A 134,163-nucleotide genomic window follows, 5' to 3' on the forward strand; every position below is an offset into this window, starting at 1 on the left:
ACTCTTCAACAACATATGTATTAGTTTATACTCATGATCAATAAAGATGATATTCATCCACAGCATGTCTTGTCATGACTTCCAACGAGTTGTTTTCACGAAACAAAAAGCAAAATGGCTGAAAACATGCCTGAGCATTCCGGCCGAGAGCAAAATAGCTGAAAAAACGCTTGAGCCCGCCGATGAGGGTAGCTAAAAGCTAACACCCGAAACAAAAAGCAAAATGGCTGAAAACATGCCTGAGCATTCCGGCCGAGAGCAAAATAGCTAAAAAAACGCTTGAGCCCGCCAATGAGGGTAGCTAAAAGCTAACACCCGAAACAAAAAGCAAAATGGCTGAAAACATGCCTGAGCATTCCGGCCGAGAGCAAAATAGCTGAAAAAACGCTTGAGCCCGCCGATGAGGGTAGCTAAAAGCTAACACCCGAAACAAAAAGCAAAATGGCTGAAAACATGCCTGAGCATTCCGGCCGAGAGCAAAATAGCTGAAAAAACGCTTGAGCCCGCCGATGAGGGTAGCTAAAAGCTAACACCCGAAATAAAAAGCAAAATGGCTGAAAACATGCCTGAGCATTCCGGCTGAGAGCAAAATAGCTGAAAAAAACGCTTGAGCCCGCCGATGAGGGTAGCTAAAAGCTAACACCCGAAACAAAAAGCAAAATGGCTGAAAACATGCCTGAGCATCCCGGCCAAGAGCAAAATAGCTGAAAAAAACGCTTGAACTCGCCGATGAGGGTAGCTAAAAGCTAACAAAAAGCAAATTGGCTGAGTCAACCGAAATTTTAACTTCAAAAGACCCTCCAGCACTTCGTTCCGAAAAGCAAGAGGCTCGGGGGCTACATCCAGATAGGAATACTTTTTCCTTAGAAAAGCACAAGCGCCACTCAAGAAAGCACTCGGATGCCGAAGTATGTTGAGGCAACATTCTATACCAAGTCGTTTTACATAGCGCAGGCGAAAGGTTGTTAACGCAAAGACCTACATCTAACAAGTCATAGCATGGACAAAGCACTCGACGGATCACAAAGGAGGAAGAGAAAAAGAGTACTCGACAAATCGAGGGGCCTCGTCAGAATAACGCACAGAGTTGTCTTACGGAGCAGAGACGGGAACAAGACAAGGTACTCAGCAAGTCAAGTAACTTCAACCGCACCCAGGCAAAGAATACATCGACAAAAATAAAGAATCTTCATTTAAAAAGAAGTGTAATATTACAAGAAGACGCTCAATCAAGTCAGGCGTTGTCATCAGAAAGGGAAATATCAATATTTAGACTATCTACAACCCTACTGGCTAGATCTTCAACCTCGGGCTCCATCCTTTCAACGGCGTCAAGATATTCTTGGCTTTCAGCTTCTTCTGCTATCTTGGAGAGAGGCGCTTCTGGAGCAAGGACCCGGACCTGGGCCAGCACATTCTTGGTACATACTTGGGCACACCTCTTCGCGAACTCTTGGAAACGAGTCGGAATCCGGGGAATGAACTGCGCCCAAGATTGCCCGTCATCCGCTGGAGTCCGGAGGACATCGGCTACCGAACGAAAAGATTTCCACAAAGCATTCCAATTCTCGGTAGCCGTCGCCAGCTTCCCGGACAAGCCTTCGATGGTTTTTTGGGCCTGCACACGATCTCTGTCAGCTCCACGCCTAATCAGCCTAGCAAGGGCGAGTTCTTCCTCAGCATGAGTAATTACCTCCTCAGCTCTATTATGACTAGAACGGACAAGGGCCCTCATTTCATCAATACTCTCCGAGAGCTTCTGCTTCTCAACTCGGAGAGCTAGACAGAACACCCAAGAATAAGTCAGTGGAAAAAGAAGTCAAAATACAAGAAGAAACAGGCAGAACCCGCGGCACCTTTGCATTCATTCTTCGCAGACTCCACCGCAGCATCTCTCTGTTTCTCCGTCTCCACTACCCGGGCGCGAAGGGCTTTCTCCTCCTTTTGGTGCATTTGACGCTCCGTCTCCAACTCAACCCGAAGAAGGTCAAGATCAGCTTTTAGAGCATCCACCTCCGAAGACAACTTCCTCTCATTTTCAGATGAGAAAAAGAAGCCAGAATGATCACGAGAAAAAGACTGAGCAAAAAGAAGCAAAGAGAAACAAAGCGTAAGGATAGAAGAAAAAACAAGCATGCAAAAGAGGAGCGGTAGTAAAACCCACCTGGAGCTTTTCACCAAAAGAAGTCGCGAGGGTCGACAAGCTCCCCCAGGCTGCAGTCAGCTCCGATAACCGATGAGTGGCATCGAACTATTGCACCACGTCACCGGAAAAGGAGGGGCCACCGGAGACAAGAGAAGGGGAAGGAGAGGTCGGCTGGGGCGAAGGAGGAATGACCAAAGCGACCTCCAGGGAAGCCGGAGCCAAACCCTCAGAAGAACCCGGCGCGACGGCCACAGTTACCTCCGGAGCGACCAAGTCCGCAACTCTGCCAGGTAGCTCTGAAGCCCCCGCGGTGACTTCATCAACACAATGTTGTGAGTCCCGAGGCTCGAAACTCGTTGGCATGGCGAGAGGCAAAGAAGAAGTCGATGAAGAAATTAGAGAAGACAAAACACTGAAAAGTAATGAAAAGAAGCACCAATAAGAACCAGAAGAAGGAAGATAAAAGCCAAAAAGATAAAGCTAGAATTTACTCACCCGACTACTTTTTTCTTCGCGAAACCAAGAGAAGGCCTCGCAGGGGGAACCACGACGGCGAAGACGTCCCCGCCACCCGGCGACGGGAGCGGGACAGCAGACAACAGAGCCATGGAAGAAGCCGAGGCTGTAGCCGTGGAAGAAGCCGGGGCTGAAGAAGAAGCTGGGGCTGGAGCCGTAGAAGAACTCCGCACCGGAGGAACGGTACAGCTCGGGACAGAGGCAACCAAAGAACTCGACACTGGAGCTTCAGAAGAAGTCGGCGCGGGAGCCTCGGAAGAACTCACACCCGACCTCCGATTACTTCAAAAAGTCCAAGACTAAAATTCAAAACAAAGAGGAGAAATTCAATGCAACAAGAATATGAAAAACAACTCACCGCCGCATGATGAGGGGGACTTCATCATCCTCTTCTTCCTCAGCCAACGAAACTAGAGCACCCGCTGAAAAGGAGATGAAAAGTACTCGGTTCAAGAGAGAAACATGAAAATAAAAGAACAAAGAGTATTAAATGTGCTCACCTAAGAGCATGCTAGCAACAACTAGAGTACCTGAGGGAGTACTTGGTTTGCGAGGCTTCTTGGAGACAGGCAAGCCAGATGAAGACCCGTCCATTTGCCCCCTCTTTGGGACACTACGAGGACCACGAGGGACTAGACGAGGAACATACTCTTCATATACATCAACAAATCTAAAAGAAACCCTATGAAGGGCTGTAAAGGTTTGAGACTTACTAATTGTAGAAGTACCAGCTAGACGATCCCCTGTCTCCGCCATGGCAGGGAGAACACCAAGGGGGATCGGATCGACAAAATTCCGCCCAAGCTCCTGCGAAAAAAGGAAAAGCTAAGCAAGAACGGATGCAGCAAGAGTACATAAAGAACTCAAATAAAAAAGATAGACAACTCACAGCTGGGGGCGGGTTGATGGCCGAGAACTCAGAGACGGCAGGAGGAATGATGCTCACTCCTTTCAGCATCTTCTGGAGGCGCTCGAGTACCTCCTCACCGGTCAGCTCAAGAGCTGGGACCATGCGTGAAGGATCCTCGGCCCCAGAATACTCAAAGCCGAGATGTTCCCGCTCTTTCAAGGGTTGAACCCGGCGACGAAGAAAGCTTGAGACAATACCAAAGCCGGTCAATCCCTACTGTTTCAACATGCTAATCCTATCAAGGAGTGGCTGGATCGCTTGAATCTCAGCAGGTGACTCAAGCTTCTTGTCCCATCGGTCATTCACCACAGGACCGGATCCGGAGTGAACAACAAGAGAAGGGATCAAATTGGCAGCGTAAAACCACTCGGCACACCAATCTTTGACAGAATCAACCAGGTCATAGTCAAAAAACTTAATTTTGAGACCCTGGCGAAACTGAATCCCGCAACCGCCGAGGGCACTAGTTTCTTCACGGCGGGGTTGAGGTTTCAGACGAAAGAAAAAGCGAAAAAGAGATAGAGAAGGAGGGATCCCAAGGAAGGCTTCACAAAGGTGAACAAAAACAGAAAGATGGAGAATGGCATTGGGGGTTAGATGGTTCAGACTAACCCCGAAATAACCAAGAAACTGATGAAGGAAGGCGGAAGCAGGAAGACAAAGTCCAGCACGGACAAAGGAAACAAAAAGGACAATCTCACCAGGACCCAGAGCCGGAACCCGATGCTCGCCCGGAACTCTCCATTCAGCGATGACTTTGCTTTGGATCAAGCCATCACTAACGAGCTCGCGCAGCTAGTCTTCACTTGTTGTTGGAGCCGGCCAAACCTTCTGAGCTGCCCTCATGGCCACGAACTCCTGGTTTTCAATCAAAGACAGGGATGACTCCTCGTCCACGAAGGTCGCCTAAGACTTGCTTGCGGTTTTTTTCTTTCCCATGAACTGGCGGAAGCAAAAAAGGTGCTAAGGAAGATGAAGCTAGAATGATGGTGCTCGGGTGATGGCGACAATGACGGCGGCGGATTTCTGAGAACTAGGGTTTAAAGGCAAGAGCTAGGCGACAAGGGAAAGGAAGATAAAAGGTCTTTAAATAGATTTCTCAGTAATACAAACAGCCCACAAGGCCCGTTAAAGCACAGCGTGGGAACGCAATGGTCCATTTACCGACGCAGCTAAAATGACGGAGGGCACGAATCCTCACAACGGTAAAAACCAACGGGCAGATTTCAGACTTATCCGTCCAACGCCATGGCAGGATTATCAGATTGATACAAGAACGACCCGTCAAACCAAGAAGAAAGAAAGAAGAAAGAAAGGGCTACCTCACGAGGAACAAAAGAACCCGGTTATGTAAGAAAGAACTCGGTAGTCTCATGAACGACAGGGATCACAACAGAAAAGTCAAAGACAACTCAGAAGACAAGATTCGTTATATTACAAGCGACTTCAAAAATAGAAGATTACAAATCTTACAAGACCCAATGAACTCAGCACCACGAAAAGCAAAGTAGCAAAGAGGAACACGGACACGACTAGGCTCTGGAATGACTACATGTCCCAAATTGCTACTCGGAAGGACAAACCGCCATCAGTTACACTGTTTTCTTCAAAGGACGGACGCAGTGCATCCAAGGCGGAAATCGACAGCACGGTAGGGCAACATGGAGCATAGAAGACCGGCAGGCATCTGTCTACCCAAGACCGATGTGATGCTGGATATGGTGTTGATCTGCACCGGACGGTCTCAAGACAGGCGACGAGGATCAACCCAGAACTGCCGGATGAAGGAACGAAGCCCACATCACAAGACTTCCTCCAACTACCACCATGTACATCCTGGCACAATGCTGTCGCGGGATCAGCCTACCTCTAATCCCTATCACAAGACTTCCTCCATCTATGATAAGACACACAGAAACTACAAAACATGCCCGAGGACTGCTCTACTTCATAAACTACCATGTTCATGACCACCAAGGTTTCAACAGAATATCCAATGAATGAAAACAAGCACTCAGGGACAGTATTTATAGACCAAAGGATCGACGCACATGGACTAGGAGTACCAACGAAATAGGCCTAATAAAGGACACAGTGAAAAGACAGGACACAATAATGGACGACTCAGGCGAGAGGAAGCGGTACTCGAAGACGGGCATATTCGGAAGAATATACCAGCACAGTATAACCCGTGAACAAAAGGCATTTACACTCAACCACCACCATACAACTACATCTGACAACAGCAAAACTATCAAAGAATACGCCAAAACCACGCATCCGAGTTCTTCCTGAACAAAACAACACGGATATACGCTCGGGGGCTTGGCCAGCATCATAGCTTAAACAACACTGAGCTAGGGAGCTCGGCCTTCATTTTTCACCTATTCCTGGAGGCTCGGAACCAAAGACAAAGGACCAAGAATACAAGAAACTCAAGACTACAACGACGACACATCAAGACTCTTCATCCGACTTCTTTTCTAAAAAGAAGAACTCGGAGAAAGCACGGGGCCGCAGGAGACCCTCCAACTTTTGCAAACAAAAGCAAGAGGCTCGAGGGCTACACTCAGTGAGTGCAATTTTTTGACATAAGCTCGGAGGCTGCTTACCGCAAAACTACTCGGATGATGACGTAATCCAAGTCTCGGGGACTACTTCAGAACACAAAATTTTCAAACAACATAAGGATCAAGACCCTCCAACTTTTTGTTCCAAATAGCAAGAGGCTCGGGGGCTACACTCAGTGAGTGCCCTTTTTCTTCGAAAAAGCGCACGTCACCAATAGGCTTCCTCAACGCAGACCACTTCAAGACATTACGGCAAAAAGAACCTGGAACAAGCCATGTTCGAGTTCTTTTTGATAAAATTTCAACGAATAATCAGGACAACTTCAAGACAAGATCCTCCAGCTCCTTGTTCCAAATAGCAAGAGGCTCGGGGGCTACAACCAGATGGATGCACTTTTTCTTCAAAAAGCACTCACCACCCAAAGATCCCAAGAAGCGCTACAAGGTTTCACTCTAGAAAACGCTCGGATGACATTTTGTTCCTACTCAACAAGACTAGAAGGAGCAGAGCGAGATTTTCAGAGCTCAACCATGAAGTGCTCGGGGGCTTGTCGATGCGGGACCCATAGGATACCCCGCAAGGTAGAAAGAAGATCTAGTCCAACTAGGATTCTTCCCATATAATCGTAGTAGTAGAACTATTAGGTAATCCTATTAGGAAATCTCATTGTAAACCGACTAGGACTCTGGCCTCCTGACTATATAAAGAAGGGCAGGGCTCCTGAGAGAAGGACAATTGTACACAACACAACATATCACAATCAATCCAACGCAAAGGCTAAGGCCGACTGGACGTAAGGTTATTACTCGATCTATGATCGAGGGTCTGAACCAGGATAAATCGGTTGTCTCTTGTGTAAACCATCGAGTTCGGCATACGTCGAAGCCCGAACATACTGCCCCGGGTACCCCCGTGGCAGGCTATCAATGGTGAAACATCGATAGCAATGCACTTGGATTCTCTCCCAATCTCACAATGATGATGGATCAATGATGGAGATGAGTGGGAGGGCTTTGGCTAAGCTCACAAGGTTGTTATGTCAATGAAAATGAGCAAGAGTTGTCCCTTGAGCCGGCCATGGGGCTATAAATAGAGCCCCCATCAAATAGAGCCGTTGTACCCCTTCACTGGGCAAAACACGCTCTGACCGGATGCTCCGGTCATACCGACCGGACGATGGCCCTCAGCGTCCGGTCACCCGATGGACGCCACGCGTCACCAGCTTCAAACGTTGTTCGTCAGATTTCAACAACTACGAAGCTAACCGGATGCTCTGGTCAAAACTGACCAGACGCTGAAGCCCCAGCGTCTGGTCGTTTCCAGTAAGCTCCCCGAGGCATGTTTTTTCGACCAGACGCGTCCAGTCCACCTTGACCGGATGTAGCTAGCGTCCGGTGCTCAACCCTTAGCCACTGTGCAGACCCGTCAGTTTGACCGGACGCAGAAACCAGCGTCTGGTGCATCTCAGGTCCAACGTCCGATGCAACACCGAAACTGGCGACCTCTCTACCAGCTCGACCGGACGCAGCCTTTCAGCGTCCGGTCGCTGAGTGACCCAACGTCCAGTCAGTAGACCGACGCTAGCATCATTTCGACCAACTCCATTTCAACTCTAACTTCTTCACCCTTTCTCAAGTGTGCCAACCACCAAGAATTTTGCATCCGGCGCAATAGAAAATAGACATTTCATTTTTCCAAAAGTACCGAATCCCGCCTCGCAAGCTCGGTGGGAGGGAGAGAGGGACCCAAACCCATCTCAACCCTGCAAACACCTTGTGCACATGTGTTAGCATATTTTCACAAATATTATCAAGGGTGTTAGCACTCCACTAGATCCTAAATGCATATGCAATGAGTTAGAGCATCTAGTGGCACTTTGATAACCGCATTCCGATACGAGTTTCACCCCTCTTAATAGTACGGCTATCTATCCTAAATGTGATCACACTCACTAAGTGTCTTGATCACTAAAATAAAATGGCTCCTACATTTTATACCTTTGCCTTGAGCCTTTTGTTTTTCTCTTTCTTCTTTTCCAAGTTGCATTTGACCATCACCATGCTATCACCTTTGTCATGATCTTCGTCATTGCTTCATCACTTGGAGTAGTGCTACCTATCTCATAATCACTTTGATAAACTAGGTTAGCACTTAGGGTTTCATCAATTAACCAAAACCAAACTAGAGCTTTCAGAGGTCCCAGGGGTTTAGGAGACCGACTCCAGTCCTCCCCACTGTCATAGTGACCGCCCTAGCGAGGGTGGTAGCCACGGCTGGCACCATCCTCCTTGTGCCTTTTATGCGCGTTGAGAATGTCGCGCGCGTTGTAGTTGTGGCCGACACGTTTGTGGACGGATGGGGGCTTGTCCCCCGCTTTCTGTTGTTCCGGGTGGACCAAAGCTTCCTTCTCGCATGGCATCGACGGTGCGGGCTAGTCAAGCTTAGGCCCATGTTGCTATGACATAGAGCTTTTGGTCTGCTGCACCATGGCACACTCGAGAAGGGCACGCAGCTCCTCGTGGGCTTGCCGCCCTTCCGGAGTTGATGGTTTGGCACTGTCAAGAGGAGTATTGCCACGACAGCAACATTCTAGCTCGTCCGAGTGAAGAGTGGTGGATGATCAACGCCGTCATCATCGCAGATGTGGCTGTGGACGTTGCGACCTCTACGTTGAGTTGTGCCACCATCGTTGTGACTCCCAAGCTCTTGCTCGAGCACCACGCATAGTTGCGCTAGCTGCTGTCGCTCTTCCTTGAGCTTTCTCTCTAGCTCACAGAGTTTCTCTAGCTAGGGCCATGACTGCCCCACAGGTGATGGCATGGCTGCACCTCCGGCTCGTGTGGCGTTGTGAGTCGTGGCATTGGCCAGGATGTGTTCACCCTCATTCTCATTGGAGGTTCCTTCGCAGAACTCCCCATTGCACATAAAGCACTTTCAAGATGGGTCATGGCTCCTGTCGTCAGAGTCAAAGCCCTCGAGAATGAAATCGCTACTGTCAAGGAACTGGCGCAGAGCGCCTGGGTCATTGAGCCCAGAGAAGTCAGCACCAACCCAGCCGCCGCTGTTCTCCTTAGAGTTGTCGCTCAAGGATGTCGCAGTGCTCATGAGGAGCTCCGAGAGAGACTCTAGGTGGTGGCGTGGCAAACCCATGGATGCATCCTCCATAGGCCGTGTGAAGCGAGCGTAAGTTCTCACAGCATTGTGCAGCCCGTAAGGCCACGCTAGTTGTGCTTGCGAGGCACTTACCTCTAGGGAGAGCGACATTCCCCCCAAGAGCTACGACAAGGCGTTGGCGAAGACAAAGTAGAGGCGATGGATATCCTCTTGGGACAAGCATGGTCCCAAGATGGTGTCGAGCTGATGCTCTAGCCTTGGTAGTCAAAGTGATGGGGATGAGCACCCCTAGAAGACTGCACCTTGTTGGCATGCAGACAAAGGCCAACCATCGACTTGGTGATGGAGTCAACATTGGGAGGTGAGTCAGGCGACTCAGCAGGGGATGATAGGGCGCACTCCCCCTCCACGCCGGTGGGATCTAGGCCTCCGACGCACTCATCGGAACCTAAAGGGGATGTAGAGTCAACCGGCAAGGATGGGGGGAGCAGGACCAGGTTGTGATCCACCCTCGTATAGAGAAAATCCAGGCTCCCAAATTGGATGTGGGAGCCCAGAGTGAAGCGAACGCGATGATCAGCCATCCGAAGCCTGACAAAATGGATCATGACGCGTAGAAGTCCCCTACCTGGCGCGCCAACTGTCGGTGTCTAGAACCACCCAGACACTAAGATGAGTGAATTTGTATCTGCGTGTCTAGGCCCGGATGGTGTGCAATGCAGACACAAGGATTTATACTGGTTTAGGCAAAAATGTCCCTATGTCTAGTGGATTCAGCTGCTGCTCATGTTGTCTTGCACCGGAGTGCTTGCGGTAGGGGTTAGAAGCTTTTGAGAGAGGGAGCGGATCCCAAGTCTCTTTGGTGGCGTAAGAGTTTTTGTTTTTGGTCGGTGAGGTGTGTTCTCCAATAGGAGTCTGTTTTGATCGGAGGCCCTAGATGTGGCCCCTGCCTCCCCTTTTATAGTTCCTAAGGGAAGGGCTTGGGTTACATTTGTGGCAAAAAGGTGAAATGGGGAAAGGACGAAAGAGAAAAACAAAAAGGTGGCCTCAGGTATGGCCGTCTTCCTCCTTATCTGACATGAGCAGTTTATCCTGTAGCGCAGGGATGCAATGGGCATTGAGCTTTTGGCCTCTCCGTCCATTGGTGCAACGTGTTGTGTCCATGCTTTGTCTTGTGTGCTTCTGTACCATCGAGGATGGGCGGCGCGTGCGTCTAGATTTGCGTAGAGAGGGAGTTAGGTGGTATAGTTGCCGTTACCCCTGTCGCTGTAGAGGTATGGTCGTCGTCGTGGTGGAATGACTAGGGTCATGTTGGATTAGAGCGTGGTTCCCATGTTTACGTCCACTGTGCAAGGTCATGTCCATCCCATCAGTGGGAACAGGCACCATGGTGGGGGCCCACGTGGCTCCCCTCCATGCCAGAGGGCTCTACATGTCCCTCGGGTGAGGCGAAAGTATGCCAAGAGGGTCGAGCACTCTCATGCTCATGTCACAGGGGTCGGGCAAGGCAGAGATTGTTCCCAACGGGGCGTAGGCGTTGGGCGCTTTGATGATGTCAGGGGGGGCTTGGGCGAGGTGGAAGTTGTCCCTAAGCCTCGAGCTACTTAACAGCTGACATGCTATTTACGCCCCTGGTTGGGTATGCCTATTATCGATACCTGACAGCTTTCCAACCCTACCTCATCCTCAAGTCAAGAGGGTGAGCTCTTGAGGTGAGGGGTGATTTTACTCGCTGCAAGAGGTGGTTACAAACCTCTCGAGGCTACCACAAGGTTGGCAAGCTCACTGGATGACGCTCTAGCTGGCTAGGAGCAAAGCTCCAAGAGTAACAAACACAACCGCCGGCCAAAACGTGAACCAAATGCTCTTTTGAGATTGAGAATTAGTGGAGCTGCTCTCTAATTGAGTTTTAACACCTTTTCTCTCAAGGATTGATGGGGAAATCAATGGAGTTGCTTTGGAGCTCAAGGTGTGCCAATGGAGGAAGAGAGAGAGAGAGCTCTGGTCTGTTTTTGTTAGTCTGAACCATTGGAGAAGAAGAGAGAGCCATTGTGGAGGACAGGGAAAGTTATAAATACCCCACTGCCTGCCAACAGTCATTTAAGTGCGGCAGTGCCAGGGTGCGGCACTGCCTCTGTCCAGGTGCGACAAAGACAGCAAAAGATGGGAAAGGTTGAGCTGACTATCTTGGCAGAGGTGTGAGGATGTTTTGAGTAAGTTTTGAGCACTTGGTCACACAATTTTAACCAGATGTTGTGTCCCTCTTGATAGTACGACATTCCTATACTCAATTTCAAAACATAAAAGGAATTTAAACCTTCTTTGAGCGCGTTGCCATCCATGAAAGTAATTGGGGGCTCCTCCTTTTCATATAACACCCTCTTAAACGAATTCCCTGCTTGTTATCTTAGTAAAGCTCATTAGTCCTCTAATTAGGTGGTCATTAACACCAAAACCCACAATAGGGCTTGATCGCACTTACAATCTCTTCCTTTTTGGTGATTGCTGACAACCCAATTAGAGCTTACAAAAGATATAAACTAAAGTACTAAGCTTTTTGAGACATGGGTGTAGAGCCTCCCCCTAAATATGTGAATGGAAAATTAAATTCTCAATTTGACATAAGAGGCCAAGATTCACATTTTAGTGAAGTGAATTGGGGCTCCCCCTACATCCATGCTTCCTGTGGGGTGCTGCACATAATGTCAAAAGTATATAAACATGATGCATTATGACAGATTATGCACACAAGTGCTTGCTACTGCAGCTAAGTGCGGCACTGCCGCACCTGCTGTACCAGCAAGACAGAGAATAGCCACCACACAAATAGAACACATGTAAAAAGATATGCAACCTAGCACAATAAGATGACATCTAATTCACACAAATGATACATGTCCATATTTGATACAAATAGAGTCACATAGTAGCATTATTACATAAATTAGAGTTTTGAGCGATTCTCAAACTCTCCACCTAACGAAGACTAACTCTCAATAACGGATAAGACATGAAGCTCCTACAGCAACACAAAGCGTCAAAAAGTTTTTGACCCCTCTAATTTTCTCCCCCTTTGGCAACAAGCACCAAAAAGGCAAGAAAAGAAGAAAGAAGCCAACGAACTCACTCCTCCTGGATATCCTCCCAGTCAATGTCGTTGCCTCCACTAGCTCTACTAGTACCAGCAGCTGTGCTAGTACCCACAGCAGCCCCTGCGCCACTGTCGTCATCATCATCGAAGTCAAAGTCGATGTGAGCACGTCCCTGATGGTGAGTGGTGGCGGTGTAGCGAGTAGAATGGGTGGAACACCTTGGCTCGGTCCTCCACTGGTACCCACCAAGAGTCTCCTGCCAGTTAGCTGAAGGTGCACGGGGTCGCTTCTCAGACTCGATGTCATCACCAACATCGTCATCGGACTTGGTGTCTGAGAAGCTCGGAAGGTCAAACTGTGAAGGTGGAGGAATAGGTGGAAGAGGTGGAAGGTGCTCTCCATGCTGCTGTCTCTGCTCAAGTTGAGTCTCATATGCATGCTCTGCAGCATAGGTGCACTTCCCAAAAATTGCTTTCATCCATGATCCAATCTTCTTCTTCCACTTGCTACTCCTTTGAGACCTAGAGCAGGAAGACTCTGGAATATCCACATGAGCATAGGTGCTCCCCGCCCCCTAAGTAGCTGCAGCTGGATGGGTCTTCTCTATTTTGTAGACGATGTGCATCCTGTCCTTTGAAAATCAAAGTCATGTGACCCTCTCAATCATAAACATGAGGTAAGGGGCATAGGGTAGCCCCCTCCTCCCATCCTCCATAGCAAGCCTCAGCTCGTGCCAAATATACTAAGGGACATTAAACTTGTCCCCACCTGGAGCAAACCGAGCTAGCACATTTCTCACATAGCCATTTATATCTGAGGCTGCTCCATCCTTGGGATTTATGGTGTTCCTGATGAGGTTGTTGAGGATGTAATAATAGCTGTGTAAACCACTCCTCTTGCCATCTACAGCTCTACTATCTCTCCACATGTATCTGATGTCTCTGATCTCAGCTCTAGGCTCATCATGGATATGTGAATAGGTCTGGTGCTCTTCTCCAAATCCCAATATCCGACTGAAGGTAGTGTAGTCAGCACGGTAGTATCGACCGTCTGTCATCTAGTGGATATCATCTATGGACTGATCATAGAAATATGTAGCATGAAACTGAGCAAGCACCTCCCCATTCCAGTGATACTGGAATCCCATGAGTCTGACAACTGAAATCTATCACATATCTTGATGACTTTGTCAAACTCTGCCTCTTCCTTGTCCTGTAGCTCATCCCAGTCAACATACTACATCTTGATGATCTTGCTCTTTCTAGCATCAAGAATAGCAATGGCATAGAAGTTGTAATGAAACTCATTCCAAAACCTATAGTCGATGGCCAAATCCTTGCACACTGCATAGGGATTGATCCCTCTTGCCTCTTCTACCAACTTCTAGCTCTTAGAATAATTAGTGACTGTATGCTAGCAGGTATCAACTGGAGGTCTCATCAACATCTCACCATCAAAGTCTCTGATGTAGTTGCTGTCAAACTCAGTTAGGTGAAGAGGGGTGTCAAGAATGGCATCAATGGTGCATCCAAGCATCTCCAGCCTTTCCTCATCCTCGATGTACTGATCATGCCTCCCCTGTCTCCTCGGCCACGAGGTGCAATACCACTACTGCCAGCTATTATTGACCTACCACGACCACGGTGAGGTTGATCCTTCTCCGCCATCTTTCTCTTCCCACAGTCTTCGGGCTCCATCTATGCACAAACATAGGTCCAAATGAGAGACTGTATCGATGGGGCATAGGAAAACATATGGGAAGTAATTTGGATAAAAGAGAAGATCCAAATCTTGAGCTAGGGAAGCCACCTGAACCATTGCTGGTCAGGGGGTGTGGCCCTGCCGCACCCTAGGAGCGGCACTGCCGCACCTACGGCTTCACCTTTCCCACAATCTATTTCTTCTCAACTATTTAGACCATTCCACATGTACTTCTAAATCATACAATAGTTTCAAATGAAATAGACCTAACAGAACTTGGAGTTGATAGAAAAATAGGTAGAGTAACTGCATGCATAAGAGAAACAAATCTGGTGAATAAATCCAATCAACATAGGGATTCATCCATGGAACAACACTTAGAATAGCCACAACAGGCTACTGGGTACGGCACTGCCGCACTCAGCATGTGGCACTACCACAGGCATAAGTGGAGCTCCACCCATGAATCCTTATATTGATTTGATTTAACCATCAAGCTTGCTTCTAATCTCATCATACAATCGCTAGAAACCAATTTTCCACAAAGATCGAACTCCATTGCATAGATCGACATGGGTTAGGGTTTCACCTTGCTTCCAAATCACGGATTGAGGGAAGAAGAGAATACAGCCCGCCCAGGAGCTGCAGCCATTATTGGCGTCGAGGAGGAAGACCACCAGCGGGCGTAGCACTGTCGGAGGTGGCAGCACACGGTAGGGGGCGACGGCGTCGGCGTGGGCGCGAGAGGAGGGAGCGCGCAGACATTGGGCGGCATCGGGGAGAAGGAGAGAGAGTTACCACGGGCCTAGGGATAAGGAGAGATAAATGGGCCCCGCATTGGACTTACTGTTGGGCCAAATCTGTTGTGGATTCAAAGTGCGGAACAGTAGGAAATTAGCTACAAATTACATGACTCTCTCTATATAAGATATGGACACATATCACCTATAAATCATAACTAGAAATAATTAATCAATACAGACCATGATCATGACTCATAAGTCGCTTTTATGAACTCATTTTGAAGCACAATATGAAAATTTCAAATTCTTTTGCCTAGATACTAGTTGATCAAACGGAGGCATGCTAAAATTCAAATCACGTTACGAGAATCAAGTATATTTAGCTCACTATGCAAAGCACAAAACCTTGACTCGTCGAGGGGCTTTGTGAAGATATCGGCTAGTTGTTTTTCGGTGCTCACATGGCGAATTTCGATATCTCCTATGGCTTTGTGGTCTCTTAAGAAGTGATGTCGAACGTCTATGTGCTTAGTTCTTGAGTGGCTAACGGGATTGTTTGCAAGCTTTATGGCACTTTTATTGTCACACAATAATGGTATTTCGGTAAAGCGACATCCCAAATTACGAAGGGTTTGCCTCATCCAAAGTAGTTGAGCACAACATGCACCGGCTACAACATACTCGGCCTCGGCGGTGGAAAGGGCTATACAATTTTGCTTTTTAGAACTCCAAGACACTAGGGACCGTCTAAGGAATTGACATGTCCTCGAAGTGCTTTTTTGATCTACTTTGCAACCGGCGTAATCGGAATCCGAATACCCAAGTAGATCGAACTTAGAGCCCTTAGGATACCACAAGCCAAGGTTGGCAAGCTCACCGGGCGACGCTCTAGCCGGCTAGGAGCAAAGCTCCAAGAGTAACAAACACAACCGCCAACCAAAACGTGAACGAAATGCTCTTTTGAGATTGGGAATCAGTGGAGTTGCTCTCTAATCGAGTTTTAGCACCTTTTCTCTCAAGGATTGATGGGGAAATCAATGGAGTTACTTTCGAGCTCAAGGTGTGCCAATGGAGGAAGAGAGAGAGAGAGCTCTGGTCTGTTTTTGTCGGTCTGAACCATTGGAGAAAAAGAGAGAGCTGTTGTGGAGGACAGGGAAAGGTATAAATACCCCCTACCTCCCAACGGTCACCTAAGTGCGGCAGTGCCGGGGTGCGGCACTGCCTCTCTCTAGGTGCGACAAAGACAACAAAAATAGGAAAGGTTGAGTTGACTGTCTTGGCAGAGGTGCGAGGATGTTTTGAGTAAGTTTTGAGCACTTGGTCACATAATTTTAACCAGATGTTGTGTCCCCTTGATAGTATGACATTCCTATACTCAACTTCAAAACATAAAAGGAATTTAAACCTTCTTTGAGCGTGTTGCCATCCATGAAAGTAATTGGGGGCTCCTCCTTTCCATATAACATCCTCTTAAACGAATTCCCTGCTTGTTATCTTAGTAAAGCTCATTAGTCCTCTAATTAGGTGGTCATTAACACCAAAACCCACAATAAGGCTTGATCGCACTTACACTTATCAGCCAAGCGAACAGGGCGCGAACTTGGTGATAGTTCGTTGTGCAAAAATATACTTATCTCTAATATTAAAGAGCTAAGTGATTCTTCCATTCGTCTTTTTTTTACACATACTCGTCCGGCTAATGATGGTATGTAGTTTGATTCTAATACTTAGTGAAACAAATGATACGACCATTGCATAAATCTTTGAGTTACAAGTTATTCATGTGACTCAGAATAAGGAGTGTATTCTGTTGCAACGTATGAACATATTTGCTAATCTATTATATATATACAACAGTATTATAACATGGAAGGACACTTTAATTTGGCCTCAGTAGAAATTGCATAGCCATAGGTAGGTGTGAAAAAAAAAAAGACGAGAAGAGCATATGATGATATTTAAGAAATTGGTCGATGATAGCTATATGAAATTTATTCCGATAGACGCAGCAGCGAATATGGGGAGAGGGAAATTATAATTAACAAACAAACAAAACTATTTAAAAGTATTCTCTAGTATAAGACAAATTAACTAATTAAGTTAGGGACGTGCAATAGTTGTGCGGGCAACTTTTATTTGTCCTAACGAGCCTAACTGGGTTAGCTACCGTGTAAGAACGATGAGTCATACCAGCACTTACACCGGACCAACCGTAGGGCCTGTCTGGGCAGAGATTTTGGTGTAGCTTCGCAAAGCTGTTTTTGCCACTTCTCTACCAAGCGGTTTCTAGGAAACAGCTTCACCTCGCAATCTCCGGGATATGCGCTCTCACATGCAAAAAGTAGATGGTGAAGCTGAACAAAGTAGCTTCATCCGACTTCTTCTGACGCAGGTGGGTCCTAGCATTGCCATGGGCAAAGTTGCACTCCAGGCTAACGCAGGGGTAGAAGACAACCCTTCTCCGCAGTGGCAGAGCTCGGCATGCGAGCGGTGGCCGGCGCGGGAGCGGAGCCCAGCGCAGTGGCGAATCCCGACGTGGGAGCGGATGCCGGCACGAAGAAGGGTTGCCGGTGCGGGAGCGGAGCTCGTCACGCTAGCAGAGCCCAGCGTGGGCCAGCGCGGGGGCAGACGCCGGCACGGGAGTGGAGTCCGGCGCAGTGGCGGATCACGGCGTGGGAGCAGATGCCGGCTTGGGAGCGGATGTCGACGCGACGGCGAGGGCGTGGGACACCGAGACGTGAGCAAAGGCCTGTGCCGGGTCGCGTAGGACGGACGGAGATTTTGTGTGGTGCACGCGCGTGGCAGGGGCCGCATGAGCGGATAAGGGAAGTAAAGAGAAAAGGGAATTTGAGAAAAAATAAAAGATAAATAAAAAAGACAGGGATATTATGGACGCTTCAATATTTTTGGTACTGGAAGCTATATTACCAAACGACTCACACAACCGTTTCAGCTCTAACAAAAGCTGACCAAACAAGCCCTATAGTTGTTTATAATTGAAGTGCTATTGCCTAGCGTCCGAGCATTGTACTAGTGCCTTTGCCTCGGTGTTCACCTGTCATCTGCTTCACCAGATAGAGATGAGTAGATTTCTTACCATAGCTTCACTCCTGCTCTGCCTTCTCAACCATGGCACCGACATCGCCACTGCTTGGGATGATCGAGATTTCTTCAGCTCTTGTCCACCCATCCGGTGCAGCAAAGATGGCCCAGAGATCCGGTTCCCGCTACGGCTCCAATCTACTAATTCGTCACCCTCATGCGGTGCCACACCATACATGAACCTAACATGCTCTGGCCAAGATACCATCCTACAGCACCCATTTCTTGGGCCATCGAAAGTGACCGCCCTGGATTACAAGAATTCCATTATGACTTATGAGGATGATTCCGTTAGTAGAGCAGAGATTCTCTGAGTGCCCGATCCAGAAGCTAATAAGCCTACTTTCCTGGAAGGCTAGTAGACTGTTCAAGGGAATTCACGCCAAGTGGTACTGCTGATTGGTGGTATGGAAATGATGTAGGCGCCTGTGGCAACGAAACTCAGAATTTTGGTGGGAATCCTGATACTGCTGATTCAATTGCGGGCCCGATCCCTTGCCTTAGCAAACCAGGTCGCTTCACATATTTGGTGCGTAATTTTTTACGAATGTCCCTGCTTCCGGTGTACTGCAAGGTCCTCACAAATACAGTGGTACCGATACCACTCTCGTTACAACCATTCGATATGACACTGAAGACATTCAAGCAAGCAGCAGAAGCAATGATCAGTTCTTCTGAGATCACAATCAGTTGGGTCGAAGAGTATATGTCTCCGACAAGGATTTCGTACTTTTGCACCAACTGTGAAAATCGGGGGCAACCCTGCGCATTCAGCTCTCAAAGGAATCAACCATTCTGCATGAAAAAAAGGTACTTTATCATTTCTGATTGACTAGAGTTCTACAGAATTGCAGATGCTCCCCTCTGTTTTAAAGTATTTACTGCTTCCAAATAAACATAACTATGTACTTTCAAAATCACAGATTTCAATTTACACTTGGCTCATGTCAAAATAGAACTGCGATATCATCTCGAAATTATAAGAATTATGCCAAAATTACTTTGATAGGAGTACTACCTTCCAAGGTCCTCAATTGCAATCAAAATCTCACAAACTTAGGCCACGTTCATTTGAAGGGGAACGGATCCCAGGAAATATTCCAGGCCGGATTGGTTACCTAATTTGAATAAGCTTTAGGCAACCGGAATCGTTCCTGCCCGGGTTTCAACCGAAACGAACGAGCCCTTAAGCAGACAAAGTGGGAAATATTTTACCTTGTCTAACTGGTCAAAGTTCACACAGAGACCACAAGGGACGCCAGGGGTACACATACATTCACACAGCTAAACCTCACTTATATAACAGTGTCGATTCATACTGCTTTCAAAATAGTAGATTCCTTCTGTTTACTACTGTAAACCTTAACTGGTATCTGATTTTATTCTTTGGATTTGCAGGTTCACGTCACAAAGTCGTTGCAGGTACTGCTGCAAAAAAGGGGAAAACATTTCTTTTCATCAAAAGAACGAAAAAAGAATAAAGCTATCAATCACGCATAAATCTGTATTGCTAGCTATCCTTACATTCTCTTCTGGCAATTACACACTCAGTGGTGTCATTCTATTGAACACAATGTGCTGATTTCCTATTTTCTATTTTTGCTTTTCAGCAACATCATCGGTAGCCAGTTTTATAGTTCTTTCTCTAATGGTGGCAACTGCACTTTACCTTTCACTGAAATCAAAGTATAATGAAGAGATACATTTAAAGGTTGAAATGTTTCTCCGGACATACGGAACATCAAAACCTACAAGGTACACTTTCGCTGAAGTCAAGAAGATAGCGAGACGGTTCAAAGAAAAATTGGGCCAAGGCGGATTTGGAAGTGTATACAAAGGCCAGTTGCCAAATGGAGTTCCAGTAGCAGTCAAGATGTTAGAGAACTCTACAAGAGAGGGTGATGAATTCATTAATGAAGTCGCAACCATCGGGAGAATCCATCATACAAACATTGTACGGCTGTTGGGCTTTTGCTCAGAAGGCACAAGAAGAGCTCTTATTTATGAATTCATGCCAAATGAGTCACTGGAGAAATACATATTTTCATCTGATTCTAATGCAGCTCAAAGACTTCTGGTACCAAACAAAATGTTAGCTATTGCTTTAGGTATTGCCCGAGGAATGAAGTACCTACATCAAGGGTGCAACCAGCGCATCCTCCATTTTGACATCAAGCCTCATAATATCTTACTGGACTACAACTTTAATCCCAAGATTTCAGACTTTGGCCTTGCAAAACAGTGTGCGAGGGACCAAAGCATTGTTACATTAACCGCAGCAAGGGGCACAATGGGCCATATTGCGCCAGAAATATATTCACGGAATTTCGGGGGGATATCATACAAGTCAGACGTTTATAGTTTTGGCATGCTGGTGCTAGAGATGGTGAGTGGAAAGAGGAACTCAGATCCAAGTATTGATAACCAAGATGAGGTATACTTCCCAGAGTGGATCCATGACAAAGTAAGCACTGGGCAGGACGTGGTACCGAACAGGGAAATAACAGAGGAGGAAAAGGAAATAGTGAGGCAGCTGGCCATTGTGGCACTTTGGTGCATTCAATGGAATCCCAAGAACCGGCCATCAATGACAAAGGTGGTAAACATGTTAACTGGAAGGTTGCAGAATCTGCAGATACCACCTAAGCCGTTTGTCTCGTCTTTAAGCCATCCTATGTCGTAAATATATTTGGGAGCTATGGTTGCACACATGTTGATGCCTATCACTAGTAGTATGTCATGTATTTTTATCATTCCAGTGTATTAGCCTCCTAAGGCAAGACTTGTCAGTGTACACCGTGAAATACAATTAATTAGAAACGCATTGCATCAAACTTGAGTTCGGATTTAGCGTTCAATTTCATCGACTGTGATTACCTAAAAATAAAATGTGTTGATATGATTCTCTCCACCTTTCCATATCTGTGCACTGTGCTACTAGTATTTTCACATTTCAGTAAAATGTTCTCCTTGCCCTTTTCATGGGTCAGGAACTAGGATATAGGCCAAATGTCACATATCTAAACAATGAGGACTATAATCAGGTTACACAAGTTTGCAATGTGAGTGAATGCGTTGGCATGAATTTGACAACAATTGTTCTAAACTGAGAAAAGCAAAGGAGAGGATTTACCTTCCTCGGTTCCAGTTCCAGGTAGGAGGAAGAACTGGACGGCATTGTGAACTGCTGTAGGAGGTCCTCACCGGAGCAGAGGGCGGCGGCGAAAAGCACCGTGCCGGTTTGCCATTCGGGAGGCGGTGACAAGGACATTGGACAAGGGCATTACGCTGGGCAATATCACCGGCGGCTAAGTCTGGTGTGTATGGCTTGCTAGGTTGTTCTGAGGCCACAGTCAGCGGCAAGCGGTGGTGCGGTTCAGCGCACGGCGCAACGGAAAGATGCGGACCAAGCGCACGGCGGCGGGTTTGCGTCTGCTTCGGCGACGACGACGGCGGCACGACGCCGCGTGGTGGGCTGGTGGCGGAGAGCGCTAAGGAAATGCCACCCCGTGGCCCATGGGCCTGGTTCGGCCCATTACAGAGATGTAGTAACTGTAGCTAGGCGCATTCCCCTTGAGCTCAAAAAAAAAAAAAAAAAAAAGCAGGCTTCCCGGCGTTTCGCCGGCCGCGGCGACTGCGCCACGGCGGTCTGACCTCACTCGACGGCGCGAGCCCCGCTCCGCAGCTCTCCTGCATCACACACACCTAGCCGCTCACTCATTATTTAGGGAACCCAATCCACAGCGGAATGTGGCGAGGAAACCATTACCCTGCCTCCTCGGCTCCGCCAGTCCACCCGCACATGCGTCCCGGCAGTGCCGGTGCTCCGGCTGCGGCAGCGATTGCGGCGATCTGGTCTGTATGCTCAAAAGCTTCGCCCACGAGCCCCCACTATGCCTCGGCGGCGGCGCTGGAGGGTTCTGTTTGTCGGCCTGTCGACCATCCCCACCTTCGCTCTCCTTCTCTGCACTGGTTGAGGTGATTATCTCTTATTACTCACTCTGCATGACTTGAGCCACGAGGTGATAATCATAACAAACTGCTTGTGCAGTGGTGCACGAGTAATTCGTTAGGGATAAGTAGCCCCGGTCAAGGATCCTAATTGGAGTTCAATCTCAAAAACTGCAATCCAGAGTGAGCAGCGACTTCTGCACTACTGAACTGTGAGCTTTGTAAGATGCGTGTCATATCTTGTTGAAAGCATTCACTCTAAAAAATAAAAATAAAAATAAATCTTGGTCAAAGCATTACACGGTTAAAGCAAGAAAGCTAAGCCGAGTAGATAATCTATTGCGTGCCTCCTCTTTTAATATACGCCTGGCATAATGATGCCAGCGATTTTCGAAAAGAACTTTAGGGACTATGCAAAATGATGCGGTTAAATATACTTTTTTCTTACTTTGGCAGTCTGGAGATTGGGAACCCCTCAACTCCCAATTTGCGTTAATCATGTGAATATTAGCATTCTGAAATGTGCAATTGATTTTAAGAAACTTTAAGAACTTGAAACAGATTTGTTTTACATTGGGAAACCAAACAAAACAATGATAATATTGATAGTGAGTTCCTGATCTGGTTTGCACCAAAGTATCTTCGCAACACTGATATTCTGCAAGTAAAACTAATGCAATACATGTAGGGCCTTCAGATTGTAGTAACATGAAAATCAAAATACAGAAAGTATGGCTTTTCCGAGCAATGCATATCTCCAGCATAAAGGCTACTAACTACACACAATTATTTCTTTTCACCTGGGTCCAGATAAATCTGAGGCATGTGCTGAGCTCGAGGAACCTATATTTTGTGCAATACCAAACATTGATGCACTTGTTGCGACGAAGCTATGATCAATGTTGGCTTCTGCATCCATGCTACCTTCCAGGACTTTGACCACCTCAGACATTTGAGGCCTTCTTTTGCAATCGATCTGCAAACACCACATTGCTAGCTGCATCACCTGAATTACATCTTGCTTGTGTGCTTGCATGTCAGCATTGTTCTTGTCAATCAAATCTGCTAACTGATCACTCTTCACCTTTTCTTCCAGTAAGGTAATAAGATGGATGCTCTCTTCGGATTTTGAAGTGTCAAGGTTCTTTCTACCGCTGATGATTTCCATGACCACAATGCCAAAGCTATAGACATCTGCTTTTTCGGTGATTTGGGATGTCAACCACTCGGGAGCTAAATACCCAGGCTAAGTTGCACGGATACGGATACGGATACGGATACGCGTATCGGTATCGGAAGGATACGGATACGCGGATACGGCAATTTTCTAAGAAACCCGATACGCGGATACGTTTTACTGTTTTTAATAAATATAGATAATAGCGTATATTAAAATTGCGAAAGAGGGAAAGCAGTAAATTACCTTGCAATAGCAATTACCAGCCAAAGCAAAGACCGGAACTCCGGAAGCATCTCCATTCTTCAATTGTCCATTCTCGAGTTCTCCAAGACTCCAAGTCCAGAATTTGCACAGAAAAACCAAGTAACCAACTATCAATCAATTTATTATTAAAACTTGACTACTTGAGTATTCAGTAATCACTAATCAGTAGTAGTTCAGTACATCACCTTGCATTACAGTTCATGCAGCAGCAGCCAGCAAGTTCCTATTGTCTGAACTCTGAACTCTGAAATAGTGAAATTGATGCAGCAGCCAGCAAGTTCATGCAGCAGCAGCCAGCATGTTCTAAAATTGATAAGTGATAACAATAAAACATTGCAATTAATCACTTAAGACTCTAAGAGTACTATTATTACAGCACAGAAGGTCTGCAGTCTCATCAACTCTCAAATATAGTAGTCTCAAATTTAGAAAATTAATAGAAGGCAAGGCATTCATGCAGGCATGCAGCAGCAGCCAGCAAGTTCCTATTCCTCAATTGTTTCATTGTCATCCACAATATCAACCGGCAGCTCATCCAGACCAAAAGACACAGCTTGCAGTTCAGGTTCATCAAGGGACAGATCAGCCACTTCAAGAATGCCAACACCACCAAGTGAATCAAAAGAATCCCCTCCTACATCCCACATCCTTGTCTCTCCTGTCTTCTATGCATCAGTTCTTCTTGATAGATGCCTCAGATTTGAGTGCACAAAGACCAAATCTTCAGCACGCTCTGGAGTTAAGGCATTTCTCTTGACACTATGGACAAAGCTATATGTGCTCCAGTTTCTTTCACAGCAAGAAGATGAGGCTGGCTGGCTAAGCAATTTCATGGCCAAACTCATCAATAAGGGAGCAGATTGTCCATGATTTGTCCACCAAGTCATAGGGGAAACAGCCCATCTATCATGGATTGAGTCAGGATCATTAAATTCTTCTGAACAACTAGAGAACCTTGAGTACTCTTCTTTTACTTTAGACAATTCTTCTGGCATGGGAAAGAACTTCTTGAAGCAAACCATCCTCATTTTTTATACCTCTTTATCCTTGTGGGGTGGTTCACGGCCAGGACCTTCTTCAATCCACTTTTTGCTATAATATCTGCAATTGGCAATGATGATTTTAGTGAATGAAAAAAATCTGTACTGACCATTCAAGTCAATGAAAAAATCAGAATGGCAATTTGTACCTTGGATTAAGTGAATGAGCTATACAATGAAGTGGATTATTTCCTTTTGTCCACCTAGCAATCAATATGTCATAAATGACCGAGTACAGACTTGACTCCTCATCTTCTTGCTTGCCCTCATATCGATATATGACTTTCTTCACTTTCTCTATCATTGAATCCCACATCTCATAAACTAAGTGAAGACATGGTGTGTCGGTGTCTGTCATACGAATCATTTCATAAATAGGAGTAGTAATCTTAAGAATGTAGTCCACCTTGTCCCACCATACATCACTAAGTATCAAGTCCTTGACAATTTGGGCTGTTGGAGTTGGAGAATCATCTCTGACTTCTCGGTACACACTCCATTTGTCACTAATCACCATTTGTTGGAGGGCTGTTTTTACCTCAACAAATCGCTTCAACATACAAACAACAGAGGCAAATCTTGTTTCAGCAATAGAAAGTAACTTCAAAGGGCTGAACTCATTGAACATTGAAAGCCGCATGCCATGATTCATTATGAAATTCTTTATCATAGCAGCCTCAGTTTTAACATCATACATAAATTCAAGTTCCCCCCAAGCAAATAGTTCTTCATCAGAGGGGTTGTTTCCTATTTTAGGTTCACATATACTTTTCAGCGCAAGATTGAGGGTATGCACAACACATGGTGTCCAAAATATGTTATCATACTCAGATTCTATTATGAGACCAGCACCTTTGCAATTTGCAGCATTGTCTGTAATAATTTGTACTACATTATGTCGACCTACTTCTTCAATTATACCCTTCAACTTCTCAGCAATGTATTCTTTTGATTTGTACTGACCTTCACAATTATCAGCCCTCAAGAACATAGGTGCCTTGTCAGAAACAGCAACAAAATTGATGATTGGTCGCCTCTGAGGATCTGACCAACCATCAGAGCAGATTGTGACTCCCTTCTCTGCCCATGTGCTCTTTGTGCTCTCCAACAAAGTCTCTATGTGCCTCCTTTCTTGCTTCAGAAGCCCCTCCCTAACTCTGTTGTAACCAGGAATCACATAACCTTGCATGTTGCGGCTGCAAGCAAAGGTAAAGGCTTCTCGAAGATATGGATTTCTCAGAAAATTAAAAGATACCCCTCCAGAATAAATTGCTCTACTAATTAAAGCATCCAAGTGCTTACGGTCTTCTAATGCCCAAGCTTTTTCCAATGCAGAAACAGGCCCCCTCTTGTTCCTCTTGTTGCAGTCAGCAGTATTGCTTGAGGAAGGAGCAATAGGCAAAGAAACAGTTCTTGACTTGGATCTTTCCACCAGATTCTTGCACCTTTCAATTTCCTTCCTCATTCCACTAAGCATTTCATATGTAACATTAGGACATTTACCTATTCCCTTTCCTCCCTTCTGCAGCAAATGAGCTTCAACTCTAGTGTAACTACTCAGTTTTTGCATTGGACAGTACTTGCAGCGCCACATAGCATTTCCCCCACCAGTTCTAGGCTTCTCCAGAATGGTTACATGATCCCAAAGTGGAGCCTTGATGTCAGTTGTGTTTGTGGCTGCAGATCCAACACTACCACTAGCACTTGCACTAGCACCGCTCATATTTGGAGACGCCATCTACTGCGTACAAGCAATCAAGCAACAAGAACTCACTAACTGGACTGCAGAAATAGAAATGTAGCATGAACTGAGGAAGTGGTGGTTCGATCATGTTATGTAGATACATCTTAGTCCTAACTATACCTCTCCCTGTCCCAGGAAGAATACATCATGGAATTGTGGTGATGAGGGGAGGAATGGACACCGGATGGTGAGTACTGGAAGAAAGGGGGCGGTGGGATCCTCTCATCCATGTCCCCCAACTACAAGGACACCAAGAATTCAAAAGAAAACTGCAAGATTGAATCTTCAAGCCTAACTAGGGGATGTCTGCGGCCTCCTATACGGAATCCAAGGAAATCTAAAAGGACAGAAAGGTGCCAATGACCAAGGAGCAAGTATAGCCTCCTAAGGGTTTCACTTCCAATGAAATCCAGTTGATTTACTTACAAAAGGGACTCCAATATTAAGTTTTATTGTACACGACATAGAATAGATCGAGAATGGGGAGAGGAAGAAAAAGAGGAGATCGAGAACGAGGAAGGGGATGAACTCACGGAGGCTCGTCGCCGGGGATCCACGTCGCAGGGGCAGAAACTCGTCGCTGGCAACCGGCGAGCAGGGACAGAGGCTCGTCGCCGGCGAGCGGAGGCAGAGGCTCGTCGCCGGGGATCCACGTCGCAAGGGCGAAAACTCGTCGCTGGCGAGTGGCGACCGGCGAGCAGGGACGGAGGCTTGTCGCCGGCGAGCGGAGGCGGAGGCTCGTCGCCGGTGGCCGGCGGGCGGCGAGCAGGGGATGCGCCGTCACCGCGCGGGGTCGCGGTCGTGCGGGAGTGCGGTCTGGCTAGGGCGTCGGGGAGAGGATATGCGGCTGTTATTTGGGCCGGGCCGTATCCCATAAGGCCGATACGTATCAGCCCACGTATCCGATATTCGCGAAAATAATTAAAATTCGGATACTCTGCCGATACGTATCCTTGGCGTATCGGACACGTATCCGTATCCGATACGTATCGCATACGCGATATGCGCCTTCCTGGACGTATCCGTGTAACATAGTACCCAGGTGTGCCTCTCATTCTTGTGATCACTTGGCTCTTATCCCTATCAATGAGCTTGCATAGTCCAAAATCTGAAAGTTTGGCATTGAAGTTTTCATCTAACAGGATATTTTGTGGTTTGACATCCAAGTGAGCAATCCTCTTGGAGCACTCCTCATGTAGATAAGATAGACCCTTCGCAATGTGAGTAATAACTTGGCGTCTAGTTTTCCAATCAAGAGAGGGAGCATCATTCTCATGTGAGTGATAGATCCACCTGTCCAAGGACCCTTTGGGCATATACTCATACACCAAAAGCCTATGTGATTTCTCTGCACAGAAACCTATCAGCCTGACCAGATGGATGTGATGAATGCTCCCAATTGTCTGAACCTCCGCTAAAAATTCTCTCTTACCCTGACCAGATCGCTCCAAACGTTTAACCGCAATTTTTTCTTCATTGTATTGCCCCTCAAAAATAGACCCAAATCCTCCTTCCCCAAGCTTGTATCTGAATTGGTCTGTTGCTTCTTGTAGCTGCTGAAATGTGAACCTTATTGGCATTCCTGGCAGCTCCCCGAACTCTTCAACCCCTTCTTCCATCTCCCAGTGTTGCCTTGCTCTCAGTTTATAGGCGATGAATGCAATGGATACAATGAGTACAATCAAACTGCCTATGGAACCTATAACAATACCAAAAACTCTGTTTGTTGTAAAGGATGAGTGATTCCTTCGTGTTGGCCCAGTAACATTAGGTGCAGGATGATTTGTAGCTGGAGGCGAAGCTGAAATATCGATTGGGGGACAGAAGACGACCTGGTAGTTGGTGCCCGATGGGCAAGTGAAGGTAGTACTGGAGTCATCATCCCTGGAATAGCTGTATGCATCGGGGCACCCCCGCACGAAGAACACCGAGTAGGTAGTGGGTTCACAAGTGTTAGTGTTGTTCCCTGTGCAGCAGAATTTGTCTTGTTTGAACACTGTACACGCACTGTTGCAGCCCCCGGGTGCCTTCAGATCACTTGGGCACTCGGCTGTGATGTTTCTTACGCAGCGAGGGCCCCTGCTGCATGCTTGCCCTCCCCCTGTGTTTTCTTGCACCGGCAGGAAGTCCATTGGCACGTTGAAGCCGTCGACAAGGGAGATGTCAAAGAAATCTGTACCTCCTCCGATGGAGAACTCGGCAAGAGTACAGGGCGGCTGACCGTAGCCTGTGCAGGCCAGCACACCGCCACAGTCTCCTGTCTGGCACGACCCGTTGCCAGCGCTGTCAAATGAGCAATTCGTGCGCGGCCACACACGCCCGGTAGTGGTGCTGGCCGGCATGTTGAGGGTCCAGGACTCCCCAGGGTCGAGCTGCATGCCACCGCCTGGCACAGCAGCTGGCCATATTGTGTAGGAGCATCGGTTGCTGATGCTCAAGGTGATGGCGCTGCCGATTGGTAGGAGTAGGAAGAGAGGCAGGAGGTGGAGAGTCCTGGAAGAACTCAGCACTGTCATCTTGTCTTGTGTTGTGCGTTGTTTGCATTAAGCTTCTTGGATTGGATTCTGGGTTGTAGCATGGATCCTGTGGCATAGCAGAAGCAAAAGAAAACTCGAAGGCGACAGCATAAACAAATATAGTCTAACGTTTGCGTGTTGAATCGTTCAGGCATACTCTGTCAACACACTGGACAACTAGAAGACGCCATTGGAAACTTTTCTTTTTCCTTTTTGACTAATCACAGCACAGACGCACAGACGCCATTGGAAACAGTTTTACTTGTTTCATCATTAGTCATATGCACCTGCGAGTTGTTGAGTAATATTTTGTTCCTCAGCAGCAAAATGTTATGAAATTGTGCAGCAAATCATGCCAATATCAGTGTTTATTGCATGATAATTAATAATTACTCCTATAACACATTCACGTCAGCAGATGATGTAACTTTTTTCAATCCTCTAAACTGCTGCTCTATTCCTTTCAGGGACAATTCAGACCACTTGCCACTCTAGGCAAGCCGACTACTATATATATTTCAGACAGCAGCTGACCATATGGTGTAGGAGCATTGGTTGCTGATGCTGAAGGTGATGGTGTACTGTTGCTGACTGGTAGGAGTAGGAAGATAGGCAGGAGGTGGAGAGTCCTGGAAGAACTCAGCACTGTCATTTTGTGTTATGCGTTTTGCATTGAGCTACTTGGATTGCATTTTGGGTCGTAGGATGCTACCTGTGGCAGAGCGGAAGCAAAAGAAAAATCTAAGGAGATAGAGTAAACAAGTATAGTCGAAGGTTTGCCGTGTTGAATCTTTCAGTGGTGTACAGTGAACCACGTAGCACACTGGACTGGAGAAATAAAAGATGCCATTGGAAACAGTTTGACAAGGCTGGAACTTCATTGTTCAACTTCTGTGCGCATAAATCGATCACCATACTGCATCGCAGCGTCGCCGCAGCACGTGGGCGTCTCTGAACTCTACATTTTTTTTTAATCAAGCATGGAACTGTGTACCGCGACAAACAGCCAGAGAGGCTCTTGATTTTGTGGTGGCCATCGCAGTTACAGTAGACTGCCGGGCTGAGATCCTAACGCTCAGGTTTTCTACGAACAGGGGAGATGCATGAATGCATGATAGTACTGTACGTGCTCAATTCCTGGCCGGAGATCGATGCTTGGGGCCTTTTGATTTATGCTAAACAGCTGCTAAGATAATCACATTATACTGCCTCCTGTTGATTTTTGTTTCCAAGATTTTTTTTTTTTGAGAATTTTTGTTTCCAAGCATTACCTGGCGAGCAAACGAACACTGTAAAAATATTCATGTGCTGCACTGTTGCAGGCTTGCATCCTTCCAGTTCGTAGTCGGCCCACTCTGGTGGACTGCACTAGGCTATCAGAAAAAGTCCACGTTACCTCCTCAACTTTCGCGAAAGTCCGTTTTTTCTTCCTGAACTTCAAAACCGGGCAAAACACCTCCCTCAACTTTTAAAACTATTCATCTTACCTCCTGACCCTGTTATCAGCAGTTTTGAAAGCGGTTTTGTCTTTTTCTTTTTTATTTATTTCGGCTGAATCTTTAAAAAATCATAGTAAAACACAGAAAAATCATAAAATCGAAAATCCAATTTTTTTTTGGACTCCACATGAGTAGATCTACACAGTGAATATATAATACAGTATGCTTTAGTACAAAGTTTTTGTTGTGGCTTTAGATCTATGCTTTTCTATAATTAATTAGAATAATTCATAGCTGCAGTTTCTATGGTCCAATTGTGATGAAATTTTTATGGTGGGCTAATTATTGTATTATTGAACTATAGTACGTGAACTGGCTAGTGTTGTCAAGGCAAGAGATGGGACCAGCAATGCTGGCCGGATCACTTGGTATGAACTCTGCTGAACAACTCACTAAGGTTGCATCATCCCCATAAGGGCTATACACATCAGTTGATAGGTTGGTGGAGATGATCTTCTGAAAAGGGCACTTGGATTCTGCAAGTGGGACAATGATTATAGTACTGACCCTATACCCGATGGCAATTACCTTGCATAAGCCAAGATTTGGGTGAACCAGGATGGTATCTGCTTTCGAGCACACTAACTCCATGCCGGGTGCACCACATGATAGAGGGCTGGTTACAAGGCGGAATGGAAATCGGATCTCTGGCCCTCCTTCGCTGCAACTGGATGCTGGGCACTTTTGGAAGAAGCTTTCATCACTGCTTGCTGTGGCCATCGTGATTCCATAGTTGAGAGATGAGAGCACCAAAGCTACAGCAAACAAATTAGACATTTGTGTGGCAGAAGAATGGCAGCAACCAGCAGGCAAAGCAAGGTTGCATCTACAAGATTTAGAATCAATGACCCTCAATTATTTGTCGTGATGGCCCCACAACTGTGGTGGAAGAATTCTAGCTTTGCGGCTTCGTGAAGTGGACTTTCTGGGATATTTCTTGTATAGTGCTGCACTATAGTCATCATTTCCACGCTACGACCATTGACCGGAACGGATTAGTCAACATATAGTTTGACTACTTATTTGACAACCATGTTAAACTTAATGAGTACAAATTAGGAAGCAAAGTAAAAGTTGGAGCTTTGGTGGGCTGCAAAAGGACTCATCCCAAAGCATCGGTGGGCTAGCTCATATAACTATAAGTTGCTTCAGCAACATGAGTTCCTTACATCTGGGAAGAAAAAAAAATCTCAATGAGAACTGAGAAGAGCAGAGGTTGAAGCATGTTTGCAACAAATGAAGGTAGAAGGCAAAGATACGAAGATATGGTTGCAAAAGTGAGTTTCCTTGAAATGATAGAAGAAAATCGTTGATAAATCTTCTATGGTCATCGATTGACACATGACGTAGGTGGAAAAATTCTAACTTTTATTCCTTGCATTGTGTGCATCACAGGGATTTCCTATAAGTGGAAGTCCACATCAGCTTGACTAACAGATAGGATGCCAGGCCTGACTTCTCTTCCTCTTCCCTCCTGTACTGGTCGAGCCACAGATAATTAACCTCCACCTTTACTCTTGCTTCAACTTTCTTGTCTAATCTTGCATTTGCTAAGCTTCAATGGTTAGCTCTCATGCATTTCTTCTCCCCCTGCAAGCATTAGCCATGATTTCCACACTTATAACAAACACTGAAGCGATAGCTACTCAAGGGCAAGCCTTTTGCCCTTCTTTCTCCTGTGGGCATCTTCAAGACATTCGATCTCCATTCCGTATGCAAGGTGATCCACAAGGTTGTGGTTTTCCAGAATACGAGCTGGTTTGTATTGATAGCAAGGCTATAATTCACATCAATAATGGACGATACTTTGTGACTAGCATCTCCTATTGCGAACACAAGGTTGACAAGTACCCTTGTGTGTTCGTTTTATGATGAGTGATTGTCAATGTGATCCACGAAGTGGGTTGAGTGGTGACTAACCCTACCATGGCGAAAGCTATGTGTGCGACATGTCTTTTGGCTTGTGTTGTGCAAGTGTGGAGCTCGGATGCGGTGGTCGACGGCGAGGTGAAGGTCAAGGAGGACGTGCCGTGCCGACAGACCGGGAGCGGTGAAGGACGGACGTGAGGCTTGGACCGAGGGACCCAGAGGCCGGGTGACTAGCCGCAGTGGCTGACACTTGGGACATCGACAAGTGCAAGAAGACATGGAGTGACGGTGTTGACCGGGTCAAGACGACGGACGCGTGAGTCGAGCGAGGCTCAGGAGGACTTGGCAGGCCGGCCGGTCGAGGACGGCGGTGACACGCGTCGGATGGTCGGGGACGCGTATGGAGTATGCTACCCGCGGACGGTTTGATGGTTTGGGTCTCAAAACCATCGGATGGACGGTTTACGGGTTTGGGCCTCAAAACCCAGGCGGAGGTTCCGAGGAGGGACGGACGGCATGTGGTGGCATCGGGGAGTTCGCGTCGAGGCGAAGCTACCGGTGAGTAGGCGCGGTGGCCGTCGGATCAAGATTACACCGGGTTGGACAATAACGCCCTTGGGCTTAGCGGTTCAACTCATTTGTATCTAGGGGCAAAACTGGGAATGTGTAATAGCCATGTTAAATAGGATGAGGGAGCCCCCATCTCCCTCACCTCTTCTATTCTCATTTTTCTGTTTCCTGTAGTTTTTCTTCTTCCTTTTAGTGTTCTTGCTAGAGAGGTCCAAGAACAAAAATTTGTGCTTGTATTCGTGAGATTTTTGGTGTGGGAATGGAGGCCCGAATCCTCCTCGTGCCCTCTGGTATTCATGTATTTTGACTGTGATTTTTCGTGTTCATGTTGTGCTATTTTTCTCCATTTTCGTTCATGGCCGCGATCTGATATTCCCGGAGTTTGGGTTGGTCCCAAGCGATGATTCTTTGGGGATTTGTTCGTAGCTAGTTCAATTTCACCTGTGCAAAGTTTGGGAACCACTCGTTCTGATTTGGTCGAGTTTTCTTCGATTTTGTGGTCAGCGCCCCTTCTCTGGTTGCTCGCTCGGTCTTCTGTTTGTGGTTGTTCTGTTCATCTCCTGGAAGCCGAGCACAGGAGCAGGCCAAGCAGCGGCAATGCTACCAGCGCCGTGCGCTCAAGCGCCGAGCGTGCTCAACCGAGCGGCGTTCATCTCTAAGCCTTGCTATACCGGTTGTCCGTCTGTCATTCTCCACAGGAAGCTGCTCGCTCTGGTGTTCGTCCCTTCTCTGTACTGTGCCGTGTACGCAGGTCCATTCTTGCACCGTCAGGTGCTCGCCCTTGGGGCCAAGCAGGGTGCTTGCCACTGCACAGTGAGCTGCCACTTAGCACCGATCCGTGCTCATCCAGAACCCTGCACGCACAACCCAAGAGCAGCAGCAGCGCCGCAATTTTTTTTTCTACTGCATATTGCCTACAGGTTGCATCTTCTGTCCAGCATAGCAGTTTGCTTTTGTGAGTAGTCATTCCAAGCATTTATGACTCATCATTAGAGTACTAATCTAAATTCATTCAGCTTGAATTACTGCTCACGGTTTGCATAGATATCAATTCAGTTTCATCTCTCAGACTCCAGGGGCAGCAGGCTGATCCAACCGTAGCTGGCTGATCCAATTTCTTTCACTGTTAGTCTGAATTTTTAGCCTATGTGCGTTCACTGTTTTATTCCTATAGTGGTCGATTGATCTCCGTTTTGTGTCCCGTTTGATCTGTTGGTTTCGTGGTGTCTTGTTGTGTTTCTAAGGAACATCCATCCACTAGTTGGGTCGTGGACATCACAGTATTTGATTTGCGTGTTTGGTGGTGATTATTGGGACAGTGGCCAAATATTTTGTGAGAAATTTTACGGCTCCCATTCACCCCCCCCCCCCCCTCTGGTCGCCGTTTTCGGTCCTTCAATTGGTATCAGAGCCGGTTAAGGATCATTCCACCTTAATCGGTCCGTGATCCACGAAGGCGACATGGAGCGTGGTTCCGGCAAACCACCACACTTCGATGAGTCCAACTATCCTTATTGGAAGATCCGCATGTCTGCGCATCTCCAGGGGATTAATTGGCTCGTTTGGGAAATTTGCGAGGATGCTACTTACGTTGTGCTCCTTGTCGTGGCCCGTACCACCCAGGATCACAAGGATCGGCACAACGCAAATAGCAAAGCTCGTTGTGTGCTTTTCTCGAGTCTTTCGCTTTTTGAGTTCGAGCGTGTCTCCGATTGTACTACAGCTCGAGAGATCTGGGTGAGGCTTTAGAGCTATCATGAGGGGACCGCATAGGTCAAGACTAGAATCTATGAGACGTACAAGCGCGAGTACGAGAACTTCTCTCAGCTTGATGGCGAGTCCATCGATGCCATGTTTTCCCGCTTTCAGACTATCGTCAACAAAATGAAAGCGAACAAGGCCAACCTACCTTATAGTGATCATGAGAGAGCGCTCAAGCTTCTCTATGCCCTTTATCGGAAGGTATGGGATGTGAAGGTGTCAGCGATCATCGAGTTGGCCAACTACGACACCCTCACCGTCGACGAGCTTTTCAGCAAGCTCAAGTCCATGGAGATTGACTACCAAACCCAAGCCAAGCTCAAGAATCCTTCTGCACCAACCATGGCTTTGGTCTCAGGTAGTGGTTCAAGTTCATTGACTAACCCTTCACAAGCTTCTTTCTCTTTGTCGTGCTTGATGTCAGTCACAGAGGAGCAGCTGGAGTCTCTTGGAGATGATGAGTTGGCGCTCGTCATCAGTCGGTTCTCTTGGTTTCACAACAACCGTTTGAACCGCCGATGCAGTGGTGGCCCGAAGGAGGGATGCTATGGATGTGGAAATCCAGACCACTTCGTCGCACACTGCCCCAAGAAGAAGCCCTTCACCAACAAGTACGACTCCAGCAAGCGCAAGGATAAGCATGACTACACCTCTGGTAAGCACAAGGCCAAGGGCAGCTTCGACAAGGAGGCGATCAAGAAGGCATACCGCAGGAAGGCCAAAGCTCAAGAACGCGCCTTCCTCGCCTCCCTCAGTGACCTCGACGATGACTCCGACGATGATCACTCTTCTTCTCCCTCGACCGACGATGAGTTCGAGAAGAAGCGCGAGGACAAGCTCGACGGTCTTTGCTTTGTCGTCGGTGCAAACCGTGGTGGGTTTTGCACTATGGCGGTTGACGGTGGAGCAAAGCTCAAAAAGGACGTCGACGTTGACGATGACGAAAACGAGGTACCGTCCACACTTGACTCACTTATGCTTGAGCTTGATACTATGAATGATACATTGATGAGTCAAGATAAGTTGCTTAAGCATGCTGCCCGCGAGAGAAAAGAGTTTAAGGACCAGCTAGAGGTTGCTTTGAAGGAGTTAGAGCTTGCCAAGAGTGGTGTAGTGGTGTCAGAGGAGGAGGAGTGTGATGAGTGCGCTATACACATGTCTAACCTCTCTGACTTGTAATCCAAGTATGCTATTTTGCTTGATGAATGTGATGAGCTGAAGTCTCATTCTGGGTTGCTCGGTGCGTGCAAGTCCTGCTCAGGCTTGCAATCTGAGTTGGCAGAGAAGGTTGCCAAACTTGCTGAGCTTGAGAAGGCCAACTCAGATAGCAGCACCACTACATGTGTTCGATGTGAAGCTTTGGTGTTGGAGCTTGAGTCCTGCAGGCACGACAAGATGGGAACCGAGGAAGAAAACACACAACTTCGGTCCATCTTGAGCTGGGTGTCGTGCAGTGAGCCCCAGTTGGGCATGATGGTGAGCCAGTTTAGGTGGGGAACTGACTCATCGGGAGTAGGCTTTGCTATAGGTGAGAAGGGTGAGCATGTCTATGGCAAGGTTGGTGAACATAGTGGTTTGAACCCAAGTGAGAAACCCACCAACACTCCCCAATTGATCAAAATCCCTCCACCAGAGCCTACCAAGCCTATGATCAAAGATGGTGTGTTTGAAGAACCACCAAAAGCTCCACCATCCAAGCAAGTTTGGGTTCCCAAACCGAACCACTTTCAGAACTCACTCGATACTCTACCCAACATCTCTAGTGCACCCCTTCCTAAAGCCAAAAAGCCTCAGAGAGTGAACCACACCCACAAGAGAGTGAGTCAACCACCATCCAAGAGAGAGGTGAGGTACCTGTGTGACTATTGCCATAGAGATGGTCATTTGGCTGAGTTTTGCTTTAGGAGGAAGAGAGATGAGCGGTGCGAGTACAAGTTGAACAACCAGAACATGTACCATCCTCCCCATGGCGTACATGTACCGCCTGTTCAGAGGTGTAGTGTTAGGCCTAGAGGTGTAATGCCTCAAGGTGCTAGGCCTCAGGTGGCGAGACCACGTGGTGGTCGTGCCCGGCGTGGCCCAAGTCATGTTCAATATGACTCTGGACCTCGCGACAGTGGCTTTCAGTCCCACACTCCTAGCGGACCACATCTTCCTCCATGTGGTGATCGCTTCTCTCCAATGGGACATGGCATGTATGGTGTTTTTCCTAACACTTTTCCAGGGCAAATGACTCAACACTGGTATTCTCCTCATTTCGCTAACCCCAGTGTTATGCCATTTGCTCACCCCCTATCTTTCTATTGATGTAGAGCAGAGGCCTGGAGAACACATGGCTTGTTGATTTTGGCTGTTCGCGCCACATGACCAGAAGTTCCCAATGGTTCTCCAGCCTTGACCCCATGCAATACAAGGAGTACATCACATTTGGGGACAATAGCAAAGGTAAGGTTTTATCTCGTGGGACCATTCGGGTCAACGAGTCTTTTATCTTGAAGGACGTTGCTTTGGTTTCAAGCCTGCATTTCAATTTACTCTCTGTTTCACAACTCCTTCAAGATGGGTTTGAGGTGCGCTTTAAGACTAGACTTTCTCGTGTGCTCGATTCTTAGGGACATCTAGTTTGTCAGATCATTCCTTTCGGCCAAGTTTTCAGAGCTGATTTCTCTCAGTCTTTCAGTTCTTCTCGCTGTTTGGTTGCCGGATCTTCTTCTGATTTGTGGAAGTGGCATAGGAGACTTGGTCACTTGAGCTTCGATCTCCTAGTGAGGTTGAGTTCTCTTGACATGATCCGAGGATTGCCCAAACTTAAGTTTGAGAAGGATCTGGTATGCCATCCCTATCGACACGGGAAGATGGTGGTTGCTTCCCATCCTCCAGTGACTCAGGTCATGACCATGAGACCCGGTGAGCTACTTCATATGGACACTGTTGGTCCAGCTCGGGTTCAGTTAGAGGGAGGGAAGTGGTACGTTCTCATGATCGTGGATGATTTTTCTCGCTATTCTTGGGTGTTTTTCATGGAGGGCAAGGACGAAGCATTTTCTCATGCTCGTGACTTGATCTTGAGGTTGCAAACTGAGTTACCAAAGAATGCCATACGAGCTATCCGTAGTGACAATGGCACTGAGTTCAAAAACTCACAGTTTGACACCTTCTGTGCTTCGTTTGGTCTTGAACATCAATTTTCTTTGCCCTATGTCCCTCAGCAGAATGGTGTTGTTGAGCGCAAAAATCAGACTTTGGTTGAAATGGCTAGGACAATGCTCGATGAGCATAGGACTCCTAGGTGTTACTGGGCCGAAGCCATCAACACCGCCTGCCATGTTTCAAACCGCATTTTCCTACGTGCTTTCTTGAAGAAGACATCCTACGAGTTGCGGTTTGGGCGTCCACCCAAGGTGAGTCATTTTTGAGTCTTCGGTTGTAGGTGCTTCATTTTTAAGCAAGGTAATCTTGACAAGTTTGAATCTAGATCTTTGGACGGTATATTTCTCGGTTATGCTTCTCATTCGCATGCGTACCGTGTGCTTAATCTTGAGACTAACCGTGTAATGGAGACTTGTGAAGTCACCTTCGACGAAACCATGCCCTCTTCTGTTTCTGTCTTTGAATGTGCAAGTGATGAAGAGATGGGTGACAGCATTTTCATTGAGGAGGACGATGACGCCGATTGGGATGATCCCAAGCCATCTCAACCGGCTGCCCCGATCAAGCCAGCTTCGACCACTTCGGCTCACGGCCCCGAGCCCTCCACCTCTACTTCATGGGGTCCGTGCGAGCCACTTCCTCAATCGACTGAGGAGGCCCTAGCTGTGGATGAGGGGGAGGCGACTTCGTCTTTAGGTGCACCTCGACACATCCAGCGACACCATCCTCCTCAGACCATGATTGGCGACATCGATGAAAGGGTAACGCGTTCCAAGTCTTATCATATTTCCCATTTCGCTCATTTTGCTTTCATAGCTTCTTTTGAGCCTCGAGATATTGGACATGCACTATCTAATGCCAATTGGGTTAATGCTATGCATGAGGAGTTAGAGAACTTTGAGCGGAACCAAGTGTGGGTTTTAGTTCTACCTCCACCAGAGTGCCACCCCATAGGTACAAAGTGGGTTTACAAGAACAAGCAGAGTGAGGATGGGGTGGTGGTGAGAAACAAGGTGAGATTAGTGGCTCAGGGTTTTTGCCAAAAAGAGGGAATAGACTATGAAGAAACCTTTGCTCCTGTTGCCCGTCTAGAAGCCATTAGGATTCTTTTAGCATTTGCAGCTTCAAAAGGGTTCAAGCTATATCAAATGGATGTGAAGAGTGCGTTCTTGAATGGGTACATAGAGGAAGAGGTTTATGTGAGGCAACCCCCTGGCTTTGAAAATCCAAAGTACCCCAACCATGTTTTTAAACTCCACAAAGCCTTGTATGGTTTGAAATAAGCCCCAAGAGCCTGGTATGAGCGTTTGAAAGCTTTCTTACTTGATAAGGGTTTTAGGATGGGTTCCGTAGATAAGACTTTGTTCCTCCTCAAGCAAGGCACAGACATCCATTTTGGGTCAGATATACGTGGATGATATAATCTTTGGTGGCTCTTCTCATGCTCTTGTTGCCAAGTTTTCAGATACTATGAGCAGGGAATTTGAGATGAGCATGATGGGTGAATTGACTTTCTTCCTCAGGCTGCAAATCAAGCAAACTCATGAGGGGATGTTCGTGCACTAAGGCAAGTACACCAAGGACATGCTCAAGAAATTTGATATGGGTGAGGCCAAGCCTCTTTCGATGCCCATGTCAACCACGATGGCCCTGGATGAGGACAAGGAGGGAGAAGCCGTGGACCAGAAGGAATACCGAAGCATGATCGGGTCCCTGCTGTACCTAACGGCGACGAGACCAGACATCCAGTTCACAGTGTGCTTGTGCGCGCGCTTTTAGTCTTCGCCGCGCACGTCTCATCGTCAAGCCATCAAGCGGATCCTCAGGTACCTTTGTTTCACACCCAAGTTTGGTCTTTGGTTTTCATCCTCCTCCTCTCTTTCTCTTTGCGGGTATTCTGATGCGGATTATGCTGGTTGTCGTGTTGAGAAAAAGTCCACTTCAGGGACTTGTCAGTTTCTTGGATCTTCTCTTGTGTCTTGGTCTTCTCACAAGCAGTCTAGCGTCGCCCAATCCACCACAGAAGCTAAGTATGTTGCCGCTGCTGCTTGTTGTTCCCAGTTGCTTTGGATGATAGCTACTCTGAGAGACTTTGGGTTAGAGTTTAGGCGAGTGCCTTTGTTTTGTGACAGCACCAGTGTCATAAGTGTAGCCAAAAACTCAGTCCTTCACTCAAAGACAAAGCACATAGAAGTTCGCTTTCACTTCTTGCGTGACCACTATGAGAAAGGTGATATCAATCTGCACCACATTGATACCCAAAACTAGCTCGCAGATATCTTCACCAAACCACTTGACCAAGCCCAGTTTGCTCGCTTGCGAGGGGAGCTTGGAGTTTGTTTCCCTTTTTAGAGGAGGGGAACTTTGGTTGTTGTTTTCTAGTTTTGTTTTTCTTTGTAGTTTAGCCTTTGCTTTTGTTTTTATATCATACTTGCATATCATATCATCATGTATCATATTGCATCCTGAGCTTCATCCTTATAGTAGCTAGATTGACACTATGCTCTTGTTGAGGATGTTATGGATATACATGATGTGCTTTTGGCTTAGGCTCCTTTTGATCAATTGATGAATGTTATGAGCTAAGCTTGTTTTCCAAGCTGTGAACTTGATTAAAACTTGTTGAAACATGAAATGTGTTCACCACTACTTGTGGCACTAGCATGTGTAGAATGTGTCGAGATCTTTTTCTTGCTTCATATATATGCTTAGTTGCTACGACTCATACCTTGAGTTACACACTTGCTTGAGAAACTTGAATTTGTGCTAAAACTTGAAAATCAAACTAAGTGATTTGAAAAGATCGGGATGAGTCTGTACTATCCTATGTCAGAGTATCGAGACAGCTCCAAATTGCACTTATTGGTGAACTTGAGCTCTGTAATGGATACCGAGATCATTGTCTTAAGCTTCTGATTGCCTTTGGCATAGGCTTGACATGGTCGCTAAGTCAGGTTTTGATGGCACAGATAACCTCCCGCACACACTTGTCTGACAAACTTTGGTAATAAGCTACATAACTCCGATAAATTTCAATTGGTATCTAAAATTTGATCAAACCACAAGTTTGTCTCATGACATGATGTGTGAACTTTGTTTGGGGTAGTTCACTTTGCATACATGTGTAGCACAAGGTCGATCTCCTTTCTATCTTTGCTATGTGCTCCTTTGGTGGTGAACCCTTTTTTAAAATTGCTCAAACTTGATCAAACTTGCTTAAATGCCATATTTCGTCTCATTTGGTCACCTTGAGCATTTGCTAGCACTTGTATGTGTTACTATATATACATGACAACATCCACTAGAGCATCCTTTCAATCTACTTGCTATAATCTTGAAGCTTCTACATTCGTGCATTTCTGCATTCATAGCTTGTTTTGAGGGGGAGTTGCAATCCTTGGGCTCTAGCTTGATAAGTGCATGTGTCAACAAGGGGGAGAAGTTTCCACACTCACAATGTCACAAGGGGACACAAGAGGAGAAATATTTAGAAAAGGGGAAGAAACTTCCAATTCCACCTAAAGTTGAGAGATATGCATTCATTTGAGAGAGATTGCACTTGTTCAGGGGGAGTTGCATTTGAGGTGTTTTGCTAGATGTGTTGAGCCTTTGCCTCTTCTGGAGGGTCTAGCAGTTTTTCGGCTTTTCGAGCTTTGCTAGTGGTGTTGAGCCCATTGCCTCTTCTTGAGGGCTAGCTTTGTTTTACTTGGTTGCGTCGAGCCGTTGCCCATGTCTTTGGGGACCAAGTTTTGCTCATTTTCAAATAACCCAGTTCTTGGTTTTTCTTTGGCTTTTGGTCATTTGGGTGAGTTCTTTGTTTTATCTTCTTTTTTTTTCTTTTGCTCAAGCTGTTCGTGTATTGGTGTTGACAATGCACTCATCAAGGGGGAGATTGCGAACACAAGGTTGATAAGTACTCTTATGTGTTCATTTTGTGATGAATGATTGTCAATGTGATCCATGAAGTGGGTTGAGTGGTGACTAACCCTACCATGGCGAAAGCTATGTGTGCGACATGTCTTTTGGCTTGTGTTGTGCAAGTGTGGAGCTCGGATGCGGTGGTCGACGGTGAGGTGAAGGTCAAGGAGGACGTGCCGTGCCGACAGACCGGGAGCGGTGAAGGATGGACGTGAGGCTTGGACCGAGGAACCCAGAGGCCGGGTGACTAGCCGCAGTGGCTGACACTTGGGACATCGACAAGTGCAAGAAGACATGGAGTGACGGTGTTGACCGGGTCAAGACGGCGGACGCGTGAGTCGAGCGAGGCTCAGGAGGACTTGGTGGGCCGGCCGGTCGAGGACGGTGGTGACACGCGTCGGATGGCGGGGGACACGTATGGAGTACGCTACCCACGGACGGTTTGATGGTTTGGGTCTCAAAACCATCGGATGGACGGTTTACGGGTTTGGGCCTCAAAACCCGGGCGGAGGTTCCGAGGAGGGACGAACGGCACGTGGCGGCATCGGGGAGTTCGCGTCGAGGCGAAGCTACCGGTGAGTAGGCGCGGTGGCCGTCGGATCAAGATTACACCGGGTTGGACAACAACGCCCTTGGGCTTAGCGGTTCAACTCATTTGTATCCAGGGGCAAAACTGGGAATGTGTAATAGCCCTGTTAAATAGGATGAGGGAGCCCCCATCTCCCTCACCTCTCCTATTCTCATTTTTTTGTTTCCTGTAGTTTTTCTCCTTCCTTTTAGTGTTCTTACTAGAGAGGTCCAAGAACAAAAATTTGTGCTTGTATTCGTGAGATTTTTGGTGTGGGAATGGAGGCCCGAATCCTCCTCGTGCCCTCTGGGATTCATGTATTTTGACTGTGATTTTTCGTGTTCATGTTGTGCTATTTTTCTCCATTTTCGTTCATAGCCGCGATTTGATATTCCCGGAGTTTGGGTTGGTCCCAAGCGATGATTCTTTGGGGATTTGTTCGTAGCTAGTTCAATTTCACCTGTGCAAAGTTTGGGAACCACTCGTTCTGATTTGGTCGAGTTTTCTTCGATTTCGTGGTCAGCACCCCTTCTCTGGTTGCTCGCTCGGTCTTCTATTTGTGGCTGTTCTGTTCATCTCCTGGAAGCCGAGCACAGGAGCAGGCCAAGCAGCGGCAACGCTACCAGCGCCGTGCGCTCAAGCGCCGAGCGTGCTCAACCGAGCGGCGTTCGTCTCTAAGCCTTGCTATACCGGTTGTCCGTCTGTCGTTCTCCACAGGAAGCGAGCCGTGTACGCAGGTCCATTCTTGCACCGTCAGGTGCTCGCCCTTGGGGCCAAGCAGGGTGCTCGCCACTGCACAGTGAGCTGCCACTTAGCACCGATCCGTGCTCATCCAGAACCCTGCACGCACAACCCAAGAGCAGCAGCAGCGCCGCAATTTTTTTTTCTACTGCATATTGCCTACAGGTTGCATGTTCTGTCCAGCATAGCAGTTTGCTTTTGTGAGTAGTCATTCCAAGCATTTATGACTCATCATTAGAGTATTAATCTAAATTCATTCAGCTTGAATTACTACTCAGGGTTTGCATAGATATCAATTCAGTTTCATCTCTCGGACTCCAGGGACAGTAGGCTGATCCAACCGTAGCTGGCTGGTCCGATTTCTTTCACTGTCGGTCTGAATTTTTAGCCTATGTGCGTTCACTGTTTTATTCCTAGAGTGGTCGATTGATCTCCGTTTCGTGTCCCGTTTGATCTGTTGGTTTCGTGGTGTCCCGTTATGTTCCTAAGGAACATCCATCCACTAGTTGGGTCGATTTGCGTGTTTGGTGGTGATTATTGGGACAGCGGCCAAATATTTCGCGAGAAATTTTACGGCTCCCATTCACCCCCCTCTGGTCGCCGTTTATGGTCCTTCACCTATACCAAATCTACTTTCTGGGTCGTTGATGCCAATTTGGATAATAGCAGCTGTCCCATTCCTGCGAGCAACCAACATCCCTATATAAATGGTTTGCGATCCGAAGGCAGCACCCTGCTGGATCCTGATACAGTAACTTGGGCTGCCTTTGTGAGTTGTTCAGAGATGCTAAGTGATGCTTCTTCCTTGTTCATCAGTTGCTCTAGTGGTATTTACAGGCCTGTCAATTGCCGAAGTATGAAGAATTCCTTTGTTTATGTCTTCATTACCACATTCTTCCCTAGGGTTGGATACATCAAGCCGTCATGTAGATACTTGTCCATGATTCCTTTGGGCAGTTGGCATGTGAAGCGGCCAGATAATGCAAGTTACGAAGATATTGTAAACTTTATGAGGAATGGCTTTTCTGTTAGGTTTCCTTATTATCGCATTGGCACGACATATCATCAGATCATTAACTTATGCCTGAAAGAGGCAAAGGGGTGAGTATGAGCTCTGTGGGCTACTGACTTCTCTGTGTTTTTATTTCCTTTCAAAATTTAATTTTATTGAAGGTGCTCCAGTCCTCACCCCAATTAATTCTGTTTGATGTACTGTGACAAAACCTGCAGTTACTACAACGATAAAATATCTAACTCAAGCATTGTGGATCAGACCTTTGCCACTGTTTTTGGGATCGACCTTCATTTCTTAAGATGTGTAAATAATTACTCCTACCGAACTAAATTATTTTGGGCTGTGGTCGCCGTGATATCTGCTGTAGACATTGTGAAGTTCGTGATAGGTATGAGAGAATTTCATCATTTTAGATCATTAAGGCTGCGTCCTTGCATTCATCTTACTTAATCCTGCAATCTTTTATCTGCAGTATTTGGAATACTATCGAGGTTTGTGTCTTCTCCATTAGCTGTATTGACCTTCCTCGCCTACAAATACTGGAAAACAAGGATATCTATTGATGCAGTCGAGAAGTTTCTCCAAATGCAACATGCTCTTAGCCCAACAAGGTATGCCTATACTGACATCACTGCAATCACAGGACACTTCAGAGAGAAGCTGGGCCAAGGAGGCTATGGATCCGTGTACAAAGGCATGCTTCCAGGTGATGTCAATGTTGCTGTCAAAATGTTGGGCAATTTGTTGTGCAACGGAGACGAATTTATCAGTGAAGTGTCCACCATCGGAAGTATCCACCATGTCAATGTAGTGCGTCTTGTGGGGTTTTGTTCAGAAGAAATGAAGAGGGCGCTCGTCTACGAGTACATGCCTCGTGGATCTCTTGATAAGTACATCTTCTCTTCTGAGCAAAGATTTTCCTGGTATAAGCTCAATGAAATAGCTTTAGGCATTGCCAGAGGAATCTACTACTTGCACCAAGGCTGTGAAATGCAGATTCTGCACTTTGACATCAAACCACACAACATCCTTTTAGACAATAACTTCACTCCTAAAATTGCCGACTTTGGGCTAGCCAAATTGTACCCCAGGGACAACAGGAACTATTGGGCACATAGTGTTAAGATCAATGATTAGTACCTCTGAGTGTGAAACCGTAGATCGGGGTAGTCCCTTCTCGCCTTTCACTGTTGCGACATAGCAGCAGCGTGGACGCCGATGTAGGGGCAGCTCCGGCTCGGTGGCGAGACGGCGGTCCGGTGCAGACCTGCAGGGGAACGACGGCGGTGGCGGGGCACATCCCGTCGCTGGCAGCACGACCTTTGATCGGATTAGGGTTTTCCGTAGGTGGGTGTGGCGGCTCCTTCGAACCTCGTAGCTCGAGCCGTGATCCCCACCTCTCTTTTATTTGTGCTGTGCGACAGGAGCCCACCAACCATATTAGGGTTGGGCTCCCCCGATCAGGGAACAGATACAAGGGCCCAATAGGCCGTTGGGCCTATTGGTGGAGATCAACTAACATTCTCCCCTTTGATCTCATTCCATCTTTCACTTTCATATCATTTACTTTTGTTCATTCCATTACAGATTAGCTCATAGAGCATGTCTCATCGTCACGGTCCATTGTCGATAGACTTAACAGCTACAACTCACTGTTCTGTTCTGAAATAGATACTTATCTTTGAGCCTTCTTTTGTCTAGGAATTTTATAGGCTTTCCCTTAAACCCATGCTAGCTACATGTTCTCTGAACATCATGTTCTCTGAACACGTTGGGTGGTAAGCCTTTTATAAGCGGATCCGCGAGCATCTTTTCTATACTTATATGCTCAAGACTTATGACTTGATCCCGGACTTTATCTTTCACAATATAATACTCTATGTCAATGTGTTTGGCAGCACCACTTAACTTATGTTGTGAGCATCCTGTATTGCCAGATTATAATCGTAGTATAACTTTAGTGGTCTATAGATGTCGTCAACCACCTTCAAACCGGGTATGAACTTCTTTAGTCAGTTCACCTGCCCGTTGCCTCATAACACGCTACAAACTGTCATACGTTGTGGACGATGTAGTGACAGTTTGCTTTGAGTTTTTCCATGAAATAGCTCCCCTTTGCAAGATGATAAAAAATCCACGTCTGGATATATATTCACTCTCACATAATTAAAATCTGAATATCCCACTATGTGGAGTCAATCAGATCTTCTATACGTCATCATGAGGCATTTATCAATTTCAGTGTTCTATTTCAGAATTACTCTAGAATCTGCCAAGTAAAACCCGGTAACAAATGTCAAGCCAGGGCACGTACATACTTGAGCATGCTGCAAGCTTCCGACAGCTGAAACATATGGAACCACTTTCATTTGATTGAGCTCATATTGGTTCCTAGGGCATTTAAAATCCCCATATCTGTTGCCCTTGACTATAGGAGTAGGTGAGGGACTACATTTGTGCATACTGAATTTCTTTAAGATTCTTTCTATGTATGCCTTTTGTAACAATCCTAATACCCATTTTCTTCTATCTCGGTGAATCTCGATCCCTAGAACAAATGAGACTTCACCAAGATCTTTCATATCAAGTTTTGAGGACAAAACTTCTTTGTCTCCTGTAGTAGACTGACATCACTACTAGCAAGTAAGATATCATCCACATACAGGACAAGGAAGATAAACTTCCTATTCTTAAACTTTGCATAGACACAATTGTCCTCTACATTCTCTTTAAAACCCAAAATTCTTTATTGACTGATCAAACTTCAAGTACCACTGTCTTAAAGCTTGCTTTAATCCATAAATGGATTTCTTTAGGCGGCATCACATTCGTTCTTTTCCTTTCATGATAAAACCTTTCGGTTGTGCCATGTAAACATTTTCCTCCAAGTCCCTATTGAGAAATGCCGTCTTTATATTCATATGATGTAATTCTAAAACGTAATGTGCCACTAATGCCATTATGATTCTGAAGGAAACTTTACATGAGATTAGAGAAAAGGTTTCATTGTAATCAATTCTTTCTCTTTGCATAAAGCCTTTTGCCACAAGTCACGTTTTATATCTCTCTATATTCCCTTGAGAGTCAAGTTTTGTTCTGTAGACCCTTTTACAGCCTACTGTTTTGGCTCCTTTAAGAATTATTTCCAAGTCCCAAACTTTATTGGCATTCATTGATTTTATTTCATTTTCCATGGCCTCAAGCCACTTTGATGAATGATCACTTCTCATGGCTTCTTCAAATGAGGTGGGATCATCCTCCATTTGAAATTCCTTAGTGTTGTACACTTCATAATCAGCAGGAATAGCTTATTTACTAACTCTTTGAGACCTTCCAGGGGCCTCCACATTTGGCACATCTTCTGTTTGAGGCTGTTGTTGCTCTCCTTCATGTGTGTCAATAGGTTCTATAGGATCCTAAAGATCAGGTTCCTCATTTTCATTCATTGTTGCCACAGGCGGAATAACAACAGGTGTTGACACCATAGTATCTTGCACTGTTGGTGCAGCGACAGCATGTAGTGAGAAAATTGGCTCATGAATCATTGGAGTGGGCGCATACACCCGCTACACTTCAAGGTCAATTTCTCGAGCTACCATGCTCCCCCTCATCTTTTCATCTTCAAGGAAAACAGTGTGTCTCGTTTTCATAAACTTTGTATGTCACTCTGGACAGTAGAAACGAAAACCTTTTGACTTTTCTTTGTAGCCAATGAAATGGCAACTTACTATTTTGGGATCTAGTTTCCCAATATTTGGGTTAAATACTTTAGTCTCAGCAGGGCTCCCCTACACACTCAAGTGTTTAGTGAGGGTACTCTTTCTGTCCACAACTCATACGGTGTTTTAGGCACCGACTTTCTTGATACTCTATTGAGAATATGAGTGACAGTTTTAACGCCTCCATTCATAGGCTCAACTATAAGGTGGAGTAACTTATCATACTGCCCACCATATCCATCAGGGTACGATTGATTCTTTTAACTACTTTATTCTACTGAGGTTCATCCGGTGTAGAATACTGGGCTACTATGCCATTCTTTTAGGGTATGCCGACCGTAGTACTCCCTCACGGTCAGACCTAACTATCTTCATCTTTAATATCTTAAATTTATCCAATGCTTCTGTTCTTTCTTTGATTGGATAAATTTGACCATAATGGGAGTAATCATTTGTGAATGTTATGAACGAATCATAACCATCCACACTCTTTACAGGAAAGCTGACCATAGATGTCTGTGTGAATAATCTGTAGAATTCCTGCGTTTCGTTTGTCATCATTCTTAATTCTTCTTTACATACTTTCCTTTTATGTATTCCTTGTATTGTTCTTAATCTGAGAGCTCTAATGGAGGAAGATTATCATTCTTAACTTGTCTTTCTATTCTTCCCCTCGAAATATGGCATGAACGATAGTGCCATAATTTCGATAATGCATCGTGGGCTCTCTTATACCATCATTTCCGGATTAATTTTATGTCACCAGCTGTTTTATCAGCTGAGTGGCATATGTCTTTGAAGAGCCAGTGAACTAACTCTTTATTCTATCGAGGTACTCAGTGATCGTGTCACACACTGGGATTAAGCCCACAATTGCAGGTTCAATCATGTTCTTTATCACAGCTAAATATTTTTTGTTGGCAGTGACCCACTTCCTATGCTCAAAACTCAAAAGTCATAGGACATCTTTTGGGATTCAAAATCCCTTTCTTTAGTTGCCCAAGTGGCATCATTCTCTTTTGTCTCTCTCACCGGTGCCACAAACTCAGTGGAACATGGTGAGGTGACTGCCCAATCCACCTTAGACAAGATAAAAACTAGGTCAAAACTTTTCTTAACATAAAATAACATCATTTGCATGCCTTGATTCCAACGTTGGTCAAAATCAAAACATACAATTATTCTTATATACTAATTCTACATCACCGTTGGACAGAAATAAAATTAATGCATAAATCTTTAACATTCACAACTGTTCTTACACACTAATTCTACATCACCATTGGGCAGAAGTAGAATTAATGCATAAATCATTAAAATTAACATCTGTTCTTATACACTAATTCTACATCACCGTTGGGCAGAAGTAGAATTAATGCATAAATCATTAACATTATGATATTGTTATTAACAACGTTGGTTAGAAAATAACAACATCATAATTTTATCAAAACTCTTTTTCTCCAATTAAATACCACATTGGTTCAAAATAATTGAAGAATCAATAATTTCTTTGGCTGTGGAAAAACTCTCTTTTCCTTGAATTTTACCCACAGGGAAAATTGCTTTTTCTATTTTCTTTAATCCATTAATCAATTTCCAGGAAATAAACATTTACTGGAAAAACTTTCTTTTTCTCCAGTTAAATATCATGTCGGTTCAAAATCACTGGAGAATATACTTTTTCTTTAGCGGTGGAAAAAATTTCACTCAATTTCTTGAATTTTACCCACAGGGAAAAATTACTTTTCTATTTTTCTTTTGAGCCAATTTGCATTTTTTAATTTTCTAGAAAAAGAAAAAAATGCAAAACTAGACTCAAACTGTACTGTTTCGGCCCAAAAACCGCAGAAACGGCTCGGCCCCTTTCTTTTCGCGCGCGCAACCCGCACCCAGGCCGCAACCTGGGCCTGGGCCGGCAAAGTCCCTCGTGCCCGCTCGCCCGCCTGGGCCGCGACTTAGCCCATTCAATCTCGGCCATCCATTCATATCCGACGGCCGAGCGCGCATCTCGCTCGTATAAAAGCCGACGCCGCGCGCCCGTGAGCGAAAACCCTAGCTCATTCTTTCGGCTGCTTCCTCTCTCTTCTTCGCCGCTCTCTCCTCTCTCTACCTCAGCGCAGCGAGCACAACGAGCGAGTGAAGGCGACCATGGCACCGCCGCTGGCCCCCCTCAACGGCGTGCGCGCTCCCCAGCGAGTGAGCGCGCCGCCGTCGAGCGGCCTGGCCGTGGCGACCCCTTGGCCGAGCTCGGCAAGCAGCGAGCCCGGCTCGGTCTTCTTCTCCCGCGTCGACGAAGGGTTTTTCCGACGCCCGACGAGGTTTTTTCGTTCCCCTTTCCCTTTCTCCTTTCCCATCCCCTTCTTCTTTTCGATTTGGATCTCGTTTCTCTTTTCCGAACTGGTTAGGGTTTGGATCTTCCCCTTTGGATTTGAGTTGCATTTTCTTTCTTTTCTTTTCGCTTGTTCACCCGAAAAGGGGATCAAGGGTTAGGGTTCGTTTTCTTTTGATTTCTTTTTCTCTTTTGGAGTTTATCCGAATGGCTTTCCCTTTTCCCTTTCTCCATGCGAGTTAGGGTTAGGGTTCGGTTGAACCCGGATTCTTTTCCCTTCTTCCCCTTTCCCCTTCTTTTGGGATTAACCCGATTTGGGATTGGGGTTAAAATTAGGGTTAGTCTTAGGGTTTGACCAAATCCGAATCCACTCTTCTTCTTCTACTACTGTTTCTCTTCCCATTGAAGGCTTTTACGGGTTTAGGGTTCGGCTTGAAGTGCCGATAGCCCTTCCTTTCATCCAGTTAGGGTTAGGCTTGGGGAACCTTTATCTGTTCAGATCCGAAAGGAACTCTTTTCTTTTCTTAGATCCAAATTAGATATGTTCTGTTCTTGGGTTAGGGTTCGGCTTCGTGAGCCGAGGGTCCTATCTCTTCTCTGATCCGAATGAATCTTGTTTTCTCCCCCCCCCCCCCCGCGCTGTGGCGGTGGTGACTGGTAGACAGTGACGTCCGCCACCCTGGTCTCTCTTTCTTTCTTCTTTTACCTGATTAGGGTTAGGGTTACACAGAGGCAACCTAGCTCTGATACCATTGTTAAGATCAATGATTAGTACCTCTGAGTGTGAAACCGTAGATCGGGGTAGTCCCTTCTCGCCTTTCACGGTTGCGGCACAGCAGCAGCGTGGACGTCGGTGTAGGGGCAGCTCCGGCTCAATGGCGAGACGGCGGTCCGGTGTAGACCTGCAGGGGAACGACAGCGGTGGCGGGGCACATCCCGTCGCTGGTAGCACGACCTTTGATCGGATTAGGGTTTTTCGTAGGTGGGTGTGGCGGCTCCTTCAAACCTCGTAGCTCGAGCCGTGATCCCCACCTCTCTTTTATTTGTGCTGTGCGACAGGGACCCACCAACCATATTAGAGTTGGGCTCCCCCGATCAGGGAGCAGATACAAGGGTCCAATAAGCCGTTGGGCCTATTGGTGAAGATCAACTAACACATAGCTCCCGAGATGATATCCCGTAATTTCGGTGTTGTTTCATGCAAGTCAGATGTTTACAGTTTCGGGATGCTATTGCTGGAGATGGCTGGGGGACGAAGGAACTTAGACCAACATGCAGAAAGGAGAAGCCAGACGTACTACCCAGCTTGGGTGTATAATCATCTAACTCGGCAAGAGGTAGGCGAGATTTGCGAAGCTTTTGATATCCATGAGGTGGAGAGGAAGCTGTGCGTTGTTGGGCTATGGTGCATTCAGATGAACTCACATGATCGACCAACGATGAGTGAGGTCATTGGGATGCTTGAAGCTGGCGTTGATGGTCTGCAGATACCTCCCGAGCCATTCTTCTGTGGGGATGAGCAGAATTCTGTAGCTGGTACTTTCCATTTCTCTTCGGAGTTGAGTGCAATCTCAGAGAATGAATGAGGTTACTGATTCCACAAGATGAACTGCCAATGTGCTACAGGTAGCTAGAATCTGAAAATCTGTATTCACGGTTATACTTGGACGATGCTCAATATTTAGTCGATTGCAGTGCTCTGTAATTCGATTATATGCTGTAATGCGGCTGCATCAGGCACCAGTAGTCCAGCAGCTTCGTGCAGTGTTTTCCTAAACGCTAAACGGTAAACAGTTGGTCACCTACCGTTTAGCCATTATTCGGGCAAAACGTCCCATTAAACGGGCTAAACGGTCAATTAAACGGGGTAAACGGGTGATTAAACGGAAATGACGGACCACCGTGTAGCGTTTACACGGTGTTTAAACGGGCTAAACGACCGTTTAGGCGAACAGTGGCTTCGTGGATGACCATGTACTCGTATCATGAATAAAAATTTTGGTGAATTTCATATGCATGCGAATTTGTACTTCCATATGCTGCGATCCTGCCTGCCATCGAAACCGAATTCATAAGTTTTGGGAGGAATCAGAACGGAATTGTGCAGCTTTGCTCTGCTCGAAGTTGATACTAACTATTTGCCCGGCTTTTATGTGATGTCTCCAAATAGGTGTTCTTCTTATAATCATTAATGACTCGATTAATCAAGAATATAGTTTCAATTTTTTGTCTTTCTTTTTTACTATTTGTTCTTCATAATAATTTACGGAAAATCCACATGTTCCTCTTACACAAGTTCATCTTTTTTGTTTTTAACCATTCATTGATACCAGCAACTATCTGATCTCAATAATTTACGGATGGTATTAGTGATCATCGTTGGGGTGCAGTTAGCCGCGTCAGCGATGACCAATTTCTTCTGCTGCCAAAGCAAAGCACTACACCAATCCACTCTGACTATCAGCACCCGTTGGGCGCCCATAGGTTTCAAGCAGGCAGTTCACACAGTCCGACAGCTGGTCCAAAGCTTCACCCCATTTCGTTTTGTCAAAGCCAACCATTGTTGACCAAAAGCATGTTCGGAAAAATACAGCCACCTCCCAAACAATTATTTGCAGGAAACCATTGTAGTGCTTTGCTTTGGCCGCGGAAGACACTGAAGTCAACAAAGGACAATGGATAGAAAGCACAGCCACCTCCGCACCCCATCCACCTCGCCTGTCGCGGCCACGGCATGCACCGCGCCACCACCGGCCCGAGCTTGCAGCCGCCACCGCAGTTTCCCATCCGGAAGGCTGTGGCCGCCACGACCTCAGCAAGGAGATGTTGCACTGAAAGCGCATGTTGCAAGTGTTTCAGATGTTTCAGATTATGTTGCAGGTGTTTCATACGGATGTTGCAAAAGTAGATCCGGATGTTGCATATGTTACAATGGCTATATACATATGTTGGAAGCGTCTGTTTAAAATGTTTCAGCTGTTTCAGAAGTATGTTGTAAGTGTTTTTTCTCCATGTTGCATATGTTTCACACATATGTTGTAAGTGTATGTTCTAAATGTTTTAGCTGTTTCAAACGTATGATGCATCAAGCGTTTCATGTTTCAAAGGTATACTTTTTGGATGGGACGGTCGAAGTCACGTGGCACGCATCCGTAGGCACATGGATTCCAGCGTGCGCGCGCAAAACAGAGCGCCCACGCGGGTCGTCCCCGTGTGCGCGCGGGAAACGAAGGGGCACGGGCGGTCCCTGCGTGCGCGCAGGAAACAAAGCGTGTGACTGAGTGGACGGGGGGCGCGACACAGAGCAGGCACGGACGTCCAGATGGATGTCCGAGAGCTAGCTCTTCCACAATAATAATGGTGTGGTTGGGCGTTGATCGAGCCCGAGGTGACAGATCTCTCACAGTCTAATTGGTTGTGTACCTAACATGGCTGGTTTTACAAGGCAAGGACGAGGAGGACCAAGCCACGCAGCAGGTCTTCCAGCCAATCCACTCCACCCACATTCCTCCACACAAAAGCACACCATGCGTGTGTATCGGAAGCCAACCCATTTAAAGTCCAGCCCATATATCTTTGCTGGGCCGGTCGGGTGTCTCTAGACCCAATGAATTAGACAACGTGTTTTGAACTTTTAGGCTCATATATGAAATGGCTTGGTCAATTTTCTAAATTTGTTCTCCAAGTCCTCGACTATTTGAATAGAAATCACTCTCTATTTCTTTTCACCCTTCAATAGTTTACCTTGTACGTACTTTGGAGAGCTAGCCTCGCTCTTTATCTTTGGCTAGCGAGAAACTAGGAATAAAAAACAATAATATTTAGAGATCTAATTGAAGAAGTTGTCGGATTTTTTTCACTAAAATCTCTGCTCCTATGAAGACGGAATGATTCATGGAGTTGCTCTTAGCAATTGGTACTGTTTTTGTATCCTTACTACAATACTCGATTTTTGTAGGTTATGCTTGAAAATCGGAATGCCATGCAAGTTGGAGGATGAAAAATAGATTTTGCTACTATAAATTCAGTTCATGGTAAAATCAGTCTCCACTATTTTTTCTTGAACGCAAAAATTCAGTCAGCATATCTTGATTGTTTGGTTCATTGGCAAATAATAATTGTAAAAGTTTGCTTCAAAAAAGTTACTACGTTGGAAAAACGGGAAAAAGATTACATAAAAGAACGGGATATAAGACCGGAAAAATTTATTTTATTTCAAATAAATCTATTTGGCACTTGCAATTACATAAGTGCAAAGGGAGTATCCATGAGTGATCCATCTGTAAGAGGAACAAACGCTAGAGAAATTTTGCAGTAGAACGGGAACTGCGAAGCACTCTCTAATCTGAAATCATAATGACGGAGAAGAGAAGTTTGCAGTACACCGAGTTTCTTTACTGGGTTTTCAGTTTTTGGGGAAGATAGTTTCGGTTGAGCAACACAACAAACACTGTCGAGATGCCACACCGGTTCGGCGGTTCGTCTAGCTTTTCACCAGAAACAAGGTTTCTGCATAGAAACAGGAGATACTCGCAAATCTAGCTTTTTATAAAAGCAGGGTTTACCTCTGTCAAAAATAAAATACTCGCAAATCTTAAAATGACGATGTTTATACTGAATCGCGGTACCATTGTTCAGCTAGAGGCCTAGAGCAACTACAATAGGTCGACTTTTTGTTGTGAAAAATTTGGCGCCCTGTTCGTTTGTCTTATAAGTCGTATTTTTTCAGCCAACGAGTAGTGTTTTTCTTTCACAATAAATTAGCGAATAGTACTTTTAGCCATGTCTTTTCAGCCAAGCGAACAGTACGATTACTATAGCATGTTGCCATGTTGGACAGTAGGCTTGGTGTGCATCAGGTAATTAACAAGTGCAAAACACATCCATGTTGCCACAGGACCCAACAGTGGAGAAGATAAAAACTCTGTTTCGAGCTTGAAAAACACAAGGACGGTTTTTTTTTTTTGAAACGAAGAAAAAACACAAGGACGTTGAGATGCCACACCGTTTGGACTAGTTTTTTTTTCGAAAGGACGGTAAAAGCTTTGCCGCGGATTTTATTAGACGATATAAAGAGAAAAAGAGCAAATACAACTCCCTATTTACACCCAGCGTCCCCTGCTAATCAAAACGGAAACCAGTAAAACTATAGAAAAAACAACTATACAGGTAAAAAAAAACTTAGACTAGGGACACTCCGAAAACAAGAACCCTGGCCCAACTGAAGAAAAGGTCTACTGCTAGTTCGTCGTGTTATGAATTGGAGCCGTCGTCAAAGAAAACTGACTTATATCATCTTTGCACAAACTTGTGACTTGTCTTGGGCTCAAACTTTTTTGTTGAAAAGTTCGCCTATTCCTCTCTTTCCAGATATTCCACCAAAAATAGATTATGATCCCGTCGAAGCACCGTCTTTGATTTTTGTCAACTTTTCTCCTACATCTTCGCCAGTAATTATGAAGCGACCCGGTTGTGTTTATGGAGCTTAGGTCAGTTAAACTGAACCATATCTTGATCAACTCCCACACTTCCTTAGTGAAAGGGCAATCTTTACACAGGTGCGTTGGTGTCTCTTGATCATTTGTACATAGTTTACAAATGGGGTCATCTGTCCATCCTCGCTTTGTCAAGTTATTTGCGGTCAAAATTTTTTTGTGCATTAGTGTCCATGCGAAGAATCTACATTTCGGTTCCGTCTTGGCCTTCCAAATTGGCATAATTCTGAGCTTGGAAAAGGTCCCCTGGAACTGAATTTCATAAGCGCTTTTTGTTGTGTACTCTCCACTCTCTGTCCAACGCCATCTTATATCGTCTTCCATATTGTTGGTCAACTGCGTATCCTTGATGGCCTCCCAAAGGTCGGCAAATTCAGATACCTGTGCATGTGAATTCGGAGGATATATGTGGTCAATCCATCTGTTATTTTCTAGAGCCTTCTGCACTGAAATCTTCTTCCTGTGCGTCTTCTGAAACAAGCTAGGCGCGATTGTTTTTGCTGAAGCGCCGTTAATCCATGACGAAGTCCAGAACAAAGCTGTTTTTCCATTGCCAATATTTACTACAGTCGATGCATTGAAAAGCTCATGATCGTTCTTGTCGCATGGGACTTCCAGGTTTGTCCATGCTCTTTCCTTTTGTTTCCACTTGAACCATAGCCATCTCAACCTCAAAGCTCTTGTGAATCTCTCTAAATCCATGATACCAATCCCCCCCCTTTTCCTTTGGGAGGCATGTGGTGGGCCAGTTTATAAGTGAATGTCCCCCGGTAACGTTTTCTGGAGTTTCACCGCGCCAAAGGAAACTGCGGCGTAATCTGTCAATCCTTTTGAGCACCCCTTTCTGCGCCTGGAAAACTGTGAAGTGGTAGATTGGAATGGAGGAAAGAACTATTTTTACTAATGTTTCCCTTCCAGAGGTTGACAATAATTTTCCTTTCCATCCCGGCAGCCTGGCTCCTATCTTATCTACTAGCGGCTGGAATTCAATTTTCCTTAGCTTCCTTGTGTGAAGTGGTAGCCCCAGATATTTTCCTGGAAAAGTTCCAATTTTCCCAGGGAAATTCTGGATGAGTGAAGGTATTAAGTTAGGCTCTACCCTTATCGAAAAGATCTTTGTTTTTTCCATGTTAATTTTTAGCCCCGAGCATTCTCCGAAGAACTTTAGTATTTTTTGAACATTCTTCAACTCTGTAACGTTCGGGTTTGCAAATATGGCTGCATCGTCCGCATACAAAGAGCATCGAAAGTTTGCGGCTTTGGGCAAAACCGGGTGTAGAATACCCCGCTGAGCTGCATGTTCGATGATACGTTGTAACGGGTCTATGGCGATGATGAACAATAAAGGTGACAATGGATCGCCCTGCCTGAGACCTCTCGCATGGGGAATATTTTGAGTCGGTCTACCATTAACAAGAATTTTGGATGATGAAGTGCCGAGGATTGCTGATACCCAGTTGCGCCACTTCCTGCTAAAACCGAGTGCTTTAAGCACCTCAAGGAGATAGGGCCATTCTATTGAGTCGAAAGCTTTCGAAATATCCAATTTGATAAACAAAGCTGGCTTCTTTTTCTTGTGTAGGAGCTGGATGACCCTCTGTACATAAATGAAATTATCGTGAATACACCTTTTCATGATGAAAGCATTTTGGGCATGCGACACCAACTCATTCACGTGTGGTGCCAATCTGTTCGCCAGCATCTTAGTGATGATTTTAACCATGCTGTTGATGAGACTTATTGGTCTATAATCATTTAAAGTCCTTGCATCTTGTTTTTTCGACAGCAATACAATATTGGCCTCGTTGAACAAACTCATCTTAGCAGTTCTGTGGTTATAGAAACCAAGTATTGCTGCGTAAAGATCGTCTTTGATTATTTCCCAGCATTTTTTATAGAAAACTCCAATGAAGCCGTCCGGGCCCGGAGCCTTTTCCGGTGGTAATTCCCTGATTGTGTTGAGCAATTCCTCTTCTGTGAATGGCGTGTCTAAATCATCAAGGTTGTGCGGGGAATAGCCCAGCTGCTCCCAATTGATAGCCCGACCTCTCGGCATTCTACTACCAACGGCATTGGAAAAGAACTCTAGTGCAGCTTTAGATAGAAGCTGAATGAGGACTCCTGCTGGAGGTTGGCGCCGGAGGCGACATGCCGTCCACTCTCCCACCCATGTACACCGATACTGTAAGTTCAGCAGAGCGTAAGCTGATGTCTGGCATTTTCCCGGAAAGAATTCCTTTGGGAAAAAAAATGGTTGCTAATTTTCAGATAGCTACACAACTCTTATAATTTCATAAACGGAGACACTGATAAACTGCATATGCTTCGGTACCCAAAAAATGGCAAGGACAGTAGTGATGCTGAATACTGATATTACATCACTCTTTCTGATGACTACACAACTCTTTCTAATGATGTACTGAATACTGATATTACATCACTCTTAAATCTCATAAATGGAGACACTGATGTACAGAGTGCAACTGAAAACTGTATATGCTTCGGTACCCAAAAAAATGGCAAGGAACCAAGGACAGTAGTGATGCTGCAAAGCAAAGCGTGATCAAGCCAAATATACCAGGCAATAAAACGGAGACTGTGTTGTTACCTCCTGTGAGGAAGCCGGTGAGCATGACGGCAAGGACGGCGACAGACATCAGTACCGCGAGCAGCTTATGGCTGAGGAACGAGCACCAGCACCTCTGCTGCTTCATCTCCTATCTGAGCTGTGAGCCCTGTAGAGCGATTCTCCTATCCTCTTCCACAAGAGAGCGGCTCATGTACATGTACTATATCAGGTAAGTACATGCGCCAAGTGGGCTAGCAGCCTAGCAGTTTCACTTCTGCTGAGGCCTCTGATCTTTGCTCCGAGCCCGTTGTGCAGTATGTACTGAGTATGTAACTAAGCCCAAGATAGCAGTGGTTTGGCTGATTGGTGCTTGGAAAATCTGACTAGCTGCCTCAGCTCCTGGGATCCCGTGAGCATCTTGGTTTACATAGACACTGCACGTGTGGCACATTCATGACAGTATTGCACCGAATCCAGATTCAGAGTTGCGTGTCGCTCTGCTGTAACATCTGCCAGTTTCACAGAGCACACTTATGTTATCGAATCTCACTACGGTTCAACTTGGTTAAACCTGACACGACAGGTTCACAACGTTACAGAGGAGGCAGAATTGTTAAAAGTACTCTGGCTTACTATTTCTAGATTTAATAACGATGGACCACGAACCCATTTTGATTCATGCTGTCGGCCTGTCGCACTGCTTTATTTTATTGTGGCGGTATATTCTGAAGACCGAGGAGATTAACTGATTAAGGGTCCATCATGAATGTGTTGACAAATGGGATGCGATATTCTGTTCCAAAATTTGAGTGATGGTACCGAGTTATCTTCTATGATACATACTTGTTCTGATATTTGAGTGATATAGATGATACTTACCAGGGCCCCTTTTTGTTTCTACAGCGTCCATACATCCTTGGATAACAGAGTTTAAGAGGAACCTCCTCTACCCAAACATTTTCTCAAAAAAAGAGTATTATGCCTAATCTTCTGTGTCCCTTGCTAGAATTGTGAAGCCTTGACCCCTTTACTTAGGCCAAAAGGTCTACTCCCTCCAGGTTTCTAAAAGAAGTTGTTTTGGACCTTCTTCTCTCACCCTTCAGTCTTATATCCTCACATTCTATGTTAGCGTGGATTACTCTTTTAAACCTTAAACTTGTTTCCGGATAGAATGTATAGATTTGATGATTATACCTGTATGGTTTGTTCAATAGCCTATTAGGCTTCATCTCAATGAATATAGTGACAACACAATATCATAGCCGGATGCAATAACATTCCGGTGGTGAAGAAGGTCATCAACGCCAGATCAAACTAATGGCGGTGAACTAACAGTGATCACCACTGGCTTAATGCATGACCCAACATTGATCAATTGCTCATCACTGCCGGATAGAACCACTGACCGGTGGTGATCAAACACTAGTCACTGTTTAATCATGCTATAAACCGACAACGATTATAGGATCAACAACGTTGGTTCAAACTTCGAACCGACGGTGACTTTGCCGTTATCACAACCGGATAGAATGGCGAACCGGCGGTGATAGCAGATTACCACCGCCGATTTTGAACCGGCAGGGATATTCAAGACTATCGCGATCGACATATCACTGCCGAGGGGCAAAACCGATGGCGATGGGGGTTTTCGAACAGGCAGTGATGACATTTCTGTATTAGTGAGTGGGTACGTCGAATTGGGATGGCCAAGTTCTTTTTTAGAGAAGAAAATTTTAATTAGCTTCTATTCACCCCTCCTCTCTTAGTCACCGTTGTAGTCTTCACAAACAAATAGGCTCTCTTCGGATCTTGAAGTGTCAAGGTTTTCTACCGCTGATGATTTCCATGACCACAACGCTAAAGCTATAGACATCAGCCTTTTCTGTAATTTGTGATGTTAACCACTCAGGAGCTAAATATCCAGGTGTGCCTCTCATTCTTGTGATCACTTGGCTCTTATCCCGATCGATAAGCTTGCATAGTCCAAAATCTGAAAGTTTGGCATTGAAGTTTTTGTCTAAGAAAATATTTTGGGGTTTGACATCGAGATGAGCAATCCTCATTGTGCACTCCTCATGAAGATAAGAGAGACCCTTAGCTATGTGAGTAACAATCTTGCGTCTTGTTTGCCAATCCAGAGGAGCATCATTGTCACATCGATTGTAGATCCACTTGTCCAAGGATCCTTTGGGCATATATTCATAGACCAGAAGCCTATGTGATTTCTCTGCACAAAATCCAATCAGCCTCACCAGATTGATATGATGAATGTTGCCGATTGTGTGAACCTCCGCTAAAAATTCTCTCTTTCCCTGACCAGCTCCATCCAAACGTTTAACCACGATTCTTTCCTCCCCATATTGCCCTTCGAAAACAGACCCAAACCCCCCTTCCCCAAGCTTATCTCTGAATTGATTGGTTGCCTCATGTAGCTGCTGAAATGTGAACCTGGTCGGCGTTCCTAGTAGCTGTCCAAACTCTTCATCCCCTTCTTCCTTCTCCTGACGTCGTCGTGTTCTTAGTTTATATGAGAAGAAAGTGATTAATATGACGACTACAGTCAAACCACCTATGGAGCCTAGAACCATAGCCAATACTCCTTTTCTTCGAAAGGATGAGGAGTTCGTGTGTTGGCTCAGTTGCAATAGTTGCAGGGGGATTTGCAGCTGATGGCTCAATACCAATAGGTGTAGTTGGATTTGAATCAGGTGGGAAAGCCAAAGCTGACATGTTCATCGAGGGGCAGAAGACAACCATCAGCCTCTTCGGCTGGGCTTATACGATCGTAACTGTAATAGTATTTTTCTCTCACGCCAAACCAGCCAGCAGTAAATAATCCACGATCGTTTACGACGAAACGAACAGGCTGTGGTACCTGTTGGACAATTGAATCAATGTTTTCAGGTCGTTGATCGAACCTGGTCGCCATGGGACCGACCAAGAGACTAATCACGATTAATCGTCGACCAGGCCAATTAGTTGACCCTGGTCGTCCATGTATATCAGCACGCACGCGCGCGCGCGCACACACACACACACACATATATATATATAAGGCTGGCCATAGAATAACTTATTCTATAGCCACCTTGATTTACGATAATGTTTGTACCAATTTACGATAACATGAATATGCATTTACGATACTCGTGTTACTACAACTCACGGTGATATTTACCATAATGTTATAGTAAATCATTTAGTAAGGAGTTACTGTAGCCTCATAAATTAGTATAGTAACTATCGTAACTCAAAGTGGCCACAGAATAAGTTATTCTATGACCAGCTGCAGAACAGTGGTTCTCTCTCTCTCTCTATATATATATATATACACACACACACACAATAAAAGCAAGCATCAAGACTTCATTAGTGTTTAGCTAGTGACACTAATGCAGTCTTGATCTTGACGCACCTGAACAGCAGCACTGGTGCCGTAGCAAAATAACTAACATTTAGCAGACCATAGCAGCCACACAGCCAGCATATTACATAACCAAATTAGTTCAGTATAAATAAGCTAAAGTGTTCAACACAAAGTCACAAACATTGATATTCAATAGTCCCATATGTCCACCTAGTTAAACACGCCCAAAAACAGAGTAACCAAACTGGTCGTCCCTATCCGAGTCAGACATCGACTAATCGGACGACCAGCTTTCTGGTCGAGCTAATCGAGTCGGTCCTCCTAATCGAATATCAGACACCGATCAGAACGACTAATCGCGATTAATCGGACGACCCGAAAACATTGAATTGAATACACTGGTACTATCATCCTTCGGGTTGCTGTACGCATCTGGGCAAATCCGCTTGAAAAACTTAGAATAGTTGGTGGGTCCACAAGTGTTGCTGCTGTTCCCTGTGCAGCAGTAGACGTCCTGCTTGAACACCGTGCACGCGTTGTTGCACCCTTCTGGCGCCTCTAGCTCACTTGGTCACTGTGACGTGATGTCAGTTGCAGAGCATGGCCCCCTGCTGCACCCTTTGCCTCCCTGGCTGTTGGTTGGCACCGGCAGGAAGTCCATGGGCACGTTGAAGCCGTCGACAGACAAGGGAGATGTCAAAGAAATCTGTACCTCCTCCAATGGAGAACTCGGCAAGAGTACGGGGTGGCTGACCATTGCCTGTGCAGGCCACAACGCCGCCACAGTCTCCTGTCTGGCACGACCCATTACCGGCGCTGTCGAATGAGCAGCCCGTGCGTGGCCACACTCTCCCGGTAGTGGTGCCGTCTGACATGTCGAGGTTCCAGGACTCCCCAGAGTTGAGCTGCATACCGCCGCCTGGCACAGCAGCTGGTCATATGGTGTAGGAGCATTGCTTTCTGATGCTGAAGGTGATGGCGTTGCTGACTGGTAGTAGTAGGAAGATAGGCAGGAGGTGGAGAGTCCTGGAAGAACTCAGAACTGTCATCTTAAGTTATGGTTGCTTGCATTGAGCTACTTGGATTGCATTTTGGGTTGTAGCATGCTTCCTGTGGCAGAGCGGAAGCAAAAGAAAAAAAATGTAAGGAGATAGGGTAAACAAGTATAGTTGAAGGTTTGCGGTGTTGAATCTTTCAGCGGCGTACAGCGAACCACGTAGCACACTGGACTGGAGAAATAGAAGATGCCATTGGAAACAGTTTGACAAGGCTGGAACTTGCATGTTCAACTTGTTTACTTGTTTCATCATCAATCATAGATACACAAAACTACTTGACCTGCAAATTGTTGAGTAATATTTGTTTCTCAGCAGATCATGTAACTGTTTCAATCCTAAACTGCTGCTCTAATCCTTTCAAAGACTATTCAGATGACCTGCGGCTCAAGGCATGCCAGTGTTTGCCAGCTACTATTCAGCTATGTGCCAAGAAGTCTCATTCATGCGATTGGGACGTAGATTTCTGTTGTTGGGTTTTCCTCAGAAATTGGGTTTTCCTCAGAGCGGTAGGTATTATCATCTAGCTAGAAAGAATGTTTCCTTTTTTGAGAGAGAAAGAGAGAGAGAGATGTTCATCCAGAAAGTTTTCTATACCGACATGTATTGCACAGAGATGTGTCTTTTTAATTCAGCAATGCAGCTCCAGACTCTGATGTTGCTTCGATCCATTTGATCTTGTGTCACGCCAGATGCTTGTGATTGTGAGTTTTTTTTTTTTCTGTTGTGGCCAGGACCATTTTGTGCGCATAAATCGATCACCATACTGCATCGCAGCGTCGCCGCAGCACGTGGGCATCTCTGAACTTTACATTTTTCTTTAATCAAGCATGGAACTGTGTACCGCGACAAACAGCCTGAGAGCCTCTTGATTTTGTGGTGGCCATTGCAGTTACAGTAGACTGTCGGGCTGAGATCCTAACGCTCAGGTTTTCCTAGGAACAGAGGAGATGCATGAATGCATGATAGTACTGTACATGCTCAATTCCTGGCCGGAGATCGATGGTTGGGGCCTTTTGGTTTCTGCTAAACAGCTGCTAAGATAATCACATTATACTGCCTCCTGTTGATTTTTGTTTCCAAGCATTACCTGGCGAGCAAACGAAAGAACTCATCTCACTAGCTGCACTGTAAAAATATTTGTGCTGCACTGTTGCAGGCTTGCATCCTTCCAGTTCGTAGTCGGCCCACTCTGGTGGGCTGCAATATAGGCCATCCTTGTATTTGACTTATGGGCCGAGCCCTACTGATTAGAAGCTGGTCCGCCTCCCTAAAGCCCACGTCAAATGTAGTGTACTGTAGCCCAGACTGATCTGAGAGGGAGGAGATGTCTCTGCATCCCCTCCCACCACCGGTGCTCCGGCCGCTTCGGCGGCGGCGATCTGCCCAATGGCTTCGCCTTGCTAGCGGACCGCTGTCATTTCTCGCATGTTCGCCCATGGCACGCCATCCGTCCTCACCGGCCATTATAGAGGGGTCAGTGCATCCATCACCGCCTTCGAGCTCCGGGCATCGGTAAAGGTGAGTCGCCTCCCTGAACATTAATCTGTCTGCATTTCTCGAGCAAGGAGGGGTGGCTACCGACAGCTTGTTCATTAGGCAGGAGCTCTTCGTTGAGGACCACCAATCCGTCTCGATGCTCACAATTGGAGATAAATCGTAACTCGTAAGAGCATTAATCTGTCTGCATTTCAAACTAAAGCTTTAACTTCTAGGAGTACCTTACCAAGTTACCAGCTACTGATTTTATGCAATGTCCTGCTAATGTCATTACATATTCATTAACATGGTTAAACCAGAAATCTGAATGTATACAATCCAGTGGTTACAGGGAGAAAAGGGTATGATACGAAAAATATGATAGACACAAGGCATCACTGATACATGTCGATAACTGAATAACTGATAGACACAAACATCAGAATGATTATGCTGTGGGGTCTAGCTTTTGCTTCATGCCTGCTGTCCAAAGGATGAAACAAATGGTTTAGGGGGCATCTTTAGGGTCTGCAAGCTATCTGTCAGCATGTTCACCACTTTTGTCATGGACGGGCGATTAGCTGGGTTCCACTGAATGCACCAAAGCGCTACAATACCAGCTTTCTCATTATATCTTTCTCTCCTTGTGTCATTTCCCTGGTCAGTTCCAGTTCTTGCCCGGTGACTATTTTCTCATATATCCACTCAGGAATGTAAATATCGCTTTGGTTCTCGGTCTCTGGGTGCACGCTCCTCCTCCTTCCACTCATCATTTCCAGTACCACCATGCCAAAGCTGTAAACGTCTGACTTGTATGATACTGTCCCAAAGTTCCGAGAATATAGTTCTGGTGCAATGTAGCCCATTGTGCCTCTTGCTGCAGTCAGCGTGACAATGCTTTGATCCCTTGCACACAGCTTCGCGAGTCCAAAATCTGAAATCTTTGGCTTAAAATTGTAGTCTAGTAAAATGTTGGAAGGCTTGATGTCGAAATGGAGGATGCGCTGATTGCAACCTTGGTGCAGGTACTCGATTCCTCTGGCAATTCCTGTTGCTATTTCTAGCATCTTATTAGGTGTTAAATGTTCTCGGACACTAGAATCAAATTCTTGTGAGAGTATATATTTCTCCAGTGATGCATTAGGCATAAATTCGTAAATTAGAGCACGTCTTGATCTTTCAGAGCAGAAACCTAGAAGCCGAACGACATTGGCATGGTGGATCGTTCCAATGGTTGCAACTTCGTTGATGAATTCTTCTCCTTCTCCCTTTGAGTGTTCCAGCATTTTGACTGCCACAGGCACTCCGTTTGGTAGCTCACCTTTGTATACGCATCCAAATCCACCTTGTCCGAGTACGTTGTTGAACCGCTTTGTTATCTTTTTCACTTCAGAGAACGTGTATCTTGTTGGTTTTGATGTGCTGTAACTGTTTAGGAACATTTCGACTTTCAAGTGTATTCCTTCATCATTCTTCGATTTTAGAGCAAGATATAATGCGGCAGCCACCATAATTGAAAGAACTAGAAGCGTGGTTGCTGATGATGTTGCTGAACAAACAAAATGAAGGAAATCAAGTAGTCAGATATAAATTCATTACCCATTAAAGTTGTAAGCAGCAAAAGAACTCCACGACCTTCAAATTCCATACCTGCGATGACTTTGACATGTGACCCTGCAGGCATGAAAAAAAAAGGTTTCTCTCAAAATCTTACTAAAGTCACAGACAAATCGCTGATGAGGGGAACTCGCCTCCAGGGATTAAAATAATGTTAAGCACATGTCTGAACAATATAACTTCAACACTCTTTTGATATGTGTAAGTTGAGGACATAATTTTTCAATCTAGCATGTGGGTGTATCTTGTGAAAGAGCCAATTCTGTGTTTTTGCATTGTGGTGGCCTTTTGGAAAATTCTTTTCTACCACTAACTATGCACAAATATTAAATCAGCAATAACCAAATTTCAGGGAAATAGCAGCACCATTTTACTTGAGTTAGTAAAAGTGCTATGTCACAAAATTATATCTTGCGGCAAAGTGCAACAGTGCCAACTTGCTGAAAGAACAAAGAATGAAATGGAATAGGAAATTGTCTATTACTGAGGCAATTTATATATGTTTTTTCATGCCAAATCACTAAAAAGTAAACCGTAATGTACTGTTCCAGATAAGTTCTTAGTTGCATGAGCCATTTAGAAACTTACTGTGATTCTTACAGAATGCTTGCCTAGTTTCTGAGCGAAATCCACATTGCCTCCCTCCAATTTCGCAGTCTTGGCAAACATTAGTAATATTAGGAACTGACCACTGGAACGTCATCTCACCAAATGCAATGAATCCTTTCGCAGTTTCATTTAGGCCCACGATACTTTGATTGTTAAAAGGGTAAGGTATCCAGATGTCATTTGAAAGAACCATGCAATCCAATGGAAGAACATCCATAGACTCGAAAGAAGACACCAAGTACGGAAACTGGCTCGTGTTGCTAAGGCAATATATGGGGCCAGCAAAAATGAACTGATCAGTCGGTCTGACCTCTGTTGAACAACTCACTACGGTTGCCATATCAGATCCATAAGGTCTATACACATCAGTTGATAAGTTGGTGTACATTATCTTTCGAAGAGGGCACTTGGAGGCTTCAAGTGGGATAACACCAATAATACCATACCTGTACTCGATGGCAGTCACCTTGCATAGACCAAGATTTGGGTGAACTAGGATGGTATCTGCTTGCTCAGAACACAGTAGCTCCATGCCAGGTGCACCACATGATGGAGGGCTGGTTTGAAGGCGGAATGGAAACCGAATCTCTGGTCCACCTTCACTGCACCTGGATGGTGAGCAAATTTGGAAGAACTTTTCATCGCTGCTTTCTTTGGCCACCACGATTCCATTGTTGAGAACTGAGAATAGCAGAGCTGCAGCTAAAATATTAGACATTTTAGTCTGGTAGAAGAAAGAAAGGAGCCAATAGCGAAAGATATGAGGCTGCACCTATAGAACTAAGTAGGTGCCATGGCTAAGGAGGATTTATTATGTGGAGCCCACACAATGGTGAATGTTGGAAGAATTCTAATTCTGCGGCTTCATAAAGTGGAATTTCTTGGATACTGGAAGAGTCCTGAACCACAAGTTAAATCTTGTCCTTATCAGTATAGCTGTCAGACTGGACAATGGAGTTGATTTGTCCACTTGGGTGGAAATTTCCTTTACCTGCCCCCATATCTCAGATAACTAACCTTCTCCTTGACCATTATATCAACTCTTATTGGATGTTGCATCTATGGTGCTCTCATGGCAAACTCCAGTGCATTTCTTTCTGCTGCCGGCAAATTCATGGCCATCTTTTCTCTGGTTTCTGTTCTAATAAATTCTGCTGCGGCAGATGATCCAGAGAAGCTCAGGTGCCCTTCTTTCTCCTGTGGGCATCTAAAAAATATCCATTCTCCTTTTCGTCTACAAGGTGATCCCCCTGGATGCGGCTTTCAATCATACGAGCTAGTTTGTAGTGATAGCAAGGCTACGATTCAAATCAGCACAGGAAGATACTTGGTGACTAATATCTCCTACACTGACTCAATTTTCTGGGTTGTTGATGAGAATTTGGATAACAGCAGCTGTCCTATTCCGGAGAGGAATCAACATCCATATAGATATGGTTTACAAGCAGAAGGCACCACGCTGTTATACCCTGATGCTATTACATGGGCTGCCTTTGTGAGCTGTTCACAGCTGATAAGAAGTGTTGTTTCCTTGTCAACCTCTTGCTGTGGTGTCAATTACAGGCCTGTCACGTGCAGGAGCATGAAGAGTTTTTTTGTTTATGTCTTGACTACTTCTGAAACTTGGGTTCAAAACATTCAGCCTTCATGTAGATTCTTGTCCATGATTCCTTTGGGCAGTTGGCATGTGAGGGCACCAAGTAATGCAAGTTTTGAAGATGTTGTAAAATTTATGAGGAAGGGATTTGCTGTTAGGTTTCCTATGCAAAATGAAGACTGGACATACCATTGGGTCATCAATACATGCCTGTATGATTCAATGAGGTGAGTCAAAGCTCTGTAGATTGGAGACTTTAATACAATTCTGTTTTATTTCAGATTTTAACCGTATATGAAAGGTGATCATCATAACTTGCAGCTATTTCGACACTGAAATATCTAGTTCAAGCATCCTGAACCGGACTTCTGCCATTGCTGGGATCGGCCTGCATTTCTTAAGATGTGTAAATGATTACTCCTACCGAACTAAATTATTTTGGGCTGCAGTCACCATAATATCTGCTATAGACACTGCTAAGTTCATAATAGGTACGAGATAATTGCATATACTAGATCATTAAGGCTGTGTTCTTGCGTCCATCTAACTTAAGTCTGCAATCATTTCCATGCAGGATTCGCAATACTATCAAGGTTTGTATTTGCACCATTAGCTGTATTGACCTTTCTCGCCTACAAATACTGGAAAACAAGGATATCTATTGATGCAGTCGAGAAGTTTCTTCAAATGCAACAAGCTCTTAACCCAACAAGGTATGCCTATACTGAGATCACTGCAATTACAGGGCACTTCAGAGAGAAGCTGGGCCAAGGAGGCTATGGGTCTGTGTATAAAGGCACGCTTCCAGGTGATGTCCATGTTGCTGTCAAAATGTTGGGCAATTCGTTGTGCAATGGAGACGAATTTATCAGTGAGGTGTCCACCATCGGAAGTATTCACCATGTCAATATAGTCCGTCTCGTGGGGTTTTGCTCAGAAGAAATGAGGAGGGCGCTCGTCTATGAGTACATGCCTCGTGGATCTCTTGATAAGTACATCTTCTCATCTGAGCAAAGATTTTCCTGGGATAAGCTCAATGAAATAGCTTTAGGCATTGCCAGAGGAATAAACTACTTGCACCAAGGATGTGAAATGCAGATACTGCACTTTGACATCAAACCACACAACATCCTTTTAGACAATAACTTCACTCCTAAAATTGCCGACTTCGGGCTAGCCAAATTGTACCCCAGGGACAACAGCTTTGTGCCGGTGAGCGCTGCACGGGGAACTATTGGGTACATAGCTCCGGAGATGATATCCCGTAATTTTGGTGTTGTTTCATGCAAGTCAGATGTTTACAGCTTTGGGATGCTATTGCTGGAGATGGCTGGGGGACGAAGGAACTCAGACCAACATGCAGAAAGGAGAAGCCAGACGTACTACCCAGCTTGGGTGTATAATCATCTAACTCGGCAAGAGGTAGGCGAGATTTGCGAAGCTTTTGATATCCATGAGGTGGAGAGGAAGCTGTGCGTTGTTGGGCTATGGTGCATTCAGATGAACTCACATGATCGACCAACGATGAGTGAGGTCATTGGGATGCTTGAAGCTGGCGTTGATGGTCTGCAGATACCTCCCGAGCCATTCTTCTGTGGGGATGAGCAGAATTCTGTAGCTGGTACTTTCCATTTCTCTTCGGAGTTGAGTGCAATCTCGGAGAATGAATGAGGTTACTGATTCCACAAGATGAACTGCCAATGTGCTACAGGTAGCTAGAATCTGAAAATCTGTATTCACGGTTGTACTTGGACGATGCTCAATATTTAGTCGATTGCAGTGCTCTGTAATTCGATTATATGCTGTAATGCGGCTGCATCAGGCACCAGCAGTCCAGCAGCTTCGTGGATGACCATGTACTCGTATCATGAATAAAAATTTTGGTGAATTTCATATGCATGCGAATTTGTACTTCCATATGCTGCGATCCTGCCTGCCATCGAAACCGAATTCATAACGGAATTGTGCAGCTTTGCTCTGCTCGAAGTTGATACTCACTATTTGCCCGGCTTTTATGTGATGTCTCCAAATAGGTGTTCTTCTTATAATCATTAATGACTCGATTAATCAAGAATATAGTTTCAATTTTTTGTCTTTCTTTTTTACTATTTGTTCTTCATAATAATTTACGGAAAATCCACATGTTCCTCTTACACAAGTTCATCTTTTTTGTTTTTAACCATTCATTGATACCAGCAACTATCTGATCTCAATAATTTACGGATGGTATTAGTGATCATCGTTGGGGTGCAGTTAGCCGCGTCAGCGATGACCAATTTCTTCTGCTGCCAAAGCAAAGCACTACACCAATCCACTCTGACTATCAGCACCCGTTGGGCGCCCATAGGTTTCAAAGTTCACACAGTCCGACAGCTGGTCCAAAGCTTCACCCCATTTCGTTTTGTCAAAGCCAACCATTGTTGACCAAAAGCATGTTCGGAAAAATACAGCCACCTCCCAAACAATTATTTGCAGGAAACCATTGTAGTGCTTTGCTTTGGCCGCAGAAGACACTGAAGTCAACAAAGGACAATGGATAGAAAGCACAGCCACCTCCGCACCCCATCCACCTCGCCCGTCACGGCCACGGCATGCACCGCGCCACCACCGGCCCGAGCTTGCAGCCGCTACCGCAGTTTCCCATCCGGAAGGCTGTGGCCGCCACGACCTCAGCAAGGAGATGTTGCACTGAAAGCGCATGTTGCAAATGTATGTTGCAAGTGTTTCAGATGTTTCAGATTATGTTGCAGGTGTTTCATACGGATGTTGCAAAAGTAGATCCGGATGTTGCATATGTTGCAATGGCTATATACATATGTTGGAAGCGTCTGCTTAAAATGTTTCAGCTGTTTCAGAAGTATGTTGCAAGTGTTTTTTCTCCATGTTGCATATGTTTCACACATATGTTGCAAGTGTATGTTCTAAATGTTTCAGCTGTTTCAGACGTATGATGCATCAAGCGTTTCATGTTTCAAAGGTATACTTTTTGGATGGGACGGTCGAAGTCACGTGGCACGCATCCGTAGGCACATGGATTCCAGCGTGCGCGCGCAAAACAGAGCCCGCGCTGGCGGTCCCCGTGTGCGCGCGGGAAACGAAGGGGCACGGGCGGTCCCTGCGTGCGCGCAGGAAACAAAGCGTGTGACTGAGTGGACGGGGGGCGCGACACAGAGCAGGCACGGACGTCCGGATGGATGTCCGAGAGCTAGCTCTTCCACAATAATAATGGTGTGGTTGGGCGTTGATCGAGCCCGAGGTGACAGATCTCTCACAGTCTAACTGGTTGTGTACCTAACATGGCTGGTTTTACAAGGCAAGGACGAGGAGGACCAAGCCACGCAGCAGGTCTTCCAGCCAATCCACTCCACCCACATTCCTCCACACAAAAGCACACCATGCGTGTGTATCGGAAGCCAACCCATTTAAAGTCCAGCCCATATATCTTTGCTGGTCCGGTCGGGTGTCTCTAGACCCAATGAATTAGACAGCGTGTTTTGAACTTTTAGGCTCATATATGAAATGGCCTAGTCAATTTTCTAAATTTGTTCTCCAAGTCCTCGACTATTTGAATAGAAATCACTCTCTATTTCTTTTCACCCTTCAATAGTTTACCTTGTACGTACTTTGGAGAGCTAGCCTCGCTCTTTATCTTTGGCTAGCGAGAAACTAGGAATACAAAACAATAATATTTAGAGATCTAATTGAAGAAGTTGTCGGATTTTTTTTCACTAAAATCTCTGCTCCTATGAAGACGGAATGATTCATGGAGTTGCTCTTAGCAATTGGTACTGTTTTTGTATCCTTACTACAATACTCGATTTTTGTAGGTTATGCTTGAAAATCGGAATGTCATGCAAGTTGGAGGATGAAAAATAGATTTTGCTACTATAAATTCAGTTCATGGTAAAATCAGTCTCCACTATTTTTTCTTGAACGCAAAAATTCAGTCAGCATATCTTGATTGTTTGGTTCATTGGCAAATAATAATTGTAAAAGTTTGCTTCAAAAAAGTTACTACGTTGGAAAAACGGGAAAAAGATTACATAAAAGAACGGGATATAAGACCGGAAAAAAATATTTTATTTCAAATAAATCTATTTGGCACTTGCAATTACATAAGTGCAAAGGGAGTATCCATGAGTGATCCATCTGTAAGAGGAACAAACGCTAGAGAAATTTTGCAGTAGAACGGGAACTGCGAAGCACTCTCTAATCTGAAATCATAATGACGGAGAAGAGAAGTTTGCAGTACACCGAGTTTCTTTACTGGGTTTTCAGTTTTTGGGGAAGATAGTTTCGGTTGAGCAACACAACAAACACTGTCGAGATGCCACACCGGTTCGGCGGTTCGTCTAGCTTTTCACCCGAAACAAGGTTTCTGCATAGAAACAGGAGATACTCGCAAATCTAGCTTTCTATAAAAGCAGGGTTTACCTCTGTTAAAAATAAAATACTCGCAAATCTTAAAATGACGATGTTTAAACTGAATCGCGGTACCATTGTTCAGCTAGAGGCCTAGAGCAACTACAATAGGTCGACTTTTTGTTGTGAAAAAATTGGCGCCCTGTTCGTTTGTCTTATAAGCCGTACTTTTTCAGCCAACGAGCAGTGTTTTTCTCTCACAATAAATCGGCGAACGGTACTTTTAGCCATATCTTTTCAGCCAAGCGAACAGTACGATTACTATAGCATGTTGCCATGTTGGACAGTAGGCTTGGTGTGCATCAGGTAATTAACAAGTGCAAAACACATCCATGTTGCCACAGGACCCAACAGTGGAGAAGATAAAAACTCTGTTTCGAGCTTGAAAAACACAAGGACGTTTTTTTTTTGAAACGAAGAAAAAACACAAGGACGTTGAGATGCCACACCGTTTGGACTAGTTATTGTCTGGAAAAATAGAAGCTGAATGAGGACTCCCGCTGGAGGTTGGCGCCGGAGGCGACATGCCGTCCACTCTCCCACCCATGTACACCGATACTGTAAGTTCAGCAGAGCGTAAGCTGATGTCTGGCATTTTCCCGGAAAGAATTCCTTTGGGAAAAAAAATGGTTGCTACTTTTCAGATAGCTACACAACTCTTATAATTTCATAAACGGAGACACTGATAAACTGCATATGCTTCGGTACCCAAAAAATGGCAAGGACAGTAGTGATGCTGAATACTGATATTACATCACTCTTTCTGATGACTACACAACTCTTTCTAATGATGTACTGAATACTGATATTACATCACTCTTAAATCTCATAAATGGACAGTAGTGATGCTGCAAAGCAAAGCGTGATCAAGCCAAATATACCAGGCAATAAAACGGAGACTGTGTTGTTACCTCCTGTGAGGAAGCCGGTGAGCATGACGGCAAGGACGGCGACAGACATCAGTACCGCGAGCAGCTTATGGCTGAGGAACGAGCACCAGCACCTCTGCTGCTTCATCTCCTATCTGAGCTGTGAGCCCTGTAGAGCGATTCTCCTATCCTCTTCCACAAGAGAGCGGCTCATGTACATGTACTATATCAGGTAAGTACATGCGCCAAGTGGGCTAGCAGCCTAGCAGTTTCACTTCTGCTGAGGCCTCTGATCTTTGCTCCGAGCCCGTTGTGCAGTATGTACTGAGTATGTAACTAAGCCCAAGATAGCAGTGGTTTGACTGATTGGTGCTTGGAAATCTGACTAGCTGCCTCAGCTCCTGGGATCCCGTGAGCATCTTGGTTTACATAGACATTGCACGTGTGGCACATTCATGACAGTATTGCACCGAATCCAGATTCAGAGTTGCGTGTCGCTCTGCTGTAACATCTGCCAGTTTCACAGAGCACACTTATGTTATCGAATCTCACTACGGTTCAACTTGGTTAAACCTGACACGACAGGTTCACAACGTTACAGAGGAGGCAGAATTGTTAGAAGTACTCTGGCTTACTATTTCTAGATTTAATAACGATGGACCACGAACCCATTTTGATTCATGCTGTCGGCCTGTCGCACTGCTTTATTTTATTGTGGCGGTGTATTCTGAAGACCGAGGAGATTAACTGATTAAGGGTCCATCATGAATGTGTTGACAAATGGGATGCGATATTCTGTTCCAAAATTTGAGTGATGGTACCGAGTTATCTTCTATGATACATACTTGTTCTGATATTTGAGTGATATAGATGATACTTACCAGGGCCCCTTTTTGTTTCTACAGCGTCCATACATCCTTGGATAACTGAGTTTAAGAGGAACCTCCTCTACCCAAACATTTTCTCAAAAAAAAGAGTATTATGCCTAATCTTCTGTGTCCCTTGCTAGAATTGTGAAGCCTTGACCCCTTTACTTAGGCCAAAAGGTCTACTCCCTCCAGGTTTCTAAAAGAAGTTGTTTTGGACCTTCTTCTCTCACCCTTCAGTCTTATATCCTCACATTCTATGTTAGCGTGGATTACTCTTTTAAACCTTAAACTTGTTTCCGGATAGAATGTATAGATTTGATGATTATACCTGTATGGTTTGTTCAATAGCCTATTAGGCTTCATCTCAATGAATATAGTGACAACACAATATCATAGCCGGATGCAATAACATTCCGGTGGTGAAGAAGGTCATCAACGCCAGATCAAACTAATGGCGGTGAACTAACAGTGATCACCACTGGCTTAATGCATGACCCAACATTGATCAATTGCTCATCACTGCCGGATAGAACCACTGACCGGTGGTGATCAAACGCTAGTCACTGTTTAATCATGCTATAAACCGACAACGATTATAGGATCAACAACGTTGGTTCAAACTTCGAACCGACGGTGACTTTGCCGTTATCACAACCGGATAGAATGGCGAACCGGCGGTGATAGTAGATTACCACCGCCGATTTTGAACCGGCAGGGATATTCAAGACTATCGCGATCGACATATCACTGCCGAGGGGCAAAACCGATGGCGATGGGGGTTTTCGAACAGGCAGTGATGACATTTCTGTATTAGTGAGTGGGTACGTCGAATTGGGATGGCCAAGTTCTTTTTTAGAGAAGAAAATTTTAATTAGCTTCTATTCACCCCTCCTCTCTCTAGTCACCGTTGTAGTCTTCACAAACAAATAGGCTCTCTAGCATATCTATGGGCCTTGTTTAGGGCCCGTTTGGATCCTCTGGATTCCGTATAGAAAAAACCCACAATCCTACATTCTCATCCAAACGGTCTAAATTGTGTAGGGATTTTAACTCACAGATTTTTAGAATCTCGAAATCCAATTTGGGATTCTTTTATCCGGATTCTCAAAATCTCTTAGGATCCAAATGACACCTTAGGGATTATTTTATCCGGATTCTCAAAATCTCTTAGGATCCAAATGACACCTTAGGTGCATTGGACTTTCAGCTCTGAGTGTTATGTGAAATAATAGTTTTTAATTGTGCTACTAATAGAATCTTGAGTGCAAGCGTGAACAAGAAGGATGGATCCTTCTAGAACATACCTTCGGCCTTATTTGATTGCACGCTAATCTATCTCAATGCCACAATATATATGGATTAAGGTAAATTAAAGTACAACCAAATTCTTCAAAATATCATTTGCCGGTGTCGATGTAGTTAAAAGGATAGCGTTAATTATATAACCATAGGGCCTGATTGGCTACTGTTGCATCGATGCTACTACAATAATATGCGAGATGGTCGCAACCACTTTTTTCCCTCTCACATATCATTGTAGCAGCAGTGCTGCAACGCATAGCCGAACAGGCTGATAAGTGTCACATAACTCACATACTTGATGCTCGTGAGAACATTAATGTATATGTTTTCATCACTTATTACTTATTTCTATTGGTCTAGAACCGACCGTGATAAACTTGGTTGTAAAGTACGGATTGTTTACATTTTATTTACCGCGAGATCAAATTCAACAAAAAAAACAGAAGAAGATACAACACGGTGGCATGACACTAATGTGGGAATAAGCTAGATTATCGATGGGCATGGACGTCGTTTGCAGCAGCTAATAATTCGTGTCCGTGGTGAGGCGGCGGCGATGGGCGTTCGCCGGGGTGGAAGGGTACGTGTGCAGATGGAGGCGGAGGTGACGGCACCGTCCTCGACCCTGCACACGCATTTATATCATAAGTGAAATAATACAGAACATGCAAATCGCACAAGCATAGTTTGTGAAGTTAGAGTAGTCTCAACCCATAAACTAAGATGGTTTTTGTGACTATTACTTAGAGTGTCAATTAAGCAAAATGGTAATGTGGTATTAGAATTAAAGAAGGGAGAAGAAAATAGTTTTTTTTTTAAAAAGAACTATGTTTACACAAGGAACAAGATAGGAAGAGATGTGATAGATTGGTGATAGGAGAAAGAATATAGGCAGTTAGATAAAAATGTTCTGAACAAACCATCTATTAACAACATGGTTTCTTTATGTAGTGGGCCTGTTCGGCTACACTATGTTTACTGTAGCATGAACTAGAAATAGTATTATGAGACGTAGGTACCTGCTTGCACAGGCTCAACGTGGATAGCGAAAAGGACCAGTGCAGCTGCGAAGATCAGCGAGCACGCGACCAGAGATGGCGCTTTCTTCATTTCTGTCGATGTGTCTCTCAACTCGCTCGCAACTTAATAAATGTAATAGTAAGCTCGTGGTCTGTGGATGAATGAATCCATATTGTTGTGAGAATCCTGCCTCTTAATTTATACTAGCTCGCAGTCGCAACCGGGGCAGGGAAGCGAGTTTTCTCAGGGCCCACAGCTTGCTAGCAAGTGTGCAACCAAAGTCCAAGCTCAACGGGTCGTGCGTCTGCAGAGTTTCGTTACGCATGACGCGTGCCAATGCCATAGCTTTTCTTTTCCGGTGAGTGGGAATGGCCGAATGGTTGACTTGACGTCGTCGGACCGGCGACGACGAGCTTCAGTGCCCGAGGGGAAAAATGTGCAGCTACACAGCACCCTGTCACTTTCTTGGAGAAAACCGGCCGTGTGGGAGAAAGCGGTTGCAACGACGACGACGACGACCGGCTAAGGCGGCGCGATGGCGCGGAGCGAAGGCCAAGGCGACGGCCCGTCGCCTGCGAGGAGAGAAGTCCGCGGTCGATTGGAACAAGCAATATCCCGGTCCCGGCCCATCCGTGGAAAACTTGAGCTTGGGCCGACGATATCGGACTATCAATGTGGGCGACCGTAACATTTGTGAACACTCAGAACAACAGCAACCTCCTTTTTGGTTTTATATTGCTCCTCTTTTCTCTTTGTTTTTGTTTGGCTTTGGGCATGCATGTTCACGGTTCACCACATTGCATCATCATAAAAGCTGGGCATCACAAGATCAGAACATTGACAGAGAACCCAAGACGAGCGTCTGAAAGAAAGAGGGTGTGGGAAAGACTGATGAACGGCAATTAAGCTGATACTAGAAAAGACGTCTTAGCCTCTGGCAAAGCCGAAAGAGGTAGTGGATTAACTGCAGCATCCATCGTACTAGTGGAGTACATCATCGGATGATAGCACAAGGTGATGAATATATAGGGACCGGGTCATCACATCGCTAATCACTGACGGCGTTCCTACCAGCTCCACCCGATCTTCCGGTGGGGCGGCGCAACTGGCGGCGGCAGGGGAGCACCGGGGTGTACTACGTCAAAATTAATTTGTAAGTGCCAGCCCTATTTTACTATAGGGGCGGTTGGTGATTAAGCCGCTCCTATAGTGGGCTGCCAGAAACTTCGTGTTGGCCAGCAAACCAGCCGCCCTTACAAATGCCTCAGTAAGGGCGGCTTAACCGCCTCTACAAATCAAGCCATTTGTAAGGATGGCTGGTAACACCAGTCGCCCTTACTAATCCATTTTTAGAGGCGGCTGGATCACCAGCCGCCCATACAAATGATGGTTGTATAAGTGGCTACAGCCACATTCTTCCTCCTCGAGTCACTCACTCCAACTCGCAAAAATAGGTTGGGAGGCCTTGGGCTCCTCCCAAAAAATTGCTCTACTAAGGGGGGAGGTTTTTTTCTCAATTCCTTTGGTGGGGAGCTTGTAGAAGGTAAGAAAATACTATTCCAACCCTTTAATTGAAGTTTTCAAATTAGAGTTTTGTTTTCTCTCTCTTCCATGGTGCTTGAGTTTTGTGTGGAGCAAATTAGAGCTTAGTTTTGAAGCTATTAGTGTAGATTAGTTAGACAAATGAGCTCACACCCTTTATTAGTTGCTCTTGCACGATTTTTGTGGAGATTACACCCTAGTTTCATGTATGGAGAAGCTTGATCTATTTCTTGATCTAGGGTTTTTTTTATTTTGTAATTTATGTTTTATGAAATTGGAATGGGGTTGACATGAAAAGTAGTGGGTAAAATAATAATTGTTGCTAATTGTTCTCTTTGAAATCATATATTTTTTAGCATTTAATATATATATTCTCTTTATAAATATTTATGTATTAGTAGGCAATTAATTAGTTATACTCTACCATGGATTTTTACAAATATTCTTCAGTTTTAATGGTTTGTTAGTGAGTAAATTAGAGCTTTGCTTTCTCTCTCTTTCATGGTGCTTGAGCTTTGTATATAGAGCTAATTAGACCCTAGTTTCGTGTATATTTCATGTAGATCTATTTCTAGATCTAGGTATCTTTTCCATTTTGTAATTTATGTTTCATGAAATTGGAACGGAGTATATAGACAATTACTCTCAAGTAGTTATTTATTAATATGATTTGTTTCATGTATTTTCTTTTATTGTTTTGTTTTCAAAAGATGGATTACAGGAACAGTTGGATGTATGGTTGGTCAAGGGTCGATGAAGGTTTCCATGAAGAGGTGGACAAATTTATTGAAGTCGCAGAGAAGCATGCATCAAAGGTCTAGATAATCTAGAGACCCTGAGGTATCTACACCAATACACAAACGAGCTTGATGAAGAAATGGGATATGTCTATGGCAATGAACAAGGTGGTCACTTTGGCAATGAACAAGGTGCTGATGATGCTGGTGGTGCCGCCGCTGATGGCGGAGCACGTGAGGGGGATGAAGATGATGGTGACTATTTGGAGGACATGATTCGGGCCATTGGACCAGAAATTTTACTTCAGAAGAAAGGCCATTGCAACAGAAAGTGAAGAATTTGAAGCCACGTTTGAAGCAATGGATATATGCGAGGAGTATGGATTCCTCCGACCTGAAGTTTGCTGAGCCGGAGACCGAACATGCAGTATCAAGGATACTAAAATATGCTGAAGACATGGAGAAGGGCACATTCACTCCTTCCAGAAAGAGGGATGAGCTGAGCCTTGGCTTGGGAAACCCCAAGCACACAGGCCGCACCAGGGGGCTAGGGAAGCGGACAACCTGGGACAAAGGATTCAAAGAGGATAGCCACATGTACAAGAAACATGGTAGAGACCGAGAGTCCAATCTTGAGGTCCAAGTGAAAGCTCTAATTGCGAAGGTGTTTTCTGAGCAAGGTTTGGCTACGGAGCCACGGACGCTAATGGAGCCACCGGGACAACTGGCTATAATTGGTAGCCCTCCGGATGTTCCCAGCAGCCAAGGTTCCACTACAACCGGAACTGCTGTCGATCGCATACGGGAGCCAGCTAGTTGCACCTTATTGGTTCCCATGGGCAGGGGTAACACGATGGTTGAGGTGGCAACGGGTGTGGCACATCCGCCGGGAGGCCAATGGCACAGTCGCCCAATCCCGCAGGACTACACTAGGGTCAAGGTGCATACCGTGAAGCCTAACTTCATGACGTGGGAGATAGAACACCCAACTCCTGAGGGGCTTGTTCATCTTGGAGAAGTCACGAAGCAGTTCATCCTCTGGCACAAAAAAGACATTGTATTGAATGTTTCTTTGCCAACTCCGAGTGATGTACATCTGGAGCGAGCTGTTGAGGATAGGGAGGTATATTCATCGGCCCATGGCGACCACATGCCTAAGGTGGCACATTCTTCCCCGACTCCTAGGGACCACGTGCCTGACAAGCCATAGACTTCTCCAGCTCGTCGTACCGAGCAAGGGCATGATGAGACGATGCCACAACATTCTCCAACTTGTCATATCGAGCAAGGGCATGATGTGATGCTGCAGCCTAGTCCAACCGAGCAAGGGCCTAGTCCAACCGAGCAAGGACCTAAACAAGGACTGCCTTTTGAAAAAGATGATGAGGGCACGCCTCAATCGGAGGCCCGAAAGAAGTTTCCCTACCATATTAGGCCAATGTTTGTTCCGATGAAAGACGTCTCGTTGATTGACAAGTGGTTTACTCGTGATTAGTACAAGCCTGACAACTAAGTTAAAGACCTCCACGCGCGTGCTTCTGAGCCGCCCGACACTAGCAAACTCCACCAACAAGCAAAGAAGTATCCAAGTGTTGAGGACATCAAGTGGACAGAGGATTGCCCGAAAAAATATGAAAGAGGCAAGCGCTTCCTACCAAACCGAATTATGCAGCGCATGCCAATTGGAATGAGAAAGTTCCATGATTGGTACTTGCGTGCTCACTTGACGAGACTAAACGATATACGAGCATGGTTCCCTGAAGGCACATTTGGAGGCGCAGATGTGAGGCTATTATTTGACTTCAAAGACATGTAGGCATGCTTTCACCTCGGAATGATGGAAATGAATCTAGTTCGTGTGTGCTGCCTGTAAGTCCTTGCCCTCTCATTAAGATATGAATGAAATATTTGGATTTTGTTGTAACTAACCCACATCGTGATTTGTAGAATGCAAACTAATATTGTGAAGAAGATGTCAAGTGTAAGAGCCGGGTATATAGACCCTTGGTGGATATCATCAATAAATTTTGACTACCCCAAGTACTGGAAACTTGATTGCGAAGAACTAGCTGCCGGAGTGACCGTTGAGGAGAAAGAGGCCATCCGCAAAGATAAGATGTACAAAGAGAGCCTTAAGGTTGCGGCATGGATTGCCTGATTTCTTAAGAATCTCCAGCATAACAAAATGGTATGGTTACCATACCACTTTGGGTAAGTTCGACTCTATACTTAAATAAAGCATTGTTCTATATATTTAGTTCGATGCAAAAGAGCTTATTTGTTTCTTCAATGATTAAATCCATGCAGGAACCATTGGATTCTTATAGGGATCAATGTTGGGATGAGCATGGCGGTTGTCTATGATTCAGCAGATTATGTGCTAGAGACATACAAGGACTTCATAGCAATTGTGAAGACGTATACATATTGACAATAATCCTCATTAACTTATATATGTTTGTATATATACTTGTAAACTTCGCTTTTTGATACTAACAAGTTGCATTTGCTAAAACTATTCGAACAGGGCATTCAGGCACTATGTCGATTATCATAAAGGAAGGCATGATCCAGTAAGAAAAAACAAGTTGGCTATCAAAACTCTATGTCCGGTACGTGTAACTTACATCGCTACACTTCATTACGTGGTTTGTCAATAGCTAGCATTACTTAACTTTTCCATATGCGAAACACAGTGTCTCAAGCAGAGGTCTGGGAGTCTACATTGTGGATATTACGTATGTTGTTTGATGAGTAACACTAGTGCATACAGGAGACACCCAGAACTGGTAAGTTTGTCACTTTCTTCGCTCGTAGTATGAAAACTTAGCTTATGTTATGAAATACTGTACATAAACTTTGTTCTCTTGTAGTGGAAAGAAGAGAGAGGCCAGCGAAGGGACATATACAACGATGATGAACTCTTAGAGCTTGTCGGCGACCTTTGTGGCTTCATCGTTGACGAGGTTATTTCTTCCAGAGGCCTTTACCATGATCCAAAATCCGACTTAGGTAGCAATCCTATGTACCAACATCTTCGTGAGACACACAGGCTATCTCTAGGCCATTGATAACAAAGCCACCTGGTTTGGATTTGTCGAACTATTTGAATTTGTGAATTATAGCTATGTAATGATGGACTTTGTGAATTGGACTTGGGAAACTTTTGAATTATGGACTGTAATGATGGTTTATATCGTGCTCGTGTGTTTGTGGATGCATATATATATATATGTGGTGGTCAGATTTGAATTTGAATTTAAATGATATATTACATGCTGTGGTCAGATTTGGATTCGAATTTGAATTTTTTTTGCTGGAAAATCAACTGTAGGGGCAGTTCTTGATTGAACCGCCCCTACAGATACATACTGTGAGGGCGACTGCTTGTGTAGCGGCCCTTACTAATGCTATTTGTAAGGACGGCTGTGTCACCAACCGCCCTTACAAATACCGTACCATTTGTAAGGGTGGCTGAGAACACCAGCCGCCCTTACAAATGGTATTTGTAAGGACGGTTTAGCCAGCCGCCCCTACAGTGGCTGATTTGTAAAAGCCACCTGGCAGGGGCGGCTGGGCCAACCGCCCTTACAGAGCCTTTTAAGCCGCCCCTACAAATCCTTGCTGTAGTAGTGGTGTCTGCACTCGGGCTCAGGGTCGGGGCACATGTGGTGCACAGTGCCTCCTCGAGGTGCTGGCGGCGCCCAGCGATCATGCCCCGTGTGGCTGAGCACCTGCATGGTGCGCATATATATGGTCTCCATCATCAACATTCAACAACAGAGATTCTTAATGAAATTGCATTAAGTACTACTCCTAATTAGACATGCCATACGTACATACACACAACATACATTGGACCTCCGAGCAGTCGACGACGACGTAACAAGAAGAGACGATGACAGCCAGGATCATCGTTATCACATACATGAAGCGAAGACAAGAACACCTCTTCCTCGTCATGGTGTGGTCAGTGGTGGTGTATGAGTATCAGTAGAGCGCAAGGATGGATATGCTGGCAACCCCTCCTGTTCAGTTTGCCTTGGTCTGTCTTCTACTGACCTATAGTCGTCTCTTATATATACTACTGATCACTTGGGCTGACAACTATTAGATAAAAAAAAGAATCCTAGTACATTTAAACATACAGAGTAATAGTACACTAAACTTCAGTCTAGCTTAAACTATCCAAGGTTAGTACGTTGCTTGCATTTTGCTACCTGCTAGCCGTTGATCTTGACCTATTAGACCTTAATAACAATGCCTTAATTGGCCCTATCCGGATGGCCTTCTTTCGTTCAGTATATTATTGAGTCAATTCCCTCAATGCCATTGAAAATTATAGGGCTTCCCTAATAGCCATCAAAATTTTCAGGTTCCCGTTACTGCCATCAAATGAAAATTTCATTTCCCTCATCAGTTATGTGGCTGTTAGATTCCATGCAGAAATGACGATTTTACCCTCCGAGTCACGAGACAATAGCCAAGGTGGTCCAAGGGCACCCGCACACAACTTCCCAGGCGCTCCTAGGGGCACCTGCCCGTGACCTTCCAGGCGCGGGGTTGAGCCAGCGCCGGCCCGTGGCCCCCTAGGCGCAGAGCTCGGCCGCCGCCGGCGGCCCGTAGCCTCCCCTCGATGCTCTTTTGCCGCCCTGGCTCTCGGCCGCAACACTAGTCCGCCGCCTTCCAGCCGCAGATCTCGGCCTCCGGCGGCCCGCCGCCTGCCAGCCACCATCGTCTGGCAGCAAGGGTTTGGCGTGCTCATGATTCAGAGGGACGAGAAGTCGAGGAGGGTTCATGTGATTTAGACGGACGCGGAGGGTTTGAGAAAAGAATAAGTCTAACGGTGGGCCCATATTGTCAGTATCTAAAGGGCATATCAGGTATTGAAGTTTGACGGACCTCACTTGCCTGGTGTGGATCCAAATTTGTCAGTGACATAGGTTTAACTGAGAAACGATGGAATGGCAGTGAAGGAAATGGAAATTTTATTTGATGGTAGTGAAGGAAACTCAAAAATTTTGATGGCTTTGAGGGAATCCCTGTAATTTTCAATGGCATCGAGGGAAGTACAGTACTTCAGTAAACGTAGGAAGCAAGCTGCGAGCCAGGACCAGTCAAACACTCAAACCTAATTGTCAAACTTTTGAGAACCAACTACCCAAAAAATAAACTCTGCAATATGTACTACGTACTATACTATAGATGCATCTGTCTGCTACGCGACATGAGTGCATCCAGCGTGGTAAGTATCCCTAAATATATTTAGGTCGTTTTTGCTTCTCGAGAAACAACTTTGATTAAATATATATTTAAAAATATTAATATTTAAGGTATATAATTAGTATCATTAGAAAGATCTTTGAATCTAGTTTTTAATAAATTTATTCGAAGATATAAATGTTGCATATATTTTTCTACAAATCGAGTCAAACTTGTGACACGTATACCAACGGCGACAGTTATTTAGGGACGGATGGAGTATGATTATATTCACCCCACTAAACTTTTTTCTAAAAAAACTTTTGAGTCAGACCAAAACGCGTATATATACATCTGTGGACCGTGACGTGTTCTTTAGTTTCATTTTTTTCAACTCGCGTTCCAAGGGACAAGTCGTCTCGCCTGTTCATTACAAAATTGTGACACAGTTGAAAAAGTCTAGGCAAGAACTCGTCTCCAGTGCAACAATTGGGACGGGTACGTGGTAGTGGAACACCGAACACACGCGGAACCGAGAAAGAATTTCTTATTGCTACGAGCCTACGACGCCCGCCGGCCGCCGCCAAGCGCTTCAACGCTCTGCTCAGTCTCAGCGAGGCCTGCGGCCAGCTCCGGCGCCGGATGGTGGACACCGTCGCCGACATGTACGCCTGGTGGCCAACTACACAATACACGGTACGCTAATTTTTCAGCCAACCACACAATGAACAGGTGTGGGTATTTATTAATTTGTTTCTTGTTTTAGTAACCACCTATTAATTATCTACGTCTCTAGCATTATTTAAATTAGATTGTCATCCTTAGTGATGGTGCCAAAAATGTTTGTTGGTAATGTTTATCATTTTATTTAACTAGAAAAAAATATAAGGATATGAATGAAAATGATTCTGCAAGCGGACAGATAATTATATCATTGTAGCATTTTACCTAAGAGTACTTCAGGTATCATTATTTATATTTACCACAGGGAAGGTGTAGCTTTGGACATGTATTGATAACTTATAACATTGATGGATAAATAAACCATAACAATCTCTCTACTCATAACAGGGGTAAGTCACAAGATAAAAGCTATATACGATAAGCATTGATCAAGTTCATAATAATGATAAATAAATCTCTCAGAGCACTCCTATCTATAGCATTAGCATGGTCAGGTTAGAATATTAGAGGAATAATTCTTAAGTCATTCTTAATTACAAGTCAAAGCATACGTTGATTAGTGTAATTACACTTAGTAGTCACTGCTAAGATAGTAGTCACTGCTAAGATCACCACTGAATCCACACATAAGGGGCATTACTTCGGGAAGTTCGAGAACAGAGCTTTCCCTTCCTTTGCAACCGGGCTCTACTTCTATGACCTATATTCGGGGAGTAGACTACAAAGGACTCAACGGTAGTGTCACACCCGTGATCTACCACACGACCTGGAATATAGAGTGTATTCGTAGGTAAATAACATCTAAGCACCATGCTTACATGATCTCTACCACCCACCCTGTGATCATTGGGGTGAGCGCTATACGAACTTATGCATCAACACAATGATAAACTAACTATACTAAGCATATAATCAAAGTAGACGATGAACATTACAACCTTGAACATGAATAAGATGAATACTATATTGTCTTGACAATTGTACCAAAGCATATAAAAATAATGGAGATACAACGAGAGAGGGGTACAAGAATCATACCAAACCTAGCTCTAGACGATGTTAGGAATCCAAGCGAAGATCTGCTTGCCTCTCTCTAGACCTAGCCTAACTAGCTATGCCCTAGAAACTAGAGGAGCTCTGAAGAGATTATGGTTTCTGGCTCTGGATAACTTGATCTCAAATGACTTGATGCCTCCAGGGGGCTGGGGTCTGTTTATATAGCCCAGGGGGTGCAATGTGAGCCTTTGGATCAAACCGACTTGAAGGACGGCGTAGATGTAATCCTAGGAGACGGTGGAGGAAGCTTTTGAAAGCTGACAGGCAGGGGCCACCTGCCAGACCAGGTGGCACCATGGTGGGGCTGGCCGGCCCCACCTGGTAGCCTCTCGGGGTCTGCCTCGGGGGTTGCCTCCTATAGTCCTCTGGAACCTTCTGGAGCAGTTTTCATCGCGGTTAAGTTTAGTTCTTTTTCACGTTTTGATCCCTCTTTCCGGTTTTCTGAAATAACCCTGCGGAAAATACAGATTCACCAAAAATTATGGAAATTATTAGTTTAAACCCCTAAGTTTTTATTGGTGATCCATTTTAAGCATTTATTCAAGTTATGTTGACGGTTTATGATGAACAATAACTACTGTTAACAAGCTCCCCCAAGCTTAACCTTTGCTAGTCCCTTAGAAAAGCTAAACTTAGCAAATTTAGATTAGGAGTTGCTTCTATGCTTTCACGCCTCAAAAGTACACATGCGTTCAAACAAAAATTCTCCTCCGGATTAGAATAAACCGATCTGACTTTCAAACTTACCCATATTACCTTTAACCATGGAGCTTCTTAGCCTTCTTGGAAGATGTGACGTCCAATGGAGATAGGAATGACATGTCTCCCTGGATCACCTTTATTGTCGGGAAGGGTGTAGTCAATCCACCTTCCTTCTAACGGTTGAGTGTAGTAGAAAACTGCATTGTGAATATCAACAAGATTTGCAGTTTCTAAATTTTTCGGCTGCCCCAGAATCTTACCTTTGTCAGATGGAGGAACAGCAGCTACCAACTGAGGAATTTGTGATTCTACCATTTTATTAAAGCTATGCTGGTTCTTAATGACAGAAGCAAAGCTATCCATTCTAGTACTTATGTTTTCTAGGATTTTATGATTTGAAGCTATCTTTTTAGACATCTAATCCATAAGTCTAGATTGACCAGTAACTAATTCTCTCAAGGGTGGTTGATTGAAATTATTATAATTATTACCTTGAAAGTTACCTTGGTAGTTATGGCAGAACCGTCTAATCTGATGCCCTCCCAAGAGTACTTGTCTTCCGTTAGACTCTAAGTACCCAAGGGAGCGCACTAAACTATGCAGTTCTGTCGAGCACACCCAACGGGAGAACTCAAAAATCCACATTTTACATCAGGATCGCAAATGAGAGACAAAGCTTACAACCTTTTTACCATTTCTTACACCACTTTTAGTACAACATCAGAGTAATTTATTATTTGATTATAACAGCGGAATATAAAATGTTATCAGAGTTTCAGCGGAATGGAAATCATTTAATGCCAAGTTAAACATTATCATGGAGAACATGTATATACATGAAATGCTAACAGGTTATAAGTCCTTTCTTTGTAAAACCTTTTTGGTGGGAGTTCTAAATCAACTCTATATCCGTAACGTAAAGGAAATCCTCACTGAGCCCACTAGGTTTCCACACACAAGTGTCAGCTTCCCCTGTTCCTGTCACCTGCAACAGGGTAGAACAAACCCTGAGTACTCAATTGTACTCCGCAAGACTTACCCGTCAGGAGGAAAGAAAAAGACTCCAAGGTTATACAAGGCTGTTTGGCTTTTGGGTTATTGCAACCGCATGAAGTAATACTAAATGTGCGTCCTTATGGTCAACTTTTATTAGCAGTCAGAATTAGTTCTTTAACTAACCATTATATGTAAGCACCTGTAGTACTTTCAAGCAGGTGGTAAGCAATCAGAACCATTTTACCATTCTTCCAGTTCTAGTTATTACTACAATGCCAAAGTGTAGCCAAGTCGTATCGTCGCATAGAAACGACGATCCACGAATCAATTTAGCCTAGCAGGGTACCTCGAAAGAAACACACACCCTGCTCATAGCCTAAAAATTGTACGAGCAGGACCAACCCACTACCCTCCTATCACGGGGTCCAGGTCCTCGTCCAAACTGGGACTCCAAGCTCCCAACACCTGAGGCCCGGCCTCAGTGCGGTGCTTAGACCTCCAACCCCATAATCCACCTATAATAGTCGGTCCAAAAAGAGCCGAAACCCATGACAAGAGAGGAACAAGCTTTCCCGCTCCCATAAGCAAGTATGTGCTCGTGATAATAAATCCGTGACTTGACCAGGGTCCAATGCAACGGACGGTCCTTAATCGACACAGACGGGACAAGTGCAACCAGAGCCCCGCTCTGTCGCCCAACCAAGTCCAAGTCCATCCAAGCTCAGTCCTGCCCGGTCTCCATTTGTTATTCATAATTATTCCATGTGATAGTAATATGATAATAGTAACAATAATATATTTTCTATCTCTCGCGAGTGACAGGTAATCACTCGACTTCTACCGAATCCTGTAGTATAGCAATCTACACGATCCTGTCATACTAGTAATACTCATGGGATAAGGATTAATATATGCAAGTGGGTTTCATTCAACTCCTTGAAACTTAGTGCACAAGCATAAATAATAAAGTGCAGAATAATATGGATTATGCACCGGGGCTTGCCTGGATAGATATAATCAAGAGTTAATATTCCCACGGGATGACACGATCATCAAAGCACCATATGTTATGCTACTCCATATGACATCCACAATCCCTCGATGCTCCTAAGATGATATACGAGCAATGCATGTAGTGACAGAATTAATCAATGGTAATCGCCACTTAAGATATGATTTTGTTGCTCAAGCTAACGAACTAGCTCAACGCCTAATGTTCTAGGCCACGTATTTATATTCACAAATAACGCCTTATTCCCCACAAGTATTTTAGTTCTACAAACCCAAGATGTTGCGTTATCCATTTTATCGTTTTAATAGATATTTAAACTCGGGCTCATTAACTACCCTGGCAAACTAATTATTTTGAAGCTACAAAAATTACCTATAGGTGATTTATACTTATATTAACCTAGTGTAAAAGTTTCAGGTCAAACCCATTTACCAAACGACCACTATACTAGGTGATATATTTTACTCTATCACAAAGTACACATTATCAGGAGTCTAACAAAACTAGAATCACGATTTTAGGACTTAATTTTGAATTTATACAAATTTTACAAACCTGAACCGATTTGATCCATATCTGAAAAAGAGCAGAAGCTAATAGGCACAATTGCTTCGTGAACCCCAAACTCCTTTTAAAATCTTATTAGCCTTTTTACTATTCATGCATCTCTCACTCATTCACACACAAACCCCCTGGATTTCTCTCCTTTCCCACCCATGCTCCCTCCCTCTAATTCTCACGTGCGAACAGAGGAGGAGTACGCGGACGCGACAGCAGGCCATGCATCAGCAGCAGCTCCTCAAGCAGCAGCAGCTACTTGGGTTTATATAGCATGTTATGACAGCTATTGGCGCTCCACCGCCACGGCCTTCACCCTAGCTTGATCAGCATGCCACCACTTCTATGACTCCAGCTTTATAGCCTTGTGGGCTTTAGAGTCAGGGACAACCACCAGCACAGTTTGCTTCACCTACAGAGCAGGTGTCCCAGTGGTTTGCTTCGTCAGTGCTAGCCCCGTAGTTCACACCGGCTCAGACTTCCTCGCTGCTAGTGCCAGAGACTACAGTGTCTAGGAGCCTTGGTGCTTCGTTCAGTGAGTTGACAGGGCAGCCTACTCCGCCATATTTACATGTCCTAGGTCCTTCTATAGTTGCACCTATTACCGAGACTACAGAGATGCTCCCTTCCTCAGTGGCATCATTAGAGCCAGCTGCTATAGTCATACCAGCACAGTCTACAGCAGCTCCAGTCCCTGATCCGACCCAGACTGCTTTAGTGTCACTTCCAACTATAGAGGGTGAGACTGCTCAGAGCTCAGGGTCAGATGATGATGGCACGCAGTTCCAGCTCGCTCCTCGTACCTCAGCGCCCGGCTCATTCGCTACAGCCCCGCCAACCGACCCTTAGGTTTTGGTGTTTGACGCCAAAGGGGGAGAGGGATTGAGTATGTTAGACTTAGGGGGAGCAACATATCTAGGAGGAGCTTAGTTTATCTATTAGCTTATCTATTACATTTGAAGTTTTATGTGTGATACACTATTATGCATTTGTCGTGTGTTTACTTTTATGCATCAAACTATATTTATGTGATAGTGATATCTACGTGATTGTGATATATGACATGTGTGCTCTCTATTTTGAATTATTTATATGTCATATCACTTGTGTTGAGCTCATTTGCTTTGCTTCCGCGTTTTACTCCGATGCAAATGAGCTTTATTACTTGTACTCATGCTTATTTCATATCTTTTAAGTACATCATGTTGGCTTGGGTCATATAAGCCTGCCTAACTTTTTTGTTCTTATTGTCAAAAGCTTATATGATCCAAGCATGTTAAAAACCTCATCTCTTTCACATACTCAAGGTGGTATTGTCATCAATCACCAAAAAGGGGGAGATTGAAAGCATCTAGGCCCCTAGTTGGGTTTCGGTGATTAATGACAATACGTGATTACTATGACTAACGTGTGTTTTACAGAGGCAATTAAGTTAGGTCATGGTAATGGAGATCGATTGGGCAATCATGGTGGTCATGCCCCTACGATGAAAATCATTTTGGTTTTCAAAGGATGGACGACATGGTTAAGGATGGACTAGTTTTAAGTGTCGATTGGAGGTGAAGAGACACTTAGAGTAGTTTAGGACTTTGTTTTTTTCCTTTGGCCATACTATTAAGGGGGGTATGGACGGGTAGCTTGATCTAGGTGAGTCTAGTGAGTTAGGTGTGGTGCACACTTGCTAAATCTAGCACTAGGTAGCTCCAAAATAGCCCTTAGATCTAATGGAGCAAACTTCATTCACGTATGATCGAGAGTTGGAAGTGAATGGAGGGTCAAATACTGACCGGACGCTAGCGCAGAGTCCGGTCAATTCATTTGACCAAGGTGATTTCGTCTGGTGCGACCGAATGCTGAGAGGTGAAGTGACCGGACGCTGAGGGCCAGCGTCTGGTCGACTCCAGTAAGGTTCCAGAGAGGGAAAATCACGACCGGACGCATTCGGTCAGTGTTGACCGGACGCTATCCAACGTCCGGTTACCACTTAAACACTGGAGTTTGGGGAGAACTGACCGGAGTGTCCGGTCAACATGACTGGAGCATCCAGTCACCCCGCAGAGACACATAACGGTTTGTTTTTCAGCCGGTGTTATAAATACTTCCTCCACTCGTGTGTGGGGGTACTTTTGCTCATTCCAATAGATGAGAAACACCTTTGAGAGTGCCAAGAAGAGCAAGGTCCTAGTGAGGTGATTGAGATTTGAGAATACCAAAGAGAGCCCTCATTAGTGAAAGCAAGAGTAGCAAAGTGTGCATCCACCCTTCTCATTAGGCTTATCGTGGTCAAGTGAGAGTTCGTGCTTGTTACTCTTGGTGATCGCCATCATCTAGACGGCTTGGTGGTGATTAAGAGCTTGGTGATCATCTAGAGAGCTTGTGGATGACCCAACTCAAGTTGTGAGCGGTTGTGGGTGATTCACCACAACGGAGCGTCAAAGAATCAACCCGTAGAGAGAACTTGATCCTTGCACGGATTAAGGGGGAGCTACACCCTTGCATGGATGCTCCAATGAGGACTAGTGGAGAGTGGCGACTCTCTGATATCTCGACAAAACATCACCGTGTTCCTCCTTCTCTCTTTACTTTGTGCATGAGCATCGTGGCTGCAGCGTCGGGCCCACACAGCTTGGTGGCATGGCTGGGAGCCACTGTGGCTAGCTCAGCCCGGCATGCGGCCGGCAGCCGTGATGGCCGGCCAGCGGGGCAACGACCATGGCCAGGAGCATAGCACCGCGCGGCAGTGGCCATAGGCGGTCACAGCTGGCCAGACGTGGCGGCTACAACATCGGCTTTGACCCGCGCACGGCTAGGACTGGCAGCAGCGTGCACGTGCGATAACCGCACCCACAGCCCGAACGGCTAGAAACGGTGCTACGCACGCTTTTTAAAGCGAAACAAAAACTAGTTAGCACTTCGGTCGAGGCTTAACCAAATACACAAACCCAATGTCGGTACTACCAGTTAGCTAGCAAAACCATCTACATGCCTAGAGAACAACCAGAGAGGGAGGTGGAGAAGTGCCAAGATGGGTTTGTCACACTAGATGCTGGTTCGCGAACATAGTGCCTAACATGGTTCACAGCGCGTTCTTACGAAGTTCAAGCAATTTTTAAGAGTGTCATAACACCCAACACCACTGTGACCTATACCATTCTCCCATACTCACTTAGATGCAATCGACCATACCAGAGCTTGTAGCTAGTGTTTAAGAATTTTAGTCAAAATTTAAATGCCAAAATGGCGTGGTCATAAGGCAATAAGACCCGGTCATTTTAGTTCTAGAAGCTGAAATTAAATGCCAAATTCAATTCTTGAGCTATCAATAGGCTATTGAACAACATTTATTTACCGAAACAAAAGTTGCATTTTCATCTACTAATCTTGTACTTCAAAATTTATTTAAGTTCTAGATGCAAGTTTTATTTTATTTCTATTTATAAAAATTATTTATTATTACATGTGCGTTTTAAATTTTTAAACCCAAGAACGTGTTTTGATAATTTCTTTCAGGCCTTAATCTAGGACTAAGCGAGCTCGTAACACCAGAGGTGTTACAGTAGTTACCTTGGTAGTTCGGCCTCTATTGGTTCCATCCTTGATTCTGTTGAGGACGATAGTTGTTGTTGTCGATGTAGTTCACATCCTCTTGGGTTTCGGAACAATTATTCCCTGAATGCCTAGTGTCACCACACACTTCACAAGTTATGCGGAAATCATTGATGTGCATGACTTCTTTCTTCTCACTAACTCGGTCTTCAAGTTTCTTCATCAGCAGGTCCATCTTGACAGACAACATGTCTACCTCCTTGAGTTGATGCATACCTCCACCTCTCTTGCGAGTCTAAGTATGTTCTTTATTTTGCTTTGGTTGGAGGCCATCTTCTCAATAAGAGCTGTTGCATCTCTAACGGTAAGTGATAAGAAAACACCTCCAGCAGCAGCATCCATTGTCTTACGGGTGCTAGTGGTCAGCCTATGGTAGAAGGTCTGCATGAGTAGCCAATTCTCCATCACATGATAAGGACATTCTAATATATAGTCTTGGAAACATTCCCATGCCTTAGGGATAGATTCATCATATTGTTGCTGAAAACTTGAGATTCTTCCACACAGAGCATTGGTCTTGTCTATGGGAAAGAACTTGGCTAGGAAGGCAGTGGAGCAGATATCCCATGTATTATTCTTGTCTTTGTTGGTGTAGAACCACTGCTTAGGCTTCCCCAAGAGTGAGAATGAGAAAATGCGGAGTAAAATGGCATCTTTGGTTACTCCCTTGATAGTGAAGGTGCTGCAAATCTCCATAAAGTGTTGGAGATGTTGAAAGCCCTAGTTTGATTTTGGATAGTTGATGAAACCTAGAGACTAATCATTGTGCTAAGTGTGTAGACATAAAATGATAAGTCCCATGCCAAGTGGTGGAGCTAGATGATGGTCATGGTGATGGAGGTGACCAAAAGATTATCAAGTGCTTCACATTTGGAAAAGAAGAAAGAGAAAAACAAAAATAGGCTCAAGGCAAAGGTATATGTGATAGTACCATTTTTGTTTTGCACTCAAGACATCATAGATGGTGTGAGTGACTTAGGATCGATAGCCATACTATAAAGAGGGGAATTCTTTGGCTAAACAGTTTATCGAGTGCCACTAGGTGACATGATTCATGCATTGCATTTAGGAACCTAGTGTGCTAACATGTGACCCTTGTTAAATGCTTTGGAAAATGCTAACACACGTGCATACAAGTTCTACACTTTGTGGTTAGCAAGTTGGAAGCAAGGGTGAAGCGGTTGCAGACTTTGAAAAAGAAAAGGAGGAGACAGACAGTGACCGGACATTGAGCTAGTCACAACCAGACGCTGACGTCAGCGTCAGGTCAGTTCTTTGCCATGGCGCGTGGCTGGCCGAGAGCGAAGAAGTTTGATCGGACGCTGCCCTAGCTTGACCGGCGCGTCAGGTCACTTGTTGGTGGCATGCGTACGCTGTGGATCTGACATGTAGGGCCCACGTCTGATGGCCGATGACGTATGCTAATGTCATCATGGCTCATGCGTGCAGAGAAGAAGAGAGACGATCGGACGCTGGGGCGCGTTAGGTCGGCATTGACCTGACGCGTCCAGTTAGTATTTTCATGCGGTGAACCCTCTCTGGAAACGAACGGACGCCAGGCAGTGCGACATCAGGCGCGTCCGGTCGTCCTTTGACCGTGACCTTGACTATTCAGTGACCGTTGGAGATCAACGTACGATATTCGAACGTGAACACATGGCTAGCATCGGTGTAGTAAGGCACGAGCAACCGAACGCTAAGGCTGTGTCCGGTCAACCCGACAGGTGCATCTAGTCAGCTCGGGCAGTACCCCTTTATGACCCTAACAGCTCTATTTGTTTTGGGGGTTTATAAATAGTTGGTGGCCGGCTCCAAGCCTTTGCTCTTGGTACTTTGACATACTTGACATCCTTGTGAGCCTAAGCAAACACCTCCCACTCATCTCCATCCTTGATTCATCATCAAAGTGAGATTAGGAGTGATTCCTAGTGCATTTGCTTGTGAGTTTGCATCTAGTGGCACCTGGGGATCGTTTGAGCTACGGGATTCTTGTTACTCTTGGTGGTTACCGCTACCTAGATGGCTTGGAGCAGCAAAGGAGTTGTGGCAAGAGTTGGTGATTGTTCTTGGCCACCTCCCGATGATTGTGAGGGGTTATTGTGCCTTCCCTGGCAGAGCACCAAAGGCAACTCTAGTGGATTACGCGTGTCATTGAGATACCTCACTTGTGGGTAGGTTCTTGTGGTGTCCACGGGTTGGATGAGGTTCGTGCTACACCTCTTAGCCATCGAACCACCAAGTGTTGGTCGACACAACAGGGACGTAGCGTGCCGATAAGCACATGAACCATGGGAGAAAAATACTTGTGTCTCTTTCCATTTGGTATTCTCCCAGTGTATTGGTTGGTTATCATCTTGGTGATTGGTTCATCCCCTACGCGACAGTATAACAATCTTGACCTCACATTTACTTTCCCGCAAAGTAGAGTATTTTGCTCTCTTGTTTAGATTGTTAGAGTAGCTTTTCTTGCTAGCCTTGTTCGCCTAGAGTAGCAAATAGTGACATAGCAAATTATGTGCCTAGTGATCATAGTGACTAGAATTGATTAGGTAGGTGACTTGCAACCCTTGTAAAGCTAGAGCAAAACTTGCACTTCGCCAGTTGTCTTACTAATCAAGTTGCTCTAGTGTTTTGTAGAATTTTAATGGGCTATTCACCCCCCTCTAGCCATAGTAGGACCTTTCAGATGTGCACTTGCATCTTCATGTGCCTTCCTAGAAAATTGGCTGGCTTGTACCATATTGATGAGCGTGGGCTTGAGTTCAAATCCATTATCTCCAACATTGACTTCAGGTCTAGTACGGATGTTAGCTGTAGTTGGATCAGAGAATTCATGAAGACTCTTGTTAGCCATGGCTTCAAATTCTAGGGTTAAGCTTCGCCTTATACGGTTGTCCTCCGACTCTAAAGCTGATACTCTCTTGAGTTTAGCCTTAGTTCTCTTGAGTAGTGCTTCTGGATCGTCAATGAAGTTTGTTAGAAGGTCAAAACCGGTCATATATTACCCTGCATAAGATACACGAGTAGACAAAACAAGGGTAATCCTATTTAAGCAGAGGTCAATGGTTATTTCAATCACATCAAATAATATAAGTTTATCAATACTTCCTGTGCTAGCTACCTTCCTCGGCAACAGCGCCAAAAATGCTTGTTGGTATTTATTAACTTGTCACTTATTTTAGTAGCCACTTATTAATTACCTACACCTCTAACATTACTTGAACTAGGTTGTCAGCCCCAATGATGGTGCCAGAAATGTTTGTTGGTACTACCTAGCATTGCTACTAGAATAATACTAAGTAGATGTTTATCATTTTATGTGACTAGAAAGAATATAAATACATGAATGAAACGGATTCTGCAAGCGGACAGATAATTATACCATTATAGCATTTTACCTAAGAGTATTCTAGGTATCGTTATTTATATTTTACCACAGGAAAGGTGTGCTTTGGACATGTATTGATAACTTATAACATTGATGGAGAAATAAACCATAACAATATCTCTACTCATAACAGAGGTAAGTCACAAGATAAAAGATATATATGATAAGCATTGATCAAGTTTATAATAATGATAAATAAATCTCTAAGAGCACTCCTATCTATAGCATTAGCATGGTCAGGTTAGAATATTAGAGGAATAATTCCTATGTCATTCTTAATTACAAGTCAAAGCATACATTGATTAGTGCAATTACACTTAGTAGTCACTGCTAAGATCACCACTGAATCCACACATAAGAGGCATTACTTTGGGAAGTTCGAGAACAGAGCTTTCCCTTCCTTTGCAATCGGGCCCTACTTCTATGACCTATATAGTTTGGTTGTTTTTATGCACTGTTCACTGTAAGGAGCACATATTCTGGTAGGAAACAAAAGCAGAGAATGGGGATTCAGAGGACCAAATGAAGTGGAATGCTGAAGAGACAGGCACACGCCTTCTGTTTGTGTGCAAGAGAAACATACCTATTGAAGTGGCACAGATGAAGGCTGGAGCCACACAGGCGCCTAGGATGTGGAAACAAAATGTCAATCAATCTGAAATCAACAGGGAAAATGGTTGCTGAAACATTAAGTTTGGATCTATCTACTGTTAATAAAAATACTTGTTTAAAAAGCACTCCAAATTATAGCAGAAAAAATCACAGTTTTGCAGATAAATGTAGAGCATGATGACTGTTAGCCATGTCAGTTTATGGCATGGTGAATGTATCTGCCATCCACGGTAGATGAGCCAATTCATGTTGTTTGCATCACGGTAACATCTCCAAGTCAAAGCTCGCTGCATGGAGCGTCTGCTGTGAAAACAGATTTGCTTGTAGATTCGCTTTGCTTAAATGGATGATAAAGCTTTGGTGGTATATATGTTACCTTGAAAATGGTGACATATAAGTTAAATGGTACTGCAATCTCTTTTGCAATTTCATCTGGGTGCATGCTGTATGCGTTTAGTCTTCCAATGCCTGTGTATTGTTGATGTGTATCTGAAATTGGTTAATGGCGATGGTAATTCATGATGTACCCTTTGTATTGGGTATAGATAATTGGCATACGATGGGGACATAGTACCTTTGCTGTTTTGTGGTGCTTCCACAGATGACCAATGGATGTACCGTGCTTTGAACAGGTGTGGCTGAAGCCTGTAATATGCATTAGATATTATATGAATATGTCAATAGATGACATGTCAGTAAAAAAGATCATATTTTTTGGGGGTACAATGCTAATGGTTCACCTGTCTGGCAGCAAGACACTATTGTGTTTCAACCTATGTTCTAGAACTATAGTAATTAGGTGTGTTATTAGCAAGAAGGGAAGCCTTTTCTTTAAGGAAAGGGAAATACTATATCTTAACTGTAGAAGTATGTGGCCACCTCAAACTATGCATGAAGATATGATCGGAGATACATGCAGTAGACGATGCATTTGTCTCAGTACTGTCAAGAGTGATTTGCTTGAATATAGTACTGAGACATGGATTCATTCTATGATAAGACAAAATAATTTTGATTGACCTCATTTGCTATCTTATTTAGTGAAGCGGAACTTTCCTCAGAAAATAAAAATAGCTGATGGGAGCATTTGCTTTAATTTCTAGCAGGTTATGCACTACGTAAAAAGAAAGCCAAATTTTGAACGTTTAAGGTTTAAATGAACCAGAAGTGTTCATTAAGCACATCGGTGACTTGGATTTCGAAAGGCATTAATATTAGTTGAAACTAATTAGAGTACCAGAACTGTCATTTGTCCAGTGCACGTAGCTCCCGCTTGTGCAGGGTTAGGGGAAGGGTCCGACCACTTGGGTCTTCTGTACGTAGCCTTTCCATGCATTTCTACAAGAGGCTGTTTCCAGGACTTGAACCCGTGACCTCATGGTCATAAGGCAGCAGCTTTACCACTGCGCCAAGGCTCCCCTTCTAAGACAAGCTAACATTCACAAATCATATTCCATTCATCGTATATCAGCAGTTGCTTTGTGATATAGGATTATGGTTGTTCACTTCTTTTTCCATTTTTCAGATCAATCTAATCCTAGAATATATGAATAAGTGAGAAGCTTTAAAGATAATAAGAGTGCAAAAAATCTGTGTGAAGTTACTGAAGCAGTAAGTATATAGTGCAGTAAAAAACCCTAACAAATTTACCTGAGCAACCAATATCCTAAAATCTGAAATCACAGGCATCCATCAGACACAATCATAGGAGGGTACAGTTAAGGATTTAGATGCAGCAACGAATGAAAACAATTTTTGGATGCATTTACCATACTATATATGTCATCTCACTCGAAGAACAACAATTATTGATGCCTTTACCGTACTATTTATGTCATACATATCACTCGAAGAACAACAATTACTTTGGCAAAGAAGGAAACAATGATTATCAGAAAAGTCAATAAGCTATGATGCCTTTTTCATTATCTTAATCAAGCATTGTATGTTTGAAAAGGACAAACGGATGTTGTAAACCGATCAATCTGAATAACAATAGTAGAATAGAATAGAACCAGCAGTCCGACACGTGAACATGCATATGAATAACCAGAGGTTACAAATTCAGCAAGCAACACTATGACTATAGGTGAAAAGTGCAACGTAGATGAGGAAAATAGAAAGAAAAGTAGGAGTTTAGCCCACCAGTCTAAACAACAGCAACCTACGATTTGTAGGAGCAACAAAAGTGTCTGTTGGATCTTTGAAACAAATGAGAAGCACCCCAGATGTAGGGAATATAGACCTAACAAAAACAGACATGTATATGAGCCAACACTGCAGTGCAAAAAAAAAAGAAACAGAAACTGCTTAACAACAATGTATATCAGCAAAACCTTTCATAAGTAGAAATGCATTACATGAATTGGCAAATGCCTAGAACAGCCTTTCATAAGCAAAGAGGCTTTTAGCGTAATTTTAGTGATACACAACACACCCACACCATCAGCATTGAAAGCATCTAGGCCCCTAGTTGGATTTCGGTGATTAATGTCAATACAAGATTACTATGACTAACGTGTATTTTGCAGAGGCAATTAAGTTAGGTCATGGTAATGGAGATCAATTGGGCAATCGAGGTTGTCATGCCCCTACGATGGAAATCGTTTCGGTTTTCAAAGGATGGACGACAAGGTTAAAGATGACTAGTTCTAAGTGTCAATTGGAGTTGGAGAGACACTTAGAGTAGTTTAGGACTTTGTTTTTTTCCTTTGGCCGTACTATGAAGGGGGGTATGAACGGGTAGCTTGACCTAGTTGAGTCTAGTGAGTTAGGTGTGGTGCACACTTGTTAAAACTAGCTCTAGGTAGCTCCTATGAATGCCTAAGATCCTTTGGAGCAAACTTCATTCATATATGTTAGAAAGTTTAAAGTGAATGGAGTGTCAAACACTGACCGGACGCTGGCTCCGGTGCGACCGGACGCTAGCCGTAGGGTCCGGTCAGTTCATTTGACTGAGGTGATCAAGTCTGGGGTGACCGGACGCTGGAAGGTCATGTGACCGGACACTGAGGGCCAGCGTCCGGTCGACTCCAGTAAGGGTCCAGACTTGGGAAAGAGTGACCGGACGCGTCCGGTCAGTGATGACCGGACCCTGAGTATCTAGCGTCCAGTCGTTTACAGTAAGCATCCAAGAGCGATTGGACGCGTCTGGTCGGTACTAACCAGACTCTGACAGCGTCCGGTCATCACTTGAAAACTGTTCGCGGGTTGAACTGACCAGAGCGTCCGGTCAAAACGATCGGAGCGTCCGGTCATCCCGCAGAAGCTCATAACGGTTTGTTTTTTAGGCTGCCTTATAAATAGGAGCTCCACTCGTGAGTGGAGTAACTTTTGCTCATTCTAACAGCTGAGAAACACGTTTGTGAGTGCCAAGAAGAGCAAGGTCCTAGTGAGGTGTTTGTGATTTGAGAATCCAAGAGAGTAGCCTCACTAGCAAATCAAGAGTAGCAAAGTGTGCATCCATCTTCTCATTAGGCTTCGCGTGGTCAAGTGAGAGTTCGTGCTTGTTACTCTTGGTGATCGCCATCACCTAGACGGCTTGGTGGTGATTGGGAGTTTGGTGTTCACCCGGCGGAGCTTGTGGGTGACCCAACTCAAGTTGTGAGCGGCTTTGGGTGATTCGCCGCGACGGAGTGTCGAAGAATCAACCCGTAGAGAGCACTTGATCCTTGCGCGGATCAAGGGGGAGCTACACCCTTGTGTGGGTGCTCCAACGAGGACTAGTGGGGAGTGGCAACTCTCCGATACCTCGGCAAAACATCGCCGCGTTCCTTTCTCTCTCTATTTACTTTGATCACTTACTTTGAGTATTTACTTTGAGAAATTCAATACTTGTTTTACATCCATAGAATTGCTTGCTAGAGTTAGTTTGGAACATAGGCTACGAGGTTGTTGTGCATTAGTTTGATATAAACACTTTTCTAGGCACAAGGGGTTAATTGGGCTATCCGTAGGATTTGATTATTGCAAGAGAATTTAGAATTAGCCCAATTCACCCCCCTCTTGGGCATCTTGATCCTTTCAATTGGTATCAGAGTCTCGTGCTCACGTTTTTAAGCTTAATCGCTTAGAGCAAGATGTCTCACGGGGATGGACCTCCTCCTATCTTTGAGGGAGATGATTTTCCATATTGGAAAATCCGCATGGAAGCGTACTTAGAAGCTCTAGAAGTTGGAATACTTAGAGCCGCCTCTCAAGGGTTCCCAACACCTAAGAATGCCGCACAACTTCAAGGCGATGAAGTGAACTATGAAAAATGGAATGCAAAGGCTCGCAACACAATCTTTAGAGGCCTTTGCAAAGATGTGTTCAATCATGTAAGGAACCACAAAGACGCCCATGCACTATGGTCGGACGTTTGTGCGCTCCATGAGGGAACCAAGAGTGAGCGTGAGGAACGCTATCATCTTGTAATTAAAAAGCTAAATTCTTTTGAGATGTTTCCCAAAGAAAGTGCTAATGAGATGTATTCTTGATTAAATGTTCTTGTAGAGGAAGTCAATGGGCTTGGACTTACTCAAATGTCACCATCCGATGTTGTGAGAAAAATCTTGAGTGTCCTCCCCATTGACAAATATGGGCACATTGTGACCGTGCTACATCAAGGTGATCTTTCCACCGCTACACCGACACAAATCTTGGGAAAGATCAATGCTCATAAGATGTACATGCACATCACACCACAAGATGGCTCATCCTCTACAAAGAAGAAAGAGAAGGACTTAGCATTCAAAGCTAGCCAAGACAAGGGCAAAGCAAGACTTGAGTATGAGAGCTCAAGTGATGAAGATGATGAAGAAAGCCTTGCCCTCATGGTGAAGAAGACCACCAAGATGCTAAAAAGGCTAAACAAGAGTGGCATCAAGTTTGATGGCAAGAAGAAGAAGTTCTTCACTAGCTCAAGAAGAAAGCCAATCTCCGAGATAGATTGCTACAATTGTGGCGAACTTGGCCACCTAGCTCATCAATGCACAAAGCCCAAGAAAGACAAGTTCAAGAACAAGGGCAAGAAAGATGATTCAAGCGATGAAGATGAAAAGAAAAAGAACAAGCCCTACAAGAAGAGAGATGGCAAAAAGAGGGAGTTCTACAAGAAGAAGAAGAGTGGCAAGGCCTATATTGTCGGTGATTGGCTCACGGACATTGATTCATCAAGTGGATCATCCGATAATGATAGTGATGATGAAAAGGTGGCCGCCATTGCAATTGATCTTGCATCTTCACCGCCATCATCGCCATCATCCTCTACACACCTATGCCTTATGGCCAAAGGTGAACGCAAGGTAACTAAGAGTGATGATAGTAGTGATGATGAACATGCTAGCGATAATGATAGCGATAGCGATGATGATGACTCACCTACATATGATGATCTTGTCAAAATACTAAGAAAATATACTAAGATCATTAGAAAGAGTAGAGCTACAAATGAAAAACTTGATGCTAAAAATGATTCACTCTTAGCTAAGTGTGATACATTAGAAAAGGCTAATGATGAGCTCAAAGAAACAAATGATTCTATATCATCCAAACTCAAGGAGCTCAAATCTTCTAAGAAAGAGCTTAAAGATAAAAATGATAAACTTGAGTGGGTGCACAATGAGCTTATCACTAGTCACAATAAGCTAAAAGATGAATATACAACTCTAAAGATCAATTATGATACCCTTATTATTGCACAAGAATTCTTACCAAATGAGCCACATGATGCTACTAACCATGTTGTTAAGATTGATATAGATACCTCATGTGATGATTTAATTGATGAAAGCATTGAGCATGGATCTAGTAGCAAGGGCAAGCAAGTGGTTGAGTGCAATGACTATGATGAGTATGTCAAGCTCAAGAGTGACAATGAGAAGCTCATGAAAGATCTTGAAGAGATAAAAAGTCACAACACCATTATACTAGAAACTCTTGATCATGACAAAGAGGTGATCCTTGAGAATGAGAAGCTAAAAGAAGAAATGAATCTAGTTCGTGTGTGCTGCCTGTAAGTCCTTGCCCTCTCATTAAGATATGAATGAAATATTTGGATTTTGTTGTAACTAACCCACATCGTGATTTGTAGAATGCAAACTAATATTGTGAAGAAGATGTCAAGTGTAAGAGCCGGGTATATAGACCCTTGGTGGATATCATCAATAAATTTTGACTACCCCAAGTACTGGAAACTTGATTGTGAAGAACTAGCTGCCGGAGTGACCGTTGAGGAGAAAGAGGCCATCCGCAAAGATAAGATGTACAAAGAGAGCCTTAAGGTTGCGGCATGGATTGCCTGATTTCTTAAGAATCTCCAGCATAACAAAATGGTATGGTTACCATACCACTTTGGGTAAGTTCGACTTTATACTTAAATAAAGCATTGTTCTATATATTTAGTTCGATGCAAAAGAGCTTATTTGTTTCTTCAATGATTAAATCCATGCAGGAACCATTGGATTCTTATAGGGATCAATGTTGGGATGAGCATGGCGGTTGTCTATGATTCAGCAGATTATGTGCTAGAGACATACAAGGACTTCATAGCAATTGTGAAGACGTATACATATTGACAATAATCCTCATTAACTTATATATGTTTGTATATATACTTGTAAACTTTGCTTTTTGATACTAACAAGTTGCATTTGCTAAAACTATTCGAACAGGGCATTCAGGCACTATGTCGATTATCATAAAGGAAGGCATGATCCAGTAAGGAAAAACAAGTTGGCTATCAAAACTCTATGTCCGGTACGTGTAACTTACATCGCTACACTTCATTACGTGGTTTGTCAATAGCTAGCATTACTTAACTTTTCCATATGCAAAACATAGTGTCTCAAGCAGAGGTCTGGGAGTCTACATTGTGGATATTACGTATGTTGTTTGATGAGTAACACTAGTGCATACAGGAGACACCCAGAACTGGTAAGTTTGTCACTTTCTTCGCTCGTAGTATGAAAATTTAGCTTATGTTATGAAATACTGTACATAAACTTTGTTCTCTTGTAGTGGAAAGAAGAGAGAGGCCAGCGAAGGGACATATACAACGATGATGAACTCTTAGAGCTTGTCGGCGACCTTTGTGGCTTCATCGTTGACGAGGTTATTTCTTCCAGAGGCCTTTACCATGATCCAAAATCCGACTTAGGTAGCAATCCTATGTACCAACATCTTCGTGAGACACACAGGCTATCTCTAGGCCATTGATAACAAAGCCACCTGGTTTGGATTTGTCGAACTATTTGAATTTGTGAATTATAGCTATGTAATGATGGACTTTGTGAATTGGACTTGGGAAACTTTTGAATTATGGACTGTAATGATGGTTTATATCGTGCTCGTGTGTTTGTGGATGCATATATATATATATGTGGTGGTCAGATTTGAATTTGAATTTAAATGATATATTACATGCTGTGGTCAGATTTGGATTCGAATTTGAATTTTTTTTGCTGGAAAATCAACTGTAGGGGCAGTTCTTGATTGAACCGCCCCTACAGATACATACTGTGAGGGCGACTGCTTGTGTAGCGGCCCTTACTAATGCTATTTGTAAGGACGGCTGTGTCACCAACCGCCCTTACAAATACCGTACCATTTGTAAGGGTGGCTGAGAACACCAGCCGCCCTTACAAATGGTATTTGTAAGGACGGTTTAGCCAGCCGCCCCTACAGTGGCTGATTTGTAAAAGCCACCTGGCAGGGGCGGCTGGGCCAACCGCCCTTACAGAGCCTTTTAAGCCGCCCCTACAAATCCTTGCTGTAGTAGTGGTGTCTGCACTCGGGCTCAGGGTCGGGGCACATGTGGTGCACAGTGCCTCCTCGAGGTGCTGGCGGCGCCCAGCGATCATGCCCCGTGTGGCTGAGCACCTGCATGGTGCGCATATATATGGTCTCCATCATCAACATTCAACAACAGAGATTCTTAATGAAATTGCATTAAGTACTACTCCTAATTAGACATGCCATACGTACATACACACAACATACATTGGACCTCCGAGCAGTCGACGACGACGTAACAAGAAGAGACGATGACAGCCAGGATCATCGTTATCACATACATGAAGCGAAGACAAGAACACCTCTTCCTCGTCATGGTGTGGTCAGTGGTGGTGTATGAGTATCAGTAGAGCGCAAGGATGGATATGCTGGCAACCCCTCCTGTTCAGTTTGCCTTGGTCTGTCTTCTACTGACCTATAGTCGTCTCTTATATATACTACTGATCACTTGGGCTGACAACTATTAGATAAAAAAAAGAATCCTAGTACATTTAAACATACAGAGTAATAGTACACTAAACTTCAGTCTAGCTTAAACTATCCAAGGTTAGTACGTTGCTTGCATTTTGCTACCTGCTAGCCGTTGATCTTGACCTATTAGACCTTAATAACAATGCCTTAATTGGCCCTATCCGGATGGCCTTCTTTCGTTCAGTATATTATTGAGTCAATTCCCTCAATGCCATTGAAAATTATAGGGCTTCCCTGATAGCCATCAAAATTTTCAGGTTCCTGTTACTGCCATCAAATGAAAATTTCATTTCCCTCATCAGTTATGTGGCTGTTAGATTCCATGCAGAAATGACGATTTTACCCTCCGAGTCATGAGACAATAGCCAAGGTGGTCCAAGGGCATCCGCACACAACTTCCCAGGCGCTCCTAGGGGCACCTGCCCGTGACCTTCCAGGCGCGGGGTTGAGCCAGCGCCGGCCCGTGGCCCCCTAGGCGCAGAGCTCGGCCGCCGCCGGCGGCCCGTAGCCTCCCCTCGATGCTCTTTTGCCGCCCTGGCTCTCGGCCGCAACACTAGTCCGCCGCCTTCCAGCCGCAGATCTCGGCCTCCGGCGGCCCGCCGCCTGCCAGCCACCATCGTCTGGCAGCAAGGGTTTGGCGTGCTCACGATTCAGAGGGACGAGGAGTCGAGGAGGGTTCATGTGATTTAGACGGACGCGGAGGGTTTGAGAAAAGAATAAGTCTAACGGTGGGCCCATATTGTCAGTATCTAAAGGGCATATCAGGTATTGAAGTTTGACGGACCTCACTTGCCTGGTGTGGATCCAAATTTGTCAGTGACATAGGTTTAACTGAGAAACGATGGAATGGCAGTGAAGGAAATGGAAATTTTATTTGATGGTAGTGAAGGAAACTCAAAAATTTTGATGGCTTTGAGGGAATCCCTGTAATTTTCAATGGCATCGAGGGAAGTACAGTACTTCACTAAACGTAGGAAGCAAGCTGCGAGCCAGGACCAGTCAAACACTCAAACCTAATTGTCAAACTTTTGAGAACCAACTACCCAAAAAATAAACTCTGCAATATGTACTACGTACTATACTATAGATGCATCTGTCTGCTACGCGACATGAGTGCATCCAGCGTGGCAAGTACTCTCTCTGTCCCTAAATATATTTAGGTCGTTTTTGCTTCTCGAGAAACAACTTTGATTAAATATATATTTAAAAATATTAATATTTAAGGTATATAATTAGTATCATTAGAAAGATCTTTGAATCTAGTTTTTAATAAATTTATTCGAAGATATAAATGTTGCATATATTTTTCTACAAATCGAGTCAAACTTGTGACACGTATACCAACTGCGACAGTTATTTAGGGACGGATGGAGTATGATTATATTCACCCCACTAAACTTTTTTCTAAAAAAACTTTTGAGTCAGACCAAAACGCGTATATATACATCTGTGGACCGTGACGTGTTCTTTAGTTTCATTTTTTTCAACTCGCGTTCCAAGGGACAAGTCGTCTCGCCTGTTCATTACAAAATTGTGACACAGTTGAAAAAGTCTAGGCAAGAACTCGTCTCCAGTGCAACAATTGGGACGGGTACGTGGTAGTGGAACACCGAACACGCGCGGAACCGAGAAAGAATTTCTTATTGCTACGAGCCTACGACGCCCGCCGGCCGCCGCCAAGCGCTTCAACGCTCTGCTCAGTCTCAGCGAGGCCTGCGGCCAGCTCCGGCGCCGGATGGTGGACACCGTCGCCGACATGTACGCCTGGTGGCCAACTACACAATACACGGTACGCTAATTTTTCAGCCAACCACACAATGAACAGGTGTGGGTATTTATTAATTTATTTCTTGTTTTAGTAGCCACCTATTAATTATCTACGTCTCTAGCATTATTTAAATTAGATTGTCATCCCTAGTGATGGTGCCAGAAATGTTTGTTGGTAATGTTTATCATTTTATTTAACTAGAAAAAATATAAGGATATGAATGAAAATGATTCTGCAAGCGGACAGATAATTATATCATTGTAACATTTTACCTAAGAGTATTTCAGGTATCATTATTTATATTTACCACAGGGAAGGTGTAGCTTTGGACATGTATTGATAACTTATAACATTGATGGATAAATAAACCATAACAATCTCTCTACTCATAACAGGGGTAAGTCACAAGATAAAAGCTATATACGATAAGCATTGATCAAGTTCATAATAATGATAAATAAATCTCTCAGAGCACTCCTATCTATAGCATTAGCATGGTCAGGTTAGAATATTAGAGAAATAATTCTTAAGTCATTCTTAATTACAAGTCAAAGCATACGTTGATTAGTGTAATTACACTTAGTAGTCACTGCTAAGATAGTAGTCACTGCTAGGATCACCACTGAATCCACACATAAGGGGCATTACTTCGGGAAGTTCGAGAACAGAGCTTTCCCTACCTTTGCAACCGGGCCCTACTTCTATGACCTATATTCGGGGAGTGGACTATAAAGGACTTAACGGTAGTGTCACACCCGCGATCTACCACACGACCTAGAATATAGAGTGTATTCGTAGGTAAATAACATCTAAGCACCATGCTTACATGATCTCTACCACCCACCCTGTGATCATTGGAGTGAGCGCTATACGAACTTATGCATCAACACAATGATAAACTAACTATACTAAGCATATAATCAAAGTAGACGATGAACATTACAACCTTGAACATGAATAAGATGAATACTAAATTGTCTTGACAATTGTACCAAAGCATATAAAAATAATGGAGATACAACGAGAGAGGGGTACAAGAATCATACCAAACCTAGCTCTAGACGATGTTAGGAATCCAAGCGAAGATCTGCTTGTCTCTCTATAGACCTAGCCTAACTAGCTATGCCCTAGAAACTAGAGGAGCTCTGAAGAGATTATGGTTTCTGGCTCTAGATAACTTGATCTCAAATGACTTGATGCCTCCAGGGGGCTAGGGTCTGTTTATATAGCCCAGGGGGTGCAATGTGAGCCTTTGGATCAAACCGACTTGAAGGACGGCGTAGATGTAATCCTAGGAGACGGTGGAGGAAGCTTCTGAAAGCTGATAGGCAGGGGCCACCTGCCAGACCAGGTGGCACCATGGTGGGGCTGGCCGGCCCCACCTGGTAGCCTCTTGGGGTCTGCCTCGGGGGTTGCCTCCTATAGTCCTCTGGAACCTTCTGGAGTAGTTTTCGCCGCGGTTAAGTTTATTTCTTTTTCACGTTTTGATCCCTCTTTCCGGTTTTCTGAAATAACCCTGCGGAAAATACAGATTCACCAAAAATTATGGAAATTATCAGTTTAAACCCCTAAGTTTCTATTGGTGATCCATTTTAAGCATTTATTCAAGTTATGTTGACGGTTTATGATGAACAATAACTACTGTTAACAAGCTCCCCCAAGCTTAACCTTTGCTAGTCCCTTAGAAAAGCTAAACTCAGCAAATTTAGATCAGGAGTTGCTTCTATGCTTTCACGCCTCAAAAGTACACATGCGTTCAAACAAAAATTCTCCTCCGGATTAGAATAAACCGATCTGACTTTCAAACTTACCCATATTACCTTTAACCATGGAGCTTCTTAGCCTTCTTGGAAGATGTGACGTCCAATGGAGATAGGAATGACATGTCTCCCTGGATCACCTTTATTGTCGGGAAGGGTGTAGTCAATCCACCTTCCTTCTAACGGTTGAGTGTAGTAGAAAACTGCATTGTGAATATCAACAAGATTTGCAGTTTCTAAATTTTTCGGCTGCCCCAGAATCTTACCTTTGTCAGATGGAGGAACAGCAGCTACCAACTGAGGAATTTGTGATTCTACCATTTTATTAAAGCTATGCTGGTTCTTAATGACAGAAGCAAAGCTATCTATTCTAGTACTTATGTTTTCTAGGATTTTATGATTTGAAGCTATCTTTTTAGACATCTGATCCATAAGTCTAGATTGACCAGTAACTAATTCTCTCAAGGGTGGTTGATTGAAATTATTATAATTATTACCTTGAAAGTTACCTTGGTAGTTGTGGCAGAACCGTCTAATCTGATGCCCTCCCAAGAGTACTTGTCTTCCGTTAGACTCTAAGTACCCAAGGGAGCGCACTAAACTATGCAGTTCTGTCGAGCACACCCAATGGGAGAACTCAAAAATCCACATTTTACATCAAGATCGCAAATGAGAGACAAAGCTTACAACCTTTTTACCATTTCTTACACCACTTTTAGTACAACATCAGAGTAATTTATTATTTGATTATAACAGCGGAATATAAAATGTTATCAGAGTTTCAGCGGAATGGAAATCATTTAATGCCAAGTTAAACATTATCATGGAGAACATGTATATACATGAAATGCTAACAGGTTATAAGTCCTTTCTTTGTAAAACCTTTTTGGTGGGAGTTCTAAATCAACTCTATATCTGTAACGTAAAGGAAATCCTCACTGAGCCCACTAGGAGGTTTCCACACACAAGTGTCAGCTTCCCCTATTCCTGTCACCTGCAACAGGGTAGAACAAACCCTGAGTACTCAATTGTACTCCGCAAGACTTACCCATCAGGAGGAAAGAAAAAGACTCCAAGGTTATGCAAGGCTGTTTGGCTTTTGGGTTATTGCAACCGCATGAAGTAATACTAAATGTGCGTCCTTATGGTCAACTTTTATTAGCAGTCAGAATTAGTTCTTTAACTAACCATTATATGTAAGCACCTGTAGTACTTTCAAGCAGGTGGTAAGCAATCAGAACCATTTTACCATTCTTCCAGTTCTAGTTATTACTACAATGCCAAAGTGTAGCCAAGTCGTATCGTCACATAGAAACGACGATCCACGAATCAATTTAGCCTAGCGGGGTACCTCGAAAGAAACACACACCCTGCTCATAGCCTAAAAATTGTACGAGCAGGACCAACCCACTACCCTCCTATCACGGGGTCCAGGTCCTCGTCCAAACTGGGACTCCAAGCTCCCAACACCTGAGGCCCGGCCTCAGTGCGGTGCTTAGACCTCCAACCCCATAATCCACCTATAATAGTCGGTCCAGAAAGAGCCGGAACCCATGACAAGAGAGGAACAAGCTTTCCCGCTCCCATAAGCAAGTATGTGCTCGTGATAATAAATCCGTGACTTGACCAGGGTCCAATGCAACGGACGGTCCTTAATCGACACAGACGGGACAAGTGCAACTAGAGCCCCGCTCTGTCGCCCAACCAAGTCCAAGTCCATCCAAGCTCAGTCCCGCCCGGTCTCCATTTGTTATTCATAATTATTCCATGTGATAGTAATATGATAATAGTAACAATAATATATTTCCTATCTCTCGCGAGTGACAGGTAATCACTCGACTTCTACCGAATCCTGTAGTATAGCAATCTACACGATCCTGTCATACTAGTAATACTCATGGGATAAGGATTAATATATGCAAGTGGGTTTCATTCAACTCCTTGAAACTTAGTGCACAAGCATAAATAATAAAGTGCAGAATAATATGGATTATGCACCGGGGCTTGCCTGGATAGATATAATCAAGAGTTAATATTCCCACGGGATGACACGATCATCAAAGCACCATATGTTATGCTACTCCATATGACATCCACAATCCCTCGATGCTCCTAAGATGATATACGAGCAATGCATGTAGTGACAGAATTAATCAACGGTAATCGCCACTTAAGATACGATTTTGTTGCTCAAGCTAACGAACTAGCTCAACGCCTAACGTTCTAGGCCACGTATTTATATTCACAAATAACGCCTTATTCCCCACAAGTATTTTAGTTCTACAAACCCAAGATGTTGCGTTATCCATTTTATCGTTTTAATAGATATTTAAACTCGGGCTCATTAACTACCCTGGCAAACTAATTATTTTGAAGCTACAAAAATTACCTACAGGTGATTTATACTTATATTAACCTTGTGTAAAAGTTTCAGGTCAAACCCATTTACCAAACGACCACTATACTAGGTGATATATTTTACTCTATCACAAAGTACACATTATCAGGAGTCTAACAAAACTAGAATCACGATTTTAGGACTTAATTTTGAATTTATACAAATTTTACAAACCTGAACCGATTTGATCCATATCTGAAAAAGAGCAGAAGCTAATAGGCACAATTGCTTCGTGAACCCCAAACTCCTTTTAAAATCTTATTAGCCTTTTTACTATTCATGCATCTCTCACTCATTCACACACAAACCCCCCTGGATTTCTCTCCTTTCCCACCCATGCTCCCTCCCTCTAATTCTCACATGCGAACAGAGGAGGAGTACGCAGACGCGACAGCAGGCCATGCATCAGCAGCAGCTCCTCATGCAACAGCAGCTACTTGGGTTTATATAGCATGTTATGATAGCTATTGGCGCTCCACCGCCACGGCCTTCACCCTAGCTTGATCAGCATGCCACCACTTCTATGACTCCAGCTTTATAGCCTAGTGGGCTTCAGAGTCAGGGACAACCACCAGCACAGTTTGCTTCACCTACAGAGCAGGTGTCCCAGTGGTTTGCTTCGTCAGTGCTAGCCCCGCAGTTCACACCGGCTCAGACTTCCTCGCTGCTAGTGCCAGAGACTACAGTGTCTAGGAGCCTTGGTGCTTCGTTCAGTGAGATGACAGGGCAGCCTACTCCGCCATATTTACATGTCCTAGGTCCTTCTATAGTTGCACCTATTACCGAGACTACAGAGACGCTCCCTTCCTCAGTGGCATCATTAGAGCCGGCTGCTATAGTCATACCAGCACAGTCTACAGCAGCTCCAGTCCCTGATCCGACCCAGACTGCTTCAGTGTCACTTCCAACTATAGAGGGTGAGACTGCTCAGAGCTCAGGGTCAGATGATGATGGCACGTAGTTCCAGCTCGCTCCTCGTACCTCAGCGCCCGGCTCATTCGCTACAGCCCCGCCAACCGACCCTTAGGTTTTGGTGTTTGACGCCAAAGGGGGAGAGGGATCGAGTATGTTAGACTTAGGAGGAGCAACATATCTAGGAGGAGCTTAGTTTATCTATTAGCTTATCTATTACATTTGAAGTTTTATGTGTGATACACTATTATGCATTTGTCGTGTGTTTACTTTTATGCATCAAACTATATTTATGTGATAGTGATATCTACGTGATTGTGATATATGACATGTGTGCTCTCTATTTTGAATTATTTATATGTCATATCACTTGTGTTGAGCTCATTTGCTTTGCTTCCGTGTTTTACTCCGATGCAAATGAGCTTTATTACTTGTACTCATGCTTATTTCATATCTTTTAAGTACATCATGTTGGCTTGGGTCATATAAGCTTGCCTAACTTTTTTGTTCTTATTGTCAAAAGCTTATATGATCCAAGCATGTTAAAAACCTTATCTCTTTCACATACTCAAGGTGGTATTGTCATCAATCACCAAAAAGGGGGAGATTGAAAGCATCTAGGCCCCTAGTTGGGTTTCGGTGATTAATGACAATACGTGATTACTATGACTAACGTGTGTTTTACAGAGGCAATTAAGTTAGGTTATGGTAATGGAGATCGATTGGGCAATCATGGTGGTCATGCCCCTACGATGAAAATCATTTTGGTTTTCAAAGGATGGACGACATGGTTAAGGATGGACTAGTTTTAAGTGTCGATTGGAGGTGAAGAGACACTTAGAGTAGTTTAGGACTTTGTTTTTTTCCTTTGGCCGTACTATTAAGGGGGGTATGGACGGGTAGCTTGATCTAGGTGAGTCTAGTGAGTTAGGTGTGGTGCACACTTGCTAAATCTAGCACTAGGTAGCTCCAAAATAGCCCTTAGATCTAATGGAGCAAACTTCATTCACGTATGATCGAGAGTTGGAAGTGAATGGAGGGTCAAATACTGACCGGACGCTGGCGCAGAGTCCGGTCAATTCATTTGACCAAGGTGATTTCGTCTGGTGCGACTGAACGCTGAGAGGTGAAGTGACCGGACGCTGAGGGCCAGTGTCTGGTCGACTCCAGTAAGGTTCCAGAGAGGGAAAATCACGACCGGACGCGTTCGGTCAGTGCTGACCGGACGCTATCCAACGTCCGGTTACCACTTAAACACTGGAGTTTGGAGAGAACTGACCGGAGTGTCCAGTCAACATGACTGGAGCGTCCGGTCACCCCGCAGAGACACATAACGGTTCGTTTTTCAGCCGGTGTTATAAATACTTCCTCCACTCGTGTGTGGGGGTACTTTTGCTCATTCCAATAGATGAGAAACACCTTTGAGAGTGCCAAGAAGAGCAAGGTCCTAGTGAGGTGATTGAGATTTGAGAATACCAAAGAGAGCCCTCATTAGTGAAAGCAAGAGTAGCAAAGTGTGCATCCACCCTTCTCATTAGGCTTGTCGTGGTCAAGTGAGAGTTCGTGCTTGTTACTCTTGGTGATCGCCATCATCTAGACGGCTTGGTGGTGATTAAGAGCTTGGTGATCATCCGGAGAGCTTGTGGATGACCCAACTCAAGTTGTGAGTGGTTGTGGGTGATTCACCATAATGGAGCGTCAAAGAATCAACCTGTAGAGAGCACTTGATCCTTACACGGATTAAGGGGGAGCTACACCCTTGCATGGATGCTCCAATGAGGACTAGTGGGGAGTGGCGACTCTCTGATATCTCGACAAAACATCACCGTGTTCCTCCTTCTCTCTTTACTTTGTGCATGAGCATCGTGGCTGCAGCGTCGGGCCCACACAGCTTGGTGGCACGACTGGGAGCCACTGTGGCTAGCTCAGCCCGGCATGCGGTCGGCAGCCGCGATGGCCGGCCAGCGGGGCAGCGACCATGGCCAGGAGCATAGCACCACGCGGCAGCGGCCATAGGCGGTCACAGCTGGCCAGACGTGGCGGCTACAACATCGGCTTTGACCCGCGCACGGCCAGGACTGGCAGCAGCGTGCACGTGCGATAACCGCACCCGCAGCCCGAACGGCTAGAAACGGTGCTACGCACGCTTTTTAAAGCGAAACAAAAACTAGTTAGCACTTCGGTCGAGGCTTAACCAAATACACAAACCCAATGTCGGTACTACCAGTTAGCTAGCAAAACCATCTACATGCCTAGAGAACAACCAGAGAGGGAGGTGGAGAAGTGCCAAGATGGGTTTGTCACACTAGATGCTGGTTCGCGAACATAGTGCCTAACGTGGTTCATAGCGCGTTCTTACGAAGTTCAAGCAATTTTTAAGAGTGTCATAACACCCAACACCACTGTGACCTATACCATTCTCCCATACTCACTTAGATGCAATCAACCATACCAGAGCTTGTAGCTAGTGTTTAAGAATTTTAGTCAAAATTTAAATGCCAAAATGGCGTGGTCATAAGGCAATAAGACCCTGTCATTTTAGTTCTAGAAGCTGAAATTAAATGCCAAATTCAATTCTTGAGCTATCAATAGGCTATTGAACAACATTTATTTACCGAAACAAAAGTTGCATTTTCATCTACTAATCTTGTACTTCAAAATTTATTTAAGTTCTAGATGCAAGTTTTATTTTATTTCTATTTATAAAAATTGTTTATTATTACATGTGCGTTTTAAATTTTTAAACCCAAGAACGTGTTTTGATAATTTCTTTCAGGCCTTAATCTAGGACTAAGCGAGCTCGTAACACCAGAGGTGTTACAGTAGTTACCTTGGTAGTTCGGCCTCTATTGGTTCCATCCTTGATTCTGTTGAGGACGACATGTAGTTCACATCCTCTTGGGTTTCGGAACAATTATTCCTTGAATGCCTAGTGTCACCACACACTTCACAAGTTATGCGGAAATCATTGATGTGCATGACTTCTTTCTTCTCACTAACTCGGTCTTCAAGTTTCTTCATCAGCAGGTCCATCTTGACAGACAACATGTCTACCTCCTTGAGTTGATGCATACCTCCACCTCTCTTGCAAGTCTGAGTATGTTCTTTATTTCGCTTTGGTTGGAGGCCATCTTCTCAATAAGAGCTGTTGCATCTCTAACGGTAAGTGATAAGAAAACACCTCCAGCAGCAGCATCCATTGTCTTACGGGTGCTAGTGGTCAGCCTATGGTAGAAGGTCTGCATGAGTAGCCAATTCTCCATCACATGATAAGGACATTCTAATATATAGTCTTGGAAACGTTCCCATGCCCTAGGGACAGATTCATCATATTGTTGCTGAAAACTTGAGATTCTTCCACACAGAGCATTGGTCTTGTTTATGGGAAAGAACTTGGCTAGGAAGGCAGTGGAGCAGATATCCCATGTATTATTCTTGTCTTTGTTGGTGTAGAACCACTGCTTAGGCTTCCCCAAGAGTGAGAATGAGAAAATGCAGAGTAAAATGGCATCTTTGGTTACTCCCTTGATAGTGAAGGTGCTGCAAATCTCCATAAAGTGTTGGAGATGTTGAAAGCCCTAGTTTGATTTTGGATAGTTGATGAAACCTAGAGACTAATCATTGTGCTAAGTGTGTAGACATAAAATGATAAGTCCCATGCCAAGTGGTGGAGCTAGATGATGGTCATGGTGATAGAGGTGACCAAAAGATTATCAAGTGCTTCACATTTAGAACAGAAGAAAGAGAAAAACAAAAATAGGCTCAAGGCAAAGGTATATGTGATAGGACCATTTTTGTTTTGCACTCAAGATATCATAGAGGGTGTGAGTGACTTAGGATTGATAGCCATACTATAAAGAGGGGAATTCTTTGGCTAAATGGTTTATCGAGTGCCACTAGGTGACATGATTCATGCATTGCATTTAGGAACCTAGTGTGCTAACATGTGACCCTTGTTAAATGCTTTGGAAAATGCTAACACACGTGCATACAAGTTCTACACTTTGTGGTTAGCAAGTTGGAAGCAAGGGTGAAGCGGTTGCAGACTTTGAAAAAGAAAAGGAGGAGACAGACAGTGACCGGACATTGAGCTAGTCACAACCGGACGCTGATGTCAGCGTCAGGTCAGTTCTTTGCCATGGCGCGTGGCTGGCCGAGAGCGAAGAAGTTTGATCGGACGCTGCCCTGGCTTGACCGGCGCGTCAGGTCACTTGTTGGTGGCATGCGTACGCTGTGGATCTGACATGTAGGGCCCACGTCTGATGGCCGATGACGTATGCTAATGTCATCATGGCTCATGCGTGCAGAGAAGAAGAGAGACGATCGGACGCTGGGGCGCGTTAGGTCGGCATTGACCTGACGCGTCCAGTTAGTATTTTCATGCGGTGAACCCTCTCTGGAAACGAACGGACGCCAGGCAGTGCGACATCAGGCGCGTCCGGTCGTCCTTTGACCGTGACCTTGACTATTCAGTGACCGTTGGAGATCAACGTACGATATTCGAACGTGAACACATGGCTAGCATCGGTGTAGTAAGGCACGAGCAACCGAACGCTAAGGCTGTGTCCGGTCAACCCGACAGGTGCATCCAGTCAGCTCGGGCAGTACCCCTTTATGACCCTAACAGCTCTATTTGTTTTGGGGGTTTATAAATAGTTGGTGGCCGGCTCCAAGCCTTTGCTCTTGGTACTTTGACATACTTGACATCCTTGTGAGCCTAAGCAAACACCTCCCACTCATCTCCATCCTTGATTCATCATCAAAGTGAGATTAGGAGTGATTCCTAGTGCATTTGCTTGTGAGTTTGCATCTAGTGGCACCTGGGGATCGTTTGAGCTACGGGATTCTTGTTACTCTTGGTGGTTACCGCTACCTAGATGGCTTGGAGCAGCAAAGGAGTTGTGGCAAGAGTTGGTGATTGTTCTTGGCCACCTCCCGATGATTGTGAGGGGTTATTGTGCCTTCCCTGGCAGAGCACCAAAGGCAACTCTAGTGGATTACGCGTGTCATTGAGCTACCTCACTTGTGGGTAGGTTCTTGTGGTGTCCACGGGTTGGATGAGGTTCGTGCTACACCTCTTAGCCATCGAACCACCAAGTGTTGGTCGACACAACAGGGACGTAGCGTGCCGATAAGCACATGAACCATGGGAGAAAAATACTTGTGTCTCTTTCCATTTGGTATTCTCCCAGTGTATTGGTTGGTTATCATCTTGGTGATTGGTTCATCCCCTACGCGACAGTATAACAATCTTGACCTCACATTTACTTTCCCGCAAAGTAGAGTATTTTGCTCTCTTGTTTAGATTGTTAGAGTAGCTTTTCTTGCTAGCCTTGTTCGCCTAGAGTAGCAAATAGTGACATAGCAAATTATGTGCCTAGTGATCATAGTGACTAGAATTGATTAGGTAGGTGACTTGCAACCCTTGTAGAGCTAGAGCAAAACTTGCACTTCGCCAGTTGTCTTACTAATCAAGTTGCTCTAGTGTTTTGTAGAATTTTAATGGGCTATTCACCCCCCTCTAGCCATAGTAGGACCTTTCAGATGTGCACTTGCATCTTCATGTGCCTTCCTAGAAAATTGGCTGGCTTGTACCATATTGATGAGCGTGGGCTTGAGTTCAAATCCATTATCTCCAACATTGACTTCAGGTCTAGTACGGATGTTAGCTGTAGTTGGATCAGAGAATTCACGAAGACTCTTGTTAGCCATGGCTTCAAATTCTAGGGTTAAGCTTCGCCTTATACGGTTGTCCTCCGACTCTAAAGCTGATACTCTCTTGAGTTTAGCCTTAGTTCTCTTGAGTAGTGCTTCTGGATCGTCAATGAAGTTTGTTAGAAGGTCAAAACCGGTCATATATTACCCTGCATAAGATACACGAGTAGACAAAACAAGGGTAATCCTATTTAAGCAGAGGTCAATGGTTATTTCAATCACATCAAATAATATAAGTTTATCAATACTTCCTGTGCTAGCTACCTTCCTCGGCAACAGCGCCAAAAATGCTTGTTGGTATTTATTAACTTGTCACTTATTTTAGTAGCCACTTATTAATTACCTACACCTCTAACATTACTTGAACTAGGTTGTCAGCCCCAATGATGGTGCCAGAAATGTTTGTTGGTACTACCTAGCATTGCTACTAGAATAATACTAAGTAGATGTTTATCATTTTATGTGACTAGAAAGAATATAAATACATGAATGAAACGGATTCTGCAAGCGGACAGATAATTATACCATTATAGCATTTTACCTAAGAGTATTCTAGGTATCGTTATTTATATTTTACCACAGGAAAGGTGTGCTTTGGACATGTATTGATAACTTATAACATTGATGGAGAAATAAACCATAACAATATCTCTACTCATAACAGAGGTAAGTCACAAGATAAAAGATATATATGATAAGCATTGATCAAGTTTATAATAATGATAAATAAATCTCTAAGAGCACTCCTATCTATAGCATTAGCATGGTCAGGTTAGAATATTAGAGGAATAATTCCTATGTCATTCTTAATTACAAGTCAAAGCATACATTGATTAGTGCAATTACACTTAGTAGTCACTGCTAAGATCACCACTGAATCCACACATAAGAGGCATTACTTTGGGAAGTTCGAGAACAGAGCTTTCCCTTCCTTTGCAATCGGGCCCTACTTCTATGACCTATATAGTTTGGTTGTTTTTATGCACTGTTCACTGTAAGGAGCACATATTCTGGTAGGAAACAAAAGCAGAGAATGGGGATTCAGAGGACCAAATGAAGTGGAATGCTGAAGAGACAGGCACACGCCTTCTGTTTGTGTGCAAGAGAAACATACCTATTGAAGTGGCACAGATGAAGGCTGGAGCCACACAGGCGCCTAGGATGTGGAAACAAAATGTCAATCAATCTGAAATCAACAGGGAAAATGGTTGCTGAAACATTAAGTTTGGATCTATCTACTGTTAATAAAAATACTTGTTTAAAAAGCACTCCAAATTATAGCAGAAAAAATCACAGTTTTGCAGATAAATGTAGAGCATGATGACTGTTAGCCATGTCAGTTTATGGCATGGTGAATGTATCTGCCATCCACGGTAGATGAGCCAATTCATGTTGTTTGCATCACGGTAACATCTCCAAGTCAAAGCTCGCTGCATGGAGCGTCTGCTGTGAAAACAGATTTGCTTGTAGATTCGCTTTGCTTAAATGGATGATAAAGCTTTGGTGGTATATATGTTACCTTGAAAATGGTGACATATAAGTTAAATGGTACTGCAATCTCTTTTGCAATTTCATCTGGGTGCATGCTGTATGCGTTTAGTCTTCCAATGCCTGTGTATTGTTGATGTGTATCTGAAATTGGTTAATGGCGATGGTAATTCATGATGTACCCTTTGTATTGGGTATAGATAATTGGCATACGATGGGGACATAGTACCTTTGCTGTTTTGTGGTGCTTCCACAGATGACCAATGGATGTACCGTGCTTTGAACAGGTGTGGCTGAAGCCTGTAATATGCATTAGATATTATATGAATATGTCAATAGATGACATGTCAGTAAAAAAGATCATATTTTTTGGGGGTACAATGCTAATGGTTCACCTGTCTGGCAGCAAGACACTATTGTGTTTCAACCTATGTTCTAGAACTATAGTAATTAGGTGTGTTATTAGCAAGAAGGGAAGCCTTTTCTTTAAGGAAAGGGAAATACTATATCTTAACTGTAGAAGTATGTGGCCACCTCAAACTATGCATGAAGATATGATCGGAGATACATGCAGTAGACGATGCATTTGTCTCAGTACTGTCAAGAGTGATTTGCTTGAATATAGTACTGAGACATGGATTCATTCTATGATAAGACAAAATAATTTTGATTGACCTCATTTGCTATCTTATTTAGTGAAGCGGAACTTTCCTCAGAAAATAAAAATAGCTGATGGGAGCATTTGCTTTAATTTCTAGCAGGTTATGCACTACGTAAAAAGAAAGCCAAATTTTGAACGTTTAAGGTTTAAATGAACCAGAAGTGTTCATTAAGCACATCGGTGACTTGGATTTCGAAAGGCATTAATATTAGTTGAAACTAATTAGAGTACCAGAACTGTCATTTGTCCAGTGCACGTAGCTCCCGCTTGTGCAGGGTTAGGGGAAGGGTCCGACCACTTGGGTCTTCTGTACGTAGCCTTTCCATGCATTTCTACAAGAGGCTGTTTCCAGGACTTGAACCCGTGACCTCATGGTCATAAGGCAGCAGCTTTACCACTGCGCCAAGGCTCCCCTTCTAAGACAAGCTAACATTCACAAATCATATTCCATTCATCGTATATCAGCAGTTGCTTTGTGATATAGGATTATGGTTGTTCACTTCTTTTTCCATTTTTCAGATCAATCTAATCCTAGAATATATGAATAAGTGAGAAGCTTTAAAGATAATAAGAGTGCAAAAAATCTGTGTGAAGTTACTGAAGCAGTAAGTATATAGTGCAGTAAAAAACCCTAACAAATTTACCTGAGCAACCAATATCCTAAAATCTGAAATCACAGGCATCCATCAGACACAATCATAGGAGGGTACAGTTAAGGATTTAGATGCAGCAACGAATGAAAACAATTTTTGGATGCATTTACCATACTATATATGTCATCTCACTCGAAGAACAACAATTATTGATGCCTTTACCGTACTATTTATGTCATACATATCACTCGAAGAACAACAATTACTTTGGCAAAGAAGGAAACAATGATTATCAGAAAAGTCAATAAGCTATGATGCCTTTTTCATTATCTTAATCAAGCATTGTATGTTTGAAAAGGACAAACGGATGTTGTAAACCGATCAATCTGAATAACAATAGTAGAATAGAATAGAACCAGCAGTCCGACACGTGAACATGCATATGAATAACCAGAGGTTACAAATTCAGCAAGCAACACTATGACTATAGGTGAAAAGTGCAACGTAGATGAGGAAAATAGAAAGAAAAGTAGGAGTTTAGCCCACCAGTCTAAACAACAGCAACCTACGATTTGTAGGAGCAACAAAAGTGTCTGTTGGATCTTTGAAACAAATGAGAAGCACCCCAGATGTAGGGAATATAGACCTAACAAAAACAGACATGTATATGAGCCAACACTGCAGTGCAAAAAAAAAAGAAACAGAAACTGCTTAACAACAATGTATATCAGCAAAACCTTTCATAAGTAGAAATGCATTACATGAATTGGCAAATGCCTAGAACAGCCTTTCATAAGCAAAGAGGCTTTTAGCGTAATTTTAGTGATACACAACACACCCACACCATCAGCATTGAAAGCATCTAGGCCCCTAGTTGGATTTCGGTGATTAATGTCAATACAAGATTACTATGACTAACGTGTATTTTGCAGAGGCAATTAAGTTAGGTCATGGTAATGGAGATCAATTGGGCAATCGAGGTTGTCATGCCCCTACGATGGAAATCGTTTCGGTTTTCAAAGGATGGACGACAAGGTTAAAGATGACTAGTTCTAAGTGTCAATTGGAGTTGGAGAGACACTTAGAGTAGTTTAGGACTTTGTTTTTTTCCTTTGGCCGTACTATGAAGGGGGGTATGAACGGGTAGCTTGACCTAGTTGAGTCTAGTGAGTTAGGTGTGGTGCACACTTGTTAAAACTAGCTCTAGGTAGCTCCTATGAATGCCTAAGATCCTTTGGAGCAAACTTCATTCATATATGTTAGAAAGTTTAAAGTGAATGGAGTGTCAAACACTGACCGGACGCTGGCTCCGGTGCGACCGGACGCTAGCCGTAGGGTCCGGTCAGTTCATTTGACTGAGGTGATCAAGTCTGGGGTGACCGGACGCTGGAAGGTCATGTGACCGGACGCTGAGGGCCAGCGTCCGGTCGACTCCAGTAAGGGTCCAGACTTGGGAAAGAGTGACCGGACGCGTCCGGTCAGTGATGACCGGACCCTGAGTATCTAGCGTCCAGTCGTTTACAGTAAGCATCCAAGAGCGATTGGACGCGTCTGGTCGGTACTAACCAGACTCTGACAGCGTCCGGTCATCACTTGAAAACTGTTCGCGGGTTGAACTGACCAGAGCGTCCGGTCAAAACGATCGGAGCGTCCGGTCATCCCGCAGAAGCTCATAACGGTTTGTTTTTTAGGCTGCCTTATAAATAGGAGCTCCACTCGTGAGTGGAGTAACTTTTGCTCATTCTAACAGCTGAGAAACACGTTTGTGAGTGCCAAGAAGAGCAAGGTCCTAGTGAGGTGTTTGTGATTTGAGAATCCAAGAGAGTAGCCTCACTAGCAAATCAAGAGTAGCAAAGTGTGCATCCATCTTCTCATTAGGCTTCGCGTGGTCAAGTGAGAGTTCGTGCTTGTTACTCTTGGTGATCGCCATCACCTAGACGGCTTGGTGGTGATTGGGAGTTTGGTGTTCACCCGGCGGAGCTTGTGGGTGACCCAACTCAAGTTGTGAGCGGCTTTGGGTGATTCGCCGCGACGGAGTGTCGAAGAATCAACCCGTAGAGAGCACTTGATCCTTGCGCGGATCAAGGGGGAGCTACACCCTTGCGTGGGTGCTCCAACGAGGACTAGTGGGGAGTGGCAACTCTCCGATACCTCGGCAAAACATCGCCGCGTTCCTTTCTCTCTCTATTTACTTTGATCACTTACTTTGAGTATTTACTTTGAGAAATTCAATACTTGTTTTACATCCATAGAATTGCTTGCTAGAGTTAGTTTGGAACATAGGCTACGAGGTTGTTGTGCATTAGTTTGATATAAACACTTTTCTAGGCACAAGGGGTTAATTGGGCTATCCGTAGGATTTGATTATTGCAAGAGAATTTAGAATTAGCCCAATTCACCCCCCTCTTGGGCATCTTGATCCTTTCAATTGGTATCAGAGTCTCGTGCTCACGTTTTTAAGCTTAATCGCTTAGAGCAAGATGTCTCACGGGGATGGACCTCCTCCTATCTTTGAGGGAGATGATTTTCCATATTGGAAAATCCGCATGGAAGCGTACTTAGAAGCTCTAGAAGTTGGAATACTTAGAGCCGCCTCTCAAGGGTTCCCAACACCTAAGAATGCCGCACAACTTCAAGGCGATGAAGTGAACTATGAAAAATGGAATGCAAAGGCTCGCAACACAATCTTTAGAGGCCTTTGCAAAGATGTGTTCAATCATGTAAGGAACCACAAAGACGCCCATGCACTATGGTCGGACGTTTGTGCGCTCCATGAGGGAACCAAGAGTGAGCGTGAGGAACGCTATCATCTTGTAATTAAAAAGCTAAATTCTTTTGAGATGTTTCCCAAAGAAAGTGCTAATGAGATGTATTCTTGATTAAATGTTCTTGTAGAGGAAGTCAATGGGCTTGGACTTACTCAAATGTCACCATCCGATGTTGTGAGAAAAATCTTGAGTGTCCTCCCCATTGACAAATATGGGCACATTGTGACCATGCTACATCAAGGTGATCTTTCCACCGCTACACCGACACAAATCTTGGGAAAGATCAATGCTCATAAGATGTACATGCACATCACACCACAAGATGGCTCATCCTCTACAAAGAAGAAAGAGAAGGACTTAGCATTCAAAGCTAGCCAAGACAAGGGCAAAGCAAGACTTGAGTATGAGAGCTCAAGTGATGAAGATGATGAAGAAAGCCTTGCCCTCATGGTGAAGAAGACCACCAAGATGCTAAAAAGGCTAAACAAGAGTGGCATCAAGTTTGATGGCAAGAAGAAGAAGTTCTTCACTAGCTCAAGAAGAAAGCCAATCTCCGAGATAGATTGCTACAATTGTGGCGAACTTGGCCACCTAGCTCATCAATGCACAAAGCCCAAGAAAGACAAGTTCAAGAACAAGGGCAAGAAAGATGATTCAAGCGATGAAGATGAAAAGAAAAAGAACAAGCCCTACAAGAAGAGAGATGGCAAAAAGAGGGAGTTCTACAAGAAGAAGAAGAGTGGCAAGGCCTATATTGTCGGTGATTGGCTCACGGACATTGATTCATCAAGTGGATCATCCGATAATGATAGTGATGATGAAAAGGTGGCCGCCATTGCAATTGATCTTGCATCTTCACCGCCATCATCGCCATCATCCTCTACACACCTATGCCTTATGGCCAAAGGTGAACGCAAGGTAACTAAGAGTGATGATAGTAGTGATGATGAACATGCTAGCGATAATGATAGCGATAGCGATGATGATGACTCACCTACATATGATGATCTTGTCAAAATACTAAGAAAATATACTAAGATCATTAGAAAGAGTAGAGCTACAAATGAAAAACTTGATGCTAAAAATGATTCACTCTTAGCTAAGTGTGATACATTAGAAAAGGCTAATGATGAGCTCAAAGAAACAAATGATTCTATATCATCCAAACTCAAGGAGCTCAAATCTTCTAAGAAAGAGCTTAAAGATAAAAATGATAAACTTGAGTGGGTGCACAATGAGCTTATCACTAGTCACAATAAGCTAAAAGATGAATATACAACTCTAAAGATCAATTATGATACCCTTATTATTGCACAAGAATTCTTACCAAATGAGCCACATGATGCTACTAACCATGTTGTTAAGATTGATATAGATACCTCATGTGATGATTTAATTGATGAAAGCATTGAGCATGGATCTAGTAGCAAGGGCAAGCAAGTGGTTGAGTGCAATGACTATGATGAGTATGTCAAGCTCAAGAGTGACAATGAGAAGCTCATGAAAGATCTTGAAGAGATAAAAAGTCACAACACCATTATACTAGAAACTCTTGATCATGACAAAGAGGTGATCCTTGAGAATGAGAAGCTAAAAGAAGAAATGAATCTAGTTCGTGTGTGCTGCCTGTAAGTCCTTGCCCTCTCATTAAGATATGAATGAAATATTTGGATTTTGTTGTAACTAACCCACATCGTGATTTGTAGAATGCAAACTAATATTGTGAAGAAGATGTCAAGTGTAAGAGCCGGGTATATAGACCCTTGGTGGATATCATCAATAAATTTTGACTACCCCAAGTACTGGAAACTTGATTGTGAAGAACTAGCTGCCGGAGTGACCGTTGAGGAGAAAGAGGCCATCCGCAAAGATAAGATGTACAAAGAGAGCCTTAAGGTTGCGGCATGGATTGCCTGATTTCTTAAGAATCTCCAGCATAACAAAATGGTATGGTTACCATACCACTTTGGGTAAGTTCGACTTTATACTTAAATAAAGCATTGTTCTATATATTTAGTTCGATGCAAAAGAGCTTATTTGTTTCTTCAATGATTAAATCCATGCAGGAACCATTGGATTCTTATAGGGATCAATGTTGGGATGAGCATGGCGGTTGTCTATGATTCAGCAGATTATGTGCTAGAGACATACAAGGACTTCATAGCAATTGTGAAGACGTATACATATTGACAATAATCCTCATTAACTTATATATGTTTGTATATATACTTGTAAACTTTGCTTTTTGATACTAACAAGTTGCATTTGCTAAAACTATTCGAACAGGGCATTCAGGCACTATGTCGATTATCATAAAGGAAGGCATGATCCAGTAAGGAAAAACAAGTTGGCTATCAAAACTCTATGTCCGGTACGTGTAACTTACATCGCTACACTTCATTACGTGGTTTGTCAATAGCTAGCATTACTTAACTTTTCCATATGCAAAACATAGTGTCTCAAGCAGAGGTCTGGGAGTCTACATTGTGGATATTACGTATGTTGTTTGATGAGTAACACTAGTGCATACAGGAGACACCCAGAACTGGTAAGTTTGTCACTTTCTTCGCTCGTAGTATGAAAACTTAGCTTATGTTATGAAATACTGTACATAAACTTTGTTCTCTTGTAGTGGAAAGAAGAGAGAGGCCAGCGAAGGGACATATACAACGATGATGAACTCTTAGAGCTTGTCGGCGACCTTTGTGGCTTCATCGTTGACGAGGTTATTTCTTCCAGAGGCCTTTACCATGATCCAAAATCCGACTTAGGTAGCAATCCTATGTACCAACATCTTCGTGAGACACACAGGCTATCTCTAGGCCATTGATAACAAAGCCACCTGGTTTGGATTTGTCGAACTATTTGAATTTGTGAATTATAGCTATGTAATGATGGACTTTGTGAATTGGACTTGGGAAACTTTTGAATTATGGACTGTAATGATGGTTTATATCGTGCTCGTGTGTTTGTGGATGCATATATATATATATATATATATATATATATATATATATATATATATATATATATATATATATATATATATATGTGGTGGTCAGATTTGAATTTGAATTTAAATGATATATTACATGCTGTGGTCAGATTTGGATTCGAATTTGAATTTTTTTTGCTGGAAAATCAACTGTAGGGGCAGTTCTTGATTGAACCGCCCCTACAGATACATACTGTGAGGGCGACTGCTTGTGTAGCGGCCCTTACTAATGCTATTTGTAAGGACGGCTGTGTCACCAACCGCCCTTACAAATACCGTACCATTTGTAAGGGTGGCTGAGAACACCAGCCGCCCTTACAAATGGTATTTGTAAGGACGGTTTAGCCAGCCGCCCCTACAGTGGCTGATTTGTAAAAGCCACCTGGCAGGGGCGGCTGGGCCAACCGCCCTTACAGAGCCTTTTAAGCCGCCCCTACAAATCCTTGCTGTAGTAGTGGTGTCTGCACTCGGGCTCAGGGTCGGGGCACATGTGGTGCACAGTGCCTCCTCGAGGTGCTGGCGGCGCCCAGCGATCATGCCCCGTGTGGCTGAGCACCTGCATGGTGCGCATATATATGGTCTCCATCATCAACATTCAACAACAGAGATTCTTAATGAAATTGCATTAAGTACTACTCCTAATTAGACATGCCATACGTACATACACACAACATACATTGGACCTCCGAGCAGTCGACGACGACGTAACAAGAAGAGACGATGACAGCCAGGATCATCGTTATCACATACATGAAGCGAAGACAAGAACACCTCTTCCTCGTCATGGTGTGGTCAGTGGTGGTGTATGAGTATCAGTAGAGCGCAAGGATGGATATGCTGGCAACCCCTCCTGTTCAGTTTGCCTTGGTCTGTCTTCTACTGACCTATAGTCGTCTCTTATATATACTACTGATCACTTGGGCTGACAACTATTAGATAAAAAAAAGAATCCTAGTACATTTAAACATACAGAGTAATAGTACACTAAACTTCAGTCTAGCTTAAACTATCCAAGGTTAGTACGTTGCTTGCATTTTGCTACCTGCTAGCCGTTGATCTTGACCTATTAGACCTTAATAACAATGCCTTAATTGGCCCTATCCGGATGGCCTTCTTTCGTTCAGTATATTATTGAGTCAATTCCCTCAATGCCATTGAAAATTATAGGGCTTCCCTGATAGCCATCAAAATTTTCAGGTTCCTGTTACTGCCATCAAATGAAAATTTCATTTCCCTCATCAGTTATGTGGCTGTTAGATTCCATGCAGAAATGACGATTTTACCCTCCGAGTCATGAGACAATAGCCAAGGTGGTCCAAGGGCATCCGCACACAACTTCCCAGGCGCTCCTAGGGGCACCTGCCCGTGACCTTCCAGGCGCGGGGTTGAGCCAGCGCCGGCCCGTGGCCCCCTAGGCGCAGAGCTCGGCCGCCGCCGGCGGCCCGTAGCCTCCCCTCGATGCTCTTTTGCCGCCCTGGCTCTCGGCCGCAACACTAGTCCGCCGCCTTCCAGCCGCAGATCTCGGCCTCCGGCGGCCCGCCGCCTGCCAGCCACCATCGTCTGGCAGCAAGGGTTTGGCGTGCTCACGATTCAGAGGGACGAGGAGTCGAGGAGGGTTCATGTGATTTAGACGGACGCGGAGGGTTTGAGAAAAGAATAAGTCTAACGGTGGGCCCATATTGTCAGTATCTAAAGGGCATATCAGGTATTGAAGTTTGACGGACCTCACTTGCCTGGTGTGGATCCAAATTTGTCAGTGACATAGGTTTAACTGAGAAACGATGGAATGGCAGTGAAGGAAATGGAAATTTTATTTGATGGTAGTGAAGGAAACTCAAAAATTTTGATGGCTTTGAGGGAATCCCTGTAATTTTCAATGGCATCGAGGGAAGTACAGTACTTCACTAAACGTAGGAAGCAAGCTGCGAGCCAGGACCAGTCAAACACTCAAACCTAATTGTCAAACTTTTGAGAACCAACTACCCAAAAAATAAACTCTGCAATATGTACTACGTACTATACTATAGATGCATCTGTCTGCTACGCGACATGAGTGCATCCAGCGTGGCAAGTACTCTCTCTGTCCCTAAATATATTTAGGTCGTTTTTGCTTCTCGAGAAACAACTTTGATTAAATATATATTTAAAAATATTAATATTTAAGGTATATAATTAGTATCATTAGAAAGATCTTTGAATCTAGTTTTTAATAAATTTATTCGAAGATATAAATGTTGCATATATTTTTCTACAAATCGAGTCAAACTTGTGACACGTATACCAACGGCGACAGTTATTTAGGGACGGATGGAGTATGATTATATTCACCCCACTAAACTTTTTTCTAAAAAAACTTTTGAGTCAGACCAAAACGCGTATATATACATCTGTGGACCGTGACGTGTTCTTTAGTTTCATTTTTTTCAACTCGCGTTCCAAGGGACAAGTCGTCTCGCCTGTTCATTACAAAATTGTGACACAGTTGAAAAAGTCTAGGCAAGAACTCGTCTCCAGTGCAACAATTGGGACGGGTACGTGGTAGTGGAACACCGAACACACGCGGAACCGAGAAAGAATTTCTTATTGCTACGAGCCTACGACGCCCGCCGGCCGCCGCCAAGCGCTTCAACGCTCTGCTCAGTCTCAGCGAGGCCTGCGGCCAGCTCCGGCGCCGGATGGTGGACACCGTCGCCGACATGTACGCCTGGTGGCCAACTACACAATACACGGTACGCTAATTTTTCAGCCAACCACACAATGAACAGGTGTGGGTATTTATTAATTTATTTCTTGTTTTAGTAGCCACCTATTAATTATCTACGTCTCTAGCATTATTTAAATTAGATTGTCATCCCTAGTGATGGTGCCAGAAATGTTTGTTGGTAATGTTTATCATTTTATTTAACTAGAAAAAATATAAGGATATGAATGAAAATAATTCTGCAAGCGGACAGATAATTATATCATTGTAACATTTTACCTAAGAGTATTTCAGGTATCATTATTTATATTTACCACAGGGAAGGTGTAGCTTTGGACATGTATTGATAACTTATAACATTGATGGATAAATAAACCATAACAATCTCTCTACTCATAACAGGGGTAAGTCACAAGATAAAAGCTATATACGATAAGCATTGATCAAGTTCATAATAATGATAAATAAATCTCTCAGAGCACTCCTATCTATAGCATTAGCATGGTCAGGTTAGAATATTAGAGAAATAATTCTTAAGTCATTCTTAATTACAAGTCAAAGCATACGTTGATTAGTGTAATTACACTTAGTAGTCACTGCTAAGATAGTAGTCACTGCTAAGATCACCACTGAATCCACACATAAGTGGCATTACTTCGGGAAGTTCGAGAACAGAGCTTTCCCTTCCTTTGCAACCGGGCCCTACTTCTATGACCTATATTCAGGGAGTGGACTACAAAGGACTCAACGGTAGTGTCACACCCGCGATCTACCACACGACCTGGAATATAGAGTGTATTCGTAGGTAAATAACATCTAAGCACCATGCTTACATGATCTCTACCACCCACCCTGTGATCATTGGGGTGAGCGCTATACGAACTTATGCATCAACACAATGATAAACTAACTATACTAAGCATATAATCAAAGTAGACGATGAACATTACAACCTTGAACATGAATAAGATGAATACTATATTGTCTTGACAATTGTACCAAAGCATATAAAAATAATGGAGATACAACGAGAGAGGGGTACAAGAATCATACCAAACCTAGCTCTAGACGATGTTAGGAATCCAAGCGAAGATCTGCTTGCCTCTCTCTAGACCTAGCCTAACTAGCTATACCCTAGAAACTAGAGGAGCTCTGAAGAGATTATGGTTTCTGGCTCTGGATAACTTGATCTCAAATGACTTGATGCCTCTAGGGGGCTGGGGTCTGTTTATATAGCCCAGGGGGTGCAATGTGAGCCTTTGGATCAAACCGACTTGAAGGACGGCGTAGATGTAATCCTAGGAGACGGTGGAGGAAGCTTCTGAAAGCTGACAGGCAGGGGCCACCTGCTAGACCAGGTGGCACCATGGTGGGGCTGGCCGGCCCCACCTGGTAGCCTCTCGGGGTCTGCCTCGGGGGTTGCCTCCTGTAGTCCTCTGGAACCTTCTGGAGTAGTTTTCGTCGCGGTTAAGTTTAGTTCTTTTTCACGTTTTGATCCCTCTTTCCGGTTTTCTGAAATAACCCTGCGGAAAATACAGATTCACCAAAAATTATGGAAATTATCAGTTTAAACCCCTAAGTTTCTATTGGTGATCCATTTTAAGCATTTATTCAAGTTATGTTGACGGTTTATGATGAACAATAACTACTGTTAACAAGCTCCCCCAAGCTTAACCTTTACTAGTCCCTTAGAAAAGCTAAACTCAGCAAATTTAGATCAGGAGTTGCTTCTATGCTTTCACGCCTCAAAAGTACACATGCATTCAAACAAAAATTCTCCTCCGGATTAGAATAAGCCGATCTGACTTTCAAACTTACCCATATTACCTTTAACCATGGAGCTTCTTAGCCTTCTTGGAAGATGTGACGTCCAATGGAGATAGGAATGACATGTCTCCCTGGATCACCTTTATTGTCGGGAAGGGTGTAGTCAATCCACCTTCCTTCTAACGGTTGAGTGTAGTAGAAAACTGCATTGTGAATATCAACAAGATTTGCAGTTTCTAAATTTTTCGGCTGCCCCAGAATCTTACCTTTGTCGGATGGAGGAACAGTAGCTACCAACTGAGGAATTTATGATTCTACCATTTTATTAAAGCTATGCTAGTTCTTAATGATAGAAGCAAAGCTATCCATTCTAGTACTTATGTTTTCTAGGATTTTATGATTTGAAGCTATCTTTTTAGACATCTGATCCATAAGTCTAGATTGACCAGTAACTAATTCTCTCAAGGGTGGTTGATTGAAATTATTATAATTATTACCTTGAAAGTTACCTTGGTAGTTGTGGCAGAACCGTCTAATCTGATACCCTCCCAAGAGTACTTATCTTCCGTTAGACTCTAAGTACCCAAGGGAGCGCACTAAACTATGCAGTTCTATCGAGCACACCCAACGGGAGAACTCAAAAATCCACATTTTACATCAGGATCGCAAATGAGAGACAAAGCTTACAACCTTTTACCATTTCTTACACCACTTTTAGTACAACATCAGAGTAATTTATTATTTGATTATAACAGCGGAATATAAAATGTTATCAGAGTTTCAGCGGAATGGAAATCATTTAATGCCAAGTTAAACATTATCATGGAGAACATGTATATACATGAAATGCTAACAGGTTATAAGTCCTTTCTTTGTAAAACCTTTTTGGTGGGAGTTCTAAATCAACTCTATATCCGTAACGTAAAGGAAATCCTCACTGAGCCCACTAGGAGGTTTCCACACACGTGTCAGCTTCCCCTGTTCCTGTCACCTGCAACAGGGTAGAACAAACCCTGAGTACTCAATTGTACTCCACAAGACTTACCCATCAGGAGGAAAGAAAAAGACTCCAAGGTTATGCAAGGCTGTTTGGCTTTTGGGTTATTGCAACCGCATGAAGTAATACTAAATGTGCGTCCTTATGGTCAACTTTTATTAGCAGTCAGAATTAGTTCTTTAACTAACCATTATATGTAAGCACCTGTAGTACTTTCAAGCAGGTGGTAAGCAATCAGAACCATTTTACCATTCTTCCAGTTCTAGTTATTACTACAATGCCAAAGTGTAGCCAAGTCGTATCGTCACATAGAAACGACGATCCACGAATCAATTTAGCCTAGCGGGGTACCTCGAAAGAAACACACACCCTGCTCATAGCCTAAAAATTGTACGAGCAGAACCAACCCACTACCCTCCTGTCATGGGGTCCAGGTCCTCATCCAAACTAGGACTCCAAGCTCCCAACACCTGAGGCCCGGCCTCAGTGCGGTGCTTAGACCTCCAACCCCATAATCCACCTATAATAGTCGGTCCAGAAAGAGCTGGAACCCATGACAAGAGAAGAACAAGCTTTCCCGCTCCCATAAGCAAGTATGTGCTCGTGATAATAAATCCGTGACTTGACTAGGGTCCAATGCAACGGACGGTCCTTAATCGACACAGACGGGACAAGTGCAACCAGAGCCCCGCTCTGTCGCCCAACCAAGTCCAAGTCCATCCAAGCTCAGTCCCGCCCGGTCTCCATTTGTTATTCATAATTATTCCATGTGATAGTAATATGATAATAGTAACAATAATATATTTTCTATCTCTCGCGAGTGACAGGTAATCACTCGACTTCTACCGAATCCTATAGTATAGCAATCTACACGATCCTGTCATACTAGTAATACTCATGGGATAAGGATTAATATATGCAAGTGGGTTTCATTCAACTCCTTGAAACTTAGTGCACAAGCATAAATAATAAAGTACAGAATAATATGGATTATGCACCGGGGCTTGCCTGGATAGATATAATCAAGAGTTAATATTCCCACGGGATGACACGATCATCAAAGCACCATATGTTATGCTACTCCATATGACATCCACAATCCCTCGATGCTCCTAAGATGATATACGAGCAATGCATGTAGTGACAGAATTAATCAACGGTAATCGCCACTTAAGATACGATTTTGTTGCTCAAGCTAACGAACTAGCTCAACGCCTAACGTTCTAGGCCATGTATTTATATTCACAAATAACGCCTTATTCCCCACAAGTATTTTAGTTCTACAAACCCAAGATGTTGCGTTATCCATTTTATCGTTTTAATAGATATTTAAACTCGGGCTCATTAACTACCCTGGCAAACTAATTATTTTGAAGCTACAAAAATTACCTACAGGTGATTTATACTTATATTAACCTAGTGTAAAAGTTTCAGGTCAAACCCATTTACCAAACGACCACTATACTAGGTGATATATTTTACTCTATCACAAAGTACACATTATCAGGAGTCTAACAAAACTAGAATCACGATTTTAGGACTTAATTTTGAATTTATACAAATTTTACAAACCTGAACCGATTTGATCCATATCTGAAAAAGAGCAGAAGCTAATAGGCACAATTGCTTCGTGAACCCCAAACTCCTTTTAAAATCTTATTAGCCTTTTTACTATTCATGCATCTCTCACTCATTCACACACAAACCCCCTGGATTTCTCTCCTTTCCCACCCATGCTCCCTCCCTCTAATTCTCACGTGCGAACAGAGGAGTACGCGGACGTGACAGCAGGCCATGCATCAGCAGCAGCTCCTCATGCAGCAGCAGCTACTTGGGTTTATATAGCATGTTATGACAGCTATTGGCGCTCCACCGCCACGGCCTTCACCCTAGCTTGATCAGCATGCCACCACTTCTATGACTCCAGCTTTATAGCCTAGTGGGCTTCAGAGTCAGGGACAACCACCAGCACAGTTTGCTTCACCTACAGAGCAAGTGTTCCAGTGGTTTGCTTCGTCAGTGCTAGCCCCGCAGTTCACACCGGCTCAGACTTCCTTGCTGCTAGTGCCAGAGACTACAGTGTCTAGGAGCCTTGGTGCTTCGTTCAGTGAGTTGACAGGGCAGCCTACTCCGCCATATTTATATGTCCTAGGTCCTTCTATAGTTGCACCTATTACCGAGACTACAGAGACGCTCCCTTCCTCAGTGGCATCATTAGAGCCGGCTGCTATAGTCATACCAGCACAGTCTACAGTAGCTCCAGTCCCTGATCCGACCTAGACTGCTTCAGTGTCACTTCCAACTATAGAGGGTTAGACTGCTCAGAGCTCAGGGTCAGATGATGATGGCACGTAGTTCCAGCTCGCTCCTCGTACCTCAGCGCCCGGCTCATCCGCTACAGCCCCGCCAACCGACCCTTAGGTTTTGGTGTTTGACGCCAAAGGGGGAGAGGGATCGAGTATGTTAGACTTAGGGGGAGCAACATATCTAGGAGGAGCTTAGTTTATCTATTAGCTTATCTATTACATTTGAAGTTTTATGTGTGATACACTATTATGCATTTGTCACGTGTTTACTTTTATGCATCAAACTATATTTATGTGATAGTGATATCTACGTGATTGTGATATATGACATGTGTGCTCTCTATTTTGAATTATTTATATGTCATATCACTTGTGTTGAGCTCATTTGCTTTGCTTCCGCGTTTTACTCCGATGCAAATGAGCTTTATTACTTGTACTCATGCTTATTTCATATCTTTTAAGTACATCATGTTGGCTTGGGTCATATAAGCTTGCCTAACTTTTTTGTTCTTATTGTCAAAAGCTTATATGATCCAAGCATGTTAAAAACCTCATCTCTTTCACATGCTCAAGGTGGTATTGTCATCAATCACCAAAAAGGGGGAGATTGAAAGCATCTAGGCCCCTAGTTGGGTTTCGATGATTAATGACAATACGTGATTACTATAACTAACGTGTGTTTTATAGAGGCAATTAAGTTAGGTCATGGTAATGGAGATCGATTGGGCAATCATGGTGGTCATGCCCCTACGATGAAAATCATTTTGGTTTTCAAAGGATGGACGACATGGTTAAGGATGGACTAGTTTTAAGTGTCGATTGGAGGTGAAGAGACACTTAGAGTAGTTTAGGACTTTGTTTTTTTTTCCTTTGGCCGTACTATTAAGGGGGGTATGGACGGGTAGCTTGATCTAGGTGAGTCTAGTGAGTTAGGTGTGGTGCACACTTGCTAAATCTAGCACTAGGTAGCTCCAAAATAGCCCTTAGATCTAA

At 44.2% G+C, this 134,163-nt stretch overlaps 4 protein-coding genes, 2 long non-coding RNA genes, 2 other non-coding genes and 5 pseudogenes across 8 annotated transcripts; 6 read left to right on the top strand and 7 right to left on the bottom strand.

Annotated features, from left to right (window-relative positions):
* Positions 1 to 17,694: 17,694 nt before the first annotated feature.
* LOC136451762 (rust resistance kinase Lr10-like) lies at positions 17,695 to 20,690 on the top strand (annotated as a pseudogene).
* Positions 20,691 to 22,642: 1,952 nt separating this feature from the next.
* On the bottom strand, positions 22,643 to 23,014 carry LOC136454404 (G-type lectin S-receptor-like serine/threonine-protein kinase SD2-5). The gene has a single exon (XM_066454843.1). The coding sequence runs from the start codon at positions 23,012 to 23,014 to the stop codon at positions 22,643 to 22,645; it is 372 nt and encodes a 123-aa protein (XP_066310940.1).
* A 104-nt stretch (positions 23,015 to 23,118) lies between these two features.
* Positions 23,119 to 28,601, bottom strand: LOC136449680 (uncharacterized; annotated as a pseudogene).
* Positions 28,602 to 29,053: 452 nt separating this feature from the next.
* LOC136454405 (rust resistance kinase Lr10-like) lies at positions 29,054 to 30,866 on the bottom strand. Its single transcript, XM_066454844.1, has 2 exons — positions 30,389 to 30,866; positions 29,054 to 29,235 (listed from the first exon to the last, which is right to left on the bottom strand). The coding sequence occupies exons 1-2, from the start codon at positions 30,864 to 30,866 to the stop codon at positions 29,054 to 29,056; spliced, it is 660 nt and encodes a 219-aa protein (XP_066310941.1).
* A 783-nt stretch (positions 30,867 to 31,649) lies between these two features.
* LOC136449681 (rust resistance kinase Lr10-like) lies at positions 31,650 to 51,409 on the top strand. The gene is made up of 6 exons (XM_066449837.1): positions 31,650 to 31,911; positions 43,284 to 43,767; positions 43,897 to 44,069; positions 44,154 to 44,777; positions 44,972 to 45,013; positions 50,888 to 51,409. Exons 1-6 carry the CDS (start codon positions 31,650 to 31,652, stop codon positions 51,316 to 51,318), a joined length of 2,016 nt encoding a protein of 671 aa, XP_066305934.1. The 3' UTR covers positions 51,319 to 51,409.
* Positions 33,978 to 39,005, top strand: LOC136451173 (uncharacterized; annotated as a pseudogene).
* An 8,149-nt stretch (positions 51,410 to 59,558) lies between the features above and the next one.
* LOC136454406 (PR5-like receptor kinase) lies at positions 59,559 to 62,212 on the bottom strand (annotated as a pseudogene).
* Positions 62,213 to 63,953: 1,741 nt separating this feature from the next.
* Positions 63,954 to 66,868, bottom strand: LOC136449683 (rust resistance kinase Lr10-like; annotated as a pseudogene).
* Positions 66,869 to 66,884: 16 nt separating this feature from the next.
* On the top strand, positions 66,885 to 69,413 carry LOC136449682 (rust resistance kinase Lr10-like). The gene is made up of 3 exons (XM_066449839.1): positions 66,885 to 67,747; positions 67,842 to 68,011; positions 68,095 to 69,413. The coding sequence occupies exons 1-3, from the start codon at positions 66,996 to 66,998 to the stop codon at positions 69,189 to 69,191; spliced, it is 2,019 nt and encodes a 672-aa protein (XP_066305936.1). The 5' UTR covers positions 66,885 to 66,995; the 3' UTR covers positions 69,192 to 69,413.
* Positions 69,414 to 92,500: 23,087 nt separating this feature from the next.
* On the top strand, positions 92,501 to 92,609 carry LOC136455689 (small nucleolar RNA R71). The gene has a single exon (XR_010759169.1). It is a non-coding gene; the product is annotated as a small nucleolar RNA R71 (small nucleolar RNA).
* A 3,705-nt stretch (positions 92,610 to 96,314) lies between these two features.
* On the bottom strand, positions 96,315 to 97,048 carry LOC136451763 (uncharacterized). The gene is made up of 3 exons (XR_010758640.1): positions 96,672 to 97,048; positions 96,474 to 96,565; positions 96,315 to 96,397 (listed from the first exon to the last, which is right to left on the bottom strand). It is a non-coding gene; the product is annotated as an uncharacterized lncRNA (long non-coding RNA).
* A 17,392-nt stretch (positions 97,049 to 114,440) lies between these two features.
* On the top strand, positions 114,441 to 114,549 carry LOC136455712 (small nucleolar RNA R71). The gene has a single exon (XR_010759189.1). It is a non-coding gene; the product is annotated as a small nucleolar RNA R71 (small nucleolar RNA).
* Positions 114,550 to 118,254: 3,705 nt separating this feature from the next.
* Positions 118,255 to 118,988, bottom strand: LOC136451764 (uncharacterized). The gene is made up of 3 exons (XR_010758641.1): positions 118,612 to 118,988; positions 118,414 to 118,505; positions 118,255 to 118,337 (listed from the first exon to the last, which is right to left on the bottom strand). It is a non-coding gene; the product is annotated as an uncharacterized lncRNA (long non-coding RNA).
* Between the last annotated feature and the right edge of the window lie 15,175 nt (positions 118,989 to 134,163).

The sequence above is a fragment of the Miscanthus floridulus genome, chromosome 5, assembly GCF_019320115.1.
Source record: "Miscanthus floridulus cultivar M001 chromosome 5, ASM1932011v1, whole genome shotgun sequence".
Classification (NCBI taxonomy): domain Eukaryota; kingdom Viridiplantae; phylum Streptophyta; class Magnoliopsida; order Poales; family Poaceae; genus Miscanthus; species Miscanthus floridulus.

Excerpts from the sequence above, each read along its gene's own strand:
- LOC136449682 (XM_066449839.1), top strand. The coding sequence starts at position 66,996 with ATGGCAAACTCCAGTGCATTTCTTTCTGCTGCCGGCAAATTCATGGCC. Across the intron at positions 67,748-67,841 it reads TGCCTGTATGATTCAATGAG|CTATTTCGACACTGAAATAT; the intron begins GTGAGTCAAAGC and ends CATAACTTGCAG. Across the intron at positions 68,012-68,094 it reads CACTGCTAAGTTCATAATAG|GATTCGCAATACTATCAAGG; the intron begins GTACGAGATAAT and ends ATTTCCATGCAG.
- LOC136449681 (XM_066449837.1), top strand. The coding sequence starts at position 31,650 with ATGGTTAGCTCTCATGCATTTCTTCTCCCCCTGCAAGCATTAGCCATG. Across the intron at positions 43,768-43,896 it reads TGCCTGAAAGAGGCAAAGGG|TTACTACAACGATAAAATAT; the intron begins GTGAGTATGAGC and ends CAAAACCTGCAG. Across the intron at positions 45,014-50,887 it reads AGCACGACCTTTGATCGGAT|ACATAGCTCCCGAGATGATA; the intron begins TAGGGTTTTCCG and ends AGATCAACTAAC.
- LOC136454404 (XM_066454843.1), bottom strand. The coding sequence starts at position 23,014 with ATGGAAATCATCAGCGGTAGAAAGAACCTTGACACTTCAAAATCCGAA.
- LOC136454405 (XM_066454844.1), bottom strand. The coding sequence starts at position 30,866 with ATGTCTAATTTGTTTGCTGTAGCTTTGGTGCTCTCATCTCTCAACTAT. Across the intron at positions 29,236-30,388 it reads TAGCCAGTTCACGTACTATA|TGCTGAGTTCTTCCAGGACT; the intron begins GTTCAATAATAC and ends ACAAAATGACAG.